The 144179-nt window shown below is 44.3% G+C and overlaps 1 protein-coding gene across 2 annotated transcripts; it reads right to left on the reverse strand.

Moving 5' to 3' along the window:
• Nucleotides 1–1888: 1888 nt before the first annotated feature.
• On the reverse strand, nucleotides 1889–110314 carry LOC132404239 (calcium-binding protein 1-like). Of its 2 annotated transcripts, XM_059988353.1 has the most exons (7): nucleotides 109696–110314; nucleotides 19484–19514; nucleotides 17122–17223; nucleotides 12136–12279; nucleotides 9568–9677; nucleotides 7310–7457; nucleotides 1889–5846 (listed from the first exon to the last, which is right to left on the reverse strand). In XM_059988353.1, the coding sequence occupies exons 1-7, from the start codon at nucleotides 110164–110166 to the stop codon at nucleotides 5821–5823; spliced, it is 1032 nt and encodes a 343-aa protein (XP_059844336.1). In that variant the 5' UTR covers nucleotides 110167–110314; the 3' UTR covers nucleotides 1889–5820. The 2 variants fall into 2 exon arrangements, with proteins under 2 accessions (XP_059844336.1, XP_059844337.1); XM_059988354.1 differs by lacking the exon at nucleotides 17122–17223 and having other exon boundaries at nucleotides 1891–5846; nucleotides 109696–110310.
• Nucleotides 110315–144179: the final 33865 nt, after the last annotated feature.

Genomic DNA, 144179 nt, shown 5'->3' on the forward strand with positions numbered 1-144179 from the left:
GACACTGACCAGAGTAAAGCAATGGCAAAATGTTTCTGTAGATCAATTTGCCAAGACCAGTCATGGTCATGGGACTACGATGGCCTACGTCATACGAGACACCACATACCAGGGACAGGCGGTAATCTTTGAGAAATAGTTATCCCGCAGACTGGGTTCCTTCACTCACAGCAGCAGTGACCAGGGTGAAAGAGCTTCTGTTGTAGAAGGCTCCATTCAGGCTCGTTAGTTCATCAACTTGCTCTCCTAATCTAACATGACCATCTCCAAGCTGCTATCTGGTCACTTTGAAATCCCACAATTTTCCACAAAGGAATTTTAACATCCAATTCTTTTTTTTCTTAACTTAATATGGTTTGTTATCACCCCAATCAAGTGGTGGTGGCAACCCTTCAATTATTTAATTTAAGCTTTTATCAGCATGACAGTCTGTTCAAGTTGCCTCATGAACTTGCCCAGTGCCATTTAAATAGTCCCGAACCCTCAGGGCCAGCCGGCGTATCTCTGCTAACATCCTAATGAAGTCACCTTGCATCCTTACTTTAGCTTGTTGTCATTCTTAAAATAATACCACCCAGTTCTCTGATTAACACCGAACTAAACCTTCCTTTAAGTTCTGCACTCGCTGTGTATTTTAGCAATCTAAAGAGAACTATATGATACTTGCCATGGTCTGAAGATGCCTCAAAGGGGTTATTGATTGGATTACACTAAATGCAGTCAACCCTGTGACCAGTTGTTTCAATGAATACACCAGGATTTAACCAATAACACAATTCTAATGTGGGCCACATGTTCTTAAAGTGAACTAAAGGAACCCATTCTAACTGAGTCAAGCAGGATTGAAAAAACGCTTTGTCACTCCAATGACACAATGGGTAGAGTAGATGGGGAGAATTGTTCCTCTTGACTCCATGAGGGCAGGAGACTGAAGGTGTTTAAGTAACCACCCCCCCCACTGGGATCAATTTCTTTCCTGAGAAGAACATTTGCTCCTAACATTGACAGGTACATGTTCATTTCAGTAATTTACAGGACCAGGAACATTCTCATAATGTTTCTCTAGACGCTGGAAGGGAGAGCAAAATCTAATCTCGCTTTGTGACCATTTCAGAACTGGGTAATAAGACTATACAATACAGGAGCTATATTAGACCATTTGACCACCTGCCAATCAATCACAGCTGATTTATTACCCTCTCAACCCCATTCTTCTGCCTTCTCCCCATAGCCTGTGACACCCTTACTAATCAAGAACCTATCAACCTCCACTTTAAATATACCCAATGACTGTGTCTCCATAGCCCTCTGTGGCAATGAATTCCACAGATGCACCATCCTCTGGTTAACGAAATTCTGCCTCATCGCTGTTCTAAAGGGGTCTTCTATTCTGAGGCTGTGTTACCTGGTCCTAGACTCCCCCGATATTGGAAACATCCTCTCAACATCCACTCTCTCTAGGCTTTTCAATATTCCTACCAGCAAAGGGCCCAGACTCAGGGTAAAATGCCTGGTCTAGCACCCTCACCAACAACTACACATCATAATTTCCTGACAGGCCTGGTTGGTTTGAGCCTTTGACTGATGTAACTACAATATTAATTCTAGTTACGCATACAACAGAAAAAAAAAACATGTTTGCAAACAAGAACGGAGCTGCATTATTCACTACTACAGCAATACCTCAACTCTGGAAAACAAGAATTATCTCGAACCACAACAGAGGGAAATCTAGTGAAACACACAGATACAACTTCAGGCAGATATTTATAAATAACCATTTTAAATCTCAATTTAATTATCCTGCAAACTGATCCCAACAGAGTATAATTACACTGAGTGAATACTTGCTAGTCTTTAGAAATAGGTCAAACTATATGATTTCCACAGACAGAGAGACCTGTAGGATGAAACTGAGTACTACAATTAAAGGGTGAGTCCTGCCACACCATCACAACAGCTGCTTACTAACTAAAACCCATGGAAGTTGCCTATTTAAAGCTTTTCCTTCAACTATTGGCTCTATTATCTTTGGAATTATAGAATCCTACAGCTTGGAAACAGGCCATCGACCCGACTCATCCATACTAACTAGTGGACACCCTTCCAAACAAACCCCATTACCCAGCACTTGTCTAAGTGAGTCAAGTGCTCATCTAGGTGCTTCTTCAATGCTATTAGCCTCCCAGATTTAACCACTTGGAGGAAGACGTGGAGTATTGGGTAACCGCAGACAAAATGCTGGAGGAACTCAGCAGGTCAGGCAGCATCTATGGAGAGGAATAAACAGTCGATGTCTCAGGCTGAGACCCTTTGTCAGGACTGGAAAGGAGGAGGGGAAGGAGAAAGGGGTACACTCTGGCCGGTGTTAGGTGAAGTCAGATGAGGAGAAAGGCAGGTGAGTGGGTGAAGGGGATGAAGTGGGAGGTTGTGGGTAGAAGAGGTAAATGGCTGAAGAAGGAGGAACCTGATAGTAGAGTGGACCATGGGAGAGAGGGAAGGAAGAGAGGCATCAGAGGGAGGTTATAGGCAGGTGAGAAAAGTGGGGAGTCAGAATGGAGAACGAAACAAGAGAGAGGCCAAATGGGGAGAATTTGAAGGAAGTTGATGCTCATGCTGTCAGGTTGGAGGCTAAACAGACAGCATTTGAGGTGTTGCTCCCCAACCTGAGAATGTCGTCATCGTAACAGTAGAATGCACAGTAGAGTATGTGTGCAGTTTAAGTCATCGTGTTATAGGAAAGATGTTATTAAACTAAAAAGAGTGCAGGAAAGACTCACCTGGACTTGGGGGCCTGAGTTACACGAGGAGGATGCATGAACTAGGACTTTATCCCCTGGAACATAGGAGATTGAGTGATCACCTGAAAGGGGTATCTAAGATCATGAGGGGCACAGGGTGAAACCATGTAGTCTTTTACCTGGGGAGGGAATGCTATAAGCATGAGGACATAGGTTTAAAATCAGGGGCAAAAGGGACATCAGGGGCAGCAAAGGATGGGGTGTCCTTGGAATGAGCTGCCAGAAGTAGTGGTTGAGGTGAGCACATCAGCAACACTTAAAAGCCAGCTACTTGGATATGAGAGGTTTACAGGGTCTAGGACAAACACAGGAAGATGAGACTACCTTGCTGGGCAACGCAATGAGGGTAGACCTGTTGGTTGAAGACCCTGTGGTGCGACTCTATGACTTTATCTCAGGCAAGAGATTGCAGGTACTTTACACTCTCTGGGCGAAGGAGTTTCAGTTAAGTGGGAAAAGATTCAGATATTATATAAGGGGATCTATTTACCTCTGATATGGAGATAGTTCTTCTGCAGTCTGCCTTCTTGAGAGCTCACATAATTTTATAAACCTCGATCATGTGACTCTTAACTTCCTCTGCTCTGGTGTGAAAAGGCTAGGCTTCCTCTGACTCTCCCTTCACTACATCCCGGTGAAGCTCCTCCGCAGTGCCAACACATCGTCCCTATGCCTCAGCGACCAGAACTGCACACAGTACTTCAGCTGAGATCCGACCAAGGTGTTGGAGTATTTATGTTCCTCCTTCTGCAGTCAGTGCCCTGCTAATGAAAGCCAGCATTCCATATGCCCTCCTAACCATACTGCCTTACCTGTGTTGCCACGTTCAAGGATCTATGAACTTCTAGTCCTATGTTCCACTGTTCCTCAAAGTCCCTTAAGACCTGACCATTCATGGCCTCAATAGTGCTCCTAGAATTTGAACTTAACTCGTTGTGCAGGGAACAGCTGGAATCATACCAACCTGACGAAGGGTCTCGGCCCAAAACGACGACAGCGCTTCTCCCTATAGATGCTGCCAGGCCTGCTGTGTTCCACCAGCATTTTGTGTGTGTTGCTCCCAAATTTGTTCTCTGTTTACTCATCTCTCTCCCTCCTCCAGAGCTTAGGGTAAAGGTAACAATCTTGTTTCTGGGAACTGCTTATTTTGAAAGAGGTTCTGATGTTTCTACCTCCCAGCAATATGGTGACTGACCTGTGCCAGGGTAAACCAGACAGACTGTGGAGAACATTGAACGTGGTTAGTGTTACTTCAGCTCATCTCAAACGGGGCTGCAATGGAGCTGTTACTGTTCCCTTCAGACACTCATGGTATTCCTGACCTGCTCTGCTCTAGTCAAAGTAGAGATTTTGTGTGGGTGTGGTACTTTTAAAAAAATGCTCTACTGCATCTCCTTTGAAACATCTTCACATTACACTGCCAACTGCAGAGGAACGAGAGGCAACCCACGGGCCAGCTTCTGGAGTTAAAGTTGGCTTCCTATATTGAGAACTCCTTAAAGCCACAGAAGTCTTGGTTACGTGTGCTTCATGTGCGTTATGGTGTTGTCAATGCAATGTACTCATAAAATTCAATGGAGCCACACTTCAGAAACGAGAACCACACAGTAAGAATGAACTCCCATCTCCCACTGTCATTGCAACAGTGACGCTGAGGCTGTGATTACAAGCATAAAGTAAATGCAGAAAGAGAAAGGCTCATCACCCACCATGCTTTCAAACACCACTTAAACGTTTCATCATTGCAGACAATTCCTTAACTCCCTGAATGCCAGTCATTCATTGTCCCTTTCTGAGGGAGAGGCCCGAAGTCAGTGAAAAGAAAGTTCTCCCTCGACGTTAGGGCAACACGGGATGCATGCAATCTGGCGGGATTGTTGTTTATACAGCAGCTTCACTCTGACCCTCGTTAACATGTTCATCCCACAGCAGGAGAGAGATTGAGAATATCCAGATTGGGAAAGGCTGAAAGGACCTTCTTGAGCATTTCAGTCCAGATTCACCACAGCTGTCTAGGCAGAAACCTGAGGCAATTTGATACATGATGAAGGGGAAGATTTCTGATGTTAACATCCCTCATCGCGATCAGGATGAAACAGAAAAAGAATCACAGAGCACAGGAGGTCATCAAGTTGTGTTGGCTCTAAGCTGTCTCAGAACTGAACTGTTCCTCTACACCCTTGCAGAGTTTACCCCTTTAATTCCCTGCGGAAACTTATGACCCAATCTGTTTCTGATGCCTTTTCAGGCTGTGTACCCCAGCACGTCACTGAAAATGGATGCGGGAGTTAGATCCAATTCAAACCTTGAAGGAAGGGTGAGCTGGTGCGTTGCCATGGGGAGAGTTGTGGAGCATCCCCATTGCATTGTTAAGTACAATATCACCACAAAACCTACCAGCAACTGGAGATCTCATTTCCTCTGTGAAACTATTTAGAACTTTGAGAGCATGAATTAATTTCCTATCTGGCATTTCACTGCAACTATCAATTCATTTGTTTCAATGTTGCATTAACCTCGCAGAGACAAATCAAACAAAAGTGCGTCAGTATGATTAATACAGACACAAAACAAATCTTATCCCTGATATTCTGTTTCACAGAAGGCTAAATCCTGTAAAGCCTCATAAAAGACTGTCAAATTATAAATAGCTTGTTACAACTTTACATTTCACCTGTCAATGATGTGTGCGATTTTATTTTGAGCACTGCATACTTATAGATTAATCTCACCACCGTGTTTATATGTACAATCCTTGGTGGGGATCACCTGTATATGATTCTGGGATGATGTTTAATGTGAAATCCAGGTAGCATGACAGTAGAAAGAGTTGCAGTTTGTTACACAGTGCCCCAGCATGGCGGGCACTTGGCATTTCTTCAGTAGCTCGGAACAGAAAAGTTTTGCTCCCTAGCCAGCAAGGCTGTTTAATAGTCTCAAGTAGAGTATGAAGACACTGCATCAGTTTGTGTTATTTGGTGGCTATTTGCCAACTTGGTCCAGAGGTCGTTTCCCTTGGTCAGCGAGACATCATCCGGACAAACTCTGCCGAGGTAAAAGTTTGGAGAAGAATAACATTAACTGATGAACACAACTTGAGATACACAGCCTAAGCTTCAGTTCAGAGCTCTGTGAAACATGATTAACAGGCTGTAGAGACAGAAACTGGCCAACGATCCCTAACCCCACTTCCCGTCTGTATAAATGTGGTACAGGAGAGTGGATTGTATGGGGACGGTAAGGATCATATGCAGTGTATCATTACATGGATTGTGTGCGAGTGTGGCGAGTATGTGTAGAGCATGGTCGTGAGAGTTTACAGTGCTGTGTGAGACGTGTGTAAAAGTGTGGCGAGTGAGGGCAGTGTACAATTGTGTGTGTGCAGAAGTGTGGGAATAGTGCATAAACATGATGTCTAACATGTGTATGATGAGCACTGAATAAGATTGTGGCATGTTTGAGTTGGTGCTCTGTGTGTGAGAGTAGTGTATGAATATGTCAGGATTTGTGCGACTATGCATAATTGGCAGGAATTTCTGAAAACACTGGAGAAAGCCTCACTCTCTCTCTCAAGTAACATTGTCAGCTTTTTCACATCCTCGGTCAAGGTTATTCCCAAATTACTGAAAGATAGCCCCTCCAAGAATGCAACTTGACATCTTAGAAACTTAGAATCTTAGAAAACCTACAACACAGTACAGGCCCTTCAGCCCACAAATTCTTGCATCTCCCTGCGTGAGTTTTTCAGCAGAAGCATCAGAAATGGCTACATACACTTGAACTCCCGGTGGTTTAGTACACTTCCCAACTTTGGCAGTGATGAGATTCAAGGTTGTTTAATGTCATTTCCGGTACACAAGTGTAAAGGGAAACAAAGGAATTATTATCCCAGATCCAAAAAAAAAAGTCAGAAAATGAAAAGACAGTCGGAATGACCAGCCACTCGGTTTCACAGCTCAGGGATGGAGAGTCACGGGGACTCTTGTGTCATCTTTCACTCACTTTCATTCCACAAATATTCAGATGCTCAAATGCACTTGTGTTCCCAACTTAATCGTTGATCTAAGAGCCAGTGTGGAAGCTTGGTAAAAGTAAAATTCATCAATCAGTGCAATTTTTAAAGCTCAATATTACCAAACTTTGAACTGCAATCTCTTCTGCGAAGAGTTAAGCTGAACATCTGTACACACGCTAAGTCAGTCCAAACATATTCAAACTAAGAAATACAATTGAGGAGGCAAAGACATTTGTTAATAAACTTTGTCACAGTGAGTGAAAACCAGATAGATTAAACATCATCTTTGTCCCCAGGGTTTGGTAGGTGAAGTAGTGGGGAGGGGACAGGTGAGAGTGGATCAGCCATTACCCATATGGGATGACCTAGGAGGTGCTGGGGGGGGGAGACAAGAATGGGATGAGTCTCAGGCTGGTGATGTGGGGGTCGGCTTTGTCCCAGTACACACAGTGAGTTTTGGACGTGATGCACAGCCCCACTATCTGCTTCTCACCTTCAAAGTCAACACGCCCATCACCGTTCAAGTCCACATCTTTCAGTATTTCTTCAATGTCCCGGTGTCCGATCTGTTGGCCGAGTAACTTCTTCATGGCTTCACGGAGCTCTGTCGTGCTGATCTCCCCGTCTCCATTTGTGTCGAACTGTACTTAAGGAATCGGACGCAGTCTCAATGGACAGCACTGTGAAACACCACATGAAACACACAATACGCCATTCCTCCCATCCATTTCCTGCTGGCTGTATGTATCATGCAAGCCTCCAATCCATTCTTCCCTGATTATCCACATCTAATTGCTTTTCATCCATTTATTCATCTATCCCTTTAACACCTTTGTACTATTTGCCCCAACACTTCCCAGCATAGCGGATCTCACCCGCAAGTACCAGGCTCTACTTTAGCAGGCCGAAGGAGATGGCCTGCCTTGTGATTAGAGAACCGTGTCTGTGCATGGGTGAATGGGTGGGAGGGAGGAAAGGGACTTATTTCACTGTTTTTCTTTTGTTGCTTGCTCTGTCCTGCTTCGTTGTGGTCTGCGTAGTTCTGCCAAGCACTGAGGGCATGCTTTGTTGGTGCCGGAATGTGTGGTGACACTCGCGGGCTGCCCCCAACACATCCTCGGGACTGTTGTTTGTTAATGCAAGTGATGCATTTCACTGTATGTTCCGATGTACTGTATGTGTAATATATAAACTTGAATCTTGGATCTACTTCAATGAATCACACCGGGGATGAACTTTCTTGCTTATTTGCTCTCTGCTGGCTCATACACGGCAGTCACAATATCCTGAGGTTGGAGTCTATAAAATGGCTGGTCCTCCCAAACCAAGGAAGTGCTGCATTCTGGGGGCTCCAAATGCCTGTCAGAAATCAATATTATTGACTTATCAATTTACAACAGATGATCTGGTCATCAGCACATTACTAAACACAGGGGCGTGCCGTGGGAAAACTTGCTGCCATCATTCCTAAATCACTGCAATGCCCTGTACATAAATGCCCTCTGCTGCCAGTTGCCACTTTGGGATGTGCGGAGACCTTGAGACTTCCTCAACAATATCAGCTATTTCCCAGAACGTTTGGCACCCTCGGTTTTCAACCTTCCATGGCGTCACTCTTCTTACCTCCGTGACCTTCCCCAGCCCCACAACTACAGGAGTTATCTGTGCTAGCCCGAGCCAGAGCTCTGGTCTCTCGAGCATTAGTCTCACAGTAACCCAGGCTCAGTCCTGACCTCCAGCGCTGTCTATGCGTGGAGTTCGCAGGTTCTCCCAGGAGCTGAATGGGTCGCCTGTGGGTGAGGTGGCTTTAACCTACATCCCAAAGAGTGTGGGAGAGCGGGAGAATCTAGGGAGATGATGGCAATTAACTGGGATTAGTTTAGGACCAGTGTGAGCAAATGTCTGATGTTCCATGTATGGTGAGCTGTATCCATGCTCTGTGAGTAAAATACATGAGTAAAATGGAGCGGGTTCTACTCTTAGCTGTCCAGACCTTAAGCTCTGGAATTTCCCCTTTAGGCAGTTTTTCCTTCTCCCTCCATCCCTCTTCTCCTTTAAGATGCTCCTAAAATCCTGCCTCATCCATTCCAGAATGTGGACTGGGCATCAGGTTTTGTCTGCAGGTATGAGGTACGGAAAAAGCGAGATGGCAAACATTTTGTATATGAAGGGCAATCCTGTATTTACCCTCATACATATTTACTCCATATTATCGGCACTAAGAATTGTGGCCCTCACTGTCTGCCCTAATAGCTCAACGTGCCTTATGCCGAACAGCGCCTACACCCTCTCGATCACTCAGGGACGGCAGGTGAGCTGTTCAATCTGTACAGTTCCTGTCCTTTGAAACGTGCCCACAGCTTCCCTTTTCGGAAGAGGAGAAAAGGCCATTCAGCCCAATCTGGCACCTCACCCCTGCCATCCCAGAATGTCTGAACTGCTCAGTTTGGCAGAATATTCAGGGATAAGCTTCCATTATATAGAACAGTTAGAATTGTCCAAAAGAATAGCACATCAGTCTTTGTCATTTTTATGATCTTCCTAACCCTATTTGTTAACCCATTCTATTTCCGGTGAGAGAGGATGTGACACCAAACCAGGTCTTGAAATTTACATGGGGGTTCACCTGCTTTCCCAGCAGAACTTTGCCGGGATCCCCATGGAAACGTGAAGGACCTTGACTCAGAGGTTTCCTCAGGAGATTGGGGGAAAAGGGAGCCGCGCTTATTTAAGAGTTGTGGAAATGGTCACCTCCTTGAAAGCATCCCGGAGCTCTTTCACCCCAATCATGTCAGCCGTTTCCGCCAAAAGCTTGGGTCCCATCAATTCCAAAAAGTCATCAAAATCAACATGGCCGCCCACTAAAAGTAAAACATACAAAAACAAGAGGCCTGGTGACAAACTTACTTCAAATGTATTCATTCTGAGAATGCTCAAGCAATCATACTGGGTCGCTAAAATTATTTTTCAGAATTTAGTGATTAAATATTCAGTGCCTTTGTAGGTCAGTCCATGAACTGCTATTTTAATGAAGCTAGCAATATGTTAAACAGGAGAAATTAATGTATTGAGATACTCGTCAAAGGATTATCACACTGACCCCTTGATCCATGATCAACCAACATCCAATATGAATTCTAGGGGTGACATCCACCCTCTTCATCGGGTCCTTGTTTAGGCTGGTCCAAAATACAACAGATAATAAGAATTTCTAATAATATTTTAAATTGAAAATAGTTAACAAAATGAATGTTGGACCAATAGAAAGTGAGTTTAGCAATTAATAATAGAAAACGAGGAGATGGGAAATGAGTGTTTTACGTCAGTCTTCACCACAGACAATGTGCACAACTTGTGAAACAGCTACAAATTGGGAATCGGAAGGCATGGAGGAACTTGGAAAAATTACAGTGTCTGGAGACTGGAGACCAGAGGCCTATCCTGGAGTTGGAGGCTGTCCATTTGTGTGGTGGGCGGGAGGGGTAAAGGGGCCTGTTTTGCTGCTTATTGTGTTCTCTGTTTCTTGCTGAACATAAGGACACGGTGCTGGAGTGTGTGGTGACACCTGAGGTCTCTCCCCAGCACATCCCTAGGTGTGTCGGTTGTTAACGCAAATGATGCATTCACTCTATCTTTCGATGTACTTGTGATAAATAAATTAAACCTAAGCCTAAGATTAAGGAAATAGTACTAGGTGAAAAATGGAGCTGTGGACTGCCAAGTCTCTGGGTCTTGATGGATTTCATCCCAGAATCTTAAAGTTGGCCAGTGAGACTGCTGACATGCTGATTTTAGTTTTTCAAAATTTCCTAGCTTTGGGGCAGGAAAACAGCAAACGTAACTCTGTTATCCAGAAAGGGAAGGAGACAGAAAGCAGGAAACCACAGGCGGAATAACTCAGCAGTGTGGAAATAATAGAAGCTACACAGACTGGACATGGAGAGGGTGTTTCCTATAGTGCAGGGTCTAAGACCACAGACCTCAGAATACAGGGAGGTCCCTTTAGAACGGAGAAGAGGAGGAATTTCTTTTGCCAGAGGGTGGTGAATGTGTGGACAGATGGCTGTGAAGGCCAAGTCTTTGGGTGCATTTGGTGAAGGTTGATAGGTTCTTGATTAGTAAGGGTGTCGACGGTTACTTGGGTTGAGGGGTAAGTCATGATAGAATGGTGGAGCAGACTTGATGGGCTGAATGGGCTAATTCTGCTCCTATGTCTCATGATCCAATATTTAAAAGATGTTACGGAAATAGCAAGGTGATCAGAGAAAGTTAATGTGGTTTTGAGAATTGGGAATCATGTTTGACCAATTTATTAGAGGTTGTCTTTTTCAAAGAAATGCGAATGAAAGGGTATTGGTGAATGCATGATCCTTAGACTTCCAGAAGATTGAAGTAGAAAAGTCTGAGAGGTAACTGGCTGTTGTCGACAGATAATTGGCTGGCTAACAGAAAACAAAGAGTAGGCATGAATGGGAAGTTCATGCGTGGTGTACCATTGGGATTGGTGCAGGAGCTTCAACACTATCACTTATAGTACATCAATTATTTGGAAGAAGGAATCAGGTTTGATTACTACAATCCCTGACAAGAAGCTAGGAAAATAAATTCTGAGGAGGAGAGAACAGATAGACAAGGTAAGAGAACAGAGATTGCCAAAAGTATAATGAGAGGAAAATTGAAAGAGCCAACCTTGCGGAAAAGCAGGTTATCTAGGTGCTGAAAGATTGTACAGCTGTTGTTTAGAACAGTAAAGGGGAGAGGCAATGGAAACAAGGAGGATCCGGCTTGTTTTCAGTGTTCCCAGAAACAAGAAGCAGGCGCCCAGGAGTCCTGGCCTCAGCATCCAGGAGATGTTGGTACCTGCGTTCCTGCTTCATAGGGAAGTGATGTTATTGTTGCAGGCAAGAGGGCAGATTATGACCTTGCCCAGTGAGACCCTTAGCTTTACAGCCAGGAGAGACTAACCAAGTAACAGGCTGACTGAAACCCCTCCAGCATCGAGGGAATTCCTTCTACCATCAGCATCAGCCCTCGTCAGTACCTCTCCTTCACTTAGGGAGCAACTCCTAAGGCACTGCTGTGATCATGCACACATCCTTGGAGCCTATATCCCGGTGGCTGGTCCAGTGTTGAAGCACTGTGCTGCTCCATCAGCCTCGTGCCACACATGAAATGCCGTGAGCATTCCGTTTGACTCAGTGAGTGGTCCAAGTAGACCCAGCATACAGATCTGAGGCAGCCCCTCCAATTGGTGTCATCCACTGAGTTCAACATTCAATGGAACATGTCTGATGAAGTCAACATTGTGTGTGAACTCACAGTTCATGTTAATTTGCTGGGAGAGTTCAATCAGCTCCATCTCGGTTGGCATGTAGCCCATTGTTCGCATGCAGTTGCCCAGATCTTTACAGCCAATGAAACCATCCTTGTCCTTATCAAATTCTCTGAATGCGTCTCTTAGCTCTGTCAACAAAGAACCACAAAATCAAAAATAATACTTCATTTACAAGTCAAATCAAAATACCATGAAACCAACATTACATAGAAGACTACAGAACAGTACACATCTTTTGGATCTTGATTTGTGCAATCAAAGATCAATCTAATCTTTCCCTCCAACACAGGGCTCCATTTTTATCAGCATTCGCTTTGTAACTTCAGTGTAGAACACTGCCTACAGAGATGTTTCGCAAAGTGTTTATCTGTGTAAGTGGAGCTATTAGGACGAAAGTCAGGAAGAGAGAGTGATAGAGATGTTTGGGGAAGAAATTCAGAGCTTAAGGCCAAAGCTGGTCCTTCCAAGGTGTGGGGTTCCATGCTGAGAGATGCACAGAAGCTTAGTGCAGCCTCCACAAAGGCTCTGTGGGGAAGGACCACAGTCTAGGGTCCTGCCACCACTGGACACTGAGGGGTTGGGTCCTGTGTAACAGACTCTCAAATGCTTTTGCATTGTTTAAGGAGGAAACACGAGTGGTTTTGACACATTGAAACATATTTTATTGACTTGATGGTACGATTAATGTAGAGAAAGTCCAGTTATGATTGTATTTCTTGCTTATATTATGATTAAAGTATATGTTTGAAGTTACATACTTTGAAGCCTGCCTGAAACTCACTAGTGTTCCACAGCAAAATATTATCCATAACCAAGTGTTGCAAACTGGCATTTTCAAAGACCATACGCACAGAATGCTGGAGGAACTCAGCAAGCCAGGCAGTATCAATGGAAAAGATTAAGCAGTTGGTGTTTCGGGCCGAGACCCTTCATCAGGATTTGATTTCTGGTTTCTGTTGCTTGACATTCAATGGCCAGGAGTTTGTGCTGAGATACTTGCAGAAGCTGCGAGAAGACCATACAAGGGTTCTCAGGGGTGAGGTCTCAGTTTAGGTTCCTCCCACTATAGATTAGTTGAGTTGAGTTTATTATTGTGATAAGTACTGAGACACAGTGAAAAGTTCTTGCTTGGGTGCCGTCCAAGCAGATCACTCTGTACCTAATTACATCACGGCAGCAGGAAACAGAATGCAGAACATAGTGTTACACTGACTGAGACTGTGCAGTGCAAGGGTCATGATGAGGTAGATTGTCAGACCAAGAGATCATCGATTAGCTGAGGTCTGTCTTAAAACCCCATGAACTCTGCTCAAGAACTATATATCACAACTAACAAGTCGTAAGACCATATGATATAGGAGCAGAATTAGACCATTTGGCCAATGTGTCTGCTCTGCCATTTCATCATGGCTGATCCAATCTTCCTCTCAGCCCCAATCTCCTGCCTTCCCCCTGTATCCCTTCATGCCCTGACCAATCAAGAATCTATCAACCTCTGCCTTAAATATACCCCATGACTTGACCTCCACAGCCTGTAGCAACGATTTCCACAGATTCACCTCTCCCTGGCTAAAGAAATTCCTCATCTCCATTCTAAAAGGACAGCCCTCAATTCCGAGGCTGTATCCTCTGGTCTTAGATTCTCCCACCAGAGGAAACATCATCTCAACATCCACTCTATCAAGGCCTTTCACCATTCGATAAGTTTCAATGCAGTCACCCTCATTCTTCTGAATTTGTGTGAATACAGGCCCAGAGCCATCAACCGCACTTCATACGACAAGCCATTCAATCCTGGGTCATTTTCATGAACCTCCTTTGAACCCTCTCCAGTTTCAGCACATCCTTTCTAAGGTAAGGGGCCCAAACCTGCTCACAATACTCCGTGAGGCCTCACCACTGCCTTATAAAATGTCATCTTTACATCCTTGCTTTGATATCCTAGTCCTCTTGAAATGAACGCTAACATTGCATTTGTCATTGGCTAAGAAATGAGGAAACCAATAATTTCTGATGAAAGTGCTAACTTGATGGTTTTGCATTCGAGTTATCATACACATGACTTTTCCAAGATTATTTTGTTATGTAAAGGGCAGAAGATTTGCCTCTAACAATGCCCCAAAGGGCTAGGTAAGAACCACCCAGTGTCCTGACCATGGCTCCCAAACTGACTTGACTCAATAAAGTTTCATGAAGGCTTTCTGTATTCCAATGAAAACATCCGTTCTAAGTTACATAACCCACTAAGGTTTATACCAGAGCTCACTGTGTGTGCTAGTTTAGCTTTGCTATCGGTTAGTGCTGTCTTTTGCAATCTCAAAGCTTAAAGTCATGGAAATACTGAGCAAACCATTGCAGCAAGACAGTCGGTGGAGTAAAGCCTCTGAAATGCTGGCTTGTAGTGCATTTCAAAGTCAAAGTGAATTTATTATCAAAGTACATATGAACAGTATCTGTCACCATACACTACCTTGAGATTCATTTTCTTGCAGGTATTTACAGGAAAATAAGAAATACAATATAATTTACAAAAAACTATACATAAATAAAGATTAAAGAACAACCAACTTGAAAAATTGTGCAAGTAACAAAAAGTAAGTAATACGGAGAACACAAGTTGAAAGTGAATCTATAGGTTGTGGAATCAGTTCAGAGAAGGGGTGGGTGAAGTTATACACACCGGTTCAGGAGCCCGATGGCTGTAAAGTAATAATTGTTACTGACCCTGGTAGTGTGAGGCTTAAGGCTCTTGTACCTCCTGCCCAGTGGTAGTATTGAGAAGAGAGCGTGGGCTTGATGATGGATGTTGCTGTCTTGTTGCAGTGCTCCTTGTAGGTGTGTTCTTGGTGGAGAGGGCTTTGTCTGTGACGGTCTGGGCTGCATCCACCACTCTCTGTAGATGTTTCCACACCAGGCTGTGGCACAACCAGCTAGGATACTCTCCATTGTGCATATACATTTAATCTACTCCAGCATTTGCTGATCATGGGATATATTCCAATTGTTGTAGTGGAACCTTTAGTGGACCACAGCTTGCTGTGGGCAGTCTCATGCAGGCATTATTTTAACTTTGAAAAGAATATTTATTCTTAATATATGCAATACATACAAATGGAAATTGATTTTCTCTGCATTTAAATCGATACATTCCTTTGAAATGCACCAACGGCACTTCTCATGTTTTGTAACAGATGCACTTAGTCAGGTGACAGAGATGGGAAGGGGTCCAGAAAAGGAGTGTGAACATAGAGCATGTAACAGAGAAGGAAAGTTTACCTTTTTGTTTCAATTACATGGCATTCTGTCCTGTTTATTCATTGCTTTATTATGGACTCTAGGTAGTACCTCTCATGAAGGACATGCCACGTCATTTTACAGGAAGATTGAAGTTCCTTCCTTCCATTTTGGAATGAGGTTAAAGGATCTCGAAAGCAAAAGGTGAATGCTCTGGGATTAAAACTGGACCAAGTTAATTTTTGCAGCACCAGGATACCCCTGTGCTATCTGACTGCCATGTAATTGGTTAGAAACCCACTCCAACCCCAGTTCAATTATTGATTCCTTGCCCATTATCACCTCCAGATCGGTTTTGGCATAGAGCAGAGTGGAGTACAATCCCTAGCTTCTGGCAAACGGCCTGAATCGACGCAAGTGTGACTCTGCCACTGAAATCACTTTATCAGCTACAGCTCTACACCTGCTCGTTAACACAAATACCTGCTCAGCCAATCATGTGGCAACAACTCAATGCATAAAAGCATGCCGACATGGTCAAGAGGTTCGGTTGTTCCAACATCAGGATGGGGAAGACATGTGATCTAAGTGACTTTGATGTGGAATGATTGTTGGTCCCAGAAAGGGTGGTTTGAGTATCGCAGAGTCTGCTGATCTCCTGGGACTTTCACACACAGCAGTCTCTAGAGTTTACAGAGAATGGTGTGAGAAACAAAAAGGAAAATCCAGCGAATGCCAGTTCTGTGGGTGAAAATGCCTCGTTAATGAGAGAGGTCAGAGGCGAATGGCCAGACTGGTTCAAGCTGACAGGAAGGCGACAGTAACTCAAATAACAACATGTTACAACAGTAGTGTGCAAAAGAGCATTTCATAACACACAACACATTGAACTTTGAAGTGGATGGGCTACAGCAGCAGAAGACAACACCAAGTTCCATTCCCATACCTAATAAAGTGGCCACTGGTTGTACATAATAATATTAAGTGTTTAGTATAAAATCAGAGAACAAGTCTCTTCCCCAACAATTACAAGCTCAAAGGGAACTCCTAAATGCTACATCTGCTATTTTCCACCTTTTTTCCTTCTGGTTTAAGATGGTGCTGGTGTATCTTGTTGATGGCAGACAAAGCACAGAAAGCAACTAAGTACTTCATTAATAACACTTTTTTGCTAAACGATCACTGCAAACAATAGACTGTAGCTTCCCTGTCAGAGTTGAGCTTCCGAGCCGCCTGCAGAAGGTGGCATTTTTACAGTGGGAACTGAAGGTGCAGGACTGCTGTGGCATGGTGTGTATGGGCTGAATCAAGGTGGAGGGGTCTAGGCCGAAGAGTGGGGAATGAGCCAATGTTTGGCTATTCCTGGAATGAACTTGAAGGCAATTTGTTTTGGCAGAACCGAGGCGAGGCGAGCAGAATCGAAGTGGCGGGGCCCGGACCTGGGCCCAAGAGTGAGGCGAGACCCGAGGTTTGATCGATTTAAGCGCTGTGCTGAAGTGAGGTGGCAGGGCACCAGCGAGAGCTTATCGAAATGGCAGGGTCTGGGTCCGACAGTAAAGTCTGCATGATTTAAACGCCGGGCCAGGGTGTCGGGGCTGGAGACGAGGCACAGGCTGGTTCAAAACGCTGCTCCACGAGGTTTACTCGTCCCTGCGCTGAACTTCAACTCATTACTCTGCTAGGTTTACTCATCTCTGCTCCGAACTGCAGCTGCAACTATCACAGTGTCAACTCACCGTAGTGAACTTCAATTCTGAATGCTGTTTGCTTATTTGTATTGTTAGCATGGTTTTCCTTTTTTCTCTTTGCATGTTGGGTTTCTTTGCTTTGTGGCTTGCCTGTAAGGAGACGAATCTCAAGGTTGCATAAAGTTTACATACTTTGATAATAAGTGTACTTTGACTTGACTTTTTTGCAGAACCTGTTTAATCTGGGACTAAATGTTAAGGGGGGTTTCTGTACGTAGATCTCTGTGCATTGATGCTGTGCCTTGGACTAATTCCCCAGAGGTGACTTAGGCTTTATAATGCAATGTAAGGCTCTCTGTAAAGAATATTCACATTTTGTACTGCAAAGCAACAAGTGAAGATACAAGAACCACAGTCATTCCACAGGAAAAGTAGCCAAAATCACCATCAGTGATTAAAGGTGTGAAAAAATGCTTCAGGGGAAATTAACTCTCTATAAAGGACAATAAACTCTTGATGGAAGTCACTATCATTAATTACAATTTGGATCTCTGAATGAACACCCCAGTAATCATCAGTAAGAGTTGGGGGACTCAGCTAGCATTGATATTCGAACAGATGAATGCAATTCAGGAGAGTGTTCACAGATTCCCTCCCTCACCAAAATCCGGAATCAAACATTTCAAAGTAAGGGAGGGAATAAACAAATAAATGAAAAACAATCTCCAGCAGCTAAGGGCTGTATGAAACAATGATCTCAAATGAAATTAAATAGTGAAGATGAAAGGTGTGCAGAAGTGAGATGTAGGTGATGGCTCTGTGGTTGCAGTACAGCCCATTTATATTTCAAGCTTCCTTCTGCGTTACTTGCTCACTGGCACCATCAGTCACTCCTTGTCCCTGAGTAATGCATTTCAGCCATAATTCCAATTTCTTGCATCGGTGCTGTCTACTTCCTCAATTTCCCACAGCTGCAGTATCCATATTATGTTCACCAATTTCACAGTAATTATTGGCAAACTACGGCCAGTGAGCTCATTGTGATTCCCCAAACCAACTTCATGGACGGCAGCAGAATGGAAGGATTTTCTTACCTGATTTACAGCCTGGATACTGAACTGTTATTACAGAGATTAAGAGCCACTGCATCGCTAGAGTCCCTAGTATTAAAAGCATAATTTCGCTATACAATTATCATACTTTAGTTCCACTTGTGAAGGCTTCATGGATACAGTCCTCTGTAACTCTTAGAAAATAGGGGAAGCAATATTATTCTATTCATAATTATCCTTGAACAACATGATGATTAAACACACACACACATGCACGCGTACGAACACGGGCGCACACACCAGTATAACGTAATAAAACTTCCAGAGTTCACTTCATAAACAGCTCCATAAAAAGAACAAATTATTCTTCACACTTTAGCTATTTCTCATAATTCTGTACATAAGAGTTACTTGTTTTGTCACTCTTGGTATTCATTTAGTAATTTGCAATGGTTGGGAATGCACTGTTCAAGTAGATAGAGGAACAGATTCAATCATAACTTTGAAAGATAATTGAATAAAAAAAATGAAAAAGGAGGAATGCAAGACCAGGCTAGAGAAGATAGAGACCCTTGGCAGAAAGTGCTAATGAAGGGTCTCAGCCTGAAACATCGACTGTTTATTCCTTTCAATAGATGCTGCCTGACCTGCTGAGTTTCTCCAGCATTTTGTGTATGTTACTCCGCATTTCCAGCATCTGAAGAATCCCTTGTGTTAGGGAAGCAGTGGGGTGGGACTCACTGAAGAGCTCTTTCAAAGTTCTGGTACAGGGGTTCAATAACCTGTCCGTGCTGTATGATTCAATCGTATTGATCAGAGTATGACCATGCTATCTCTTAAAACAATATTCATCTACTGAGACATCTGATCATGTACTCTGGAGTGGCTAAAATGAATTCAGCCATTTTGGAAACAAGTTCCTAGTTCACCCTTTTGCCATAAGTTCATCAGACAAAGGAGCAAAATTAGGCCATTCAGCTCATTGAGTCTGCTCTCCCATTCCATCATGGGTAATTTATTATCCTCCTCAATCCCATTTATCTGCTTTCTCCCCATAACCTTTAGTGTACAGACTAATCAATAACTTATCAGCCTTGCTTTAAACATACCTAATGACTTGGCCTCCACTTTGGCAATGATTCCCAGAACCTAGTTATTCTGTGTTCAAATAGGTTGCATGAGGGAAGGAGGGAAAATGTAAATGCAGCATCTGTGCAAAACAGTCTGAAGGATTTGTTATGTGGTACTTAAAATGTGTAAAAAAGAGAAGGCTGCTTGTTTTTAACTATGTATTTCATACCAACATGTAAAAGGTTTCAATGTATCTCAAAATTCTGAAAATTAAAAGAATTGCTTACCTTCAATTTCTTCTGCTCCCAGTTCTCTGTCCTAGTGGCAAAAGAGTTTGCATTAGAATGGTTTAAGGATTGCGATGCAAAAACAATTAAGTCAAAAAGGATATTTTCCACTTCACGTTCCTTTCAACAAGGAGAGGCTCTTGATATGGATTCATTCCCAGAGGTACCAGTGCCTGTGTTGTTTGATTCTTTTAATTATTGTAGGTAGATGTTGAACAGTTCAACTGTCATGCTCGAGACGGGTGCACCAATTGAATCCAAAAGTTGAAAGCAAATGGAGCATTTCAAATAAAGTATTATTTCAAATGCACATTATTGATGTCATGCACTATGCACCTCAGTGTTAATGGCCACTGAAAATCAAGGTACAATCTCCCTTGCTGAATTAGATCATATTAAAAATTTTGCCTCTGGACAGCATGCAGAGAAATAATTGGAGATGAAGCACAATACAGTGGATTCAGTGAAGAGCAGCACTCAAGAGTGTACAGCTGGGAAAACAAATTGTGCACCTGGTGGTTTCCTGGGATGTTTCCTACAAGAGGTGCTCTCTTCCCACGGATGCTGGACATCGGGATTTTCAATAAATAAAGAGCAGCAGAGCATGATAATTCACAAAAATGAGCGGGAATGAAATGTGGAGACTGTGAAGATTTATATTAGCAGATGCTAAGTGAGGCACAAGCCCAGAGTCCAATCAGCAGAATATACATGGATCCATTTATATTCTTCCTACCCTAACCAATTTTATTCTTCTTATATTCCCATCAACTGCCCCAAGGGTCATTCAACAACTAGCAGTTTACAGAGGTCAATTAACAGCAGCACACACATTTCTGAAATGTGAGTGGAAACCGGAGGGCCCAGAAGAGATGACAATTAATCATTAGTTTAATTTGTCACACGTACATCAAAATATACAGTAAAATGAGTTGCTTGTGATAAATGAAGTCAGTGAGGATTGCGCTGGGCAGCCTGCAAGTCTTGCCATGCTTCCGGTGTCAACATGATACGCTCACAACTCCCTAACCTTTTGGAATGTGGGAGGAAATTGGAGCACCCAGTGGAAATCCACGCAGTCACGGGGGAAATGTACAAACTCCTTACAGGCAGCAGTGGGAATCAAACTCCAATCTTACCACTGGCGCCGTAAAGTCAGGCGGTAACCGCTACGCCACCGTGCTGTCTCTGCAGCCAATGCAGCGGCAGGAAGAACTTGCAGACTCTGCAGTCTTCGTACGGCTGGCAGGATTGAACTTGTGCCACTGGAGTCCTGAGGCAGCAGCTCCACTGACTGCAGTATTGTCTCAGTAACAGGCAAATGCCAGGAACACTCAGTGGGTCTGGAAGAATCTGTGGAGCTAGAACCAGAAGTAACGAGCCCCAAGTATAAAACCAGCCTCTTTCTCAAAAGACGCCATCCAACCTTTTTTGTTGAACTTGGACATTCTGCTGTATCTTACAAGATTTATTTTACTTGTATAGGAGAAGCATTTGCAATTTTGCTGCTGGTTTAAGGGTACAGGAGCTGAGCTATGTTTAAGTACGTTGATATTTATGTGTTTAGGCATTTTTTATTCCATATCTGTACTTTAACCTTTAACTTCATTTTCTATACAATTCTTTGTTCTTTATAATTGTAGAACATTGTTTTTTGTTGCATGTTGCAGTAACACACCACAGCAAATTCCTAATACAGTGGATTGTGGTTAATTGGGACACATCAGGACCAGTACATTTTGGCCCAATTAAACAGCTGCCCAAGTAGCTGAAATTTCATGGAAATAGTTAAAAAGGTATAAAAAAAATCAAACTAGCATTTAAATGAGTAACAAATTATGTATTTAAATGAAAACAGAATAAATTATAACATTACCAATACTACCACAGTACTACAAAACTGTTTCTAATAGTTAACAATGGAGGTATCCATCCAGTGTATGTCACCATGTTCTTTTGACTATAAATGAGCAAAAACAGTGCAGATAATGGACTGCCTTCACACAATTCTCAATGGTTCCATCCTTCAAATCTTCATTTTCATTGTAATATTCAAGATGATTGTCGATACCTTCAAATTATTTGTAGTTTCTAACTTGTCAAAGTAGTTTCATTTCCACTCCCAGACTCTTCTGGTGTCTCCAAACCTGAATGCTTGAAACTGCAGTGTGCAAAACAATGCTGAAATGCCTTACTGCTTATTTTTTGCCAACGATCAGTGACAAAAATCATTGCTTTTTAAACAAAAGCAGATGCAGCTGATGCTACTTAAAAGCTGTTTGCTCTAAGCACGATGTAGTGTCTAACAGCCACAGCAAGTGCATGCAACTGATGTTAGTTAGAAACTGTTTGGCAACAATCTTGTGTCTTAATTAAGCTGCGCAGTGTCCCAAATAAATGATGGGAAGCCCAGCTGTTTTCTCATTTAGTTTTTGTTAAGCGTTGTCCCAAATAAATGGCTGCCCTGATATTTACTGGAATCCACTGCACATGTGAGCGTACGTGGTGAATAAAGTTGACCCTTGGTCCTCGATCCTTAAGCTTTATTTCTTTATAGTGGTCAAGCCATGCAGCAATTTAAAACAAAGACTTGTACATCAGAGAACATGAGGAGAAATGTAGTTCAGCTACACAAAGTTCACAGAGACAAGTAGCTTAACAGACCAGATCTCATACTTCATCTCTGCTCACACACACAAAATGCTGGAGGAACTGAGCAGGTCAGGCAGCATCTATGGAAAGGAATAAACAGACAACAATGAAGGGTCTTGGCCCGAAATGTCAACTCTTTACTTCTCTCTATGAATGCTGCCTGACCTGCTGAGATCTTCTGACATCTTGTGTGTTACCCTGGATTTCCAGCATCAGCAAAATCGCTTGTGTTTATCTCTATTTCTGCTGTGGTGCATTTCTTGTGTGCCTTGACAGCCATTGCTCATACAGAAGTGGCGTGTAGGCCAGCCACAGCAGAATGGGGGCATTTACACTTATACAGTACCCTTCCAGCTCAGGTGGTCACCTCACGTAAACACTGCTGGGCATTGCCACAGTGCAGTCAATATTGCAGCCCATTTGTTAAAGGCGGATCAGCCGTGATGAAATGATGGAGCAGACTCAATGGGCCAAATGGCCTAATGCTGCTCCTATATTTTCTGGTCTAAAAGTAAGTTCATACAAAAAGCATAAGGAAGTGACTAAACCATCAACATTGGTTAAGCACGCAGGACTGGTCAGGGCACGAAGATTGTCAGTACTCTTTTTAAAGAGATTTAGCGCGGAATAGGGCCTTCCAGATATTCAGGCTGCGCCAGCCGCCAGCCCCCGATTTAATCCTAATCTAATCATGGGACAATTTACAATCAACCCACCAAACAATACGTCTTCGGACTGTGAGAGGAAACTAGTGCACCCCGTAGGAAAGAAGCAGTCACGGAGAGAACGTACAAACTCCTTACAGGCAGAGGTGGGAATTGAACCTGGGTCGCCTGTTCTGTAAAGTGTCGCGCTAACCACTACGATACCATGCCGCCTCTTCTTTGCAAATTTATCAGGAAATTTTTCTGCATGATCTCACTTTAATATCTCATCTGAAAAACTCTATTGAAAAACTCTATCTCCAACAGTGCAGCACTCTCTCAGTCCAAACTGGACCTTGTGCTACACCTGCCCTTACACTTCCTCCCTCACCACCATTCAGGGCCCCAGACAGTCCTTCCAGGTGAGGCGACACTTCACCTGTGAGTCGGCTGGTTTGGTATACTGCGTCCGGTGCTCCTGGTGTGGCCTTTTATATATTGGTGAGACCCGACGCAGACTGGGAGACTGTTTCGCTGAACACCTACGCTCGGTCTGCCAGAGAAAGCAGGATCTCCCAGTGGCCACACATTTTAATTCCACGTCCCATTCCCATTCTGATATGTCTATCCATGGCCTCCTCTACTGTCAAGATGAAGCCACACTCAGGTTGGGGGAACAACACCTCATATACCGGCTGGGTAGCCTCCAACCTGATGGCATGAACATTGACTTCTCTAACTTCCGTTAATGCCCTGCTCCCCTTCTTACCCCATCCCTGACATATTCAGTTGTTTGTTTTTTTCTCTCTCTCTGCCCATCACTGCCTGTTCTCCATCTCCTTCCAGTGCTCCCCGCACACTTTCTTTCTCCCTAGGCCTCCCATCCCATGATCCTTTCCCTTCTCCAGCTCTGTATCACTTTCGCCAATCACCTTTCCAGCTCTTAGCTTCATCCCACCCTCTCCGGTTTTCTCCTATCATTTTGCATTTCCCCCTCCCTCTCCTACCTTCAAATGTCTTAGTATCTTTCCTTTCAGTTAGTCCTGACGAAGGGTCTCGGCCCGAAACATCGACAGCGCTTCTCCCTATAGATGCTGCCTGGGCCTGCTGTGTTCCACCAGCATTTTGTGTGTGTGTTGTTAGAATATGTGCTCGCCAGGCTACAGAAAGCTATTGTGAGCAATTGGGTCCCAAGAATCTGAGGAAAGTTTATTTTGCTGTGTTTCTTGGCCAGGTTTTTTGCGGAAGTTTGAAAGTTAAATTCAAACTTCCTGTGCTCGTTATATGATGGAGCCTAAACACAGCTGGAGAGTGATAAAACAGCTTCTAGAGGCAACCTCCTGCCAATAATGTGTTTAAGAGTCATAATGCCTCCCGAGTTATAATGTTACTATAACAATGCTGGTGATGTAATCACATTATAATTGATATCTGTGGGTAGCTTGTTACGTCTGTACGGTGTCAAAATGTGCCTGGACAACAAAGCAATTTACACTCTTGAAATGGCAAATTTTTCAATATCCACAGGTTGAATTGTTATTTTGTTTAAACTGAGCAACAATACCACACTAAATAACAATACAAGGATGATCAATAAAAGATATAGTTGGTTATATGAATCTCAGGGAAGCCTGTGCTCTCCATAAACACTCTTAAGCTGATGACGATGGCTGAGTGCAGCATTTAAACACACACCCAATTAATAAGATCAAATGACCAACTCCTTGAACTACACTCTGAGGGTCAGAAAGACCCAATAATAATCACCAAATGATGTACCTTATAACTCACATTTTAATCACATCTAACGAAGCCTAGCAAGTAACCAATTTTGAAGAGCAAATCTTTACACTCAGCTCAATCATCAGTTGTAGCAATCGCTCTGAGCCCAGGTTAGTTGCAGAGACTAGATATCACCTCTTGCGTTATGTGCTCACATTCAGCATATTTATGAAGTTTGAACACTGTGCAATCTGAAGCAAACATCTCCACTTCTGGCCTTATGTTGGAAGTAAGGTTATTAATCAAGCAGCCAATGGTTGGGCCTTGGACAATGGCCTGAGCAACTCCTGCAGTGATGACCTGAGCTACAATTAATGGCCTCCATCAACCATTGTGTGAGCATTAACTCCAACCATTGGTGTGTTTTACCCTGATTTTCAATGATTTTGGTTTTACCTGGTGCCACACCCCTCCAGATGATCCCTTGATGTCAAGGGCATTCAGTCTCACCTCACAGCTACTAACAGAGCAAGGCTATGGTGAGATCTGGAGTGTTCCTGGTGAAACCCAAATTGGGTGTCAGAAAGCACGTGTTTAAATGCTGCCCGATAGCACTGTCAATAGCAACATTAGGGCATTATCAATGGCAACGTCCATCACTCTCCTGATTGTGAGTAGTCTAATTGGGAAATAATTAAACTGGATTGGATTTTTATGCTTTTTTGTGAACCAGACATACTTGGGCAATTTTCCACATTGATAGGTAGATACAGAGTTAGACATAGTACTGAAATAGCTTGGCCAGAAGCACAGCTTGTTGAAGGAATGCAGAATCTTCAGTACTATAACTGGGGTGTTGCTTTGTCCAAAGTGGTAGTTAACAGCCAAACATACTGATGGTTCTGCAGGCATATATAAGCAAGACCGGATAAGGACACTCACATGGCAATCTGGCAGTTTCATGGTTAATGTTACCATGCCTGCTTCTTTTTAAACCCAGATTTGCCCCGTTACTTGAATGTAAGTTCTCCAGTTGCCAAGAAGGAGCTCACGTCTCTGTATCAATGGTCATCCCACAACCCATCAGCCTTTTCTTCAGAACATTGGAAGAAGGAGTGGCCATCAGGCCCCATCAAGCCCTTCCCCCCATTCAGTATGTTCATGGCAGACAGAATGGAGATGTAGATTGTTTTCACCAGAGGGAGTGTCGTGAACAAGGGGATATACCTGGAAAATAAGTGGTTGGTTATTTAAAACTGAGGTGCCTTGACATTTATTCTATCAGAGGCCACTGAATCTCTGGAGTTCTTTGCCCCAGAGGTGGTGGAAGTCACATCATTAAAGGTATTTAAGATGGACCCCAACTTAATAATTGGTCCATAACACCATAAAAGATAGGAGAAAACCAGGCCATTTGGCCCATAGAGTATGCTCCACCATTTCATCAAGGCTGACACATTTTTCTCTCAGCCCCATTCTCCTGCCTTCTCTCCATAACATTTCACACCCTGACAAATCAAGAACCTATCAACCTAAAATACACCCAAAGACCTGGCCTCCACAGCTGTCTGTGACAATGAATTCCATAAATTCACCACCCTCTGGCTAAACAAATTCCTCATCTTCATTCTAAATGGACATCCATCTATTTTAGGAAACATCCTCTCCACATCCACTCTATCTAGGCCTTGCAATATCTGATTGGCTTCAGTGAGATCCCTGTCATTCTTTTAAATGCCAATGAGTACAGGCCAAGAGCCATCAAATGCTCTTCATATGATAATCCTTTCATTTCCAGAATCATATTCGTGAACCTCATCTGAATCCTCACCAATGCCTACAAATCCTTTCTTAGATAAGAAGCTCAAAACTCACAAAACTCTAAGCAAAGCCTCGCAACTGCCTTATAAAGTCTCAGCATTACATCCTTGCTTTTATATTCTAGTCCTCTGAAAATGAACACTAACATTGCATTTGCCTTCCTTACCACTGACTTAACTTGCAAGTTAAACTTTAGTGAATCCTACATGAGTGCTCCCATGCACCGTGGATTTTTGAATTTTTTTGCCCATTTAGAAAATAGTTGATGCTTTTATCAAAGTGCATGACCATACAATTCCGAACACCGTATTCCATTTTGTGACTTCTTTGCCAATTCTCCTAATCTGTCTAAGTCCTTCTGCAACCTCCCTGCTTCCTCAAAACTACCTGCCCCTCCACTTATCTTTGTATCATTTGCAAACTTGCCAACAAAGCCATCAAATCCATCGACAATATCATTGACATATAACATAAAAAGAAGTGGTCCCAACATTGAACCCTGCAGAACACAGATTCTCCTTCATCAATCTTGCTTGTTAATTCCTCAAAGAATTCCAACAGGCAAGATTTTCCCTTAAGAAAACCATGCTAACTCTGACCTGTTTTATCATGTGCCTACAAGTACCCTGAAACCACACCCTTAACTCTAAAATCTTCACAACCACTGAGGTTAGACTAACTGGTCTATAATTTCCTTTTTTCTGCCTCCTTCCCTTCTTAAACAGTGGAGTGACATTTGCAATTTTCCAGTCCTCCTGATCTATGCCAGAATCTAGTGATTCTAAAAAGATCATCACTAATGCCTCCACAGTCCAGCTTTTTCAGAACCCTAGGGTGTAGTCCATCTGGTCCAGGTGACTTATCTACCTTCGGATCTTTCACCTTCTCCCTAGTAAGAGCAATTGCACTCACTTCTTTCCCCCGACACTCTCGGCATATTGTTAATGTTTCAATTATTGGGTCATCTCGCAGATCTCAGATATTATCTGTTTCTCTGGTCACTGACATTGTCTGACTTGCTGAATATTCCCAGTATTTCTTGTTTTTATTTCACATTTCCAACATCTGCAGTGCTTTTTTAGATTTTCAGGAACCTACATCGTTCTGGCAGTGATCACTGCTGTAACGTAGGACAAGGAGCAACTGAGTAATGGCTTTCAAATTTATGAGCGGGATGCAAAGGGGCTCCAGTGTAACTTGGGCAAGTGGGCATCTGCATGGCAGTTGCAGCCTAAGTGAGGTTGCTTCCAAAAGCAGATGACAGATTATTTTTTATTCATGATAATGATCCCAAGGAATGGAAGGGTCAATATATGAGGGACGTTCGATAGCTCTGGGCCTGCACTGGCTAGAGTTTAGAAGAATGAAGAGTGGATCTAAATGAAACCTATGAAGCATTGAAAGCCCTAGATAGAGTGGATATGGTGGGGATGTTTCCTTGAGTGGAGGAGTCTGGGACAGCCTTACAATACAAGAATGTCCCTTTAGAACAGACATGAGGAGAAATTTCTTTAGCCAGCGGAAAGTGAACCTGTGAAATTCATTGCCACAGATGGCTGTAGAGGCCAAGTAATTGAGTATATTTAAAGCAGAGGCCGATAGGTTATCAGTAAAAACATCAAAGGCTATAGGGGGAAGGTAGGAGAATGGGTTGAGAGGGATAATAAATCAGCCACGATAGAATGGAGCAGACTCCATGGGTTGAATAGCCTAATCCTGTTCCTGTGTCTTATGGTTTTATGGAAAGGAGATGAACAAACAGACCTGGTGTCCTTGTATACTAATCACTGAAGGTAAGTATTCAAATGTGGGGAACCACTGTACATTTTAAGTATGGGTTCCCTGTGGCCAAAACTCTATAGAACACAAATCCTAAATGTGGAGTGGACTCTAGGTTGAGGGTGGGGGGGGGGAACAGGTAGTGGTGAGAAGAGAAAAAACAGCAAAGAATTATGCACCAAATCTCATAACAGAGCAGCAGAGGCAATATTTAGATTTCCAGGCCATTGTGTGAGGACGGACTGAAGAAATATTGGAGAAGGTAAAAGATCAATAAAATTCTACAACCCCAACATGGCAGAGGTAAGTGTGAGCGTACTGCACAGGTCTCACCTTGACAGGGCTTGGGGTTCCAGCTGGGTTTGTTTCTGACAGAATGATTCCCTTGTATGATGAGACAGAATTATAAAATTATTGGCAAAGTTTTTCACTGTAGCATGGTATATGTGACAATAAAACAATTTGCCAATGTTTTTTTTCTCAGTAAAAGAGCTTTTATTATGATGATAATAAAAGGAGAAAGTACTAGAAACTGCCAGCAGGTCAGGCAGCATCTGTAGAAATATAAATTGTTTTATTAGATCAGGTCTAATACAGAGCAATGCTGCATTTTCTGTTTTTAGTTTAGATTTCCAAAATCTACAGCTTTTACCTGAAATTTTATTTACTGGCATGTTACAGTAGTTTTCACAGTGCTAGAATGTGTCAAAATTCATAGATATTAAAATGGAAATGCATTTACTCAAGTACATACAACATTACAGCACAATAGAGGCCTTTCAGGCCATAATATGCCAACCTTTTAACCTACTCTAAGATCAATATAACCCTTTCCTCCTACTTAGTCCTACACTTTTCTATCATCCATGTGCCTACTTAAGAGTTTCCTAAATGCCCCCAGTCTATCTGTCTCTACCACCAACCCTGACAGGGCAGTTCATGCATCCACACTCTGTGTGGAAAAAATGTTACCTCTGACGTCATTCCTCCAATCACCCTAAAATATAGGGAATTAAGCTAACCAATCAGCCCATAGCATGGCCTAGCAACGGCTGAGTGGGACAAAGGACGAACCCCCCGTTCCCCTCATGAGAGCTCAGGCAGAGAGCGTCAGTTCAAACCGCATCTACAAGTCAGCACCTTGGACAGCGCAGTTGCCCCTCGGCGCTCCTCCGCAAGCTTGGCCGGGTGCTCGAGCTGAATTCTCGGGGTGCAGACAGAGCCCGGCGCCTGCTGATTCAAAAGCGCGCACTGACTGACACTCAGCACACGCTGACAGCTCCAGTGACATTTTTTTGTTCAGTCCCAGCACAGCTTAGCTAAGAAAAAAAAACAGCACACAGCATGCTTAATGCCGAGTGCGCTGGTGACAGGCAAATCAATAAAGGAGGACTACCAAGCATTCAGTTGTGGATTCCATCACCCTGCGTTTATATCCCCCACAGATCACAGAGTTAATGTTAGTGCTGGACTGTAATTTCAAGCTGCATTCCCCCCACCTACGCATTTGTTCTGGCCAGAAACTGACAACGATGGTATGTTTACTCAAAGTGGCTGACAATAATAAACAGAGAACACCATCACTGATACCCAGGAGATATTAGAAGGGAATGAATCACATACAAAGGTTAGATGAATTCATAAACATGGAGCAGAAAGTCAGCGCAGTTACGTGATTCATAGGACAACATAACAGCTTCAAAATTACCACATCTTCATATTTAATATGGACTTTACATTACGTTTTCATCAACTCCCCCTACCCCCACCCGGTTTCCATTCCCTTTCTCCTTAAAGTGGTGAGTCATGCAGAAGGATAATTACTTGAGTACTGGGATCCCTCACACACCTCAGCTCAACAAACTGCAGCCTGCTGTACCCCCTGATTCCTAACATAAAGACAAGGGATTCTGCAGATGCTGGAGGAACCCAGCAGGTCAGACCGTAACTATGGAGGGGAAAAACCAGTCAATGCTTCCGGCTGTGACCCTTCATCACTGAGAAAAAACTCTCAATATACTACAAATCCTCAACACGGCCCCTACAATGTCTTGACATTCTCCCTGCAGCATGTGGCTGCATTTGAACACACCCGTAGTGATTAGTGTAACACTAATACAGCACCAGTGTCCTGGGTTCAATTCCTGCTGCTGTCTGTGAGGTGTTTGTCCGTTCTCCCCGTGATCGCATGGGTTTCGTCTGGGTGCTCTGGTTTGCTCCCATGTTCCAAAGTTTAATTGGTCACATGGGTGTACTTGGGCAGCATGGGCTCGTTGGGTTGGAAGAGCCTGATATATGCTGTATCAGCCAAGGGTTGGCTAATGTTTCACAAAGGGTTTAAATTAACCCTGTTGCTTTATCCCCCTGTTAATAAAGCCAAGCAAATCACATCTTGCTTTAAACTGCCTTATCATTGTGATTTGAATCCTTCACCTCTGCACATTAACTTTAAAATTCTACATCATTCATTTATATTATTCTTCTTCATTCTTCTGAACAAAGTGCATCACCTTACAGTACAGTTAAATTTTTCTAATCATCCATCTGTTCATTTCACTGACTTGAAGTCTGCTACTAACCCACTTCAGTGCTTATAGTATTTTTCAAAATTGTCATCAAGCTTAGAAATTATCACCAAGTCCAGATCATCTATCAACATAATCAACAAGAATTCTATTCTCTTTAGTCGCCATAGTATATCTCTTCCTAATCTGTAACATAATACCAGCATCACTCACTGTCTTCTGTACCTTCACTAATAGCAGTACCATGCTGACACTATCCAAAAGCTTTAATTTGCTGATGTATATGATAATCTCATTAATGACTTTTTGAAGTTTAAATATGCAAATCAATCACAGCTTATACTATTGTACGAGTACACAGTGAGGACAGTTTAACATGACTTGCCTGTAATAAATTTGAGCAGTATTTCACCACTTTATCTGCTTGCTTAAATGTCAATTCAATTAAATCAGAAACATACTGGAAAAAGCAGCAAACGAACAAATCTCTTTCCATGAATGCTACCTGACTTGCCAAGTGTTCCCTGCATTTCCTGCTTTTATTTCAAATTTCCAGAATATGTTGTTTTGGTGTTCATTTTCACATTCTGCTTATTAATTTAACCTTGTATTCTCTCTCTAAGCTTCCCCGCTAGTCATGACTGGCCTAAAGTTAATCAACCTCCACTTCCAAACAAATGCATAACATTTGCAATCATCCAGTACTACAGCACCACCTCCTTATCTGAAGATTGCCAATCCCTCCAATTTCCACCACACTTTCCTCTCGGAAGCAATCCATTCAGACTGAATCACTGTCGATCTTAAACACTGTTATTAGCCAGATTTTGGTCAGTGTAGTTTGTTACTGTAATCAGGCAAACTGTGCACTTCTCATCACAAAGGGAAGAGAGGCAGAAAATATAAAAGCAACCATTACAGGCTGGCGTCTGAGTTCCAAGCTCTGGTGAGCAGGAGCACGGAGCTCCACAGGGCTCAGACTTCCTGCAAGCAAACTGAATAAATGAGGTGACAAGACTAATCATCTTTACTTCTGTGCCGCACAGCACTGTGCAAAGGCCAGCCCCTTCAGCACAGCAACAACGACCTGCACTTACACAGCGGATGTCCCGCGGTACTGTAGCAAATTCAGCTTGACAATTAGCTACCTGACGTATGAGAACTGGTGAGGTAGGCTTTAAAAAGCATCCGTCAGGAGGGGAGAAAGAAGTCTGGACAGAAAGATTCGGAGAAGAATTTAAGGACATACGCTCAATAGCTGATTTACTAGGTACAGGAGATACTTGATAAAGAGGCCGCTACGTATACAGTGTAAGCTCGTGGTCTGTTGCTGCTGTAGCCTGCTCACTTCAATGCTCGACATGTTGAGCAATTAGAGATGCTCTCCTGCACACCACTGTTGACGATTTCAGTTACTGTCCTCTTCTTGTCAGCTGGGCAATTTCCTCTGTCCTCTCTGATTAACAAGATGTTTACAACCACAGAACTGGTGCTCACTGGATTTTTGTTTTTTTGGTTTTTTGCACCTTTCTCTGTAAACTCCAGAGACTGTTGTGTGTGAAAATCCTTGGAGATCACCAATTTCTGAGATATCCTGAACCAGCCTGACTGGCACCAACGATCATTCCACAGGCAAAGTCACTTAGATCACATTTCTTCCCCATTCTGATGTTTGTCCTGAACCTCTTGACCATGCCTACATGCTTTTATGCACTGATTTGCTGATTAGATATTTACATTAACAAGCAGGTGCAGGGGTGTACCTAATAAGGTGGTTGGTGGGTATAAGAACACAAGAAATAGAAGCAAGAACAGGCCATTTGCTCCCCCCACCCCAGTGTGTGCATCACACTTCAATAATATTTTATCTGCATTCTAAATCTATTATCACCACAGTCCAGTATAGAGTCTGAGAGCAATATAGCAGGGATACAGGCCATTTGGCTAAACAGATCCATGTTGACAAAACTGCCCACCCAGCTAGTGTTTGGTACATTTCCCTCTAAGCCTCTCCACTCTGTGTAACTTTCTAATGCTTCTTAAATGATGTTTTTGTATCTTCCTCAACCACTACCTCTAGCAGCTCCTTCCATATTCTCACCACCGTTGGGTGAAAAAAGTCCCCCCCCCCCCCCAGTTCCCTCTTGCTCTAGATCTATGCCCCTTAGTTTTGGTCTCCCCTTCTCTGGGGAAAGAACTGTTACCTTTCAACTTTTCTATAGTTCTCAGTATTTTAACTATTTCAATAGGGTGTCATTCATTCTCCTAGATCCAAGGAATAAAGACCCAGCCTGGCCAACCTCTCCCTGTAACTCAGGCCCTCCACATCCTTGTAAATGTGTTCTGTACTCTTTCCAATTTAATTACTTCTTTCATTTACTTTCCAATTTAATCACATTATTCATTTAATAAGATACCAAAACTGTACACAGTATGGTCTCCCCAAAGACTTATACAACTGCTAAATAATGCCCCAGCTCCTGCACTCGGTGCCCTAGCTGATGAAGCCCAGCATGCTAAACACCTTTCTGCCCACCCTATCTACCAGTGATGCTGTTTGCAATGAACTACGCACTTATACCCCTAGGTCCCTGTGTTCCTTTACACTTCCTAATGCCCTTCCTTTCACAGTCTAAGTGAATGATGGGACACTTCAGTGTGAGTGATACCTTGTGGAAAGTTAAACCAACTTAGTGTAAGTCCTAAGTTGGTTTAACTTTCCAAAATGCATCACTTGACAATGAAATTAGTTTGCTGCTCCTTAACCCTCTTCCCTAACTGATCAAGGACTCTCTGTAATCTATGATAATCTTCATTATCAACATTTCCTAATTTCATGTCATCAATATTTCACCCTCGAGTACTGTTAATGTTTTTATAGTCATCAAGGGATTCACTTGTTCCCAACCTCCTAAACCCAATGTATGCTTCTTTCTGTTTCTTGACCAGAACCTCACTATCTCTTGTCAGCCAAGGTTTCTTAAACTTGCCAAGTTTATCCTCCAACTGGATACTTACTATCACACTTTTAAAAGCTTTCCGCTTGGCGTAAGAGGAGGAAGATGTCATTTCCTGCTGTTGCACTTACTGCAGTAATCTAATATTCCTTGTTTTTTCAATATCTAACAATCATTGATCACTGGCTTGGATATACACAATGACTGACTCACCAAGCCTTCTTGGGCAGAGAATTCCAAAGATTCAATATGCTTGGGTAAATAAAATAAATTTCCTTCTCATCTTAGATCTAAATAGCTGAACGATTAATGTGACCTTCAATTCTGGACATCACAACAAGAGCAATCATCAACCCCACATTTATCCTGTCCAACAGCTGAGGTAAAGAGGCTTCATGCGAGGAAATTAACTGTCAATATTCACTTCTGGTGTCTCCAACTTAGAATTTTTGTTTATTCCAATGAGATAACCTCTCGTTCTTCTAAATTCAAGACATTCTAAGGTGAGCCTACTTAACCTCTCCTCGTTCAGAATAACTTGTCATGCCAGGAATTAATCTGGGAAACTGTCCCTGACGCTCCCTCTGTCAGAGATACATGTTAGGAGACCAGGCTAATACACAGTGTTTTACATATCGTCTCACCGTAACCTATAGATGTCTTACCTTTTCTTACAATAAAGAAAGCCAACATACCAGTTAGTTGCCTTCCTAATTGTTTGTATGCACGTCAACGCCTTACCATGTCTCACCATTTAAAATACACTCTTTCTACTTTTTTCTAGCAAGGTGCGCAGCTAACAATTTTCCACATTATATTCCATATGCCATCTCTTTATCATTCATTTAACGTCTCTATATTCCCTGAGGTTTCTGCATATCTTCCAGCACCTTTAAATCCACTTAGCTTTGAACCATCATCTAGTCTGGGTCTACATTATGATTGATCTCCTCATCCAAACAGTTGACATAACTGCCGGGGCCCCAACATTAGTCCTACAGCACCTACCTAGTCATAACTTCCAAATCCGATTAAATCAAAATTGAAAGTACAAAGTAAATTTATTATCAAAGTACATGAGATTCATCTTCTTGTGGGCATTCCCAGGAGATACAAGGAAATACAATGGAATCAATGGAAAAATGCACAAGTAAAGACTGCCAAACAACCAATGTTCAAAAGAAGACAATCTGTGCAAATACAAAAAAATAGTAATAACTAAATAAATAATACTGAGACCAATTTGTAGTTTCCTTGAAAGTGAGTCCAAAGGTTGAGGAGTCAGTTCAGGGTTGAGGTGAGTAAAGTGACCCACTTGTTCTTTCCCGATGAAGGGTCTTGGCCTGAAATGTCAACTGTTTATTTCCCTTCATAGATGCTGCTTGACCTGCTGAGATCCTCCAGCATTTTACATGTGTTGCTCAAGATCTCCAGCATCTGCAATATCTCTTTTCCATTTGTTCTTTGCTTTCTGTCCACTAATCAAGCTTCAACTTAGCCAATATTTTATCTTCAATATTATGAGCCCCAAATTAATCTTTTCCATAAAAGTCCAAATACACACATTAACAAATTCACACTTATCCATTCTGCTGGTTATAACCTTAAGAAATTCCAACAAATTTATCAAAAATAAATTTCACAGATCCATCCTGACCCTGCCTAGTACTATCATTACTTTTCTAACTGTCCTATTATCACTTAATAGTTCCCAGCATTTTCTCTACTATCATGCACAACTGATCCACAGACCATGCTTTCTTTTTCCCTTCTTTCTTAAACAGTAGGGTTACATTTGCTACCTTCCAGTCTGTGGGAGACAATCTCACACCTGTGGAACTTTGGAAGATGACAATCAAAACTGAGCGAGGACCTTCAAAGTTGTTAGATGCAGGTCAGCAGGTAATTGGGATTTACTGCCTTTCCATTCCACCAAAGTCTCCAGTAACAATTATCCATTGATTTCTTTGAGGTTGATCTTCACTTGACCTACTGTTCTTCACTGTTTCTGGGAGATTTTATGCATCTATTTCCATGAGGGCAGACTGGAAATTCTGAAGCTCTCTATCTATTTGCAGTGGACATCTCAAAGCAGAAGAGAGATACCACCAACATCTGCAAAATCCTCATAATCCATCGGTCTCTGGTGCGGGACCTGGGCACCCTCGTAGATGGTTTGTTGAACGGGGTCAGCAATCATGCTTGTGAGAATGCATGTTCCAATCAATTAGTGTTTCATTGTGATTGTATTTAATTCCTTTCCTCCCATTTCAGTCTTGCCGATTCTTGGCCAAAGTCAATACACTCTGCTTACCTTTGGCCTTGCTCCGGGAAAGAAGACTATTGTTTAGATTGACGCTGTTTGAGGAGCAGTATTTTTTTTAGAATTAAGTTATTGCTTCTGAGCCACAGTGCGGCACTAACTTTCTGTTTGAGAGTTTTAGTTAATGGCCCCATTTGCATAGCGTTTATTGTTTTTGCCTTTGATTCTGCACAGTTCTTATTAAAAGTCAGTGATCTGTTCATCTGCTTCAGTGTCTCTCCCTCTGCACTTGGGCTGTAACTGCACAGCCAGGCAGACTGCCTCGTCTGCTCTCACAGCCACAGATTCTCTTTGCCAAACTCTGTCAAGGATGTTCTCAAAGTCTCCTTGAAAAAAATGCAACATCTCACTGCATCCGGGGAATCTTGCTGCACAATCATTGGGAGGTCATGTCAATCCAACACAAGTGATGGAAGGAGTTCACCGCCTCCCAAGCCATCCACACACACCAACCTGACAGCCACCTGCTGCCTCACCAAATCTGAGGGTCACACAGTGGCTTCACATTCCACTGAATTGGGGTGGAAGTAAGCCAATCTCGATCCTGAGGCACCAGCAAGAACATCTTTGAGGGTCCTTCTTTGAGGAAGGTCTCATCATCCATGGTTCCTCAGCAAATTTGGGCTTCCAGTGGGACAAGATTAAAGAGCAGCCTCATTGAACCAGGATTACAATAGTGCACAATAACACATGGGCAAGGATTTCAAAGATGGGCTGGTGTCAGCATGCTCTTCAGATGCCACATGCAAGTCGGATTTTTTTCATCTTAGTCCATCCTATTGAATAATATAAGGAATGTCTGCCATTGGAAGCAGATTATTCAATGTTCTGCTCATAACTTGACCCTACAATTTTAGTCACACTCAACACTTTGATAAATTCCTTGTTTCATGGAAAGTCTCACTCATCCCCTGCCTTCAGCCACACAATCTCCTGGAAACTTCACCCACTATATCCAATTCTAAACCACTGTGGGAACCACATTAATAAAAGTCATTTGAACTCCACCCCCATCATTCGCAAACACCGTAAGCAGCCGTGTGCTACGAAAGTCATTTGTGTCACTTTAGACGAATGCCCCAATAAAAGCACAGACTTTTCATCAAATAGTACAGCAGAGACAAGACCTTCCACCCTCCAAGTCCCTGCCTGACATGAAGCTGCCTTTTACACTAGTCCTAGGCTATTCCCAATCTTACTCTTCCCATCATCCCCATCCATTCACCTGCACATTTAGGGGCCATTTACATTGAACCAAATTGACCTACCAACAGCATGTCCTTAGAATGTGGGAGGAAACTGGAGGACCAAGATCACTGAGAGAACCTGCGAACACCACATAGATAGCACCAGAGGACAGGATGGAACTTGGGTCACTGGAGCTGTAGACGGCAGGTTAACCAGCTGTGCCACTGTCCCTCAGCTGGCTCATCCCCCACTGCAATACAAGTTGATAAAAGTGCCTGCTGGACCAGGTTCTCAGTCCCCGCAGTGACCAGAGATAAACAATGTTTTTTAATATGAAGTCTGATTAATTTCCACCTGGAACCTGACTGGGGTATATTAATTGATGGGAGTAGGAGAATTTAGGGTGGGAGATTTATCTTTTTCACCCTGTGTGTGGATGGTTGGAATCTGGAATACTCTGCCTGACGGGATGGTGAAGAGAGATGTTGACGTATTTCAAGGAGCACTCGAAAGGCCGTGGTACACCAGGAGACGAACCGGGAGGTGGAAACGATATTAGGCTAGTATTTGGCAACGGGGACGGACACGATGGACATGGTTCCGTGCTCTGTGCGTCTGTGGGGTATTTTTTTAACTACATCTTGCCATCAGAGAAAACATGGGTCTCCCAAAATCATCTTGAAAGCTGCACAGGAAGATTGAGTAGGGGATTAAATCTGTGAAGGATCAATAAAGATTAAGCGTGTTCCAGAGAAAGTTGGACGCTGCCTCCTTGATCCAGCTTCTTGGAGCTGCGCCTGGAGACAGACCTGCGACCCAGTGACGGGGACAGACTGCGGTCAGCGCTCCGATAGGCGAACTGGGATCTTCGCTGGGGACCAGAGTTGAGCGGAGGCAAGGAGTGGCGGAGTTACGGCACCATACCGTTTACTGCTGTGTCGAGTCGAGGCGCCAAACGCCAAGAATATGCTTTCCTTTTTCACTAAACGAAGCCTGTCGAGTAATTTTGTGCTTGGCTCTCTTTGGGTTACCACTGGTACGGGGATATGTATTAATTTAAAAAGGAGAGCTCTCTTGATTCCGAGCGCGAATAAAAGCGGGGCTGTTGGACACACTAACGTAATGGGTGCAACATTTAATCTCTCCTATATTAGAGGAATTAAGAAGTGTTGAAATTGTAATAAATTTAAAGAAACAAAATGTTTTACCTACAAAAATAAGAGTGTTCAATCTACCCGCTGAAAATGAGTTTAGATTTAATGAAACAGCCCAGCTACGAGGAAGGGGTGGGGGGAAGAGTGAAAGGGAAGGGAGGTGCGACAGGGTCTGAATGCAATGAAGCGAGACCTTCTGATGGATGTGTATATTCCAATTAAGACTTACGTACAGCCTGCCTCTCTGCGAATCCCTTCCTGAGGAAGATACAGGCTGGCCCCAGGAGATTGTGCATGAGCACGCAGTTGTGTGCCAGGGCGAACAATGGCTCCTGGAAATCGTCGGCTGCAGGGGGCGCCGCCGCTCCATCGGCCACCATCTCGCTGGTCCTCACTACCTTGTAGCTGCTTCTGTCCTCTTGCCGAATCTTTCGCACCCGAGCACCAGCCAGCGCACACACACACATATGAAACAGATTAGAACCCAGCGGCCTGGCCATTCATCTCGCTTCAAGACAATAAACTGATCACTTCGCTTTTTGGAAAGATCCATGCATTTCACACCTCCGCTCTTCAGTCTGGTTAAATTAGGGCGAGAAAAGTTCTTGCATGCGAATAAACATTACACTGATTAGGATTTCTTTTTTAAAAACCTCCCTCTTTACTGTTCTATTTCAATATTCGATACACATGCGACGCAACTCCCTGGCGAGGGAGATGCTGTTCAGTGAAGAGAACACGGTGCTGGATATACCTGCCCGGTTTTAATCGCAAGCGAAACAAGGGGGAGACACGACACGTGCACAACACAGGGACAGACTGGTTCAAGACGAGTACAATCACACCACGAAACTAAACAGTACTTGGTCATATGCTATCCTGAATTATTATAAATTTTGTCAGACTCCAATGGAGCTCAGAGCTGTTTCCTTGCTCTCGAGCTAGGAGGGGTGGTCTCTGTCGGATATATTGATCCTCACCCCGCGGCCCCATCGACCCCTCGGCCACCCGAGCGTTCGGTTGCACACGCTAATACACCGCATTTACACGCTACAGAAGCAGCCCCTTGTAAACTGTGACACATACCTTCTGAGACAGATTTCTGAGCGGCGATTTGACACAGTTCCCCATATTTCCTCACATGGGGTAACACCGGCTCTGTTAGTCAGTCCCATCAAACGTAATGTTTATAAAGAAACCAAGCCTTTCTCGAAGTCATATCCATGGGCTGAGGTTCTCCGGGGCTGCATGTGGGTTGGAGGCAGGAGATGAAACGTGTAATCCATTGAGGATTAATGCCCCACCAGGCAAACTAATGAATGACTGTGGTGACGGAGAATGGATTTTGAGCGGGATTTAGTGGCTGGGATGAATGACTTGACCTACCAGGCGCGGAATCGAACTCTCGTCCGAGCCTGCTCACACTGGTCGGCAATGCGCTCCTATCCGTGCACAGTGCAAACTGCAACACTTCAAGGCCGGGCTGACTGGCCGCCTGTGACGAGGCAGGCAATCGACGCAGCATCGATCAAAGGCAGGACTTGTTTACGACTGGAAACGCAAACTTTGTGGAAGTTGAGCCGCGCCGCGGTGCCTGGACGTCAAACACTCAGCCCAGATGAGCCGAGGCAGGGAGCGAACACAGGTCACGGCGAGAGTTACTTCCCAGTCAGGCGAGAAAATGAGAAAGGAAATCTTCAGCGCATTAACGACGCGGCACATAGTGATCCACACAACTCCCGGACATTGCGGTTGTAGGGCTGCCACATCACAGGTCGGTCACAACGAACGGCATCGGTCCTCTCCACTGTCACCTAACTCATTTTTGCCGCGTAATAATGTACCATTCAGCAGGTAGGATACATAGCACAACAACAGAGACACGGAGCTAAAACTGTACAATTTAAAGTGATCTTGAAATAAAATGCACAAATACACCACACAGTGGGAAGGAGGTCCGGGAGCTTTTGGTCCCGCACTACCAGGTTCAGCGACGGTTCCTGCCCCACAACCATCAGGCTCCTCATCCTGGATAGCTTCACTCCGCTCACTCGCTGTCAAGGGCTGTACAACTCATGTTCCAGTAGCATTTGTTTACGCGTTTCTTTTTTATTTGCACAGTTTGTCATTGACTCTATTGCATTTCTTTGTTCTGCTGTGAATACCCGTAAGAAAACGAATCTCAGGGACGACACACACGTACTTTGATATTAAATTTACTTTCAACTTTGAAACCCAAACGTTTTGTGAGCCATTTTTCCACATTAGTTGCCACCAAATCATAAGAACTTCCTACATGGGCACAATCGAGAGCACCCTGACTGGCTGCATCACTGCCTGGTGTGGGAACTGTACCTCCCTCAGTCACAGGTCTCCGCAGAGAGTGGTGCGGACAGCCCAGTGTACTGTAGATGTGAACTTCCCACTATTCAGGTGTGGAAAAAGGGCCCGAAGGATCACTGGGGACCCGAGTCACCCCAACCACAAACTGTTCCAACTGCTACCATCTGGGAAACAGTGCCTCAGCATAAAAACCAGGACCAGCAGACTTCTTCCACCAGGCAATCAGACTGCTGACACAACTGTACCTCCATGTTATATTGACTACCCTGTCGTACGTACTATTTATTATAAATTACTATAAATTGCACATTGCACATTTAGTCAGAGATATAAAGATTTTTACTCCTCATGTATATGAAGGATGTAAGTAATAATGTTAATTCAATTCAAACAAAAAACTCTCAGAGCAAACAAACATCAAATTGCAAAAATGGACATCCAAAATAAAAAAGAAAAATTGCGAGAAATACTGGAAAAACACCAGGTTAGACTGTATCTGTGGAGAAGTAACAGCTGAAGTTTCAGATGGAAGATTCTTCAACAATTCTGATGAAGTGTCTTCAGCTCTCTCCATAGATGCTGCCTGACCTGCAGAGTCTTTCCACCATTTATATTTCCAGTCTCTTAGAAATTCAGTAATGAGAATGAAAATTGAGAATAACTCATGTTCTCAGTTTCTTTCATTTACTTTTTAAAAACTATTTGCATGTTTTGTCTTTTTTTGCACATTGCCAGCCCTTGCTTTTTGTCAGTATGGTTTTTCATCAATTCTACTGCATTTCTTTATTTTCCTGTAAACGCCTGCAAGAAAATGAATCTCAGGGTAGAATATAGTGCTATATTTGTATTTTGATAATCAATTTACTCTGAACTTTGAAGTTGAAAATCATGCTCCCCCAACATAGGTTGAAAGAGTACAGAGGAAATTTACAAGGATGCTGCTGGGTCTGGAGGACCTGAGTTATAAGGAAAGATTGAATAGGTTGGGACTTTGCTTCTTAGAATATAGAAGACTGAAGGGAGATTTGATAGAGGCATACAAAATTATGTGGGGTGTAGTTAGGGTAAGTGGAAGTTGAGATCGGGTGGGACTATCACCAGGCGTCATGGTTTAAGGGTGAAAAGTGACAAGTTTAAGGAGAAAATAAGGGAAAACTTCTTCACTCAGAGGGTCCTGAGAGTGGGGAATGAGCTGCCAGAACAAGTGGTGCTTATGAGCTCGATTTCAACATTTAAACAAAGTCTGGATTGGTACACAGATAGTAGGGCCGTGGAAAGCTATGGTCCCGGTGCAGGTCAATGGGAATAGGCAGTTTAAATGTTTTCAGCTTCAACTAGATGGGCTAAAGGGCCTGTTTCTGTGCTGTACTTCTCCGTGACTCTTTAACATGTACTTGGATTAATTCACAATCTCACAGTTTACCTTGTGAGTTTGCCTTAATTTGGATACCTGTTTTGCCTTAAAGAATACCCGGGAGGTCACGGGGTAGACTATAAAAACAGTGTTGTCAATGGAGAATCATAGAAAATCTTAAATGCTGGTGGTCCTTCAGCCCCTTATATAGCAGATTGTAAAAATGCTGCTTAGCCTCATTCCAACAGCCAGTTCCGAAACTTGGTTCTTCAGCTCATGATACATATCCTAGTACTTTTTAAAAGGCGTAACTTCTACCAAGGATTCAACTATTGAGTTCTTGACCACTTGATCTCCCTCCCCCACAGTAATATCTCCACCACTGAACTGAAGTAATTGGTAGGAAGATTATATGATTTCCCCCCCTGAAATGGTGGCAGAGGTAGAAATTCCATGTGCCTGCAGAATTGTGCTGTGCAGGGGAATGGACCTGATGCTGGAAGGTGGGATTGGCCTGGCTAATCTGCAGCAATCCAAATCAGATAGTTCATCACTGACCTACGATGTGGAATTTGTTGCTTTGCAGCAGTAGTTCAGTACCAATAAAGATTCATAAATTGCACAAATCAACAAATTGTGGAAAACAGAAAGGAATAATGATGAAGTGTTGATGGACCATACAGAACTCCGATGGTGGAACAGAAGAAGCTGTTTCCTGATTATTGGCTGTGGATCTTCCCTGATGATCCACAAGAAGAGGGCACGCCCCACATGGTGAAGGCCCCGATGGCTGATCAGATTCGACAGGCCGAATTTCCTAAGTCTGCTCCTATGTCTTGTGGTCTTAATGGTGGACACTGCCTTCCTAAGGCACTGCCTCTTGAAAATGTCCTCAATGGTAGGGAGGGCTGTGACCGTGATGGAACTGGCTGAGTTTATAACCCTCATACTATCCTGTGCTTTAGAGCCTTCATGCCAGGCTGTGCAACAAGCAGTCAGAAATGTTCTCCAATGTACTGTACATCTAGAGAAATTTGTAAGTCTTTGGTGACATACCAAACCACTTGCTAACTACGAATAAAGTTCAATTTCATTAATGTATTGGTAAATGGTTTATTATTGTCACATATACTGAGATACAGTGCAAAGCTTTCTTGTGCTCCATCCATATATATTTTGCCATACATAGTTCCAATGAGGTAGTAGAAAGAGAACAAAATTCAGAATGCAATGTTGCAGTTACAGAGGGAGGTGCTGTGCAGACAGGGAGAGAGGCTGCAAGGCCACAGCGAGGTATATGGACAGATTAAGAGTTCATTAGAGCAGGAGAGGTTTGCTCATGTGACTGCTAACAGTGCGATAGAAACTGAGTGGTGCGTTCTCACTGGCTTTTGCATCTTGATGACGGGAGAGGGAAGAAGAGCGAATGATCAGATTGGAAGGTGTCCAGGATTATGTTAGCTGCTTTCCCCAGGCAGCGGAAAATGTCACTGGAGTGAATAGAGAGGAGGCTGGTTTCTGTGATAGGCTGTGTTTAATGTCTTCTGGATTAATTCACAAACAGTATGAATTGGAAAGAGAGAGCAAATTAATTCTTCTTGTGGGTCAACTATATTACAGTCAGAGAAATATCTCAATTAATTCAGCAGCCAAACGGAATATTACTGAAAGTGTCTCACACAAAATGCTGGATGAACTCAGCAGGGCAGGCAGCGTACTGTATATGGGAAAGCGTAAACAGTTGATGTTTTGGGCTGAGACTCTTCATCAGGACTGGAAAATAAGATGAGGAGTCGCAGCAAGAAGCGGAGGCAGGGGAGGATGAAGCACAAGGTGCTAGGTGATAGGTGAAACTGGGAGAGGGGAAGGGGCGAAGTAGAGAACTGGGAAGTTGATTAGAGAAGAGGAAATCTGTTAGGAGAGGGTAGAAGACCCTGGAAGAAAGGGAAAAGGAAGGAACACCAGAGGGAAATGATGGGCAGTTAAGGAGATAGGGTGGGAGAAAGAAATGGAAATAGGGGAATGGTGAAGGGAGGGGGGCAATTACCAAAAGTCCAAGAAATCAATGTCATGCCATCAGGTTGGAGACCACTTTTTTAACTTTTTTAAAATTCTTCTAACTCCTCTTTTAATATTCGTATATCTGTGCACTTGGACTGCAACTGTCACACTGTGATTTCCTTTGGGATCAGTAAAGTATCCATCTATCTATCTAACCAATACGTCAGTCCATGGTCACCCCTACTGCCACGAGGAGGCCACACTCAGGTTGGGGGAGCAACACCTTACTTTGCTGAGTTCCCCCAGAATTTTCCGTGTGTTGCTTTGATTTTCAACATCTCGGCTTTGTGATTACTGAAAGTGTAATTGATTGTGAGAGAAGAGAAGCGAATGGTCCAGACTTTCACTAATGTTAAAATGACTACTTCTTCAATTTGGCCCACTGGAGAGGTAATTAAATTTTAAATATCCAGATTAAGTAAGCAGGAGACATTCAAACTTTCCATCATCACCGACAAAATGTGTTCTGAAGAGTAAGAAGAAGGATGGAAGGGAAATTGCATTAGAGTATGTAGCATGTTTCATGACCTTGAGACATCCCAAAGCACTTTACACCCAATAAGGTAGCTTTGAAATGTAGCAAATCCAGCATCTGATTAAAGCCCAATAAGCTTTTACAAAGTGCTCTGAGATAAATGATCAGAGTACCCCCTTGTGGCGTTGCCAGGGGTTTAATGGTCACGATGCCTGGGAGAACAATCTCACTCTAAAGTGTTACAAGGCCCTTTATTTCCACCTGACAGCATAGCATTTGATCTAAAAGACGGCATCAGCAACAGCAATCCCCCGGCTGAATTTTTTAAGTGTGTCTCTCAATGCCCCGGGACACATTCATATCTAAAGTAAGGAATGTGAAAATTAATTCATGCAGGTCCAAAGTAAAAGGGGTATGTAGAATATTCTGAAGCTCAGTTTAATGTAACCAACAATACATGACAAATGTATATCAGAGTTATTGTATTGTGTTGAAATATGAAATACAAAATGTCAATTTGTTTGATCAAAAATGTATTTGATTTTTATGTCTAGAGATACAGTACAGTAACAGATATTGTCCAATGAGCCTGTGCCATCCATGTCACCAATTAACCTAATAAACAGTGCATCTTTGGAATGTGGGAGGAAACCAGAGCATCCGGAGAAAACCCGTACATTCACGAGGAAAATGTACCGATTCCTTACAGTCCGCAGTGGAACTGAACGCTGGCTGCTGGCATTGTAAGTGTTGCACTAACCACTATGCTTCCACGCTGCCCCTGGTAACTTGTTTATTATTTGAAAGTATTATTCTGCATTCCTCCATTATTCTGCAGGAATCATGTGTTACGAACCCCGTAACTGGGTCACTTACCAGCAAAGATAGAGAGGTCCGTTGAAGTCTGATGGTACTATTTTAACAGTATTTATTGATAAAAATAATATCAATGCAAACATACAGATAATATACGTTGTCAATACTAAATCTAAAAGCGCGGGTAAAATAATAATCAATAAGAAATAGCTCTATCGTTGTCTAGGGGATAATGTATTGTCCAATGGAAATATAAAAGTCACTGTTAGTTCGTTCAAGCTGCAGCATTTTGGTTTGTGAGAAAGACGGGTTAAAAATTGCCCAGTCCTTTTATGATGTCAATCCTTCGAGAGTCGTTGGGAGTTGGTTTCCCCGTTGTTAGCTAAAAGCCATTCTTCCGTGGTAAAAGCCACCGGTTCCGGGGCAAATGGAACCGGACGCACGTGGCCTCCTCCCACCGGCTTCCGCTATTACGGGATCGCTAGCATTTCTTCTGGTGTGTCTGTGGCTGTTCCCACGGACCCTCTTTTATCCTGACTCACAGGGTCTCAGATGTCAATCAGGTTGGGGTGATGCAATCCCTCCCTCAACCAGCCCACTTTGCCCGAGGGCTTCCACGTAGCACAGTATTGCAATACACAATTCCGTCTCCAAGAGACAATGGCCATTTCCCGTAGCTTTATATCGCCGGGGGGGGGGGGGGGGTCAAGATATTCCGAACGTCTCTCCCTCATTTGCTGGGTCTCCTGACCCAAATCAATAGCGATCCTGCGATTCTTGAAAAGGAGGGGGCTGCAGGTGTAACACATGGAACACTAAGAGTTCAAGAGGGGACCATTCAGCCCCCTGATTCAACTACTGACCAAGATGGAACTCCCAGCCTTACTTGTAAGGTTCACCTTTTTTAGCCGGGCCATTATTACGTCTCTGCTTGTGGGAGCTTGCTGTGTGAAAATTGGTTGCTGCATTTCCTACATTGCAACAGTGACAACATCTCAAAAGTACATCAATGGGTAAGAAACACTTTGACATATTGTGAAAAGTGGTAGGAGAGGCTCCTGAGAGCATTTTGGCAATTAAAGGAAGTCACAAAGAATTATTATGGGACATCCTTACTGGTTTTATTGGAGATAACCAGGAACATGTCAGCATTAGAAGCCCTTAAGTCAATGTGTGGAGGAGGTCTCTGGGAATGTGTCACCAAAAATCATTGCAGGATGTTGCCAGGAAAAGGAAGGCAAGGGTAAATGGTAAACTAACATCAGTGGTAAGGAAGGTGCTCGAGGCATCATTATAAAGACTGAGATAACAGGGCACTTAGTAAATGGGATTAGCCAGAATCAGCATGACTTTATGACAGAGAAATCACTCTTGACAAACAGGAATTGCTTAGATGGTATCCTTGGTAGCACAGATAAAAGAGAAAAATTCTACATACTGTAAACACAAGAGATTCTGTAGATGCTGGAAACCCAGAGCATCACACAGAAACTCAGCAACTCAAACTGGAGAAACTCAGCAGGTCAGGCAGCATCTATGGAGGGGAATAAACAGTTGATGTTTCCGGCCAAGACCCTTCATTAGGACTGCAGAGGAAGGGGGAGACTCCAGATTAAGGAGGTGGGGGGGGGGGAAAGGAGTACAAGATGGCACTTCTCACATAGATACGAGGGGTGCAGCCTTTGAAAATGTTTCACATAAAAATTGCAAAAATAAAAGCAAATGGCATCGAGCGAGAGTTACTGGCATGGTTTCAAATTTAGTTAACAGACAAGAAACAGAGTTGGGATTAATGCATCCCTTTTGGGATGGTAGACAGTAGTAAGTGGGGTGCTTTTCACTAGATATATCAAATCACTCGGATGAAAGAAACAAATGTAATATTTCAGAGAGTGCTGAAACACAAGGATGCAGAGTGGCTTCAAGGTGACAAATTGTGAGCAAAAGCTTGGCCACTAAAGAATAATGTGGATGAATGCAGAATTATCCACTTCAGTAAGAAAACCGGAGAGGCAGTGTATTATTAAAATAACGCTGGTTTGGAAAACCTCAATGCGCAAGAGACTTACATCTCCTTGTACAAAAGCACAGATAGCATACAGGCAGCAGCAGTAGGTGGTGAAAGACAAGATGGGATATTGATCTGTGTTGAGTACAGGAGCAGGAATGTTTTGGTATAATTATACAAGCACTGGTGAGAACTGGCTTGAGTATTATATATGATTTGATCTTCTTGGCCGAAGATAAACCTGCCATAGAGGGACTGCAAGAAAATTAACCAGACTGATTCCTGGAACAGCAGGACTGCTAAAGAAAGAAAGATTAAATTCACCAGGCTTATTTTCACTAGAATTTAGAAGGATGAGAGGGAACCTAATTGAGAATTTTAAAATGATGACAGGGCTCAGTGGACTGGGTTTCGGGAGGATGCTTCCACTGGTTGAGGAGGTCACAGTCTGAAGTTACAGGGCAAGAGACTTGGGACTGAGGTGAGGATAAATTCCTCCTCTCTGAGGGTGACAAACCAGTGGAGTTCATTATTGTGTGTGGGGGGGGGGGGGGTTGGCTGTAGAAGATTTATTGCTGAATACATTGAAAGAGGCAGACAAATTACTAGAGGCTAAAGGCGTCAAGTGCAGCATCAGAACCAGGTTTAATATCACTGGCACATGTCATGAAATTTGTTGTCCTTGCAGCGTCAGAACAATATATTACATAATGATAAAAAAACACATGAACTACAGTAAGTATTTTAATATATTAAATAGTTAAATAAGTTGAGAAATATAGAAATAAAAGTAGTGGGGTAGTGTTTGTTGTATTGAGGTATAATCACTCATGATCATACTGTACAGGAAAGCAGGGTTAAGGGACAGAAAGGTCATTCCTTTTTAATTTTTCTATGAATTTATCAGACAGTATTTACAGGGGAAATTCTGTCTAGTTTCTGAATTTCACAGGTATCTACCCTGGTATGGAGACCAATGTACAGGATCAAAAATGCTGCCGGGCTCTGTAGATTTAGCCGGCTCCATCACGGACACTAGCCACACCAGCACCGAGGGCATCTTCAAATGGAGATGCCTCAAGAAGGCGGCCTCCATCATTAAGGGCCCTCCCCATCCAGGGCGTGCCCTCTTCCCATTACAACATTGCGGGGTTGGCACGGGAGACTGAGGACACAGACACTCAACATTTCAGGAACAGGTTCTTCCCCTCCACCAGCAGATTTCTGAATGGATGCTGAACCCATGAACTCACGAACACTACCTCACTATTTTGCCCTCTACATGCACTATTGTTTATTTTAAAAATATATTTCTTATCGTGACCCATAGAGATTTTTATATGTATTGCACTGGACTGCTGCCGCAAAGCAGCAAATTCAACGCCACATGCTAGTGATTTTGATAGGCTTCTGATTCTGATAGGATTCAAATTCTGATATGTCGTCGAGTTTCCTTTTTGCAACATGCAATTAGTCTGCCTTTGTTTTAGGTGACTAGTGAATCAAAACATTCAGATGATAGGATGTAACTAAATGACACCACAAAGGCACAGGCAAACCAGAAGCTACACAGCTGCAAACACAAAATACAATTGTCAATAAGTATTTATCAACACCGAAGAGATCTGTGACAAAGGGCGACGTAATGTAAACATAGTTTTGAACAGCTAGACGAAGAGGCAGGAAATTGAATCTGATGGCGTGAAATGAACAGGATGTCTGTTTATCCAGCATTTTAACCCATCCCATTCAACTCCATCACTAATCTTAATGGGAAGTGGCACAGCGAGGATACCCACTGTAAGCACAACGGACATTCATGAAAAGGTCACCTACTGAAGCATCAAAAGTACTGAGACATAAACTTCATGAAAATAGTAAATGGACATTAGCAGGATAAAGAGATTAGTTTTATTTGTCACCCATATTGCCGCGGGAATCGAACCCCGATCTTACAGCCCGTGTTGTAAAGAAGCACTGTGTGAACTGCAGTGCTATTGTGCCATAAGGGCATTCGGTCACTTCATTCACAGGCCAGGTACAGCTTACCCAAAACTGTTCTCGTCCCTTTCTAAGGCTCTCCCATCCTCCTGGGAAAGGGAACTAACCTGCAGAATATCTGCTTTCAGATTGTCCATCCCCAGCAGGCACCAAAGCTACATTGGTTTCTGAGTCTGAGTCACAGCTCGCCCAGTCCCACTCACCATTTATTTATCTCTTGTTGAATTCTTTACTCGATCTCTTAGCCTCAAGAAACAACATGTATTCATCCAACTATTTATTTATTACTCAGTCCAAATAATTATTTCTGATGTATTTAAAGCTCTTAGCTACTTCTGTTGTCAGACCTTGGTTTAGCTAAGTTTACTCTTGCGTGTTACGGTTTTGTGTCTGTAATCAACATTAAATAGTCAATTCCTCTCAACTAAAATAGAACATGGATTAAGCATTCTTTCAGGATTATTTCTAGTCTTTAGTTACACCCATAAATCTCAGACTGAACCGTTCTTTTCTGTTGTATCAGGTAGTTTTTCTCATATTCCCAAGCACCATGCAACGAAAGCCTCACTAGAGCTTTTTTAAAATTTTTAATTCAGTTTTGGGATGTGGGTGATGCCAGCAAGACCCACATTTATTGCCTGTCTGTAATTGCTCTGCAGACCCGCCTTCTTGAACCATTGAAGTTCTTCTGGTGAAGGTTCTTTCACAGTGACTTCTGGGAGGTAGTTCCAGGTTTTGGACAGCCACAATAAAGGACCAGCGATATACTTCCAAGTCAGGATGAAGTCCTTCTTGGTGATAACAGTCATGGTTTTGGAGAGGCTGTAGGATAGCCAAGGAGTGCAGCTGAAGGACATCTTGTAGATGGTACCAGTAGTGAAAGGAATGAACAATGTGTGTGGTTGACGAGGTGTAGGTGTATCATGGGGCATTGTGGGGGGGGGGGTCATTGGAAGTATCTGAGGAAGTGGTAAATGCATTTTTGATAGAACGAGGTAACGATGGCCTTGAGGAACTGGGAGACTTCAGGGCTGGGGCAGATTGGTCATGATTATTATAGTTCTGCTCCTACTTTCTTGTATTTTCATGCTCTATGACTGCCTTGTATCGAATTCCTTGGGAGCCATTGGCAGTGTATTCAACCAGGCACATGGATGAAACTCCTGATGCCTGCCTTGAAAATTTTGGGAACACCTCTGGATGTCAGAATATTACACACCAAAGGATACCCAGCCTCCTAGTTGCTCTTGAAGCCACAGTATTTATCTTAGAGTTTAGAGTTTGTGTTGACTAGCTTCCTCTCACATATTAGAGTAGAGATGAGGAGGAATTTCTTTATCTTGGGGGGGGGGGGGTGAGTGATTCTGTGGATTTCATTGCCACAGATGCCAGTGGAGGCCAAGTCATTGGGTAGATTTAAAGCAGAGGTTGATAGGTTCTTGATTAGTGAAGGTGTCCAAAATTATGGAGAGAAGGCAGGAGAATGGGGGTGAGTGGGATGATATATCAGCCATGATGGAATGCGGAGCAGACACAATGGGCTGAATGGTGCAAAATCTACTCCATGTGCCATTTTATGGTCTCACCGTCTTACTTTGATGGCAGTAAACTGGACACCGCTAACACCATTGAATGTCCAGGATGGGTAGTTAGACCCCCTCTTGTTGGTCATAGCCATTGCCAGGCACTTTGTGGCACAAAGTTACTTATTACCTAAATGTTGTCCAGGTCTAACACATCTAAGCATGTGCTGCTTTATTTGCAGATGAGTTCTGAATGGAAACGTTCTGCAAAGACTAGTGAACATCCCCACTTTTGACCTTGAGATGTAAGGATACTGTCGAGGGAAATGCTTATTGTGATGTCCTTTAATAACCACAACCATCTCCCTTTGAGCGAAATAGAACTCCAATCAGTAGAGGGTTTTCCCTCGACACCACTTAACCTATGGCTCCTGATGTCACACCTGTGCTTCCATCACTGGCATTCAATTCTTTGGTGCATGTTTGACCTCTGGTGTGCAATAATTCCTAAAGATCCTCAACAAGGTGTCACAGTTTCAAGTTACTGGGCATCAACATCTCAGAGCATCTATCCTGGGCCCAACTTTTTGATGCAATAACAATGGAGTCACTCCAATAGTGATACTTCATTAGGAGGTTGAGATTTGGTAAACAAATTTACCACGGAGGGCATTCTAACTGGTTGCATCACCACCTGGTGAGCTGGTGGGGGGGGGGGGGCACTGCACAGGATGAGAAAAAGCTGCAGAAGACTGTTGACTCAGTCAGCTCCACCATGAGCACTAGCCTCTCCACCATTGAGGACATCTTCATAAAGCGATGCCCCGAGAAGACAGCATCCATCATGAAGGACCTTCACCATTCAGGACATGCCTTCTTCTCATTACTACCATCAGGGAGGGAGTACAGGAGCCTGAAGATGCACACTCAACATTTTAAAAACAACTTCTTCCCCTCAGCCATCAGCTTTCTGAATGGTCCAAGAATCCATGAACACTACCTCACTACTTTGCTCACTCTTTGCACTATTTAGTTATTTTTTTTACATATTCTCATTGTAACTCATGGTAACTTTTATGCATTATACTGTGGCTGCAAAACACCAAATTTCACGACATATGTCAGTGTTAATAAATCGGATTCTGAAAACACAAACTGGAAACTGGAAATCGGTTCATACTAAGTGGCGGGCGCAGTGTGATCAGGTAAACTGGGGCTTAAGGAGCTGGAATTCAAAAAGCCAATGTGCTGGGAAGTGGGGAAGGGGAGAAGGCAGTGGGTGAAGTTAGTGAGCACACAGAAAACCAGGCAGTAAATGGAGTGCCTCAGGCGATAGCTTTTAAACAGCCAATAATTTCCACATTTCATTGTCCCATTGCCCTGCAACTGACACCTATAAAGCAAAAGGATCAAAAGGTTAATTTTATTATCAAAGTATATATACCGACTACAACTCTGAGATTGGTCTTCTCCAGATAGCCAAAAAAATTCAGAAAATCATAAGCTGCTGAAAGAAAGCCATCAATTCCCTCGCACGAAAAGAAAACGAAACAAAAACTCACAAGCCCCAAACCCCCTAGCCCCTCCCAAACAGATCACCCAAACCTCCAGCCGCCCATCGGCACCAAGAAAGGATAGGTGAACACAGGAAAAGAAGCAGAGAACTGAAAGAGGCCAATATGAACTAAAGTTAGTCTGAACGACAGTCCAATCCATACAGCCATTTTTTCTTCAGTGGTTTGATCAAGTGCGTGGACGTCTGCAAGTGAGACTGGGGGGAGGAATTTAAAAGGAAGTCAGCTTTATAGAGCGAGTGTCAGAGGAGCAGGCAATGGAGTAGAGGGAGTCAGAGTAGGAGGACTTTGGCTCAATGGGGCTTAGGCGATAATATGTCGAGGTAAGTTACTTGTGAAGGATAGGAACAGGAAGTATGTCTGTGAGGCCAGTGTTCAGGACTGGGTATCAGATGTGGGAGGCTCCCAGCCTCCCGGAAGGCCACATCTGCACCTGCTGTGTTGAACTGCAGCTCTTTAGGAACCGTGTTCGGGAACTGGAGATGCAGCTCAATGACTTTCGTCTGGTCAGGGAAAGTGAGGTGGAGATAGAGAGAAGCTGTAGGCAAGTAGTCACAGAGGGGCCTCGGAAAACAGTTAAGTGGGTAACAGTCAGGAGAGGGAAAGGCAAGAGTCAGATTCTAGAGAGTACCCCAGTGACTATCACCCTTAACAATGTATTCCTGCTTGAGTACTGTTGGGGGAGACCTGGGGGAATCAACAGTGGTCGCGCCTCTGGCACAGAGACTGGTCCTGTGGCTCAGAAGGGTAGGGAAAGGAAGAGGATGGCAGTAGTGATAGGGGACTCGATAGTCAGGGGGTCAGACAGGTGATTCTGTGAATGCAGGAAAGAAACTCGGATGATAGTTTGCCTCCCAGGTTCCAGGGTCTGGGATCTTTCTCACTGCGTCCACGATATCCTGAAGTGGGAAGGTGAACAGCCAGAAGTTGTGGTACGTATTGGTACCAATGGCACAGGTAGAAAAAGAGAGGAGGTCCTGAAAACAGACTACATGGAGTTAGGAAGATAGTTGAGGAGCAGGACCTCAAACGTAGTAATCTCAGGATGACTGCCTTTGCCACACAACAGTGAGTATAGGAATAGAATGAGGTGGAGAAAAAATGTGTGGATGAGGGATTGGAGCAGGGGCCAGGGATTCAGATTTCTGGATCATTGGGACCTCTTTTGGGGCAGGTGTGACCTGTACAAAAAGGACAGGTTGCGCTTGAAACCAAGGGGGACCAATATCCTGGTGGGGATATATGCTGAGGCTACTGGGGAGAGTTTAATCTAGAATTGCTGGGGAGTGGGAACCAAACTGCAGAGATGGTGGAAGAAGCCATTGGCTCACAAATTGAGAAAGTTTGTAGACAGTGCGAGAGGGAGGATAGGCAGGTAATAGAGAAGGGACACGCTCAGACTGATGGTTTGAGATGCGAATATTTTAATGCAAGGAGTATTATGAACAAAGCGGGTGAGCTTAGAGTGTGCATCAGTACTTGGAGCTATGGTGTGGTGAACATTACAGAGACTTGGATGGCTCAGGGGCAGGAATGGTTACTTCAAGTGCCAGGCTTTAGATGATTCAGAAAGGACAGGGGACAGGGAGGGAGGCATAAGAGTGGCATTTTTGATCAGAGATAGTGTTCTGGCTGCAGAAAAGGAGGAAGGCATGGAGTTATTGTTTATGGGTCTCTGTGGGTGGAAGTTAGAAACAGGGTCAGTAACTCTACTAGGTGTTTTTATAGACCACCCGATACTAACAGGGACATCAAGAAGAAGATAGGGAGACAGATTCTGGAAAGGTGTAATAATAACAGGGTTGTCATGGTGGGAGAATTTAATTTCCCCATTATTGATTGGCATCTCCCTAGAGCAGGGGGTTTAGATGGGGTGGAGTTTGTTAGGTGTGTTCAGGAAGGTTTCCTGACACAATATGTAGATAAGCCTACAAGAGGAGAGGCTGTACTTGATCTTGTATTGGGAAATAAACCTGGTCAGGTGTCAGGTCTCCCAGTGGGAGAGCATTTTGGAGGGGGCTAGGAACAGACAAGTTAGGAAAGCATTTTATTGGAATAAGGGGAAATATGAAGCTATCAGGCAGGAACTTGGAAGCATAAATTGGGAACAGATGTTCTCAGGGAAATATACGGCAGAAATGTGGCAAATGTTCAGGAGCTATTTGTGCGGTGTTCTGCATAGGTATGTTCCAATGAGACAGGGAAGTACAGGAACCGTGGTGTACAAAGGCTGTTTAAAATCTAGTCAAGAAGAAAAGAAAAGCTTATGAAAGGTTCAAAAAACTAGGTAATGTTAGAGATCTAGAAAATTGTAAGGCTAGCAGGAAGGACCTTAAGGATGAAATTTGGAGAGCCAAAAGGGGCCATGAGAAGGCCTTGGCGGACAGGATTAAGGAAAACCCCAAGGCATTCTACAAGTATGTGAAGAGCAAGACATGAGAGAATAGGATCAATCAAGTGTGACAGTGGAAAAGTGTGTATGGAACTGGAGGAGATAGCAGAGATACTTAATGAATACGTTACTTCAGTATTCACTACAGAAAAGGATCTTGGTGATTGTAGTGATGACTTGCAGCAGACTGAAAAGCTTGAGCATGTAGATATTAAGAAAGAGGATGTGCAGGAGCTTTTGGAAAGCATCAAGTTGGGTAAGTCACTGGGACTGAATGAGATATATCCCAGGCTATTGTGGAAAGTGAGAGAGGAGATTATTGAGCCTCTGGCAATGATCTCTGCATCATCAGTGGGGTTGGGAGAGGTTCCAGAGGATTGGAGGATTGGAGAGTTGCAGATGTTGTTCCCATATTCAAGAAAGGGAGTAGAGATAGTCCAGGAAATTATAGACCAGGAGTCTTACTTCAGTGATTGGTAAGTGATACACCATCAATAACTCTTGGAGATGGGAGGCAAACGATAGGCTTTTATTAGCAGCAGAAGTGACCACAACAGCTCGGAGACTAAGGGAGGAGCAGTGCCTCCAATCGCCTTTATACAGGGGTCTGTGGGAGGAGCCACAGGAGCAGTCAGCAGAGGGGCATGTCCAGACAGGTATACACATAGTTTACCATAGGAAGATGATGGAGAGGGGTGGAGTTTCAAGATGGCGACGTAAGCATCTGCCTTTTAGGCGCTCTTTATTTTTTCAACTATAATCACCCTTTAATTAGATCTTTTCGAACTTAATCATATGAGTTGCTACTTCTGATTGACCCTTTTTTCCTAAAATAATATTTGATCTAATTTTGTCAAACTTAAAATGGCTACAAGTAAGAAATCGGCTAAGGATCCTTTATCCATCGAGGAAGATGATGGAGAAGATCCTAAGAGGCAGGATTTATGAACATTTGGAGAGGCATAACATGATTAGGAATAGTCGGCATGGCTTTGTCAAAGGCAGGTCATGCCTTACGAGCCTGATTGAATTTTTTGAGGATGTGACTAAACACATTGATGAAGGTAGAATAGTAAATGCAGTGTATATGGATTTCAGCAAGGTACTTGATAAGGTACCCCATGCAAGGCTTATTGAGAAAGTAAGGAGGCATGGGATCCAAGGGGACATTGCTTTGTGGATCCAGAACTGGCTTGCCCACAGAAGGCAAAGAGTGGTTACAGACAGGTCATATTCTGCATGGAGGTTGGTGATCAGTGGTGTGCCTCAGGGATCTGTTCTGGGACCCCTACTCTTTGTGATTTTTATAAATGACCTAGATGAGGAAGTGGAGGGATTGGTTAGTAAATTTGCCCCTAACACACATAGGTTAGGGGTGTTGTGGATATGTGGAGGGTTGTCAGAAGTTACAATGGGACATCGATATATGCAAAACTGGGCTGAGAAGTGGCAGATGGAGTTCAACCCAGATAAGTGTGAAGTAATGGCAGAATATAATATTAATAGTAAGTCTCTTGGCAGTGTGTAGGATCAGAGGGATCTTGGGGTCCAAGACCATAGGACACTCAAAGCTGCTGCACAGGTTGACTGTGGGGTTAAGAAGGCATACAGTGCATTGACCTTCATCAACTGTGAGATTCAGTTTAAGAGCCCAGAGGTAATGTTGCAGCTATATAGGACCCTGGTCAGACCAGACTTGGAGTACTGTGCTCAGTTCTGGTCGTCTCTCTACAGGAAGGATATGGAAACCATAGAAAGGGTGCAGAGGAGATTTACAAGGATATTGCCTGGATTGGGGAGCATGCCTTATGAGAACAGGTTGAGTGAACTTGGCCTTTTCTCCTTGGAGCGTTGGAGGATGAGGCGTGACCTGATAGAGGTGTATAAGTTGATGAGGGGCATTGATGGTGTGGAAAGTCAAAAGTGTTTACCCACCAATGCCAACCTAAAGGGAGGAACGAGTGAACAGCCACTGTAGTGTAGAGGTTAGCATGGCACTGTTACAGCTCAGGGTGTTCCAGAGTTCAGAGTTCAATGCTGGCACCCTCTGTCAGGAGTTTGTACATTCTCCCCACAAATTACATGGTATCTTCCAGGTGCTCTGGTTTCCTCCCACAGTCCAAGGGTGTACCCATTAGCAGGCCATTGTAAGTTGTCCTGTGTTATACAGGTGGGTTGCTGGGCCACGGGGCTCGTTGGACTAAGAGGGTCTATTTCACACTGTATCTCTAAATAAATAAATAATCCCAAGCACAACGAATTAAAGTGCCCAGGTGGATTGAACTGTCATCGCCACGAAATGTCCACTCTGCTCTTCTTTCCCCAGATGCTGCCTGGCCTGCTAAGCAATTCCACCTTTTTCTGATTTAATTTCTAAATACCAGTATCTGCAGGAATCTTTTTTAATTTCAACCTTAGGTGATGGTCCTCAGCAACAGCAGCTCCCCCGTCAGACAAATAGTCACACCAGTCACCAGCCTACAGGCTCTGATGTTTGGGATAAGAACATAAGAAATGGGAGCAGGAGTAGATCATCTGACCCATCGAGCCTGCTGCGCCAGTCAATGAGATGGTGGCTGATCTGGCCACGGGCTCATCGTGATCTGGCCATGAACTCATCGTGATCTGGCCACTGGCTCATCGTGATCTGGCCACGGACTCATCATGATCTGGCTTCTGGCTCATCGTGATCTGGCCACGGACTCATCGTGATCTTGCCACTGGCTCATCATGATCTGGCCAGGAACTCATCGTGATCTGGCCACTGGCTCATCGTGATCTGGCCACGGGCTCATCGTGATCTGGCCATGTACTCATCGTAATCTGGTCACGGGCTCATCGTGATCTGGCCAGGAACTCATCGTGATCTGGCCACGGACTCATCGTGATCTGGCCACGGACTCATCATGATCTGGCCACGGGCTCATCATGATCTGGCCACTGGCTCATCGTGATCTGGCCACGGGCTCATCGTGATCTGGCCACGGACTCATCGTGATCTGGCCACTGGCTCATCGTGATCTGGCCAGGAACTCATCGTGATCTGGCCACGGACTCATCGTGATCTGGCCACGGACTCATCATGATCTGGCCACGGGCTCATCATGATCTGGCCACTGGCTCATCGTGATCTGGCCACGGGCTCATCGTGATCTGGCCACGGACTCATCGTGATCTGGCCACTGGCTCATCGTGATCTGGCCACGGGCTTATTGTGATCTGGCCATGAACTCATCATGATCTGGCCACTGGCTCATCGTGATCTGGCCATGAACTCATCATGATCTGGCCACTGGCTCATCGTGATCTGGCCACGGGCTCATCGTGATCTGGCCACGGACTCATCGTGATCGGGCCACGGGCTCATCGTGATCTGGCCACGGGCTCATCGTGATCTGGCCACGGGCTCATCGTGATCTGGCCACGGGCTCATCGTGATCTGGCCACGGACTCATTGTGATCTGGCCACGGACTCATCCTGATCTAGCCATGGGCTCATTGTGAGCTGACCACGAACTCATCATGATCTGGCTACTGGCTCATCGTGATCTGGCCACGGACTCATCGTGACCGGGCCACTGGCTCATCGTGATCTGGCCACTGGCTCATCGTGATCTGGCCACGGGCTCATCGTGATCGGGCCACGGGCTTATCGTGATCTGGCCACGGGCTCATTGTGATCTGGCCAGGAACTCATCGTGATCTGGCCACTGGCTCATCGTGATCGGACAACGGACTCATCGTGATCTGGCCAGGAACTCATCGTGATCTGGCCACGGACTCATCGTGACTGGGCCACTGGCTCATCGTGATCTGGCCACGGGCTCATCGTGATCGGGCCACGGGCTTATCATGATCTGGCCATGAACTCATCATGATCTGGCCAAGAACTCATCGTGATCTGGCCACTGGCTCATCGTAATCTGGTCACGGGCTCATCCTGATCTGGCCACTGGCTCATCATGATCTGGTCACGGGCTCATCGTGATCTGGCCATGGACTCATCGTGATCTGGTCATGGACTCATCGTGATCGGGCCATGAACTCATCGTGATCTGGCCACTAGCTCATTTTAATCTGGTCACGGGCTCATCGTGCTCTGGCCACTGGCTCATCGTGATCTGGCCACGGACTCATCGTGATCTGGCCACTGGCTCATCGTGATCTGGCCACGGACTCATCGTGATCGGGCCACGGGCTCATCGTGATCTGGCCACTGGCTCATCGTGATCGGGCCACGGGCTCATCGTGATCTGGCCACTGGCTCATCGTGATCTGGCCACGGGCTCATCGTGATCTGGCCACTGGCTCATCGTGATCTGGCCAGGAACTCATCGTGATCTGGCCACGGACTCATCGTGATCTGGCCAGGAACTCATCGTGATCTGGCCACGGACTCATCGTGATCTGGCCAGGAACTCATCGTCAGCTGGCCACGGGCTCATCATGATCTGGCCACTGGCTCATCGTGATCTGGCCACGGGCTTATCGTGATCTGGCCACGGGCTCATCGTGATCCGGCCACTGGCTCATCGTGATCCGGCCACGGGCTCATCGTGATCTGGCCACGGACTCATCATGATCTAGTCATGGGCTCATTGTGAGCTGACCACGGGATCATCATGATCTGGCCACTGGCTCATCGTGAGCTGGCCACTGGCTTATCGTGATCCGGCCACTGGCTCATCGTGATCCGGCCACGGGCTTATCGTGATCTGGCCACGGGCTCATCATGATCTGGCCACTGGCTCATCGTGATCTGGCCATGGGCTCATTGTGAGCTGACCACGAACTCATCATGATCTGGCTACTGGCTCATCGTGATCTGGTCACGGACTCATCGTGATCCGGCTACGGACTCATCATGATCTTGCCACGGGCTCATTGTGAGCTGGCCACGAACTCATCGTGATCTGGCTTCTGGCTCATCATGATCTGGCCACGGGCTCATCGTGATCTGGCCACTGGCTCATCGTGATCTTGCCACGGGCTCATCGTGATCTGGCCATGGGCTCATCGTGATCCGGCCACTGGCTCATCGTGATCTTGCCACGGGCTCATCGTGATCTGGCCATGGGCTCATCGTGATCTGGCCATGAACTCATCGTGATCTGGCCACGGGCTTATCGTGATCTGGCCAGGAACTCATCGTGATCGGGCCACGGGCTCATCGTGATCTGGCCACTGGCTCATCGTGATCCGGCCACGGGCTCATCGTGATCTGGCCACTGGCTCATCGTGATCCGGCCACGGGCTCATCGTGATCTGGCCACTGGCTCATCGTGAGCTGGCCACGGGCTCATCGTGATCTGGCCACTGGCTCATCGTGATCTGGCTACTGGCTCATCGTAATCTGGTCACGGGCTCATCGTGATCTGGCCACGGACTCATCGTGATCTAGCCATGGGCTCATTGTGAGCTGACCACAAACTCATCATGATCTGGCTACTGGCTCATCGTGATCTGGTCACGGACTCATCATGATCCGGCTACGGACTCATCATGATCTTGCCATGGGCTCATTGTGAGCTGGCCACGAACTCATCGTGATCGGGCCACGGGCTCATCGTGATCTGGCCACTGGCTCATCGTGATCTTGCCACTGGCTCATCGTGATCTTGCCACGGGCTCATCGTGATCTGGCCATGGGCTCATCGTGATCTGGCCATGAACTCATCGTGATCTGGCCACGGGCTTATCGTGATCTGGCCAGGAACTCATCATGATCGGGCCACGGGCTCATCGTGATCTGGCCACTGGCTCATCGTGATCCGGCCACGGGCTCATCGTGATCTGGCCACTGGCTCATCGTGATCCGGCCACGGGCTCATCGTGATCTGGCCACTGGCTCATCGTGATCTGGCCACTGGCTCATCGTGAGCTGGCCACGGGCTCATCGTGATCTGGCCACTGGCTCATCGTGATCTGGCTACTGGCTCATCGTAATCTGGTCACGGGCTCATCGTGATCTGGCCACGGACTCACGAAGTGGCAGGAAGAATAAGAGTTTTGCTTCACACATCACAGGTGAGTAAGGACAGATGGTGAGGGAGGGTCAGCAGTGGAGGGCATAGAGATGTTTCTGCTCTTCCTGGCCAGATACTGATGCTATAACTCAGTGGCTGGCCAGCAGATTACTTCCATAACAGCAGCAAATGGGTGCTTTGTCAGTCTATTCTCACACGCAGACTGGACTGGAATTATCACAGAGCCTTGCCCATGGTGACAGTCACCTGCAGGAAGCACTGCACGAGTCCAGGCAGGGCTTCATCGACACTTTTCAAACCACGAGCACTTCCTTTAACGGGACATCCGATAGCCTAGGCTTGTCTGATCGGCAGACCCCTGACCTGCTCCCCAGGAGTTCACGGCTAGCAGAGGATTGCAGAAGAATGCGGGGGGGGGCGGTTTGGTGGCAAGGGGGAACAAAGAACTGCAGCTCTAGCTCACATGCCCTCCCCTAATCCACTGCCCCCACCCAGCTGAAGCTGCCACACGCTGCCTCTTTGGCTGAGTGCCCCCACAGAGCATGGATACAAGTACCTAAGACAGGGTCCACATTGGCTACGACGAGATCCAGAGGTTGTCTGAAATTACCTCAGCGAGTGAACCGTCTGCTTCTTCCTGAAGACACATAAATACCACCACGTAAGAGTGTAAAGAAAAAGAAAAGCTTTTTCATTACCAAGGGTTTGTGCATAGATACATTACACACTGACAGCGTTCAATTTCCTTTCGAAATCTGACCCATGTTCTCACCTTGCCCATTTTTACAGTGGTCTTTTCCTTACTGATAAGCTCCAATCAACCGGGCCGGTGAAAGGGATGATAGGAGGAACAGTTTGTGAACCTTACTGATATTCAGACAAATAATATGTGCCATCACTCTTAGCATCAGTTAAGAATACACACAGTGGCCACTTTATTACATACAGACGTACCTAACAAAGTGGGCACTGAGTGTGTGTTTGTGCTCTTCTGCTGCCGTAGCCCATCCACTTCAAGGTGCTGTGCATTCAGAGATGTTGTTCTGCACTCCACTGTTGTAACGCACGGTTATTTGTGTAACTGCGGCCTTCCTGCCAGCTTAAACCAGTCTGGCCAGTCGCTCATTCACAAGCCTGAAGAACGGCTGCTCACTGCATGGTTCTGTTGCTTTTGCACCGCTCCTCTAATGTGTGTGAACATCCCCGGAGTTTCTGAGATAACTCAAAACTACCCCGCCTGGCACCAAATTATCATCCTACGGTTAAAGTCATTTAGATCACATTCCTTCCCCATTCTGATGTTTGATCTGAACAACAACTAAACCTCTCCACCACATCTGTATGCTTTTTATGAGTTGCTGCCACGTGATTGGCCAATGAGATATTTGCATTAATGAGCAGGTGTAGAGGTGTAGCTAGTAAAGTGTATACCAGAGCAGAAGCCACTCTTCATCGATCCTGAGCAATGGCTGAGTATCATCTCCTTCTTGGAATCATCTGAAGTGTGCTCTGGGCTCGGACCCCAGTGCCACCTCCTGTAATCCAGAACTGAGAGCCCAGTCAGCACAAGTGTTCTAGATTATAATCAGGGGAACGTCTAGGCGAATGGGGTTGAGAGGGATAATAAATCAGCCATGATGGAGTGGCCATGCACACACAATGAGCCAGGTGGCCTAATTCTACCCCTATGTCTCATGGTCTTATCCAGAGTCGGCTAGGCCCCTGAACCTCACCCTCCGCATGTTCAGTAGCACATCTAGTTTTCACCTCATCATTCCAGTCCGTCATTGGCCATGATTTGAGTGCCTATCCCTTGGTGATAGGTTGCTGTGTTTTCAGAAGTGAAGAAATCAGGCAGAGCAAATGAAATCTTCGGGGCAGTGAAGTGAGGATCCTGTGAATTGATTCGTGCCTTAACGACCGTCTGTGATTGACACATCTAGTGGCGGCAGAGTGTTCCTGGGTAAAACAGTTGCAAGTTTCACTCTCCGTCATCTCATTTCTGTGGGCTCAATTCTTCAGACTCCTCAATGCCACCAGATTTTTACTGATTCCATTGGTGAGTTTCAGGAAAGTTCCATGCATCTGAATGAGCCCCTAAAGTGTTGGAATTCATCACTATCATAGAGGACTGCAAGAACTGTGTCTGAGTGCAACGTGAAGCAGCTTTCTAATTTCCCTCATTTTGTATTTACACATCTCATCTCTCCCTCAACGTATTCCCAAACTCACAGCCAGAGACTTTAAATCTATCTCCATGATCTAATGGGCTCCTTGAGTTCATCTCCTGTTCTAAGTAGGGCCCAGCTATGTTGCTTAAGATTAAATCTATTAACTGAACACAAAATAATTCATGAGTCTAGTTTAATATCTTTTAATATGATCTGTTTTTTTAAATAAGTAGCTACTGATCTCAGCAGAGTAGCAAATTAACCTTAGTAAGAGTATGTATGCTCTCTCCCTTTTTCTGGCAGCCAGTGCACAGAACCAACGGCAAACAGAAAGTCTCATAGCCACACACCTGGACGGTTAATGATCCAGCGGTTCAGCCAATGAGTGGGGGCAGTATGGGATGTAAACAGGGCTCGTAACAAACAGTATACAGTGGAGCAAACAAGCAAAAAGCAAGCATTTAATATTCAGTGCATCATGTCAGAGAGTTCCAGACCTGTCAATGCCAGTCTATTGACCATCCACACCAATTCCATTTGCCCATTAGGTCCAAATTCTTCTTAAGTGCCTATTAAATTATCTCTTAAACATACTGGTTGTGTCTGACTCTACTAACTCCTCTTGAAGTGAATTCTAGATATCAACTACTGTCTGTGTAATAACAACTTTCCCCACACATCCCCTTTAAACCTATAGCCTCCTACTTTTGATATCCCAACAATGGGAAAATATTCTATCTATCTAATCTATACCTCTAATAATGTTATAAATGTCTATCAGGTCATTCTTCAGGGAAAAACAAGCCCGGCCTGTCAAATGTTTCACTGTAACTGAAGTCCTTCAATCTAGGCACCATCCAGAGGAATCTCCTCTGCATTCTCTCCGGTGGAACGACGTCATTAATAGAGTGCGGTGGCCAGAACTTCATGCAATTCTCACTGTATGCAATCTAACCAGTGCTTTGTAAAGTTGCAACATAATGTGACGTTTACATTCTCTGCCTCAGTCTCGGAACACAGGCATGCCATGTGCCTTCTTCACCACCTTATAAACTTGCTGACACTTCAGCAAAACGTGGACCTGAACCTCAAGGTCCCTCCATTCTTCAGCCCCCCCACCATTTCGTGTATACATGTCTGCCGCAGCTTACAAACATTTGACTTGTGTAGAGTTCGTAGATACGAGGGAGTATTTGAAAGGCTGCCAGGGTGATTTGTTGACTGCTGGGTGGCTGTAGGCATTTTCTGCTGCATGGAAAACGATTTGTGGCTGTGTTTCAGACTTGAAAATAGTTCAAGTTACAAGCAGTTCACACAAATGGAACACTGGCATTACCTGAGGAGGATATGTACTGTATTGTATAGAACTGAGACTGTACTGTATGCACTTCCTAATCTACATTACACCACACCAATCAAAATGAAATTCCATTAGCCAGCACTCCTAGCGTCCTACCCAATGCTACAGCTGATATATGTCCTACTGCATCCTTGAACACCCTCAGGATGTTCCCTCCTTGCAATCTAAAACCACCAATTTTCACGTTGTAAGCAAACTTATAATCATATCGCCAAGTCAGTTACATCAATTACAAGCACAAAGGTACCAGCACTCCCTGTGTAACACCGCCTATTACAGAATTCCAGTCAGAAAAACACAACCAACCAATCACCCTCTGTCTCTCATCACTAAGCCCATGGTGGGTGCAATTTGCCAACACATTTGCATTCCTTGCTCCCTGGCCCCTGCCAACCAACCGGGACTTTGTCAAAAGGCCTTGCTAAAGTTCAAGTAAACCACATCCACTGCTCTTCCTTCAATTTTCATTGTTACATCCCCAAAAACATCTAACACGTTTGTGAGACATGATCTCCTCTGCACAAAGCATACTGACTCTTCCAGAGGAGTGACTTTCCAAGCCCCATTATTCAGGACACTTACAAAGACAGGTGTGTAAAAAGGGCCCGAAGGCTCACTGGGGGTCCTGAGTCCCCCAAACCTCAAATTGTTCCAGCTGCTACCATCTGGGAAGTGATACCGCAGCATAAAAGACAGGGCCAACAGCCTCTGAGACATCTTCTTTCACCAGGCCAGCAGACTGATTAATTTAATGCTGATACAAATATATTTCTATGCTATACTGACTGTCCTGTTGTACATACTATTTATTACAAAGTACTATGAATTGCACATTGCACATTTAGATGGAGATGTAACATAAAGATTTTTACTCCTCATGTATATGAAGGATGTAAGAAATAAAGTCAATTCAATTCAATTCCTGTCCCTCGGAGCCTTCTCCAACAACCTCCCCTCCTTTGATGTGAGGCTCCTGGTTATCATATCCTTTTTGAACTAGGAAACGCTAATTCTCCTCCACTCGTTTGCTACCTCACCTGTGACTAACAAACATTATTTATTTAGAAAGTTCAGGATCTCATGTTTTAGAAAACTTCCTCAGTCTACCATTCAACAGATTATGCAGGCACATGCCACATCTCTGTTCTTGTACAAGAGGCAAAGTGTACTAGAGCAAGTCATTATGAACCTTATGACTCATTGGTCTGGTAATGACTGAAGTTCTCTGTCTTTCTGGGTACCACACTTCAGAGACAATGTTAATGGGCTATGGAGAGAGTGTAGAAGAGTTTACCAGAATAATTCCAGGGATGAGGAAGTGTGATATACTGGAGAAGCTAGAGTTGTTTTGCTTCAAACAAAGGAGTTTGTTATGGGATCTAATAGGGATATCTAAAATAGGGATCTGATTGGGGCAGCATGGCAGTTAGTGCAAATACTCTACAGTGGCAGTGATCACGGATTGGGTTTCAACTCCTGACTCTGGCCGCAAGGCACCTGTGCGTACTCTCTGGGACCATGTGGGTTTCCTCCAGCTGTTCCGGCTTCCTCCCACATTACAGTTAGGGTTAGGAAGCAGTGGGCTGTTACGTTGGCACTGGAAGCGTGGCAAGATTTGTGGGCTGCCCCAGCACAATCCTCGACAATTAGATCTGATGCAACTGATGTCTGTTTCGATGTACATGAGCCAAATAAAACTAATCTTTAAAATAGAAGGACATGGAGCGAATGGGGAAGCTGTTACCTTTAGCAAAGGGATCAAGAATTAAGAGATGTACACAGAACAAAGGCAGAAGAACCAAAAATTAAATAAGGAAGTGTTTTTTTTTCAGGGAATGGTTACTGTTTGGAATGCACAGCCAGTGAAAATGGTGGAGAGGGCCTCAGATGGAGCATAGAGAAAGGAATAATAATTTGGAAGGAACTATTCTGCAGGGCTCTGGGGAGAGGAACTGAAGAGGTTCAAGTGGGATTGTCCTCACGTACTGTTAGTTTGGAGATGATGGACCAAAAGGCCGTCTTCCGTCCTGTCACCAGTCAATCCTTCTAAATGTGAAAAAGTAACGCAGTACTGTATTTCACTTAACCAGGAATAGTCAAAAGTAAAGAATATTGTTCTTTTGTCTTCAAGCATTATGATCCCGGTCTCATGAGATATAACCTGCATCTTCTAGTTTTATGATAAACTGTTTAGACTTTCAGTCAATGCCCTTGAGTTATATTCCAATTTAATTATTCTTGTTCATAGCACATCTCCATTAATGAATATTTTCATGAAGATTAAGAAAGCTGAACACTATGTACTCTTCACTTTACCAGCACTATTCAATGCTTATTTGTCTGTACTGTAAAATCTCTCTTATCAAAACTTTGGAAAAATGCAATGAGTTTATCCCCAAATTCCATTTCTTCATTTACAATGGGCTTTCCTTCGTTATGTGCACGATTTGCATTTTTTTTTGTTTTATTAGATATTGGAATGCACAGGCTCATAATATCAATGCCCGTGAATGCTGTTCTTACCCAATTGTTACTATTACAATAGGGGAATTTTGGATCACTTGTGTTAAAGTGTGCAGCATTACTGGGATGAGAATTGAGTAACTATTTTTTAATGCTACAAGCTATTCCCAGCCTCTCTCTCACTCTATCAGGAATGAATAAATAGAAGGGATGCTGGACAAGCCTTTGCCAAATATTCTTACAATCATTTTTCCACTCATCATGATCTTTTCAGAGATAATCCTTTCAGTTGCTATAATGAACATTGTGAGAGCTGGATAATGCAGAACATGAAAAATGTTAACCTTCAAAAACATCTATTAGCCAGTGCTTAACAACCGTGAGATTCCCAGCACGACAGCTTACTGATGATCTCTTTCCCCTGCTAAATATTTCCAGAAGCCTGCTCTGAACACTTTGGCAAATCACCTCTAATTGCCTTCGACATCTTCATTCCTTGACCAGAGTAGGCTGTGGGCACTTCTAAACAAATAACCATCATAAAGCTGGGAAGGTTATGCACTTGCCTTCAAATTATTCAATCTGCAGGGCCGTTGATGTCTCATTCTCTCTCCTTTATTACTTCAGGAGCACTGGAACAGGGGGACACCATTCTGCTGCTCAATCATTCAGCGGACCTTGGGGAAATCCGCACTTGATTCCATTTCCCAGGCCTTGCACCATTTCTTTTCAAACCTCACTTTCTCTCCTACTTTTTAACCCAGATTTGGAATTATTAAGTGATCAGAATCAGGTTTATTATCACAGACACACAGCATGTCATGAAATTTGTTGTTTCACAACAGCAGTACGGTTTAATATATATGCTATAACTTACAATAGGTAAATTGAATTTAAAATATAAATAAGCAGTGCAAAAAGAGAGCAAAAATTAGTGAGCTAGTGTTCATCATCCATTCAGAAATCTGATGGCGGAGGGGAAGAAGCTGTTTCTGAAATGTTGAGTGTGCACCTTCAGGCTCCTGTACTGCGTCTTGTACGGTAGTAATGAGAAGAGGGCACGTCTGGTTTGACGGAGATTTTATTGAAGGATGTCTCCTTTTTTAAGGCACTGCCTATTGAAGATGTTCTCGATGCTGGGGAAGCCCATGATGGAAGTAGCTGAGTTCACAACCCTCTGCAGCGTTTCCCACGATCCTGTGCAGTGGATCCAGTTAGACTGCTCTCTACAGTACATCTGTAAAAATTTGCTCCTGTCTTTGCTAATTGTTACAAAAGAACCTCAATCTGAAAAAAAAAACTCCATGTTAATAGGAGGCCTCCATATCTTTGCATCTGAGCTCTGTAAAAGTCAATCAAAATCTGTTCCTTTCAGTTCTTCAAACAGCAATAGCTTAAAAAATCTGCCGCATACATTACTGCAAAACTGAATTGCACTGGCAATGGACATCGTGTATTTCACTTGAAAAGAATCCAGATTTCCAATGCAAAAGACATTGGGGAAGTAAGTGTTATATGTTGATGTTCCAGACAATTGTTTCTTCTTTTTTATCCAAGTCCAATGAAAAGGTATCACTTCCTACCCATGACGTTATTTTTCCCTTTGATTTCAAGTAGGACCACTTTCTCACCCTCTTACTAAAGTTGCCTTCAGAGAACATGCTTTCTCCTTTGATGTCAAACCCTTTATTCACTCAAAAATACTCAAAAATTCTGGAGATTACCCAAGACTTAAGTGCAGCTCTGATGTATGGAGTTTCTTCAGTTGCCAATTTTGGGCAGTTGCTAGCCCCTGCACTATCCTGGATGAACATGTATCGAGAGCTGGTGAAAGCAGGAAGAACAGCTTGCAAGCAAGCCAGGTCTCACACCCTTGCAGTCTCAAAATCACGGACTCTTACCCATTGGGTGTTCTGCTCTTGTGGGGTATCTGTGTCTGCCTTCTCGGGGTTTGGAATAGTAAGATTTAAAGGAAGACTTGGATTTTGATCCACCATTTCATAATGCTATTGTATCTCTCCCATCAAACAAAAGATACAAAAGCCTGAAAGCACGTACCACCAGTTTCTATCTCACTCTTATCGGACTCTTGAAAGGACCTCTTGTATGAAAAGATGGACTCTGAGCCTCACAGTCTGCCTAGTTGCAATCTTTTACCTACACTGTACTTTCATGGCAGCTCTTACACTTTATTCTGCATTGTTATTGTTTCACCTTATTCCAGCTCAGTGCTCTGTGCACTGGTGCGATCAGGATAAATAATATGCAGGACAAGATTTTTCCACTGTATCTTGGTACATGTGACAATAATAAACCAACACCAAAATCAGGACCACTACTCTCCATAGAAATTAGATTTGGGAGCTCGTTAATCAGCCATGCAGACTTGGACCTCTCCAATGATAGTCTCAAATCTAGTATCTTGCAGCATTTCAAAACAGCCCTGCCCTGTGACTTGTCACCAGTGATCCCACTGTAGACACTGCATGTGAAACTGTTCAAAACACTTCATCTGACTGCAGGGAGCATTCTGTCAACTCTTGAGTGAAATAATGGGGCCGTGAGGATGACAGCTTTTGACATACACAGGAATTAAATGCTTAGCAAGTCAGGTTGCATCTGTGAAGAGAGAAACAGAACATTTCAGGCCAATGAAATTTTATCTGCTGGAAGATTATTAATCCTAAACATTATCTCTGTTTCCCTCTTCACAGATGCTGCCTGAACACCTTCAGCATTTCCTACTTCTTTTTCAGATTTCCAGCATCTGCAGTTTTATGCTTTTTCCATGGCATACAATTGACTATTGCTTGTGGGCTACCCTCATCCTGACGGAGTTTCCCTTAGTTCCAACTTCTCAGTGCACTGAGGTGTCGCCTGGGTGGAATTCTGCCAGCAGCAGGCACTGTCCACTCAGGCGCCAGTGAGACACAGGCTCAACAAAACTGAACAGTCGAAGCTCGCCTGGTCTGACGAATCTCGGTTTCTGCTGTGACATGCAGATGATAGGGTCAGAATCTGGCATGCAAGCAACATGAATCAATCCATGGACCTATCCTGCTTTGTGTTAACAGTTCAGGCTGGTGGAGGTGTAAAATGGTGCAGTGAATGTCGTTTATCAGTTGGTCCTTTAATAAAACAATTGAGCCTCTTTTAAAAGTCATAGCCTACTTCAGTATTTTTGCTGACCACGGCCACAGTCTACTCTTCTTCTAATGGCGTCTTCGAGCAGGATAACACACGTCATCTCGAGCTGGCCCCACAATCACTGGCAATGAGTTCAGTGTACCCCAATGGCTTCCACAGTCATCGGATCTCAATGCAATGGGGCACCTTTTGGATGTGGTGGAACAGGGGAATTGCAGCGGGACTGTGCAGCCAGCAGCTCTGCAGCAACTGTGTGATGCTACCATGTCACCATGGACCAGACCCTCCAGGGAATGTTTACAGCACCTTGTTGGATCCATGCCACAAAGAACTCAGGCTCCCCTGGAGGCAAAGCGGGCCCTAACAGGAACTGGAATGATGTCCTTAATAAAGCGGCCACAGTTGATAATAAATTTGGTATACTGTGATTACTGTCAAATCATTACACAGAGCATTGAACTAGAAAAAAGTAAACTTTAACAACGTAGAATTAAGCTTAAATCTACCGAAAAGGTAGTGTTAACTGATCCACCACTCTCTGGGCATAGAGAGCTCAGGATCAGAGCAGTGCATATAAGCACTGTAGATCATATTACACAGAGCATTCTGAAGATCAAGAATATATTAATTATTTTCATATACCTGCACTGTGCATGATTCAAATATATGATTTTAATGTTTATTTTTTTGGAGTTAACAACCACATCATTAGATATATGGATCTTCACAATAGGTAAAATAGTTAATAATTGACCTCCCTCACGTTGCAGCAGATGATCCTGGGTGAGTGAATGCAGGCCACCTCTACTCCTTCTCCCTCACCACTGCCCCTCCAACCTCATTCAACTCCTTTTCCCTCACCACTGCCCCCTCCAACATCACTCCACTCCTTTTCCCTCACCACTGCCCCCTCCAACCTCACTGCACTCCTTTTTCCTCACCACTGCCCCTCCAACCTCTCTCCACTCCTTTTCCCTCATCACTGCCCCCTCCAACCTCACTCCACTCCTCTTCCCTCACCACTGCCCCCTCCAACCTCACTCCACTCCTCTTCCCTCACCACTGCCCCCTCCAACCTCACTCCACTCCTCTTCCCTCACCACTGCCCCCTCCAACCTCACTCCACTCCTCTTCCCTCACCACTGCCCCTCCAACCTCACTCCACTCCTTTTCCCTCACCACTGCCCCCTCCAACCTCACTCCACTCCTCTTCTCTCACCACTGCCCCTCCAACCTCACTCCTTTTCCCTCACCACTGCCCCCTCCAACCTCACTCCACTCCTTTTCCCTCACCACTGCCCCCTCCAACCTCACTAATACTTCCTGCAATATCATAAACAGAGAATGCAGAAACTGCCCCCCCACCCCACCCCTGCAGGCCAAGCAATACTTATGAAAAGAGAAACAGGGGTAATATTTCAAACCCTTCATCAGAAGTATGTTTTGCTTTCAGATCTCAGCAATCAGCAGCTGCTTGATTTTCATATTTCCTTTGAGTTTATCTGTTCATGAAATCCTAAAGCAATGGAATTGTACAGCCCATCCAACAGCCGAACAATCCTGCTTTTATTCGTCCCTCATATGGTGTTCACAGGACAACATGCGACCCCGTTGTTTAGTGAAAGTGGGAATTTGTACAGGAAAGTGCAGCCAGTCTGGACGGTGTCTGCTGGGGTTGTTCTCTATCACAGCCCACAGAGGGAGCTCCTGCAGCTAACAAGCATCTCTGCGCTGCTCCCATCCTCCTTTCCTTGCTAAACTTTTCCCGTTGACATCTCTCCAGTGTCTCCAGCATGGTCTGAAGATGGTCTTCATATAGACAGGCAGTCAGTCGGGGCAGAGTGCTATGGCCGAGTGGAGGGTCCCTCTCTCTCTGAGAAACAAGTGCAAGGGAGAGAGTCACCTCCCGAAACTGATGCTAACCTCAGACCACAGGGAAGTGAGATGACTCAGTCTGTTGTCCCCCTGCTTGCCCTGCAGTCTGTTGTCCGATCAATGCTTCTCCCACCTCCTTCCCTATCCTGGGAATTTCAATTAATAAAAACTATATCAAATTGCCAGTTGTATTTTACTATTTAAATCTCCTTCCATAACCTCTTTGAGGAATTAGTTCCAGACTAGGCCACAGCAAACTGCTGCACACAGTGGTTTTGAAATAGTAACAAGAAAGGGGAGGGAGGAGGGAGGAGAAGGGTGAGGGGGCAAGAGAGAAGAAAAGGGTGGGTGAGGAGTTGGGGAGGGGAGAGAGAGGGAGAGAGGGAGAAATAGGGAGGAGAGGGAGAGGGAGGAGAAGGGGAGAGACAGGCAGAGAGAGGGAGTGTTAGTGAGAAAGGAAACAGGAAAGAAGAAAAGTGGGGCAATCGAGGAGGGAAAAGAGATGAAGTGGGGAGGGGAAGAGGAGTGAGGAGGATAAGGCCAGATTGGTAGAGTAAAGGAAATGGAGAAGTGGAACCAGAGAACAGCATTAGGCAACAAAATTCAAATCTTACAAGGTCTTTCACTTTTTCCCTGTTGAAGGGAAATTACATTTTTGGCACAATGTAGAGAACTGGTTTTCTTGAGGGGCTGCCTCAGACAGCTCTCCTCTTTGGGCAGGTGGGTTGTGGTAGTGTCCCGACAAGCTAACAGTGAGCCTGGGGCTGAGGAGACAGGACCAGCACGATCTCCGGTGCACATGGTGACAGTGGTCAGAGATTCTGTGTGCTGAATCGCTGGCACGCTTTGTGAAAAAGGCCCCTGCTTTCAACCTTCGTCTGGACACCTGTAGGCCTTTGCTGTCACACTTCTTATAATAATGCAGGAGGCCATTCATCCATCAGTTCCATACTGTCTCCTAGGGAAATGACCCATTATTCCCATTCCCTCTCTCCTGTTTCCTCACCGACTTTCCTTTAATTCATACTGTTATTTATCTACACCAGGGGTAAGTTACAGTAGACAAATCATTGACTGTATCACCATGTCTTTGGAATGTGGGAGGGAACTGCAGCACCCAGGAGAACGTGCAAACACCACTTGTTTCACCAAGTGAAACCCAAGTTTCGGGAGCTCTGAGACAGAAGGCACTTCTTGTGCATTAAAGAACGGCCGTCATGCAATTCTTTACTTCAAGTTCATTCTACAAATATTCTTCATTATGAATGTCTTACATTATGCAATAATCACCCTGTGATCCAAATGCAGCAAGCACTTCTCTGAGTAGGTTGACACAGCAGAGTTGCCCCCTCAAGGAGCTGGTGAGTAGGTTCAATCCTGACCTCAGATTGTGTGGGCATTCTCCCAATGACGATGTGGATTTCAACGGAGTGCTCCAGTTTCTTTCTACTTCCCAAAGGCACGGGGGCTGACAGGATAACTGGCCACTGTAAATGGTTCATTAGTGTGTAGGACAGGAATAAAATCTGGCATAATTAATGTGGAAAGAATACAAAAGTGGGATTAGTATAATTGGATGGTCGGCAGTTTGTATGGACACAGTGGGAAGAAGGCCCTGTTTCCACGTGGTACCTCACCTTGACTCTCTACCACCAGTTAAAAATAAACACAGAAATAAGATTATCTTTATTTGTCACATGTACATCAAAACGTACAGTGAAATGAATGGTGGCACAGTAACGTAGTGGTTAGCACAACGCTTCACAGTACAGGCGACCCAGGTTCAATTCCTGCCACTGCCTGTGAGGAGTTTGTACCTTCGCCCTGTGACCACGTGGGTTTCCTCCGGGTGCTCTGGTTTCCTCCCACAGTCCAAAGACGTACCGGTTGGTCGGTTAGTTGGTCATTGTAAAATGCCCCATGATTAGGCTGGGGTTAAATTGGGGGATTGCTGGGTGGCGTGGCTCGAAGGGCCGAAAGAGCCTATTGTGTAATAGATAATCAAAACTCAATAGATAAATAAAATGCGTCGTTTCCACCACATCAAGTCAGTGAGGGTTGTGCTGGGCAGCCTACAAATGTCACTACACTTCTGGCAGGCAGCAACATAGTACGCCCACAATTCACTAACCCTAACCGTACGTCTTTGGACTGTGGGAGGAAAATGGAGACCTGAAGGAAACCCACACAGTCACGGGAAGAACATAGGAATTCCTTACAGGCAGCAGCGGGAATTGAACCCCAAACCCTGAACCCTGATCTTACTGCTGGCAGTCTAACCACCAGGCCACTGTGCCCCTCTCCTCTGTCACGTGTGGCAGAATTGTGGTGAAAAGTGAGATCAGGCGAGGTTTCTTTTTTTCCATTGGTACTGACGTGATCGGCTAAATAGTTTCCTTCTACACTGTAAATTTTTAATGTATCATAAACTTTAAATGGAATACTAATCACTGATGAATTATCCATCCATGCCCTTAACTTTGTACACTGATGAAATTTTAATTTCAATAAAGACCAAAACAAATACCTAAAAATAAATACTGATTTTATCTGCCAGAATTATTTATAACAAGAATTTTGATAATGCCTAAAACAATTCCTCTAATGTTGATCAGCGAATTCCCAGAGTAGCACATGGCAAGTTTGCTGGCAAAATGTCCATGGATTACTCTCCATTTCAGAAATTCTACTTTTCTTGGAGATTTCCGTCGCTTGGGGCACATTCCCCCTCTCTACTGTTCATTCACTTCTTTTTCATTCAAGTTCTCCGTGGGCAGATCTCTGATGTCCATCCGTTCTGATGAAGGATCCACGATACCCAGACTCTTCTTCCACAGAGGCTGTCCCATCTGCCGAGCTGAGGTTTTCCAGCATTTTCGATATTTATTCCAGATTTCCGGCATCAGCAGTATTTTTTTTTTGATTTTCATTTACTTACCCCTTTCCGTATTTCCCTTGTGTTTGGACCATACATAAGACAAAGGAGCAAAATTAGGCTACTCGGCTTGTCAAGCCTGCTCCGCCATTCAACCATGAGCTAGAGCTCAAAAGTTCAAAGTGAATTTATTATCAAAATACATACACTTCACCATATACAACCCTGAGATTCATTTTCTTGTGGGCATCTGTTGTAATAGAATCAATGAAAGACCAACCAGCAACAGGACTGATAACAACCAGCGTGCAAAAAAACCCAAATTGTACAAATACAAAACCAAAACAAAAATTTCTGTGGTGCACCTGGCTGACGAAAATTGTGGAGGAGATATTGTTGGCAATCTGAACTGACTGGGGTCTGCAGGTGAGGAAATCGAGGATCCGATCGCACAGGGGGTACTGAGACGTCGGCCTTGAAGCTTACCGATTAATTTTGATAGTACTGAATGCCAAACTATTGTCAATGAAGAGCATCCTGATGTACATACCTTCACTTTCCAGAGTTCCAAGGTTGAGTGAAGAACCAAAGAAACGTCATCTGCTGTTAACCTGCCGCGTCTTTCTCAACCCCATTCTCCAGCTTTCTCCCCGTAGCCATTGATACGTTTACTGATCAAGAGCATATCAACCTTCGATTTAAATATATCCAATAACTTGGGACCCACATGAATTCCATGGATTCATGACCCTCTGTCTAAAGAAATTCCTCCTCATCTCTATCCCAAGGGGCTACTCTGAGGCTATGCCCTCTGATCCAAGACTCTTCCACTATTAGAAACATCCACTCCATGTCCACTTGATCTAGACCTTTCAGTATTTGATAGGTTTCAATGATATCTCCCCTCATTCTCTAAACTCCAGCAAGTACAGGCCCAGAGCTATCTAATGTTGCATCAGCTCTTTCATTCCCAGGATAACTCTTGTAAACCTTCTCTGGACTCTCTCCAATGTTGGCACATCCTTTCTTAGACATGGCGCCCAAAACTGTTCCCAATACTCCGAATGACCAACGTCTCTAAAGTCCCAGTTGCCACTAGAGGGCTTTACATCACCGAGAGCTCACATCATTGTGTTGTATCAGGAAAGTTAATTGGAGAAGACGATAACATTCACAAACTTCGGCTCTCAAAGCACATCATGATCGATGACCCACTTCTAATGTGTGGTTGTTGCTGTATCAAATGCAGCCAGTTTTCTCACAGCGTCGTCCCACAAATAATACTGACTACATAAGTTTCAGTGATAACTCTCCAAAGTTCAAAGTCCAATTTATTATCAGTGCTTACATGTCACCACATACAATCCTGAGATTCTTTTTCTGTGTGCATACTCTGCAAATCTATAGAACAGTAACTGTAAACATCAGGAACTGTTAACTGTAAACAGACTGTGCAAATGCAGATATAAATAATGAGCTTGAAATAAGAAGATAGAAGAGTCCTTAAATGAGCGTTCCTATCCCCTTTTGATCAAGAGCCTGGTGGTTGAGAGGTAGTAACTGTTCTTGAACTTGGTGGTGTGAGTCATGAGACACTTGTATCCTCTACCTGATGGCAGCAGTGAGAAAAGAGCATGGCCTGGGTGTTGAGGATCTCTGATGATGGATGCTGCTTTTCTATGGTGATGTTTCATGTAGATGTGCTCAATGGTTTTACCCGTGATGTACTGGGCCGAATCCACTACCTTTGGTAGGATTTTCTGCTGAAAGGCATTGGTGTTCCGGTACCAGGCCGTAATGCAGCCAGTCAGCACACTTTGCACCACACATCTACGGGAATGTTCCAAGGTTTTCGATGACATGCCGACTCCTGGGCAAGTTCCTCCAGCAACTTGTTTGTTGCTCCAGATTCCAACATCTGCAGCGTCTCGTGTCACTTCTGTGTATCCATCTACACCATGGGTTCCAATAATTTTTCGCAATAATATTTATATGATGGGTTCAGGGCAGTTGCTCTGAAATAGTGACACCCAGGAATTTAAAGTTACTGACCTTCTCCACCTCCAATCCTCCGATGACTACAGGCTCTTGGACTTCTGGTTTCCCTCTCCTGAAATCTACAATCACTTCCTTGGTCTTATCAACGTTGGGTGAGAGGTTGTTGTTATCACACCACTCAGTCAAGTTTTCAGTCTGCCTCCTGTATGCTGATTCATCACCCCCTTTGATACAGCCCACAACAGTGGTGTCATCAGCAAACTTGTATATGGTGTTGGAGCTGTACCTAGCCACACAGTCATAGGTGTAAAGCAAGTAGAGCAGGGAGCTAAGCACACAGCCCTGTGGTGCTCCCGTGATGATGGAGATTGTGGAGGAGATGTTTTTGCCAATCTGAACTGACTGGGGTTGACAATTGAGAAAATCCGGAATCCAATTGCACAAGTGGATACTGAGGCCCAGGTCTTGGAGTTTACTGAATACCTCTCACAAGTGAGCAGAACTGAGAGTTAAACATCGAGTAGGGCAGGAGACAGTAGTTGGGGGCTCCAATTTAATCTAAAAATACCTCTTCTTCCTAAGCGGTCCATCAGGATCGAGGATAACTTGTTTCCACTCCAGCTAATGAGGCCAATGTGGAAAACAGACTTTCCCCCAAGTGGAGCAGAAGGTGTCTGAGAGGACAGGCAGGTGGGTGCTTTGTGATGTGCTCCTTTTGTCACTTCCAGACCAGATGATGGGTCTTGTCCCGTAACATTAGCTGTCTGTTTCTCTCCACCGGTGATGAGTTCCTCCAGCAACTTGTTTGTTGCTCCAGATTCCAGCATCTGCAGCGTCTTGTGTCACCTCAGTGTATCCATTTACACCAGGGGTTCCAAACCTTTTTTATGCCATGGACCAATCCCGTTAAGCAAGTGTTGGGAATCCCTGATCCACACTACTCCCATTTTATTCTCCCCACATCCTCGTCACTTCCCCCCACCCCACGTGCTTTCATTCACAGGGACAATTAACCCGCACAACCTGCTTGTCTGGAGGAAACTGGAGGACCTGAGGAAGCCCCCACAGTCAAAGGGAGAACATTCGAACTCCTCACTGATGGTGCCCTATGTTGGGATTGAAACTGGGTCGCTGGAACAGTGAGGCAGCAGTTTTAATTGGCCCTGTACTGCCCTGCACAGTTTTGATACTTTCTATAACATAAGACCTTAAAACATAGCAGCCGAATTAGGCCATTTATTCCATCGAGTCTACTCCATTATTCCATCATGGCTAATTTATTATCCCTCCCAAACTCATTCTCCTGTCTTCCCCATAACCTTTCTTGTTCCTACTAATCAAGAACCTATCAACCTCTGCTTTAAATATACCCAACAGCTTGGCCTCCACTGCCGTCTGTGGCAACGAAATCCACAGATTCACCACCCTCTGGCTAAAGAAACTCCTCTTCATCACTGTTCTAAAGGGATAATCTTCTATTCTGAGACTGTGCCCTCTGGTCCTAGACTCCTCCACTACAGACAGACAGATGTACTTTATTTTCTTAAGCATCCCCCCTCCATCCATTCCATCTAGGCCTTTCATCCCTGTGCTTTTTCTCCACTTAAGACAAGGAAAAGGAGACAGATTCCCAGTAGTCAGTAAGGATGCTGCATCTCTTCAGGATGAGTTTAAGTACATCCTTACATCTTCCCACCTGGGGTAGAAGTGACTAGCTCGCTCCTAGCCGCGGCCCACAATGTAAAGTTTATCGGGTTAAACTGGAGACAATGAAGAGTCACCGGTAGCAAAAGGAAAACAACAAACTTGATAACTCTACCTGCACAGAGGTGACTGATCCAAATCGACACACCTGATTATAGTTAACGGGCAGTGAATTTATACTGATTCAGAATGAAGATGATATGAACGAAGCAAAACTGCACCTTTATTGCAAAGTACTCTGAGTGGTTAGAATAGCTACATCTCTTTAATCACAGAGGGACAGGCACTTCATCAGTGACGCCCACTATAACTCTGCCTTAGCCCAGACTTCATCAACAGGGACTGCACCCTATGATTCAGGCAAAGAAGTTCCTGCGGAATGACACCAGACTGGAAGACCTTCCTACAGAAATCCCACGAACAGTGGGAACACTTAACCTTAATGACAGGCTCCCTGGAAGAAGTGATCCCTTACATGAAGTTTGGCAAGGGTGATGCTGAATCAAATTGCAAACATTAATTCAGTTCGACTTAAATGTTCTTGCTTTTTCTTACAAAGGTTTGGTAAAGATGCAAAGTAATCTAACTATTTAAAAGAAGAACGACTTACACTAACGTTGGAAAACATCTCAGAGGAACACTGACGAAGCAAAATTTAACAATGGGCCATGAGAAGCTTTATCAGAGTTATGTTTTATGGAGTCTTAAAAAAGGAAACCTAAGGCAGGTAGTCTGGACTACATTGCAAGACTGTGGACCATCCTGATTAATCGGAGTAGCCATATGGAAAAACACCTCTGATCACAAGCCTATCCTGCAGTAACAACATCAAATGTTTCTGGAAGGTCATCAGTCTGGTGAGAGACATACTGTAGTTTGCCCAAAACTTACTGGCTTTCCAATACAAGAAGAAATCCATAAGGGAATGCTGCCAGTTGGCACATTCCAGGCTGCAGGAGTACGTGCTGAGACACACTCTCAGCCGAGAGCAGACAATGCAAATGCTTTGGGGGGGGGAAGGTCCGACTGACGCAAGTGGGTGGGTGATGACAGATGCTAGAATCCGGAGCAAAGTTTGTGTCCAGATGAAAGTCCAAAGTAAATTTCATATCAAAGTCACCATACACAACCCTGAGATTTATTTTCTTGTGGGCATTCACAGTAGAACAAAGAGATACAACGGGACTGATGAAAAACTGCACACAAAGACTGACAGGTAACTAATGTGCAAAAGAAGACAATCTGGGCAAATATAAAAAAAACACAAATAAGAAATAAATAACCAACCAAGCAAATAAATAAAATAAATACCACTGACAGTCCTTGAATATGAGAGCAACGGTGGTGCAGAGTGATCAGCTGTCCATTTCCCTCCACTGATGAAGCCTGATCCACTGCCCACCCTGGGTTTCCCACTGAAGGCTAGGCCTAGCAAACACATGAAGGACGTTGGTGCTTTGTATATCAAATATAGTAATTGATGGCACTATGAATGTATTTACTTGACAACTCAATGAAGATAAAGGAGGTTGCGCACTGTTTTTGTGGGTTTTTTTGCATACTTATTCAGGAATAAAGGCTATTTCTGAAACATAACAATACATACACTCTGACAGAAACATGTTGGTCTTTCAGTGTGAGGTTTCATTGAAGCAATGCTACGGACTGCAGCAGTCCGTCCCGAGGGATACACTGAGGTTCTGTGGGGTAGGGCCGCATTCTAGGCTCCTGCTGCCACGGGATGCTGAAGGGCTAAGTCTTGTGTAACAGACCCTCAAACAATTCATGGGCCCATTGTTCAAGAAGGAAACATGAATGGCATTAAAATGTTATAATCAAATATATTGAACTGATAGCACAATAAATATGGAGAGAGACGAACTCATGTAGTTACTGCAGGTATTTTGAATAAGGCATATCTTTTAAATAAACAGGCATACATAAACCCACTGGAACTTATTCGCCTACAGATTCCACATTTCCGTTTCACTAAAAATGTGTGCTAGGTACATGTGTGGGATCATGTCCCCTTCAGAAAAAAAAGAACAAAGTTGTTAAATAGCAAGCGTTTCTATCCAAAATGTGCTAAGATAGCGGTTGAGCTGATCCCGACTGAAACAACCTAAACTTAACTATTGCCCGGCATTGAGAGACAACATCAGCCTTATGCAAGGCAGGTAGACCGACGCAACTGACCCTGCATCACCCTGTCATGGAGGAAAGGGATGGGTCATTAGTGGGACATCTGCCCTTAGGAATGGGGGGAAGGGTTGCTCACGTAGGGGTGATTGAGACCACATGCACTGTGAGGGGTGGAGGGTGATTTGAGACCCTGTGCACAAACAACATACAGGGGAGGTTAGTAGGGTTGGGTGAGGGAGGAGTTAGCCAAAAGGACACAGAGGCCATTCTAAAAGCCCCTGCAGGAGGGGTCTTCTGTTGCCTCCCCTACGGGCATGAGACGCACACGGGTGCCCACACACATACGCACTACTCAATCCACAACCTCCATCCACCACTGGCCCCACACAGCAGCCCACTCCAAACGTTAAAGGTTGCTGCAAGTTCTTCATCACCTCTATTTAGGCTAAAACAGTCAGGAGTGGCAGAGAGGTCACCTGGAGAAGACGGAGCCCCACAGGTACAAACCATCTCTCTACACAGAGGCTACACAAAGTCTGGCAGGTACTGGCCTTAATGTGCTACGTTCAGCCCCTTTCTACAGATCAACAGCTGATATTTTCACTATAACCTGTGCTGCTGCAGCACCGTAAACCTGCCTCATACACAACTTACATGCACGTGTTCTGAACTACTGGGCATGATTTTCTGCACTTTAAGCTGCAGTTTGCATTGGAAGGGATGGAAATGAGCATCGTATAAATACATCCGAGTCCAGGGGTGTCTTTGACACTGGCAATTTTCAGAAGCAATAACGTGGATCGGCGCCAGAAGGATCAGTCTAATTTCCTCAATGAGGCCATTTCCATGGCTTCCAGCACAATTACGCAGAAACCCATTGTTGTGCAAAGTCAGAGAAACACAATGTTCTACGTTTTTCATTTGCTTCCAAGTTAAAGGGCCTTCTGCTCCAGAACTGACTGCAGAACCCCACCCTGTCAGAACCATCATATTACCTGTGGGAGTATTGAATTGCTGAACAGCTTACTGAGTGACTGCCATTCCAAAATGAGTCCTGGGCCGCTAGGTTATGGACCAGCAGGCCAGAGGCACTTGTGTCCCAATGTATTAGGGTGTCAACCAGAGAGAATATGGAGGGGGACGAGATGGTAGTTTGCCCAATGTCTCCAAAGGCTTAGGTTATGAAAGGTTTCAGTGACAGAAGTCTGTAACGTGACCTTCGCTGCAGTCAGTACCTGGACTGCTCCCGTGTGTCACTTTGGTCATTGTCCTCCAGGATGTCCTCTCTACTTTTCCTCCTGTCTTGTGTGTCCTCGACACAGGACCTCTCCTCATACCCAGTGATTGCTCACACCACTTACCTTAGGTCAATTAACTCTGAATTGCAGAGCACCTGAAATGAAGGGCTGCACAATTAATTTCTGGCAGGACTTACCTGACATAAACTGTAAAACAAAATCTTGTGTGCAGAGGAGGGCTACCAAACCTATCCTTTCCCAATCTCGTTGAATGCTTGCTGCCCTGCTATCTAACACAGCGTGGCATGGTACGGCAACTGCTCTGCACGTGACTGCAAGAAGCTGCAGAGTTGTGGACACAGTGCAGCACAGCGCTTGAACCAGCCTCTGTGGATTCTGTCTACACTTCTCACTGCCTTAGTAAAGTGGACAGCATCATCAAAGACCCCATGCACACTGGACTTACTCACTTTCCCCCTCATCCCATCCAACAGAAGATACAAGTGCCTGAAAGCTTCTACCCCACTGTCATCAGATTCTAGAATGGACCTCTTGGACGATAAGATGGACTCTTGACCTCACAATCTATCTCGTTATAATCTTGCGCTTTATATTGCCAACCTGCACTGCAATTCTGCAGCAGCTTTTACACTTTATTCTGCATTTTTACCTTATTCTCCCACAATGCTCTGTGTAATGATTTGATCCAAACGAACAGCATTCAGGAAAAGCTTTTCACTGTACCGTGGCACATGTGACAATAATAAACCAATTCCAATGCTAGTGCTGGGTAAACTAACAGTCAACTTGGTTAACTAACTAAACTAATATCCCAAGGCCATTGATTAGATGCAAGTTTGAATCAGATTTCAGGACACGGGAATTCAAATTCAACTAATGATATAATCCAGAAGAAAAAGCTAGAATCACTAATGATGACCATAAAACTGAAAAAAAAAATTGGAGAACGACTTCTTCACAAATGCTCTTCACATAAGTGACATGTCTTCCTCCCAAGTCTGCCCTACACGCAACTCCTCGGGCCCACTTTTGCCACTTTCGTGGTTCAGGAGCAACAAAGGATGGATGATAAATGTTAGTTACACTCACATCCCATGAACAGATACATATATCTGAATAAGAGTTTCAAATCCAGGCCTAGTTTCCTGCAACTTCATGCACTAATCCTTCCAATCAGATTACTGCAATGCCACACCGTCCTGAAACAGTTCTTAGCAAAATCACAGATCACATTCTATATGATACTAAGCCACTCATCCTTCTGGACCCCTCCCATCTACCATGCTCCTTCACAGCTTCTCCAGCTCAGTAAAACCACAATCACTTTCTAGAAAGATTGGGCATGTTATCTAAAACTTGGCCAAACTTCTATAGATGCACAGTGGAGAGGGCATTGATTGACATCACAGCTTGGTATGGAACTACTAATGCCCATATATGTGAACCAAGAAGCCACAAGCTGATAGAATTAAATATGCTTGTCAGTCCTGCCCTGAAACCAGGGGCTAGAGACAAGCTGTGCAAACACCACGGGCACCCCAATACAAGCATCATCATTGCTTTCTAACTGGCATCAAGTAGGGAATAACAGGATGATGGGCCAATATAGACAGCCACATATCTCCAGGGTGACCTTATCCTGATTGGGACAAGGTAAACACAGGAGAGAGGAACGGAACTTCATCAAGATTGACATTCCTGGAGGGAAAACCAGTATGAATACATCAGTGAAAGAAAATCAACAAAACTGCAAATGTTGGAAATCTGAAATAAAAATAGAAAATGCAGGTCAGGAATGACGTGCAGAAGGTATCTTTCTGAAACGCTAATTCTTCCTCGCTGCCCAATTGTGAACATTTGAAATTTCTACTTAGACTAAAATTTTAACATGTGCGTATTTAAAATGGAAAGGTGGATGTAAAAAGGAGAACAAAAGGAGAAGAAACAGACAATGAAATCAATCCCTGATCTCTTCACTGTAATGGTTCATTTTCAGATGCTACAGGCTTCCCCCTTCTTTTCCAGTCCTGAAGAAATGTTGACATGTTTATTCATTTCCATTGATACTGCCTGACCTGCTGAGTCCCTCGAGCATTTTGTGTGTGTTGCTCTGGATTTCCAGCACCTGCAGCGTCTCTTGTGTTTATTAAAGGACAATGATTGGTTAGAATCATGGGAAGTTTATCAACAGTTAAACACAAGTTAACTCTACCATATCTGTACTCAGACCAAGAGAAATCATATTCTACAATAATAATCAAATTATACAATAATTGTATTTCACAATAAGTTATAAACCTACTCCAGAATAATTGATAATCATATTCCAAAGAAACTATAATAATCACCCTTCGTAACTGAAATAATAATATTCCATGATAAATGAAACACAACCTTTGATTACAGAGATCATATCCTGGTATTTGCAATAATAACATTGCGGTAAAGACACTTCATGATAAATCTAATAATGACACACAATAATCATAAGCACCCTTCATGAATTATATCCCATAATAAATGCAAATGTTATCACAGTAACTGTAATAATCCATCAAAGCTGAGGCATTTATATTCCAACATAAATATGATAATCTTGTAGAAATGTAATAATCATATCCTATGATAACTGTGATAATCCCACTCCACAGCAGATGTTATAAATTATAACCACCACAATTGATAAACAGACTCCAAAGTAAATGTTGCAATCACAAGTCAAGATAAGTGTGGAAGCAGGCATACCCTTCCAGAGTCAAATTAACAACATGAAAGTTAAACTTTTCAGAAATCAGCCTGCTAGTTTTTCTTACTCTGATTGCTGAAATGTCAAAGAAAGAATATTGCAGTGATAGTATGGCCAGCCTCCACAGCGATATTCCAATCAGTCTTACAGCACAAATCAACTGATAATATTGAAAACAACTTACGGCGTTTCAGCTTGAAATCGAGGACAGTTTCAATTCCTTATTGAAACTGGCAGATGGATGCTGGAAATAATTATGGCGTTTCACCAGTTTTAATTGTCTAATTTGTACTTCCACTCTGATGAACGCTGTCCCCATATATCCAATGAACCAGTCTACTGGGATATTAATTATAATTTTTTGAGAGCTTCAACCTGACTTATTGGAGTTAATCGTGCATTGAGGGAATGGTGTAAAATGGGACATTTTGGCCACATATCACCAAGCTCCAGATCTTCGCTTTCAATGACAGATCCTACATTGCTCGACTTACTAATGTGCTTTCACTCAAAATAAATTCACCCCAAATGCATTTTCATAATGATTTCTCCCTAATATTGGCAGTGCAGTCAATGAATTGCCAGGTTAAGGTTTCATCGTGAAGCCTATAGGGTTGAGTTTGAAATCACAGCATCCTGGTTCAGACACACAAGTGCAACCACTGACATTAAGACAGAAACACTTACAATGAATGACTCAATAGAAATTAAAACTGGGAGATGTATAATGGGTAACTGGCTTACTGTAATACTGGAGTCACAATAAACTCCCGTATTAAGCCCTGATGAAGGGTGTCAGACCAAAATATTGACTGTTTATTCCCCTTCGTGGATGCTGCCTGATCTGTTGAGTTCCTCCAGCATTGTGTGTGTGAAACTGAAACTCCATTATCTGAGGTTGTGCAATATAGATCTCTAAAAACAGACATTTCCTACCATAAAGGCTGTAAGATGTTTCAGCCTTTCTGAAATTGTAAACGTTTATTCCTCCCCTTTTGTGCTTCAGATTTCCCTTGGCATGCTGATTCTGTAAAAATCGTCTCCCTGCTGGATATTCCCCAGAATTTCTCACTGTTTTCATACCAAACATGCACACATCCATATCAAAGGTGCCTGTGGAGAGTCCGTGATAATGACCACACCAAAATTAAAATAGACTCGTACTCTGCAATGCTGGTGCCACCCCGCATATATCACACATTCCATAATCAAGCATGAGTGTCAACTTTTTCGGATTTCAGTGAGATACCATAAAAATATTTGTGCTCTATCACGACAATGCTGATGTGCTAACTCAAAGCATTAATTTTAGCAATTAACAATTTCCAACACTGCTCAGAGACTGTGCAGCCAAAATAACTTCACAAGTTATTTGTGCTCATGGACACACATCTTACAAACCTGCTTCTGGAAGGACTACCTGGTCTCACAAAGACACATGCACATACTTTGTTTTTGAAGTACCGCCCATCATCAAGTGGCCAAGATATGACAAATGCAAGTCATCAGTACCCTGGCCTGATATAGAAACAGCTTCCTCCCCTCTGCCATCGGATTTTTGAACTTACTCATTATTCTTTTTGTTTTTGCACTATTCATTTTGTAATTCATAGTAATTCTATATTTTTGCACTGTACGGATGCCATAAAATATCAAATTTTAAATCATGCAAGGCAGTAATAATAAACTTTATTCTGATTCTACCTGTACATATGAAGGAGGGAAGTTGGATGGAATGGAATGCCAGTGCATGGTTTGGATTCACCGAACAGTGCAAGACCCCACTTCACCCCTTAGCTGAATTAGGATGATGCAGCCCCACCTTAGTCTAATTCCAAATGCTCTCTTTTTAACATTATTTTTGTGATCTGGGCATTGCTAGAAAGTCCAGCATTTATTGCTATCCCTCACCATCACAGAACACTGGAGTCACAGAACATGGAAACAAGGCTTTCTGCTCAAGTTGTCCATAGCAAACAAGATGCCAAACTCAGCTAGTTCCATTTGCCTCTGAGCTTCCTAAGCCTTTATTTATGAGCCATGTACTTATCCAAACATCTTTTAATTTGATTACTGTACTTGCCTCAGCTACTTTTTCTAGCTGCACCATCCAGAAATTGCCCCTCAAGTCCCTTTCAAATCTTTGCCCTCTCACCTTTCACCTATGACCTCTAATTGGCCGTAAGACAGAGTTTTTTTTCTATATTATTATGCTTTACTGCTGCTGCAAAGTCAACACAGGCTGGTGATATTAAACCCGATTCTGATTCTGAATTTGGATTTTTTTTTTGACGGGCATCATAGCTCAGCTGTTTCTTTTCTCCAAGTTTTAGATTGTTACCTGAATTTAAACTCTACTGCTGCCAAATTTTTGCTCCAGGCTTCTGAACTATCAGTCCAGTAATTTAACCACTGCCTCCCCACGCATGGTACAAAAAGGGGAGCTGATTCAGAGCTACTTTGGAATGATGTTACTCCGTTGAGGCACCGGCCTACCATCTTGACTGAATACAGTGTTTCTATAAACGGATCATGCAAATTTTTCACTGCATAGATCAGGGTAACTGAAAAACAATTAACAAAGATAACCCCAAAATTACGAGCTCCTGAAATGCACACGAACCTGCAATGATTGTCACCACATTTGCTCGTCCCACTTTAGGAAGCAGGTCAGCATAGCAGTAGGGTAAAGCAAGAACAAAACAGCTCTTTATAAGATCAATTAGAGAAAGCTTAGAAAAGAACAGAAGCAGGTCATTATGTAAACGTCACTTAATAAATTTGGAGTGTTTAATTTCTCCTTAGTGTGGGATGATGTAATTTGATGTTGAGTGCCAGCCAAGTGAAATGCTATTCCTAGGATTTTTGAGATTTCCCTAATCACTGCCAAGACTTCCTTTTTCTTTACTGGTTCAGAGCATTGAAATAAACTAAGGCAGCGAGTCAGCTATGAGTAGTGGTCCTCTTGCCTTGTAGCTGGTTCTCCCATGTTCTCGTCAAACTACTTTCTCAACTGTGACTGGATCATTGGCCCCTCATTCTGCACAATGAGGATTTTACAGGCAGTGCCTTCTGGAATTGGAGAACAACCCTTCCTGAACCATGCAATGCCGAACTATTAATTCTGAATGCATCTGACTCTGTTATTTGGGCTTTCATATCAGTCATCCTGCCCAATTGCAGGAAACTGCTCCGGTCTCCAAGCAGTCAACTGTCAAAATGACTGGTCCCTTCCACGGATGTGTTGATAATTAATAATTTCACATTGGTGACGATATCTTGACTGAATTAGGTAAATGAGTATTAACTCCCAATATGATGTTTCTTATGGTCATATATTGCTAACATATAAATCAAATGAACTTTACAAAATAAATTTCTATTAATGGCAAAACAGCACATGATCTTGTAAAATTATTTTGTTTTCTTCAAAACAGCCTTGCTTTACATGGGGTGTCCGTGGAAGTACAGTAATATTAATAAGATCCTTATAACTCTTTATCTCTTACCAGATGCTGCTTGACTTGCAGAGTGAATCCAGCACTTTTTTGGTTTTATTGTAGATTCTTTGCATCTGCAGCATCATATATTTGAATAATCCATAATTATATCATTCAGCATTTGAGAATGGTTCCAAGAGGTTTTAATAAGCATTACTGACAAATGTAATCTTTTGATTTTACAAAAAGAACTGCATTCTAACTTCCCATTAGCAGATAGGTTTATCTTTAATTTTCCTCATGCTCTTGTGACCAAAATAAACCAAGCAGATCCAACCTTTGGCCATCTTCACTATTGTTATGTCCGCAGCCCCCTCCTTTGTGAGAATCGCAAGAGCACTAGTTGAGGGGGGGTCAGTAGACCCAGGAAATGGGAGAGAGACGTGCCGGATGCCTCGTTCCACTGGTGATGCAAATTAACGCGACATTGACCGTTGTCTCCTGGAGACCACGTTTGTGGATTGGACACTATGCTACGTGCAAGCCCTCGGGCAAAGTGGGCTGGTTGAGAGAGAGATTGCATCATCCCAACCTGATTGACATCTGAGACCCCGTGAGGAAGTATAAAAGAGGGTCTGGGGGAACAACCCCTTTAGACGCACCAGAAGAAACGCTAACGATCCCGTAATAGCGGGAAGCCATTTGAAGGAAGTCACGTGCGTTGGATTCCGTGGCTGGAATCGGTGGCTGGAACCACGGAAAACCGCTTTTAGCTAACAACGGGGAAGCCCGCTCCCCTGATTCAACGGATTTGCTTCATAAAAGACCCGGGCAAGTTTCTTTTCTCACCAATCTCTCTCTCTCTGCAACAAGTGAAAACCCAGCAGTCCCCCAAAAGGCTGAAGCCTGCAGGATTTGAGTGACTTTTATATTTCCATCGGACAATATATTATCCCCTAGACAAACGATCGAGCTGTTTCTTATTAATGGTTATTATTAGACCCGCGCTTTTAGATTGAGTAGTGACGACGTATATTAGCTGAATGTTTGTATTAATCTTATTTTTGTGCCCCTTCATAAATAAAGACTTTTAAAAATAGTACCATCAGACTTCAACGGACCTCTCTATCTTTGCTGGTAAGTGATCCAGTTACGGGATTTCGTAACAGTTGGGGTTCTCATCTCGGGATTTGACACCAAATTGGAGGGCCAGTGAATCGGGCTTGTAAGTCCAAAACTTGGATCTGGTTACATGGGTAGCCAGACGGGAAACCAGCAAAGATGGACGTGGGTGAATTTATAGAAAACCCGACTCTGGAGGCGCTGGAGGTGGCCTCCAAATCGGACTTGATAAAATTGGCGGAGTTAAACCTCGCAGGGGTGAGGTTGTCAATGAAAAAGCGGGAGGTGCGAAGGGCAATAACTCAGTATTATATTGGGAAGAAGGTATTTACAGATGAGGTATTGGAAAATATCCCTGAAGAGGTACAAGTTAGTGAGGCAGCTCAGTTAGAGTTGGAGAAATTAAGGTGGGAACATGAAATTAAGTCAAAACAGCTGGAAATAGAGAAGGAAAGGGCCAAGAGAGAGTGGGCCGAGAAAGAAAGAGAGCATGAACTTCAGCTAAAAGAGCTGGAAGCAGTTGAGAAGGAGAAGGAAAGAGCTGAGAAGGAGAAGGAGAGGGCCGAGAAGGAGAAGGAGGCAGAGAGACAGAGGAAACATGACTTGGAGATGGAGAAGTTAAGGCAAGAGCAACGAAGTCAGGGGTCGGACCGAGAGGAGCGGTTTGATGTCAGTCGGGCGTTGAGGTTAGTACCCCGTTCGAGGAGACGGATGTTGATAGTTATTTCTTGCTTTTTGAAAAGGTGGCAGTGAATCAGAAGTGGCCTAAAGAGCAGTGGGTGGTGCTGTTACAAAGTGTGTTAAGAGGGAAGGCCCAGCGGGCATATGTGGCGTTGTCCACTGAGGGGGAAGGGGAAGAGAAATATGACCAAGTAAAGGCGGCCATTCTCCGGGGTTACGAGCTAGTAGCTGAAGCATATAGACAAAAGTTCAGAAATTTACGAAAAGGGTGGAATCAGACGTATACCGAGTTTGCCTATGAGAAGGGTGTGCTCTTGGACCGGTGGTGCACCGCGGAAAAAGTGGACGAGGATTATGGGCGTCTTAGGGAGTTACTTTTGATTGAGGAATTTAAAGGTTGTGTTTCGGAGGACATCCGGATGTATTTGAATGAGAAGCCGAATAAGTCCATTTCAGAATTTGCTAGGTTCGCGGATGAATATGCCCTAACCCACAAGACAAAGTTTTCCTCGAATAAAAGTTCCCAGAGAAAGTCCGACGAGTGAGGCAGAGGTCCCACCGGGAGCTAGCGGTAAGGTTGAGGGGGAAAGGCAAGACGGCCAGAGGTTTCCGGGCTTGACCTGTTTTAATTGTGGAAAGGAGGGGCATATTGCATCTCGATGCTTTGCTCCGAGGAAAGAGATAGGAAAAGGGAAAGCCGCAGTCCCTATCGGGTGTGCTGTGGTAATCAGTAAATTGACCAGAGAGCCCCGGGTAGACAGAGTACGAGAAGGGTCTGAGGCTTGTCTGACACACGGAACCGTGTCTTTGAGGAAGGGGGAACCACCAATTCCCGTACGAATCTGGAGAGACACGGGGGCTGAGCTGTCGTTGATCAGCAGTAAGGTGCTAGAGTTTGGTCAAAAAACGGGCATGGTAGCGGTAGAGGGGATCAGCAAAAGAATAGAAATGGTGCCTTTACATGAGGTCATTTTGGATTGTGAGCTGGTGTCTGGACCCGTTGAAAAAGGGGTGCCATCAGAGTTCCCGAGAACTGACGCGGACGTCCTTCTGGGTAACAATTTAGCAGGTGGTAAGGTTTGGGCAGCCATGATGCCGACCCGCCGACCGGCGAGTGCGGTGGCCCCGCCCCTAGAGTCCCAGATCTATCCCGCATGCGCGGTCACTCGCAGCCTGTTGAGAAAGGCAGCTGAGAACGAGAGCAGTTTAAATCTGGCCAGTTTTGATTTGGCCGAGACGTTCCTACCGACCCTGTACCATGAGGGTTTAGAGGGTGGTAAAACGAAGAGTAGTAAAGTGAAAGAGGGTAACGGAGCGGAGGTAGATCTGCCTTTAGTGAGGAGAAAGGTCCTAGAGGCAGAAAATAAAGATGAGGAACCGAAAGAGCAGTTAAGAGGTCCAGAGTTGGACATGGATGATCTGTCTGGTTTGGCAGAACTGTTTGAGGAAGTTGAAACTTCTAAAGGTGTTCCCGATAATGAAATGAGGGCAGTCCTAGATGAAAAGGGTGCCCTTACCTTGAGGAAGTCTGCTGGGCTGGCAGATGAGGTTGTTTCAGCACGCGGGATTGAGTTTACTCCGGAAGTGAGTTGCCCAGAGAGTACCTGGGAGAAACGGGGGAACTTAGAATTTAAAAAGGGTACGGGTATTGAAAGCCTGGAAGAGGCCAATGTCCCGTTTGTGTGTGTCCAAGATGGGGATGCACGTGGTACTGAACCTAGTAACTGAGCTCAGAAGAAGTCTGAGGTATCTGATTCAGTGGAACGGGGCGGCCGTCCTTGTGGGTCAGATAGACTTGGTTCAGTGGAAAAAGCGTTAACCTTGGTAACCGTGGGAAGTGTGAGTTCCCAGGTGTTTGTACTCGAAGGTGTGTTCAAAGTTAATGCAGAATTTAAGAATGGGGAGACGAGGATTATTATTGAAGGAAACGGAAAGTCTGTAGTTCCCAAGTCGAATGAAGAAATTTTAAACCCGGCAGATCGCTTACAGAGTGAGCCGGGAGAAAGCAGGGCCCCCCACTCTATTGTTATGCTAGGATGGGATGTGAAGAGGCCGAATTCGAAATGCTACTTGAACGAAGAGTTCGAATTAAAAACCAATAGCCTGAAGGGTCCTGACGAGAGGGCTAGCCACCTGGGTAAAATTAAAGAATTGGGTGGAAATGGTCTAAGTTTAGGACACGGTGTTGATAAAATAACCCCTATGAAAGAGGCGGGCGGGAGTTTACCATGCCAAATTACTCAAGTTCCCCACGGGGGGGGACTCACCGGAAAAGAGGCGATGGTTAATGGGGATGCCATTTTAAACAGCAAAGCAGGTTGTACGGGATTGCGCCAAAGCCAGTGAATAATAAAGACAGCCCCTTGGAAACCTGCCAGCTAAGTAAAATGACCGAAACAATTAGTATCCGCATGAACTTTTGTAGATGCACATAAGCGAAGATCACAACTCCTTAGTTTTGTTGCTGAAAAAAAATAGGTGGTTATTAAGTTGAAGTCTGATGCTACGAGACTTTAGTAAGGTACAAGATGTTACAATATTAAAGGAAATGCCACTGTAATCGTTAACCGTTTGGATGTCGAATTAAATGTATACCTGTATTGCTCTGTAGTGAAAAGAGAAGTTTGTGTATTGTGTTAGATACAAAAATCCTGTAAGACTCTGTACGAATCCGTTTTTAACCGCTGGTAAAAAATGCCTTTAAGAGGGGAGGTGTTATGTCTGCAGCCCCCTCCTTTGTGAGAATTGCAAGAGCGCTAGTTGAGGGGGGGTCAGTAGACCCAGGAAATGGGAGAGAGACGTGCCGGATGCCTCGTTCCACTGGTGATGCAAATTAACGCGACATTGACCGTTGTCCCCTGGAGACCACGTTTGTGGATTGGGGACTATGCTACGTGCAAGCCCTCGGGCAAAGTGGGCTGGTTGAGAGAGAGATTGCATCATCCCAACCTGATTGACATCTGAGACCCCGTGAGGAAGTATAAAAGAGGGTCTGGGGGAACAACCCCTTTAGTCGCACCAGAAGAAACGCTAACGATCCCGTAGTAGCGGGAAGCCATTTGAAGGAAGCCACGTGCGTTGGATTCCTTGGCTGGAATCCGTGGCTGGAATCGGTGGCTGGAATCACGGAAAACCGCTTTTAGTTAACAACGGGGAAGCCCGCTCCCCTGATTCAACGGATTTGCTTCATAAAAGACCCGGGCAAGTTTCTTTTCTCACCAATCTCTCTCTCTCTGCAACAAGTGAAAACCCAGCAGTCCCCCAAAAGGCTGAAGCCTGCAGGAACTGAGTGACTTTTATATTTCCATCGGACAATATATTATCCCCTAGACAAACGATCGAGCTGTTTCTTATTGATGGTTATTATTAGACCCGCGCTTTTTGATTGAGTAGTGACGACGTATATTAGCTGAATGTTTGTATTAATCTTATTTTTGTGCCCCTTCATAAATAAAGACTTTTAAAAATAGTACCATCAGACTTCAACGGACCTCTCTATCTTTGCTGGTAAGTGATCCAGTTACGGGATTTCGTAACACCATCAACCAACAATCTCCACTCTCTTCCCAAAGGAAGAGGTGTCACTCCTTGTTTGGCAAATCTCCCTGCTGACCTGATGAAGAAGACCATTTTGTGTGGACCTTCACTGGCCAACCAGTATTCAGATTCACAAAATCGTACAGCACAAAAACTGTTCCTTCACAAAATCATGCCAGCATTAATCACCTATTTATCCTTACATTTCAATCAAAATCTCCTCAGATTCTACCATTTACCCACACACTAGGGGAGGGACTGTATCATGAATTAGGGCTCACAATAACCTAGTTGGTTCTCATCCGTCTCTCTCGATCATCACCACAAGCCAGGGCGGAAGGTATGGGGACCCTGAGATGCCTCACCAGTGTCGTCCAAAGGGACAGGTTACCGTTGCTAACTAACTTACTAACCTTTGAAATGTTGGAGAAAACCAGAGCCACTAGAGAAGCCCATGAGGCTACAGGGAGATTGTGCCAACTCCTTGCACACAACACAAATATCTACATTGAATCCAGGTCTCTGAAGGCACCAGGTAGGAGGTCTACCTACTGTGCTGCCTCACCATTACCACAAGTTTGCACTGTACCAGGGGGAAAAAACCCTTATTTTCCAACCTTTGACTGTCTGGGTAGAAGGGAAGGAGTCTAATTTTTCTGTACTGACAAGTGTGTGACAGACAGGGATATGGAAATAAGGCAGTGCAAGCTGTTAGGGCTGTTTCCTAGATGTAGCAACAAAAATAGCCCACAAACAGCAGACAGAAAACAAGTCAGTGAATTAAAATTTTGATCAGATATTTATTTTGATGTGAATATAGACTATTCGGCCCATCAAGTCCAATCCCTCCTCACTTTATCCCCCCGTCGCAATGCAGCTCTTTCTCTCACCTGCACACCATCATTTTGCTGCCCACCTATATTAACAAACCCACCAGGACATTTTGGAGATGTGACAGGAAACAGAAACCCAATCACAGAGAAATCTAAAAAAACTCAGCAGACAGTACCAGAGGTCAGAAAACAATGGTGTCACTGGAAGTTAGAGACAACAGGATTAAATGCTGCACTACACTGCCACTCTAATCTTTCTCTAACATCAGAAATCGAAGCTTTAGCCATACCAACAGGACTTGTGCTTTAATGTCTAGTCATCCTTTAGCACTGTGGGGTTCAAACATGCAACCACCAGATTTGAAAGGAAGAATGGTCCCAGATCAAGTAAAAGTAGTCCAATAATTGCAAACCAGAATGAGGCAAATAAACAACATTTATATACGGTTGTCTTGGAAGACAAGAATCAGTCAGGGTCTCAGTCATTCTTTGAATGAAAGGTTATTGTGAGCCCTGATTCATGATACAGTCCCTCTCCAGGTGAGAGTGTTCTTGTGAACTATTTGCAACCCAGACAGTTCCCCAGTCATAAATGCTGCCAGAACCCTTGTTCCTACATGGGCCTGCAGCAGCCGGCAAATCTATCACACTGGTCTTCCAAATAACTGTTTGTATGGATGGATAGTGTGTCCTCAGGCGCTCATAGGCTGGGGGTTGATTGCACGACGAGAAACTCGAAGCACAGGCATACAACTAGTGAAGGTGTCTGCAACTTGACAGCAAGCACCGTATTATTTATTGTTTTTATTTGCCCCATTTGCCTTTTGCACATTGGTTACTTGCCAATGACTTACATAAATTCTATTGCATTTCTTTATTTTCCCGTAAATGCCTGAAAGACAATGAATCCTGATGGTGACACTTGCACACTTTGATAATAAATTTACTTTGACTTTGAGACAGGCAGTGACTACAAACAGCCCTCGTCCCACTATGGTAGGCAATTCTTCACACTCAAGCACAGAAAACGTGAGATCTTTTCCTTCTTTGGAACCGGCTGCTCTCCTTCAGTGATCCTGATGTAAACAACACAACGTCCAATTATCTTTACTTACCCTTTCCACACAAGTCTAAATCACACTCCAACCCACTTCTTTTCAGAGGTCTTGATCAAAATAATTTTGTCACCTTCAGCAGGAGATTCCTTCATTTCACAGGTCCCCTGTGCTGTGAGAGAAACAGCCACTTCACTGCTGAAGGTTGCTCATTTTAATTCTCACATTCTCCTTAACATTCACAAGTGAAGTTAGATAACTGATTACATTCCTTCCCCCTCAAAATCTATTTTATTCATAAAATATACAGGAAATCCAGTGAGGATGTGTCGTCGTCTGCTTTCATTGACCTATCAATTCAATGCATTCTCTTACAATGTGTCCTCCTGAAACAATCTATTGGTGAAGTGCTTGTGACATAGGGCCCAGCACCTTCCCCACGGAGCCTCCACAGTGGCTGCACCGAGGTTAACCGAGTTCCTCGGTAGGAGCACCTCGCAACGTGGCAGTAGGCAGCATTCACTTTCACACAACTCCTCACACTGGAAGACCAACAGGTTCTTGCTGTTATTGCAAGATCTGATCGAGCGGGTCCACAACTACCTCTCACTCACCAAAGAGCTCATTTTTGACTACAGGAGGTCCATGAGCCTTTCCTCTTTAGAGGACCAGAGGTGGATAGGGCCAGTAATTTTAAATTCCTTAGCGTTATCACATCCGAAGATCTGTCCTGTGACCAACACACAAAGAAGGCACAGCAGCTCCTCTACTTTCTTAGAATTTTTCCCAGATTTGGCATGTCATCTAAAACTTTGACAGAATTCTGCAGGTGTACATTGGAGAGTATCCTGAATGGTCACATGGAGTCTGGTACTGAAACTAATGCCCTAGAACAGAAAACCCTACAAACAGTGGTGGATCCAGCCCAGTCCATCACAGGCAAAACCCTTCCTACCACTGAGCACATCTACAATGAGTGCTGAACAAGAAGGCAGTGCCAACCATCAAAGACCCCCACCATCCAGGCCATGCTCTTGAGCTGCTGGAGCCTTAGGTCCCACAGCACCAGGTTATTACCCCTCAACCATCACCTTGAATCTCAACTGATTCCACAACCTGTGGTCTTGCTTTCAAGGTCTCCACAACTCATTTTCTCATTATTATTTATTTACTTATTTATTTTGTGTCTGCACAGTTTGTCTTCTTTTGCACGCTGGTTGCTTCTAAGTCCTGGCTCCTGTGCAGTTTTTCATTGACTCTATTGTATTTCTTTGCTCTACTGTGAATGCTTGCAAGAAAATGAATCATGGTGACATATGCAAAGTCTGATAATAAATGTACATTAACTTTGAAGTTCTGGGCAGACCAATGCTCGTCTTTCACAGAGTTGATGACTTTTGAGCAGTAGTTAACATTTGTCTCAGTAAACGACCCGGGGAGTAGCCGACAATGCACAAGCAGTCCCCACTTCAACAAGGGCTGCTGGCCTGTGGCAATGTCAGCTTCACTGCAGCAATTAAGGGATGTGTGGTGCTTGGAACGAAACTCCGACAGTGTGGGAAGGATCGGTCAGAGACAGCCCCTCTCTCTACCAGTCAAGCGAAGTCCAGGTGTTGGCATTCTACCAGATGACTTTGACATTCTGCTCGAGAAACCAGTTCACAGGACGCATCGTGTCCTTCTCCTACAGGGTCTTTGGGACATTTGTGATTGAAGGTATCTCCCTGCCTGAACTTTCCTATGAAGTCAGATGGTGCAGTAGAAGCGACATCAACACAGAATAAATAGTTCGTAGAGTTGTAGCAAGAACTGTCCAGATCAATGGAAAATAATGAACACTATGCCAACAGAGCCACTAACTAAGAGCTAACGGCATCATTGCGACTAGAAAGCAGTAATTTAGAACTAAGTTAATAACTGCTCCTTTACAGCGTCTCTCTAAATCACTAATCTTCCTTCTCGGAAGGCAGACTATGGCAAGCAGGTAGCGTTGCTATCGCTAGGCTTCAATCAAGGTGTGACAAGGCTTTTGACAAAAGTAAGAGAGTTAAATACAATTGCAAAGAAGCCCTAATCGGCAGGAGTGTGCGTGACTGCAGGCTTCTTCCAGCTGCCCTCCTGCGAGGGCATCCAGACTCCATGGCAGAGAAGATGGTGCACTTAAGACAATGGCTGGAACGTTATCAGTGGCAATGCTGAGACAGCCAGCCATTTGTTCTGTAGGGGAGAGCTGCACACGTCGATTCGCAAGAGTGGATATTTCTATGTTTTACAACTTCCATGAGAAGTTGCCTGTCCACAGAAGAAGACTAAGGCCTGAGCTCTGATGATCACCGTCCCACCTCCAACCATACTCGTGCGTGACACCGCCATGGGGACTACACGTCCCACCTCCAACCATACTCATGTGTGACACCGCCATTGGGTCTACACGTCCCACCTCCAACCATACTCGTGCGTGACACCGCCATGGGGACTACACGTCCCACCTCCAACCATACTCATGTGTGACACCGCCATTGGGTCTACACGTCCCACCTCCAACCATACTCATGTGTGACACCGCCATTGGGCCTACACGTCCCACCTCCAACCATACTCATGTGTGACACCGCCATTGGGTCAACACGTCCCACCTCCAACCATACTCATGCATGACACCGCCATTGGGTCTACACGTCCCACCTCCAACCATACTCATGTGTGACACCGCCATTGGGTCAACACGTCCCACCTCCAACCATACTCATGCATGACACCGCCATTGGGCCTACACGTCCCACCTCCAACCATACTCGTGTGTGACACCGCCATTGGGTCTACACGTCCCACCTCCAACCATACTCGTGTGTGACACCGCCATTGGGTCTACACGTCCCACCTCCAACCATACTCATGTGTGACACCGCCATTGGGCCTACACGTCCCACCTCCAACCATACTCATGTGTGACACCGCCATTGGGCCTACACGTCCCACCTCCAACCATACTCGTGTGTGACACCGCCATTGGGTCTACACGTCCCACCTCCAACCATACTCGTGCGTGACACCGCCATTGGGTCTACACGTCCCACCTCCAACCATACTCGTGCGTGACACCGCCATTGGGCCTACACGTCCCACCTCCAACCATACTCGTGCGTGACACCGCCATTGGGTCTACACGTCCCACCTCCAACCATACTCGTGCGTGACACCGCCATTGGGCCTACACGTCCCACCTCCAACCATACTCATGTGTGACACCGCCATTGGGCCTACACGTCCCACCTCCAACCATACTCGTGCGTGACACCGCCATGGGGACTACAGTCCAAGGACGATGAGCCGCATTCCTGCTAAAACAACACACTGGCCTTGACTTTAGTGAGGTTGCCAACGTTGGAAATACATCACACAGTGTTTCTCACACCTTGAATACTGATTGATGCAATTCTACACATTTAAGGTAAAAAGTTTAAGGTAAAAAGTCACTTTACTGCCGTCAGTTTCTCTGTGCCACTATGCCCAAAGCTTGAGTGAACTGTGTACCTGCCAGCTCAGGAAAGGATTGATCACCACTCGGGAGGATGGAGGCGGGGTGTTGGGGATTGCGGGTGTGGGTTGTCCTCTTGCGGTGAAGCGGGCAGAATTGCTAAGGAGAGAGCAGCCCCATTCTTCAGTAGCACTGCCTTCTGGTGGCGGACAGGATTGTGGAGTGGTGCGGGTGGAATCGCCTGAATGTGGCTAAGACTCAGGAGGTGGTGATTGATTTCAGGAGGAATAGAACTGTGTACATTCTGCGGAAGAAGTTGAGTGCTGAGATGAGTCGATACTCATGGATTAGTGAGCTACACACCGGTTCGTTCTTCACCCTCAGTTCTGATGCCTTAATCTGTTTAATTTGGCTTGGCACTGAAATCGACCAAACACCTGTTCATTATCCGCTCTCGGGCCTGGACCACGACGTTAAAACCAGCCCCAGGCCCGCTCCAGCAATGGCCACCAATGATGTAGCTGCAGTCCTGTTGGCCGAGGCCTGCAGGATACCACGGCAGGCCGTGCAAACGATTCAAAAGCGCATCTCCGGACAGAAACTTACAGGCAGTGATTGTAGTTGTGGAAAAAGTATATTAAGTGGAATTGTTAGTGGTTTTGTAAGCTGTCTGCAAAACTTTGTCATTTCTTGCTAGTGCCACCTTCACCCTCACATTCCCTCAGGTTTAGTAAACTCCTGGGAGATCTAACTTTTTTGGATTGTAGTCTCTCCCCCGCCAGGTAACCCGATTACATTTTGGAACACAGAGCTGCAGTACAGGGCATCTCATTTATCATGGCAGTCTTATCCTACTTTACCTCAGGACTGACTTCAACAGCTCTGTCTGTCTCCTTCCTGGGCTGGCAGCTCATCAGGTTTTTTAGCCTCGCTGTGAAGAATTTGCACCTTAATCCTCACAAAATGCTGGTGTTACGCAGCAGGCCAGGCAGCATCTACAGGGAGAAGCGCTGTTGACATTTTGGGCCGAGACCCTTCGTCAGGACTTCTCCCTATAGATGCTGCCTGGCCTGCTGTGTTCCACCAGCATTTTGTGTGTGTTGCTTGAATTTCCAGCATCTGCAGATTTCCTCATGTTTGCACCTTAATCCTGTCTGTTCTCACATCATTGGCTAATCTATGCATGTGCAATTTCTCAGTGTGACTGGGAGCCTGATCACCCGAGCCAACCCCGAGAGGTCCTGGTTATATGTGTATGGAGTGGAAAAAAATTATGCCCGGCAGCTCATATCAGAATGGCCCTTTGTAAATAAACACACTATCTGCCGTTACTGCAGGATATGAATGTGCAGACTCCTTGCAAACATCTAAGAGAGTGCAGATAACACACGAAGCTGAGAATCTGGTTTAACAGCAGGTACCTTGCTCCCCAACCCAAGACCAATATGTTCTAGCTACACATGTTGAGTAAGTTCTTGGACTCATATTGACTTTGCTTGGGTCCAATTTTTTTTCTCTCTCTGAGCTGAGTCCTGTTAACTCCAATCTGCTGTACCTCCTCATGACCGATAGGGCTTGGTATGACCTAGATAGGACCCTGAGTACAATTTGTAGGAGCATGGGGGCGGTGGGGTAGCCTACTAGAGAAGAATTCCCACATTTTGGGGTGGTATTATAGCAGTTAGTTTAACGCTATGACAACGCCAGCAAACCGGGCTCAATTCCTGCCACTGTCTGTACAGGGTCTGTAACTTTGCCCTGCAACCAGCTGGGTTTCCTCCGTGTCTCCTATTCCTCCTGTAGTCCAAGGACGTACTGATTAGTAGGTTAATTGGTCATATGGGTGTAATTGGGCAGCGTGGGCTCATATGGCCGAAAGGGCCTGATACTGTGCTGTATCCCTGACTAAGTAATAAATAACGAATGTTTTCTGATTAGAATGTCAGTATGCAACAGACATAGCCTCAAGCTCAGTAACTTGTAGAGCCAGATGGTGAGCTCTTTTTGCTTCATGGGAGATATCCAGACATTGTCGAGGCGGGCCTAGATAAAAAGACAATGTATCCCCTCCCTCACACCCATCTCCCCTCAAAGCACCTCTTTGGGGGCTGTGGGTCATCTCCTTGGCTCCCAGGAGCAGAGGTGCAGCTGCAAAAGTTGTTGTCTTGCAGTTCCAGTGGTCCCAGATCCACCTGACCTCCACAGCTGCCTGCAGGGAGTTTGCACCTTCGACCTGCGACCATATGGATTTACCTGATGGAGGGTCTCAGCCTGAAACGTCAGCTGTTCATTCCCCTCCATAGATGCTGCCTGATCTGTGGAGTTCCTCTGGTAGTTTATGTGAGTGGTTCTGGGTTTGCCCCAGGAGCTCCAGTTTCCTCCCACTTTATAACTTTTTGAGGTAAGTGAGAGAATCTGGAAAGGGGATGTTGGGAGAAAGAGGAGGGAATAAAACTGAAGAGTGTAAATGGATGCCTGATGGGTGGTGGGGTGGACATTCATCTCCACTGAAGGAGGCGTAAGGCGCTCTTCCCTCCGCTAGCCTGCAAGTCACCCGTGGGCAAGATGTAGCACCTGCTTAGCCAACCCCCCTCTCCCCCCACCGGTCAGGGTCACATGAAGCCATGGGAGCAGGTGGTGGGTGGTCATATGAGCAGCTGGTGCCTATCACAAGTCCTGGTTATGCGACCACTGACGCCGGGCAGACAACCTCTGAAGGGTATCGATAATGGATGGGGCCACCCACCTTGTAAAGACACTGCCGAGAAGGAGGCAATGGCAAATCACTTCTGTCGAAAAATTTGCCAAGAACAATCGTGGTCATGGAAAGACCTGGATCACCCACGTCATACGACACGGCACAAGATGACAATGACAACTACTGGGACCCGACTGACTTTAAAGCTTGCTTCATGGTGTACAACTCCATAGGTATAACAACCCAGCATCACATTTACTGACAATGCTGAAGTCTGAGAGTGTTCAGCTGTGTAAACACACATGAATTAAGCAAATCTCAGAATCATAGTGACCTCTCAGCTAGAAGAACCAGTTTGGAATGCAATGCTGATTGAATGCCACGTTTTCCACTTTCCTCATCCAGCCAATCAAATAACCCCAGAATTCCCATCCAAAATAAAGTGTCATTCCCAATTCAGAAATTTGTAGTTTCAAGTCACACTCCAGAGATCTGAGCACAATATTTATGCATAATGCTAGTGACTGCTGGGATACCATCTCTTGATTGAAATGTTAAGAACATAAGAAATAGAAGATGGCCACTATCCATAAGATCATAACTAATCTTTTCTATTCCCTATTCTGGGTACCCTCTTACTCTTTCCCTTCTGCTCTCCACCTCCCTCTGGTGCCCCACCTCCTTCCCTTTCTCCCACAGTCCACTCTCCTCTCCAATCAGAAGCCTTTTTCTTCAGCCCTTTCCCTCTTGCACCAATCACCTCCTAGCTTCTCACTTAATTCCCCGCACCCCCCCCCCCAACTCACTCACCTGAATTCACCTATCACCTTCCAGCTTCTATTCCTTCATCTCTACTTTCTTATTCTGGCTGCTTCCGCCTTCCTTTTGAGTCCTCACGAAGGGTCTCAGCCCGAAACATTGACTGTGTATTCCTCTCGATAGATGCTGCCTGGCCTGTTGAGTTCCTCCAGCATTTTGTGTGTTGCTTTGGATTTCCAGCACCTGCAGAAACTCTTGTGGTGTTTTCACTCAATGCCACTTCCTGAGATAACCCCATATCCCCTGATTACCTCAATATTCAAAAATCAGTGTCTTGAATAATCCCACGGCCTTCTTAGCTAGTGAATCCCAAAGACCTTTATGTGAAAGAGTTTCTACATATATTTGCCCTGATTAGTTAACCCTTTACTTTCTGACCACCTTCCGTGGTTCCAGAGACCTAGCTGGGTGAAGCATCACCCCAATATCTACTCAGTCACACTCTGGAGAAGGAAAACTCTGATTTTAAACCTCTGTTGCCTTGCGACCATACCCACCCATGGGAAAGGCTTCGGGAGTAAACCCCGAGGAAGAAATCCGGAGCTGGGGTCCCTAAGGCAGTTTGATGTTGTTTACAACTTCACTCTGGCAACCTCTGCGATGACACTGGTGCCAAGCTGTATCGGCGCTTGCCCTTCCCTTGGACTCCATCAGTGACGTGGAGAGGGGGATCCCACTGTATGGGCAACAGCTGGTTCTTCAAATCTTCCCACCAGTGCTGGATTAATCTAGTAGCAAAAGTAGCATATGCTACGGGCCCTGCATTTTCGAGGGCCCTGCACTAAATGCTTGCAAGCTGCATTCTGGAGAAATTGACATCTCACCATATTCTCACGACGATCTGGCAGGGCTGTTGTTTTCATGTTGGGGGAGCTGCATGCTGCATGGTGTGTGTGTGCAGGCCTGTGTTGGCTCCTTGCTGTGTCGTGGTGACCTTTGTGCTATCTCCCACGCTCCCAAGCCGCTGTAGCGTGCGCTGTTATACCGCTGGAGGATGCGCCACCACGGTGAGCCTGCAACACACATTTTTTGTGTGACCCAGTTCATGATTCCTCATTTTTTTCCTTGATTTTAGGTAGTCTGAACCAGCTCAGGAACTTACAAGATCGGATTAGACTGTAAGTTTCAACCTGTATTTCCCAATTGAAATGAGTTTCAATAAACAACTAAACAGATCATTTTCAGAACACTATTCCTAGTTGGTTGTTGAGTGCATGTGATCCACACATGCTCATAGCCACAACAGTCACATAACTTTGTTATTGTTCACTAGTCTTTGTTGATACCGCTAATTAGCTTTTGTAACATAAACAATTTGTTTTTAAATGCATATTTCATTATTTTTTCCATTGCAGATGGCAATGAGCGACAGAGCCAGAGATATTGGACGTCATTATGCTTCTGGAAGTGCAAAACTTAAAGTGAAGGAAGAAAAAGAAAGAAGCGACCAACTTGTGATATCAAAAACACGTAAGTTGACAGAATATTTTAAAAATGAACTGTGGAGCACCATGGGTCAGAACAGATTGAACAATCTCACTCTAATGAGCATTGAACATGAAGTTCTGCGTGAAATAGACATCTCCAGTATCATCAACAAATTTGCTCATGCTAAGTCTAGAAAGTCTAACTTTTAAATTGTAGCTTTGTTACTTTTGACATTTGAAATTGATACCTACATGTAAGTTATACTACTACTGAAGTGTCAGACATTTGTCATATTATCTGGCTGTACAGCAAATGAAAAAATTGAATTACTTAACTATGCAAGTAAATGATTTATGTTTTAATACTTATGTGCATTTTTTAAATTTAGGGCCCCTTTATAATATATGCTACAGGCCCCGCACTAGCTTAATCCAGCTCTGCTTTCTACCCACAATCCACCAGAGGTGCAAACTCGTGATCCGCTGGGATCGACAGCTGCCTACGACTACCACCTATAATAACTTTATAGGCCTCAATAAGATCAAGAAAGTTCACCATCCCAGGAATCAATCTGGTGAACTTCTCTCACATTCCCACCATGGTAAACCAATCTTTCTTCAATCACTCATTGCTTTAAATGTGTTCTCATAAGTGCCCTATAAAATGGGAGCATTATTTCTCTACTCTTGTACACAAGGCATCACGGTTCCATAGCGGTTAGCTGTGTAACTTAGGGCGTCAGAGGTCAGAGTTCAATCCTGACGTCCTCTGTAAGGACTCTCTGTACCCCTGTGGGTTTTCTTCCCTTAGTCCAAATTCATTATACATGATTAAATTAGGGTTAAATCGGGATTGTCTGAGGTTGCTGGAAGGTGCAGATTGAAGCACTAGAAGTGCCTATTCTGTACTGTATTTCTAAATAAGTGAAATAGATCCTCTTTAGATAAAGGACATTATTTACCTTCCCAAGGGTTTGCTGCACTTGCACATTAACTTAGAGTTTTATTTACAAAGACACCCAGTTTCTTTTCATCAACACCACTTTTCATACCTTTCACCATTTAGTAAGTACCACACTTATCTATTTTCCACATTACATTCTAACTTCTCATTAACATAAACTGCTTGCATCTCAAAATCCTTAATGCATTCTGCACACAAGCCAATCTACTACCCAGCACTGCATCACCAGCAAACTTGGATATACTATACTTGATCCTCTCCTACAAATCAAAATGATAGGTAATACCCTACCAGCCTACAGATCCAACGTATAATCCTCCATAACTTCAGCCACTTCCTACGTGATCCCACCACCAGACACATCTTCCCCTCCCCCCCACTCTCGGCTTTCCGCAGGGATCGCTCCCAACATGATTCCCTTGTCCATTCATCCCCCCCCCCCCCATCCCTCCCCACCGACCTCCCTCCGGGCACTCATCCCTGCAAATGGAAGAAGTGCTACACCTGCCCCCACATTTCTTCCCTCACCACCATCCCAGGCCCTAGACAGTCCTTTCAGGTGAGGCACCACTTCACCTGCGAGTCAACTGGGGTGATATACTGTATCCAGTGCTCCCGATGTGGCCAGTTATACACTGGGGAGACCCGCCGCACACGGGGAGACCGTTTCACCGAACACCAGTGCTCAGTCCTCCAGTAGTGGCAGAATCTCCCTGTGGCCACACACTTCAGTTCCACAGACCACTCCCACTCCGACATGTCTGTCCATGACCTCCTCTACCGTCAAGATGAGGCCGCACGCAGGTCAATGGAACAATACCTTATCTCCCGCCTAGGTAGCCTTCTACCTGCTGGCATGAACATCCAACTCACAGACCTCCGTTGATACCCCTGCCCCCCCTTACCCCCATCCCTATCTATTATTTTAGCCTGGTTCTCTTTCTCTCTCTTTTCTCCCCCCTCACTATCATCTCCCCCAGCCCTACCTTTCTTTCTCTTTTATTTCCCATAATCCTCCACCTTCCCCCAGCCCATTTCCCTCCAGCCTATCACTTCCTAGCTCTCTACTTTATCCCTCCCCCCACTTCTTAGCCCCCCTCGACCATCCCACTCCTGATGAAGGGTTTTGGCCCGAAACGTCATCACTACCTCCTCCCATAGATGCTGACTGGTCTGCTGAGTTCTGCCAGCATTTTGTGTTTTTATTTATTTCCAGCATCTGCAGATTCACTCACGTTGCCTAATATCACCAGCATATGTTGTGAAATTTGTTGTTTGTAGCAGCAGTACATTGCAATACATAATAGTCATAACTGCAAATTACAGTAAGTATAAATATATTTAGAAAGTTAAATAAGTATCAAAGACCTTCTAAAAAGACAAATATACCACATTCACTGGTTCCTTTACTGTGGTTCTGCATTTGCAACATTACAATGGTGATTGTACTTTCAAGTTACTTTGTCACTTGTAAAACATCCAAGGATATCCCGAAGTTGAGAAAGGTACTTTTGAAAATGCCAGTTTCTTTATTAAGTTTCATTTCATGCCCTATCACAAGCCACATTTGAGCGATCTTTAATTTCTATAGCCATCCTCCAACCCCGTTGATAACTGAAGTGGGTCTTTAGTATGGTGGGAAGGGCCCTGGTCTGACAGCTGGGATTCAGGTCTGGTTGAGATTACCTGGCCTTATGCAGTATGTGCCGTGCAACCAAAATACTTGCTTGTTCAGGTAAAGAGACCTGTCAGACTGTAATCAACCCAGAAGTAAATTCTTCAATAGTGTGCGATCGCACCCTTATGTTTTATCATGTTATCATTGTCCATTCATTTACAAGCTTGAATTATGCTTTCCATAACAAAAGATCTTTGGGGAAAATAAGACAGAAAACATTGGCAACAACTGGAGCAGTGGATAGCTTCTGAAAAGAGAACGGAGTGACATCTCTGAACTCTCCGCAGATACGGACCATGTCCATCTGATTCTTTGTTAATTCCAGTTCCTTGGATCTCCAGGTTCTGAGATCTGAGTAAAGAGCCACCATCCCTCAAACATTCTCTGGCCCTCTGTCCACCCACCCGCTGCCAAATCATGAAGACTGCATTTTTAAATTGAGTAATGGAATTACTCATGAGAGTGGGACATTTAAAAAAAACTTATAAAAATGGACAAACCTGCACTACACATTGGGAGTGGGTGTTGATAGGATTTTGATTTTAACAGGTATAAAATGGGAATGTTTGTTCAATTAATTCTGAAACAATTCTCACCACTTTTGCTTCCCCTTAAGTAGAGCTGCACTATCTAGAATCAGAGAGAAAGAACTAAATGAGCCAAGAAAAGAGATGAACCAAACTGAAATTACTGTAAGACCAGCTGCAGTGCTAGAAAAGGAGTTCCTTTTGCAAAAAAGCAAGGATTTTTTCAAACTGTTTGGACATCAAAGAGCTGCTTTCAAAGTGTGGTCTCTGCTGCAAATCTTAGCAAACCTTTGTGCAGGAAGCACGATCTCACCGAGAGCAGCAAGGTAAATCAGTAATACTAAATCCATGGGTAATTATGGCACCTTGTTTAAATTGTCAAGATGCCTCTAACTACATGTAGAATTGTACCATATTAATCTTATCTTTAATTATAGTGAATAATTGTGACAACCCCATCCCACTTTCCTTTCCTGACGCTCCCGACCCTCTCCACCGACAGGAAGCCACACACGGAAGGAACACGGCCGGTTTTATCTCTGGTCGGCACCACCTAACATGTCACATTTCGATGAGGTTTTTGCAACATGCAATTGACATTTGGCATTGTGTGCACACCTGTGACTGAACTGGTGCCAGAAGGATGGGGCTCATCATGGTGGTACATTTTGCCAGACCTCACTGTCTAAATGGAGAATGTCTGGTTGGACAAGGTACCCAAGCATTATTCACAATTCAAAACAGCAATGGAGGAAAAGGGATGTGTTATTGTTAAATGGAACTTGGCACCTGTTCTATAAGATTACAGGTGTTAAGAACATTTAGAATAGGGAAAATGTGTCTTAAAGAGGTATTTATGAAAAATCTAGGATTTAGGAGAAAGCAGAAGAGGGGTTCAAAATCATAAGAGGTGTTGGTGACGAAGATACGGAGAAGAGAGCACTGAATTAAAAACCAAACATAAGAATTTTCCATAAACATTTGCGGTGATCTTGAATGTGCTGCATAAATTCATATCAGAAGCCTCTACAGATAGAAACTGGCATTAGCACAACAACTTCTTTTTAGGCAGGAACATTCCAGAATGCTATTAACGAGATGGTTTAACATTAATATAATCTCTAGAGCAAGTAGAGATTCTGAAGAATCTAAATAACCTTGGGCTCAAACTGAGAAGTTGAATAAGACTATAGAACCAAAAGACTTGGGAGCAGAATCAAGTGATTTGACCCACTGAGTCTGCTCCAAATGGTGTATTAGGGCCAAGTGTAAGCTTTTCCCATATGGCTGTGGAAAACTTGGTTCCATCACTACTTTACTGTGTGCTATGCATCTCATTTAAACAAATATTATCCCCACGTTAGGAATCTGGGAGATTCTTACTTAACGGGTCCCTGCAAAGTGGAACTGTAAATCCTACTCCAAAGCAGAAAGAAAGAATTTCATTTGCAGTTTACAAGTGGAACCTTTGTATTAGGATTAAGGAGCACAGACATAAGAATTTCGCTTTCTGAGGTCTGAAGGGTGTCTGGTGCTACCCGCTGCCCTGGGCTTTCTGCAAGCCTGGCTGCTATAGGTGGTGCACGAAGGGTTTATTGCCAAAAGGCAACCCAGAGACAACTGCTTGCCAGGCTGAGGAGATCCTGGGTTCTACTAATTATCTACTAATTAATTGATTTAGCCACGACTATATTACCTAGATAACAGATACAGGGTTAACGAAAACTCGCCAAACTGAATTAGCTATATATCCTCCTTCTACGATGCGACTCCATGCAGTGGTCTAACAATTAAAACTGCATCTCCGTTTTACGCTTAGGACACTATCGCAACCTTAAGTGTAGAGAAAAGGCGCCCATACGTCTTTGGAGTTAGACGGGAGCATTGAAGCCACTTGTCTCCTGATTAGTTATGTGATGGGAAGTTCCGTGTGGTCTGGTGTGATGCTGTATGCAGCGGAACAGCCCTGGACCCCCTGAGTCAGCGAGCTCCGCGAATGGTGATTGCTGGATTCCTTGCCCCATACCCGATCACTGTCAGAGCAAGTGGCCACGTCCCGGCTCTCCATGCCCGAAGCCAGAGCGTCTTTAACTGATTCGTTGCAACAAGTACAATACGACAGATAATGTGGTCAAAAGCAGCCCGGCCATGCCGCCAACAATGTGTTTAAACGGCGGATCCTAAAATTACGACGCGGAATGTAAGGACAGAGCCCCGAGAACCAGAAGACTGGAACGCGGAGAAAATCTTCTGACCAAGGTTCCCAGGCCTTAAAATGTTAACTGATTCCTTTAGACAGATGCTATGTAAGGTCAGGTTTGTAGCCAACAACAGCGCTGGTGGATAACTTCAGCGGAAGTTACTTTAAAAGTTTGAATTGGCCCAGCCAACATTTCACGCAGCCACTTCTAACCTCGCCTGGTGCCAAATAGGCTCCGAGGCATCGCCAAGAGCTCGACATTACTCTGATAACTCATCTACAGGCAGTTTCCGCTCCAGGAAACAATGCAGTGAAACGGCTGGCACAGGTGCACACTTGGGCAAACGGGACAGCGAGTTAAACTGACCCAATAAACACGCTTCTTGGCAAGCTGGTACTCTGCAGAGCGCGGCGCGGCGAACAGAGTGGTTTCGAGTGAACTTCTCAGCGCACCTGTTTAAGAGTAGTTTGCATCGGAGAACCATTCCCCGCCCTCTGTGAAGGGTGAAAGTCAACAGAAAAATCTGTCATTTGTCGAATCAATGTTTGTAACCCGTCCCATAACCCTCTGACAAATGATACATCTCTCTGCAAAATGCGTGACGACAAACAGATCCCCTGGGTAAATGTATACCATCCTGCATTTTAAAATCAGATTATTTGCCAAACTGTTTAAATCTGCAGCAAAAGCTGGAGGGACAATGATTCATTTACCTGACCAAACACCGAGTCCAACATGGGGCTCAGACCGGGGTCGACGTCCACCGACTGGAAGCTGGCCTTGCTGGATTTGGACGAGGAGGGCGACGCCGAGCCGCTGAGGAGCGAGCACTCGCTGCCGCTTCTCTCCAACGCGCCTTTCCTGCACCGAGCCACCTTGCTGCCCGGTGCCCGCTTCCTGCGCTCGCTGGTTTGCCCCTGCCCTTCCCCCCGCTCTCCTCTGCCGCCGGCTGCCTGCGGCTTGCCGCCCGTGCCTCGCTTCCTGGACGCTTTGGCGTCCGCCGCCGCCGCCGCCGCGGTGCCGACCCCCCTGGCCGAACCTCCCGCCGGCGGCTGCTCCTCGACCGCGTCGCTCCACTGACTGCCTCGCCTGCGGGGCGCGTTTCCCACGTGAAAGTCTCCTCTCGCCGCTCCGCATTTCAGCAGGGAAGTCTTGGAGTCGCTTTTTGTTATAGAAGAACTCATTTCCTATGTTATCTCTTAATATTATTGTTGTTGTTGTTATTCTACATCACCGAGCTTTCTGGGGCATGCCAGTTCTCTATACACATTGTACAGTATAGGAGAAGGCAGCGGTAGGTCTGTCCTTTAAAAAAATCTGCTTGCATCCTGAACACCCATGTGACACGAACACAATCCCTCAGAGGGGGGATTGTGAACCGAGTTAATCAGTACTCTCCATGGCCCAGTTACATTACGTTTGACTGACAACGCGAATTTGAAGCAAATCAGACTCAGGCACTTATGTAAAGGTTGGATTTTTTGGCTTCAGGTACAAAAGCAGATTAAAGTCGCAGTGGAAATATAAATAGATTAGAGTCTGGATGAAACATTCAACACTCCAAGTCTGATGGAAGACAACTGACTTCTCTTCGACTTTCTACCTTAAAAGATTTGAACTGCTGGTTTAATCTGAATTTTGCGACATAAATGACATTTTAAATTGCCCTTAACATTTTTTTTTTGTCAAATCGTTTAAATTACGCGACTGGGAATTAAGAATAAACCCTAGCAAAAGCAATCACCTTACTTGATCTTAATCTTCTCCCTTAGATAGACAGCACCCAAACTCGATCTATTGACAGGGTAAATCGCTTAGCTGAGAATCTCCTCCAATTTTAATCCTGTTTCATCCAGAATAAAATTCGTTGAAGACCAAACAACAATAGTTTTTAATTTGCTTCGGAGTTCTGAGACCTGAAACCGGGTTGAGTCTTGTGTTGTAAACGGATTCGTTTCCCTCTGTTCCTGCGAACCCGCAAGGCGGAACATCGTGTTTTGGGTAACGAATGAATTCAGAGTGAAGATTACTTCTCACAATGGAATCAAATTAAAATTGCTTAACACATTTTGAAAAGGAAATAATTATTAAAATATAACTTCCAAAAATGGTTATTGAAGTGCCAAAGCAATTCTCTTGTGAAAGTAGCAATCAGCGCCGCGAGAGCCACGAATTCCACGTTGAACAGCTCAGGCGTCAAAAACACACATTTGATCTCTTCTCCGCTCTGACCAGGTCGCTAAAACCCGATTCTGCAGGTCACTTTGCAGAGAGGCAAATCATTCAGAGTTTTCCCCAAACAGAATACCTGGATGGTGAGGGCGGGTTCGATTTCAACCTTGAGGATAAATTTGGATAGGTACGTGGACGAGGGGGGTATGGATGGCTATATTCCTGCTCCAGGACGATGGGACTAGGCAGAATAAATAGCTCGGCAAGGACTAATTGGACAGAAGAACCTGCTTCTATGAAGGAGTGGAGGGTTAGATGAGCGTTGATTAAAAGATCAGCACAACATAGTGGGCTGAAAGGCCTGTAATGTTCTATATTCTATTTCCACAAAGCCTTGCTAAATTTATCTGTTCAAGTAACTTAAAGCTCCCCTTTGAAGTTCACTATTGAATCTGCTTCCACACCATTTCAGCCAGTGCATATCATTTCCCCCTTCATCTCTCCCAGGTTTCTTTTGCCATTGCCTAAGCTTGACTCAAAAGTAAAACTGTTGTAGGTGTTATAATTCTTAAATCAAACATCTCCAGCAGTTCAAGAAATTGTTCAGGAAGGTCAGGTGGCAGCTATGGAGAGAGTAAATGAGTTATGTTTCAGATTGATCACTAACATCAATTGTCATCTCTATTCCTGTCTCTGGGAGCTTTGTTAAACAATAAACAGCACACCACATTCATCCACAAAGAGAAAAGTAATGAAAAACAAAGACAACAAAACTTCCATCTCCTGAAGTATCGGCACACAATTAAGAGCAGAATTTGTCCCAAAGGTGAAATCAGAAAGTGCTGGGAATACTCAGCAGGTTAGTCAGCATATGTGCTGAAAAAAAAATACAGTTAATCAAACTTCAACTTTTATTTTCTCTCTCAACCTACCCTGAGTATTACTAGTGTTCTACATTTATATTTCACCTTTCCACCATCTGTGGTATTTTACTTTGACATCTTAAAAAACATTTCTTTTTGTGGGTAGGGACAAATGGTCTGATTTTAAAAATGAACGGCTTGTAAGAGCGAGGAAAGAGCAAGGATTGTACTCTTGAACAAATTGTATGGTTAAATGAGCACATCATTTTCCATTTATTTACCAGATGCTACTTTAATTTTCTTGTCATCTTTGATTTTCTTGTCACATTACTGTCATGTTAAAGAGTATATTCTATCTTTTAGTACTTCACTCTGTTTCATTAGATTCTGCCCTACCCTCCAAATATCAGGCCCACACAATGCAAGCTATTAAAGATATTATTCACATAAGAACTGACCGACCTTTTTATTCTGCTATAGGCCATAAACAATTATTTGAAGCAGGATTTAGAATCAACAAATTCAGTGTGCCGTCTAACAACTTGGTGCCATACTTTAATGTAATAAGGTCATAATGGTGGCTTAGCACATTGCTGGGAGATGGAATATAGGAACTTCAATCTTTAACGGATATATACCAGCTGGATTTTCCCTATTATTAGAGTCTCTGTAGTGTTTGAGAATGAGAAACTTCCTTGAACCAGTTAACAAAGGAACGTCAAGCCACATTTCTTCTCTGGAGGTACTTTTTGATCTTTCACATTCATGGTGGATGTCATGAACTTTGAGCTTTGACCTTTTTCTTGCATGTTTTAATTAAGAACAATCAGCTTCAGGACTTTGGAGATTGGTGTTCAAGCTGTGGAACAGTTTGTCCCTCGACACATAATGTACTCCAGCTTCCAGCAACCATTGCTAAGAGTAATTTAATCTTAATCTTAAAGTTAAGGCATAAAAATAAAGAAATCCAAAGTTTTAGATCACTAGAGCTCAATACATAACAACAAGTCAAATTGTGTTAGTGGTGGCTAACAATTCACACATTCATTACATTTATGTAGTTGTTTCCTTTAAATAATGGTACATATTTATTAAAATACAAATATATTATATGTTTATTCTCTGGTGCTGGCAATATTCATATTTGTGTTAGAATAATTGAAGCCTAAGTAGAAGGCACTAAAAGAAAAATAAAGAATTGAAATATAAAGTTGATTTATTTGAGTGGATAAAGTTCAAAATTAACAAGGTCTCAACAGCAATTGTTGATTACCGAGGGCAAAGGAGACAGGGGAGGATTGTTCTGAAAGGCAAAGAAATTATAGACCAGTGAGATTCATGACTTGTATGAAAGTTGCCAAAGATAATTGGGACCACTTACTTTATAAGAGGAAAATAGAAAAATTGATTTCGGGCTGATTTTAGAGGGACCGAGAGAACATTTTAAAACAAAGGACACTACATGAAGTGATAATGGTTAAAACTTTGTTTGTATTCACAGGTAAGCAATCTACAGGATGGTCCATAAACCAGACTAAGCAATAGTAGTACTAAACCTTATTTGGGCTTATATTTAATTATGAAAAAAATGAAACTTCTTGGGATGTGTTGGTGAAATTCTCACTAATATTACTTTTGCTTGAGGTGTGGCTGTGGACCTGAGCTTCACGGAATAAATAAAATTAACACGGTCAACAATTCCTGGTCTTCACTCCACCGATAGTTGGGAGGGTCACCCCATAGCAATCCTTGCTAACCATTACTCCCACCTAACAATCACATGCCTTACCATCTTCTTGTACTCTCAAGGTCAAAGTCAATTTACCATCGAAGTATCTTGAGATTTATTAACACATAAACAGAGACTTGCAAATACCCAATATGCAAAAGACAAATTGCGCAAATACTAAATAAATAGATATACTGTAGATCAATAAATCAATTGATCGATCAATCAATCAGAGAACAGTCCTTGAAAGTGAGCCTACAGGTTATAGAATCAGATCAGAGTTGAGGTGAGTGAAGTTATTCACGCTGGTTCAGAAGCTGAACCTGGTGGTGTGCGACCTGAGGCTCCTCTTGTACTTCCTATCCAATGAAAGAAGCCAGAAGCAAGCATGGCCTGTATGTTGGGAGTCTTCGATGGTGAACAATGCTTTCTTCTGGCAGTGCTCCTTGTAAATGTGCCCAAAGGTGGGGAAGGCTTTTTAGATGACATGCCAAATCTGCTCAGACCTCTAAGCTATTAGAGGCACTATCATGTCTTCTTAGTGATAGCACTCATCAGCTGGCCCAAGGCTAGATCCTCTGATGTGATAGCACCAATGAATTTAATGTTACTAACCTCTTGACCTCTGAACCTGCCTATGGACCTCCAGTTTGCTCCTCCTCCCTGTTTCTCAGCTATTTCTCACACATTACACACTCCATGTACTTCGAGCTGGGCTCCTACATCACTTCAGATATGTTGCAACATCCACTAAGATACATTTTTCTCTGCTGCAGTACAGGATGCCACTCAGTTGCTGACAACAGCTGGTTGCAGCCTGTCAAACTGTGTTCACCAGCCTGGAGGCATGGCGGGTAGCGTGTTCGTGAATGGGGACCACAGGTGAAAGTTAGTCGGTGTGTACCAGGTGTTGAAGTGGAACTGGCCACTTCTTCCATGCTTCACAGCTATGGGTTTGGATTCTACATTTCATCCACACTTCCTTGCTGAAACCACTGACAATGACAGAGTGCTCATTGCAATAACAGTTCACTTTCCTCTCAACCCTCACATCATCTTCCGACTCACTGAAAGCAAATGGCATGCAGATGCACCTCCTAGGAATTCTCCTCCAGCCTTTCTGCTTTGAGATAACAGATGACTTCCTACCTCCACCAGCTCACAGCCCAGGACTCCAGCCACTGCAGAAGGAGTGCTGGAGGCTGCTGAGTTCCCAGCCATAGCTGGCCCTCAACCAAGGCCAGGAGAGGGTAGTCAAGATAGCGGTTCTCCAGAGGGGGAGGTTGCACGCAAGTTCTGCCTCTGAGGACTACAGTGAAGGTTTCACTGCAAGATGCCTGAGGCGTTGGTAGGTCTGCAAGGAAGTGTGGATGAATTGTGAAGGAGTCCAAACCCATGGAAGAAGTGGCCAGTTCCATTTCAACAGCTGGCACCCTGACTAAGTCTGAGCTTCTTTGCAGCAAGAGCTGATGGCATAAATTATCTGGGTAGCCTCTAACCTGATGGTATGAACATCGATTTCTCTAACTTCTGGTAAATTTTCACCCCTCCCCTTCTCCCTTTTTCCATTTCCTATTCAGGCTCCACTCCCACCTTTTCTCTTCTCCTTACCTGCCTATCACCTCCCTCTGGTGCCCCTCCTCCTTCCCTCTCTCCATTTCTCTGTCCTATCAAATTCTTCTGGCGGTTCCCACAAATAGCCGGGCCACCTACTCAGAACTTTTTGAAAAACTGCAGCTAGGTGAATCAGAATCAGGTCAGGTTTAGTATCGCTGACCTATGCCATGAAATTTGTGGTAATCGCAGGTTTGAGGTTCTCCCTGTTGGAGCAATGTCACACCTAGTTGAGCTGCTGATTCAGAGCTCCTGCAACCTGAGCTGATTCTAACAATTTGTGCTGAATGTGTGAAGTTTCCCCATTCTCTCTGTAACCATGTAGATTTCCCATGACTGTTCCAATTGCCACCCACATTGCAAATCTGTATTTATTGGTAGGTTAATTGGTTAAAGTATCTGGGTGGCAGGGGAGAGAATGAAGGTAAAAGGCCTTGATAGAGTGGATGTGGAGAGGATGTTTCCTATTATGGAAGAGTTTAAGACCAGAGGACACAGCCTCAGAATAGAGGGGCGTCTTTTTAGAACGGAGATGAGTAGGAATTTGTTTAGTCAGTGTGTGGTGAACCTGTGGATTTCTTTGCTGGAGACCAGCTCTTTGTGTATATTTAAAGCAGAAGTTGATAGATTCTTGATTGGCCAGGGCATGAAGCGATATGGGGAGAAGACAGGAGACTGGGGCAGAGAGGAAAATTGGATCAACCATGATGAAATGGCGGAGCAGATTCGATGGGCCGAAAGGCCCAATTCTGCTCCTGTATCCTTTGGACTTATAGTCTTCTGGGAGAGAACTAAGTGTTGTAGGGGAATAAGTGAGCTTATAGGATTGATTGCATTGTTTTGAAAGCCAATGCAGGCTAGATGACCTAAACAGCCTTCTTCTTTGTTGTAAGAAATATGAATTAATCCCGGATATTATGCGCGTGCGGTTCTATAAACCACCAACAGCTTGAGTGGAACCGAAGTAGTCAATTTGCCTTCTCCGAGGATCCTCATCTTGTCTTGGTGGGGAGGCTGTTGAGTTCCTGAGATCCCGAGAGAGCCGCTGTCTGGCGTTTAACCCACTGGTGCTCGGCTCCTATGGCAGTAAGATCAAGCGGGAGGTTCCATAAGGTAGAGGAACAGAATTAGGCCTTTTGGCCCATTGAGTCTGCTCTGCCATTTCATCATGGCTGGTCCATGTCTACACCACTTCAAAAACAAAGGGTAACCCAGTACATCAATGCTGGAGCTGGTGGAAGATGGTGACACGTCATAACAGCAGGGAATCTTGCATTCCACGTCCCTGGGCTTGGATCCGGATCTGTCAAGGGCCATGCATCTGCCTCCCCGCGTCGAACAAAGTCATCCCCAGGGGATCTCCATTAAACGAATCCACCTTAACATCCCCTTGGTGATCAGTGAGTGGTGAAGGGGGTAGGTTTGTGAGATCTGGAATACGAGAATCTAGGATTCTAGGTTCTAGGAACAGCATCTGTAGCTACCTGAATACCCACAAATAGGCAACCCCGGAGGCGAGTATCATACTCGAGCACTGCAATTTGATTTGACAAGTAGCATGTCGTACCCTGCAACTGTGCAGTTGCAATTTCTGACTGGAGCAAACTGGCACACACTGTGCTGTGCCAGTAGAAATAGCACCCTGTGATCCAGTTTCTAGGCTGCAGGGTGCCAACCAGGAAGTGTGGGTGGAATGTTTAATTTCATGTGAAATCATTCTAGAAATATAGAGAGCAAAGGAAAATCAAATTAAGCGAGAAAGTTAAAGACAGAATTAAAAGGGAAAAATATTTTAGCTTTCACTTTTAAACTCCTCGGGAATAATTATAATCTACAGGAGAGAGGTTTTATGCTTGTAAAGATAAAAATTCAGAGCCAGAGGGGATATTTGATAGCAACTGAGCATGTTTACAATGATCGCTGCCACAACAAAGCAGGATCCATCATCAAGAATCCCCACCAACTAGGCCATGCTCTCTTCTCACTACCGCCTTTGGGTCAGAGGTACGGCAGCCTCAGATCCCATAGCATTAGGTTTACAAACAGCTATTACCCTACGACCATAAGACTCCTGAACCGATACGAATACCTTCACTCACCTCAGCTCTGAATTGGTTCCACAGCCTACATAGTCACTTTCAAGAACTTTACAACTCATGTTCTCAGTATTACTTATTTATATAGGTGCAATATTTTTGCACAAGTTGTCTTTTGCACATTGGTTGTTTGTCAATCTTTATTTATATATAGTTTTTCATACATTGTATTTCTTTATTTTCCTGCAAATGCCTGCAAGACAGTGAATCTCAAGGTGGTACTGTGTATGTTAATTTACAAATACTTTGTTAATTTGACCTTGACTTTGAACTGTAATCTAACATTGCATTTGAATTACTCCCGAATGGCAATTCTTAGCATGTTTCTGATGTGATCTGTGAGTAAACACTGCAACATCGTATATTTGAGTGCTTAATTGCTTGGCCAAAAACCGTCACAACTTGGCTAATGGTGGAGTAGGAGATTGCGGAGGAAAACTTTCCAACTTTTCACTGCACGTGCGGACACTGGAAGCCACCATTTGATGTATATTTTTCATACAGAGTGCCAGTTGCCTGTTCTTCCCATATCAAAATCCAAGCCAGCAGATGCTTGTATCTTGTCTTCTTAACTGTACAGTGAAAATGGCAACTCCTATCTCAGCAAGATCGCGGGCCTCAAAAGCCAGCGAGCAGTAGAAGATTCCCAATTTGACGAAGGTTTCGAATGCCCCAGCATTGGCTTTGATGATACTTTGATAATCTACCGTCATACATAACTGAAACTTAGTAGATCCTGGTAGGAGAGCAGAGTGGAGACACAGTTGATTTCTGATTCATGTCTCGAAGACCCTCTGAACCTTACCTTGCTAGTAGGAAAGTGAGTGTATTAACCGACAGTATCTGTAGACATCTGTGAAAGAGTTGTGTGGGGTTGGCATTCAAGGCAATGGTCCTGAGACTGATGAAGACTCTGCTTCAAACATAGGATGTAAAAGGTGGGTTGTAGACCAAAAGCCAGTGTCAAGAAGTGAAAACGTGAGCAAGGAACTGGTGAGATAGGATGGACAAAGCGACGTGATGAAGCGAGGACAAGATTGAATGGACTGGTGGTTAAGGATACCGTAGACCATCAGGGAGATCAGCTGATATGTGCATGCAACTTGACACAAAGCACCATTATGCAGATAATGGGAATTTAATAAAATGTTTCCAGAAATTGGGAGAGAGCTAGACATTAAGATTTGAAGTGAGAAGTGAATGATTCTCATCAATGTAGGGAGAGATGATGAGTGAAAAATCAATAACATGAAGATAGAAGTAAATGGTGATGGATGGGATGAACTGGGCATAAGAACTTCGCTGAGGACACCAATCAATCAGGACTTTTTAGATAATTACTTGGTCACTTTACATTACTCTTGGAAACCAGCAGATTCCTTTCAGAGTATTCAAGGATTAAGGTCTGTATCATAGCTTTCCATTTAAATCTCTTTAATGCTCTTAAGATCATTTTATTGTCCCTCTTGTATTCCCCAATCATCATACCTTCTCACTTGGAGGCCAAAGTCTGCGAGTCCGAATCTGAGTCCACTGGAGGCTGGAGGCTGAAGAAGACAGCCTGTCCTGGGGCTAGAGGAGCTTGGGTGTGAGGGAGGGACAGGGCTTGTCTTGCTGTTGTTGTTCTGTTGCTTGTTGTGTTCCCTGCTGTTCTGTGAGGGCACGCTATATTGGCACTGTAATGCTTGTGGCACTTGTGAGTTGCCCCCAACGCACACTCTGGTGCATTGGTTATTAATGATGCATTTCGCTGTATGTTTCAAAGTACTTGTGATGAATAAACTTGAAGCAATGTCCTGCCATTTCCCTCACTTCTTGCCACTAGCACACCACTAGTGGTCAGCACAAGCCATTTTTCTCAAGCTGAATCTGTTGTTTCTTGTATTGCGTTCCCGAGTTAGGACACATGCAGGGCATCAGTAATTCTTTGACAAAGCAGCACCCTTAATGGCTTATTGCTGGACTTAACTATTCTCTTGTAGCTCTCGTCAAGAATCGCCGAAACACTCTGCTAGGTTTAAATGTTAGAGCGAAGCGTGTGTCATGATTGGAAGTGGTCAGGTGGATGTGACTGCAGTGCTATGTAGCTAAACTAACCTGGTTATTGATAAAGGCACACTCAAATAGATTAATGCAGTTTCACTTTCCACCCACACTATTTGACGCAACATTGCTGTGCAATTTAATTTCTTAGCTTTCATTATTATGTGTAACAGCTGTCAAGATAAAAGCTTGCAGCATGACAGCTCAGAATACTAAGTGGTCTGTCACTGCAAGGAAGTTCTGAAAGAAAAGGAAATGAACAGCCCGTACAGAGTTCCAGTGACAGTGAGAGCAGAGTTTAAGATAAAAACAGGAATGCAGGAAATACTCATCGGCATCAGAGGGAAGAGAAACAGGCCGAGCAGTCTTCGTCAGAACTGGGAAGGAGAGAACAGGCAGAGGCTGGGATCTAGGACAAAAAATCCAATTGCCAGAGGAACTCAGCAGACCAGGCAGCATCTGTGGAGGCAACAGGATGGTCACGTTCCAGGTCGAGACCATTCACTTGGATTGGAAGAGTAGGGGAAATCTAGTGGTGAGGAGAAGGGGTGGGCAAGAGCTGGATCAGAGTGAGGAGGGGTGGAAATATCCATACATCCTGGGAGGTGATAGGTGGAAGCAACTAAAGGCTGTAAATGATGGAATCTGATAGGAAAAGGAGGTGGAACGTGGGAGATGGTGGGGGAGGGGCTGAGGGGATGCGATGGGAGGATGTGTGGGTGATGGGTGGATGGAGTAAGTGGAGGAGCATCAGTAAATTGGATGAGGGTGGTGGGGGTGTATGAGGGACTGGATAGATCAGGAGGAAAGGGAAAAGGTTCAAAGAGGGAGCAGATTACATGAAATTATAGAATGTAATGTTTATGCCATTGGGTGGTCGACTACTCATGCAGAATGGGAGGTGCTGTGTGATCGTTTACATTTGGCATCACCCTGGCAGTGGAGGATAGGTTAGAGAGGGAATGGGGAGAGGAATTAAAATGGCCGGTAAGCGGGAGGTCACATGACCATGGCGGATGGTGCATAGGGACTCCTCAAAATGGTCGCCAAGTCTGCACTTGGCCTCACTGAAATAGAGGAAGCCACATGAGTAGACTGTGTAGGAGGGGCTGCTAATGAACATTTGCCTCACATGCAAGGGTTGTTTATGGCCCTGGATGGTAGTGAGGGAAGAGGTGTAGAGACATACGTCAAACCCTTTTTGGTTGCGGGGAAAGTGCTTAGGGGTGGTAAAGAGCAGCAGAGTAGTGAGTCACAGATTGAGTTGCTCCACATAAAGATGATGAAAGGGCTCCCAGTTTGAGGTGAAAGCTCCTGGCTATAGAAGTGGGCGAATGGGTGAGGAGGTGACAGGAGAATAGTTCAACATTACATGAAGCTTTGAATTCATTGAGATGGGGTCATGGGAGGGGCAACAAAGCTGAGGACTGATAATTCAGGATCACACTGGGGGAGTGATGGTGGAAATACCGTAGACGGATGGAGTGCAGGAACGAGAAGGCGTCTGAGTAAAGTGAAGGGTGAGAAAGATCTTGAGGGATATTAGAGTACAAGAGATGTTGGAGCTTATGATTTATGAGTCAAAAATCACAAACGACAATATCTCCTGTAAATGATTGTAGCGCTCAATGTGCCAAAGAATAAAGTGGTACAGCAAAGCATGGCAGCTTGAAGATTGAGTAAGTTTGTGTTGTTTCAGAGACTTTGGTCTTTTGCAGCCTGTAATTGCAGCCCTGAGGGTTCTGCCATCCTAAAATAGGTATATATTTATTTTGTTTCATTGGTTAATATACTCAGTAAACTTGTAGTAACTATGACAGAATTATTTATCCTCTGCAGTGGAATATATCACATGTCAACCAAGATTCACCTTTATTTATCACATGTACATCGAAACATACGGTGAAATGTGTTGCTCACGTTAACAACCAACACACCCTAAGAATGTGCTGGGGGGCCGCCTGCAACCTGTCACCCCCATATTCTGCCACCAACTCAGCATGCCCACAATGCCCTGCAGAATGTCACAGAATGCACCACGCAACAAAACCACAACAGCAAAACAAGCCCAGTTCTTCCGTCCCACCCACCCATCCACATGTACAATCCTCTAACCCACGGAGGGCACTCATTGTTACCTACAGACCCTTCCATAAAACCTCCCTCTTCCATCCTTGCCAATACCTCACTCCTAGCTTCTGTTCTCTGCCCTGTCATTGTACATAAAAGTGTGATTAATGTCTGCATATACAAGTTCTGATATGTAGCTATGCAAGTAGTATCTATCTACTCATGTACATCCTAACATGCTGAATGTGCTGCGTTCTGGCACACATGCAGACCAGTTTCTGTCCAAGTAAGTGGAGCAGGTACCTGGGGCCAGCAGCATAGTTGCCCGCAAGTACAAGTGAAGCAGATCTTTGGTCGCCCACTTCATTAAGAAGAGGTGTTACAATGCAAAGAACCAGTATCCAAATAATGGTAAGTATTACACAGTGAGAAGAGGGCCTGCATCCAATGATGGGAAGAATCACGCAGGGGGTGGGAGGAGAGACATTGGCTTGACTGGCATCACACCTGTGATCATTGGTAACAAGCTCACTTGAGACAAATAGAGAGACTGTCCCTGCAATTAAACTATGAAGAAAGTTGGAATTTCTTAGTGATTTCATAGTTGATGAAACACATTTGTAATAGTAGCCATTGCAATGCACCAAATTTGAAAGAAAATCTGCCCACAGCAAACTCTACTGAAATAACAAATGACCAGGAATGTCGCTCTACCTGTTGTTAGTTAAGAGATAAATATTAAGTTCAGTCCAACTTTTTATTGGTTTCCTTCAGTTTTTCGGTGTTTTATTTTTTGTGGCTGATTGGTGGGTGGGATATCTGTTAATGGATTGTGTTTAAGAGGGGGTTGGGGGTTTGGTGCTACTGTCACAGTTCTTTTCTGCGAGTGGGGAGGGGTTAAGGACTGTTATTGTTGATTTTTTTGCTGTGAGCGGGGGGGGGGGGTTTGGAATCTACGAGTTTTGTTTCTTTTCTTTTTAATGCTGTTGGGGGGTGGTGAGGATGTCTTTTCTTTCATTAGCTCCCGTGGTCTCTCTGTATTTCATGGCTGTCTGGCGAAGACCAATATCAGAGTTGTTTTGTACATGCACACTTTGGCAATAAAATGAACCAGTCAACCTTTTTAAATCATGATCACCCAAACTATACCATTCTTCTTCAGATGGGTCCTTTTATACCTGCTTTTTAAAAGCCTCATCCCAGAAGATAGCACATAGCAGTGAATAATTCTCAGTACGGCACTCAGTCAAATGTCTAGATGGTGTACCTGGATAAACACTAAAGACTCTGCAGTTGGTGGAAATCCTGATGAAGGGACTTGGCCTGAAGTGCTGACTGTTTATTTCCCTCCATAGATGCTGCCTGACCTGTTGAGTTCCTCTGGCATTTTGTGTGTGATGTGTCCCTGAATGTTAAGTGAAATGTTGAACAGTGATCTCTGACTCTGAAATAGGTCTTACTACACATATGTATTTATTATTTACATGTATACATGCATTGTTCTACATGCCTGGCTTTACCACTCAGCAGAACAACTTAGAGTGCAACTGATTTGCTTCAAGTTAGCCCGTGCCCCTGAATGGGATGGTGTTGCTTGTCGTCAGGAGAAGTGGATATCACTCTGGATTGTCTCCTGTAACAGTGAATGATGGGTGACCATGACGGAATGGGGCCCACAGCTCCATGATGCTGTGCTGGAGGTTGTAATGGAGGATTTGGACAGGAGAGGGGAAATGGTGTCACCTGGTAACAGCTGTTTCAGAGCTGCAGATGTTACGGGCCCTCCCTGCATTACAAACATGCAGTTCATGGACACCTGTACATATGAACAAGTGTCCATAAATCAGGCCATAAAGATTAAACCCCTTAAAATATTATTACATTCAAATGAGAACTAGTCTTGAAATAAACTCTGTTTTCATGTAACCTCTCCACAGTAATCAGACACCATTGTCTCTTAAGAACACAGACTGACTGTTTCACTGTTGGGGGCCACTTAAGAGAGTTGTTTTGGAAATTGACCTTTGTAACCAGGCACAGGAAGTCAATAAACAATTGTTTGAGTTAATTTACCTCACCAATACCATTCATTACAACACTGTGGGAGGTAAGGTTACCATGTCGTGTGATTTTGTGTACTTCTTGTCAGCTGTAAAAAAAACAGACTTATTTATAACCCAGTGATGGCCTGTAATCTTGCACATGACGCGGCGTGCACAGTTTTACGGGATTCTTGCTTCCTGACATGTTGGGTGTTGTGGCAGTAGCAATGTAGAACAGACAACAAAGTAGCACAGGAAAAGGCACTTCAGTGTCCCAATGTCTGTGCCAAGCACACAGCTAAATTAAACTAATCCCTTCTGTCCGCACGTGATCCATACCCACTCATTCTCTGCTTATTCGTGTGCCTACCTAAAAGCTTCTTTCTGCTTCCACTACCACCCCGGAGAGTGCGTTCCAGGCACCTGTCACTCTGAGTAAAATGAACTTGCCCAGCACATCCCTTTTTAACTCTCTCCCTCTCCCCTTAGTGCCATGCCTCTGACTAGTTTACCCTGGGGGAAAATACTTTGGCTGTTTCTCCTGTCTGTGCATGTTATAAACTACTGTCAGATATCTCCTTAGCCTCCACTGCCCGAGCAGAAACAATCAAAGTTTGTCCAACCTCTCCTTACTGTTCATTAAACTAGGCAGCTTCCTGGTGAACTTCCCCTAAACCCTCTCCAAAGCTTCCATATCCTCCCTGCAATGGGTTACCAGAAATGCATGAGATGCTCCAAGTGTGACTGAACCAAAGCTTCATACAACTGCATATAACTTCCCAACTTTTGTACACTGTGTCCTTGGCAATGAAAGCATGCTGTCATACGCCTTCTTCCACAGTTTATATATATAAAGTTCAATGAACATTTATTATCAAAGTATCAATGTAACCTGCTGTAAGGTTTCACTACTACTAATGTAACGGTTTCTCTGTAGCAGCAATGTTTGGGTTATGACTAGAATTACAGGGCATGCTAGCCACTGAGCGGGATATTGTTCTTTCTGGGAGCTGGGAATTCGCGGTCTTTTGCTGGGGAGAGATGAGGAGAGAAGGCGCAAATGGAGAGAGTTGGCAGATCGCCAGACGGAGTGGACTTGGAGCGAGGGTCCGAAGGTTGGCGACGATCGGAGGAGGAGGAACGGCCTTATCAGTGAGCTCCAACATTGCGCATTAGACTGTTTCATGAGAATTTTTTGTTTCTTTATTAACCATATGGTCAAATTAAGAATTATAAAGCTCAATCGTTTAATTGCATATTGTGTACTGTTTGTTATTTCGTGGTACTGATTTGTAACAAGGGGAGACATCGCGCGACATCCACCCAAACAAGATTTCTTAAGTTTGGCCAGGCTGGAGGTATCATCCCCTAGATTAAGCCGCTAGCCGAATCGACAGTATATGTACTATATACAACTTTGGGATTGATTTTCTTACAGGCAGCCACAAAGCATAAAATCCCTACAGAACCTATTTAAAAAAAGAAAACTGACCAACACCCAATGTGCAGAAAGAAAAAGCAAATCGTGCAAAAAATAAAAGTCAGCAAAGTAACATTCAGAACTAACTTCACGAAAGTGAGTTCACAGTCATCACTGCAGCCAATTCAGGAGCCCATTAGTTGCCTCAGTTAAGCACAGACACGAGTAACCTCACAGAGCAGAGATCTGAACATTGGGCGGTCCCCTCGCCTCCGCCCCCAACACACTGACCTTTACAATCGACCCAGTGCTTAAACTGGCCAAACCTCAGGACATTTCTGTGTTTGATCTTAAAATACACAATGACCATTGAAGCAAGTCGGAAATTTATTTCTCCCAGTTTTCAGTCACTATCCGACTATGGGAGTGATCCCTGAAATCTGTACCCCAATCAGAGACAAACCTCCCTGTAAAAGCAAGTGACCCACAACTGGAGTCTGCAACTAATCAGAAAAGGCGAGGGGGTGGGGGATAGACCAGTAGATTCTAAAACCCAGCAAGGAAGCAGTGTTGGCCAATGAATCAAGAAGTAATGTAATCAACTTAGCCTTCTTTGATTATAAATTAACCACACCCACCTCTACACAACAGGGAGATACAACCATCCAATGTTGCTAAACCTGTCAGAATTACGAGAAAGGAGTCATCTATAAAAATATTCTTTGCTACAATTAGCTGCAGAGCTGCTAACTACTTCAGTAATAATCTCAATTTCAGACCTGCACTGGGGGTTAAATCATTACTGCGATATTTAAGCGAACTTTAGAGACCACATCCTCAGTAAAGAATAGTTTTCTCTGGTATCTGTAGGTGAAGCACTGCTCCCTGAACCATTGGGATAGATTTTGTCACCAGCTAGACCAACAAGGCCTGCTCTCAGTCCTTACAATCCCTTCTCCAAAAGCTTGTTCTCTTTTTTTTGTGACCTCTATTCATTCTGACAACCCTAGTAGATTCCACAAGGAAGGTATTTGGTAAACTTACGGCTACCAATTAATTTTTTGCAGGCAACTTTAAGGTAGGATTGAGCCCTGTTATAGCATTTCCTATAGATTATGAAACCTCAGAAAGCAATAGAGCCATGTATTGTAGCAGGAACAAGAGAAAAATAATCAGCACCTTACAAGTTCCACTAATGTTCATTCATCCCACCCTAGTTATCTAACTTGAGTGGGAAGAGTGAACGTCAGTGGAATCTGTTATCCTTAATGCTGCCTTTTTCATGTCAGTGTGAAGTAAAAGTTTCCACTTGAATGTTTAGTTCTACGTTGGCAGCTTGTCTTCTTGATCTACCTTCTCCACATACATCTAACAGATGTTAACACTGTGCACACTAATGCCTGTAACGGGATAGCTTCTGCCAGTTTTCACTTCAGGAAAGTGCACGTGACTGAAGATGTCATTTTGATTCAGGCATGTTATTAGAAAAAGCGGGATCTCTCTTCAGCCACCCATTTCAACTCCACTTCCCATTCCCATTCCGACATGTCAGTCCATGGCCTCCTCTACCATCGTGATGAGGTCACATTCACAGTCAGGTTGGAGGAACAACACCTTATATTCCGCCTGGGCAGCCTCCAACCTGACGGCATGAACGTTGATTTCCAATGATCAATGGCCAATCCCTTCATCATTCGACATTCCTTCTCTCTCCTTATCTCCTTACATGCCCATCACCTCCCTCTTACTTTTCTTCCACGGTCTTCTCAAGTCAAGATAAGTCACTTTTATTGTCATTTCGACCATAACTGCTGGTACAGTACACAGTAAAAATGAGACAACGTTTTTCAGGACCACGGAGTTACATGACACAGTACAAAAACTAGACTGAACTACGTAAAAAACAACACCGAGAAAACTATACTAGACTACAGACCTACCCAGGACTGTGTAAAGTGCACAAAACAGTGCAGGTATTACAATAAATAATAAAAAAGACAACAGGGCAGTAAAGTGTCAGTCCAGGCTCTGGGTATTGAGGAGGCTGATAGCTTGGGGGAAGAAACTGTTACATAGTCTGGTTGTGAGAGCCCGAATGCTTTGGAGCCATTTCCCAGATGGCAGGAGGGAGAAGAGATTGTATGAGGGGTGCATGGGGTCCTTCATAATGCTGTTTGCTTTGCAGATGCAACGTGTAGTGTAAATGGCGGGAAGAGAGACCCCGATGATCTTCTCAGCTGACCTCACTACGTGCTGCAGGGTCTTGCAATCCGAGATGGTGCAATTTCCCAACCAGGCAGTGATGCAGCTGCTCAGGATGCTCTCAATACAACCCCTGTAGAATGTGATGAGGATGTGGGGTGGGAGATGGACTTTCCTCAGCCTTCACAGAAAGTAGAGACGCTGCTGGGCTTTCTTTGCTATGGAGCTGGTGTTAAGGGACCAGGTGAGATTCTCCACCCTGTGAACACCAAGAAATTTGGTGCTCTTAACGATTTCTGCCGAGGAGCAGTCGATGTTCAGTGGGGAGTGGTCGCTCCGTGCCCTCCTGAAGTCAACAACCATCTCTTTTGTTTTGTTCACATTCAGAGACAAGTTGTTGGCTCTGCACCAGTCCATTAGCTGCTGCACCTCCTCTCTGTAAGCTGTCTCGTCGTTCTTGCTGATGAGACCCACCACGGTCGTGTCATTGGTGAACTTGATGATGTGGTTCGAGCTGTGTGTGGCAGCACAGTCGTGGTTCTACCCTCTCCTACCAGATTCCCCCTTCTCCAGCCCTTTATCTTCTCCTCCAGTTAACTTCTCAGCTCCTGACACCTCCACCCCTCTCCCGGTTTCACCTATCAGCCATCTCTTGGTACTTCCTCCTCTCCTCCTTCTACCTTCTTACTCTGACTTCCCTCCACGACCTGGATCAACATGTTGACGTCATGTGGAGGCTTGTGTGCTTCAAGGACACCATCAGGCGATGCCATCTCAGGGCCACCCACGTTGGAATGGCTGTGGATGAGATGCCAGATGAAGTTTAGTCTAACCTGGCACCAGAACAGACAGACTCACATCTGCCCCTCCCAGGGCACACTTCAATTAGATGCATGAATGCCATATGGAACAACAGCAATAACTCTGACTCCTCCCCTTCCTTTCAGTCCTGGCGAAGGGTCTCGGTCTGAAATGTCGACTGTACTCTTTTCCATAGATGCTGCCTGGCCCGCTGAGTAGCTCCAGCATTTTGTGTGTGTTATTAGAAAACCAGGGAATCACAAGCACCATTTGTTGCCCAAAAACTCCTTATTTTTCTCGAGCACAATCTCCATTGCACAAACTTGTCAGATAACAACTTTAAAGTGAAGGAACTGATTGCTAAATACCAGCAGAATGTATGCTAGAGGTAATGATTCGAGTATAATTTATGGAGAAACTCTTTATACTGTAATAGCATGGGACTGTCCAATGCTTTTTGCTTGCAGAGAAACAAGTACCACACTGGAGTTGGCATCAGATCAGTCTGATCCATAGAAAATCCTGTAACTTTAACACATTCAGCTAACCCATACCGTCCATTCATAACTGGCACCTTAGTAACTCTCCAATTCCCTGTTAAATTTTGTTTTTAATTTCTGGTAGGAAATGACAACATTTACGAGGGCAATTTCTTAAACTTGCTTTGTGCTTGTAATGTTATACTATTTACTTTTTAATTTGTGACATAATGTACCTTGTTAATTATTGATTTGTTTCTGGTAATATTACTTTATGAGTTGTCTATGTGAGTTATGCGTACGCTGTTGTGCACCTTGGTCCAGAGGAACATTGTTTTGTTTGGCGGTGTAAATATATAGAGTAGAACTGACAGTAAATTTGAACTTGAAGTTGAGGCAAGCACTAAGAACGCTTGTGGAGAGAAAATTGTCTAGTTTATTCATGGACTGTCCAAACTGAGCCACATTTCATGTGGTAATTCCCAGCAATAAACAAGTTTCTGGAAGAACCCAATGGGCCAAGATGCAGTTGTAGGGAAAGGGACGTTTTGGGTTGAAGCCATGCATTAGGATAGTGTAGGACAGGGTGTTTTCCATCCATGCTCCTAAATAAACATTCCAAGAACTGGATGATCATTCATAAAGTTAATGTCAATAAAAACAGCTGGAAGAAGTCTTGGTACTAATAGATAATTATGATAGAAAATTATACACCTCAACTTGTCCTTTCCTTTCAAGTCTCAGTCTCTTTTCTAAAGGTAAGTGTGATTGTCCCAAGGTCAGTCCTCCTCAGTGTCCCAGGCAATGACCCATTCTCCATGCTGGTACTTGAGAAAGGAGTGGGTCCTGCAAATGTGCTTAATCTTATACTCATCCCATACCTACACAGCTCCTGCTGACACCTCCCAGCCTCCTAATGGGATTCAGCAGCTGCTCGTTCCAGGCTTGTCACCTGCAGCCTACTTAACCCCAGCTCTTATCCACAGTCCTTGTTCACTCATCGAACCAGCCGGTCTCAAATGACTCCTCCGGCCTTCCTGCTCCTAGCTTTCACGCTTCCAGGCTAGTGTTTATCTTTTTGCCTGTTGTGTTCAGCTTTTTGTTCTCTCTTGTTTTGTGGCCCCTGGTGGCTTGTTACTTTGTGATCTGTTATTAAAGTTATCGCTCACCGCTGCATTGCTTCCATTGCTCAGCTTTTGGGTCAATCCACCTCTACAACTCCTGACAGCATCCTGCTAAAGTACCGCCATCTTCTCGTGCTGCCACAAGAAAGCAACATGCAACATCGAGGCTCTCTGTGATCCAGGCCAGGTTCTCTACTCGCTTCTGCCCATCAGGCAGGAGGTACAGAAGCCCTAAGTTCCCCCACCTCCAAGTTCAGCACCAGTTATTATGCTCTGACTCTCAGGCTCCTGAACCGGCTTCACTCACCTCACCTCTGAACTGCTTCCTCAACCGACTGACTCACTCTCAAGGACTCCACAGCTCATGTTCTCAGTATCATTTATTTATTAATTTGCTTGCACATTTTGTCCTCTTTTGCACATTGGTTACAATAGACAGTAGGTGCAGGAGTAGGCCATTCGGCCCTTCTAGCCAGCACCGCCATTCACTGTGATCATGGCTGATCATACACAATCAGTACCCCGTTCCTGCCTTCTCCCCATATCCCTTCACCCCGCTATCTATAAGAGCTCTATCTAACTCTCTCTTGAATGCATCCAGAGACTTGGCCTCCATTGCCTTCTGGGGCAGAGCATTCCACATATCCACCACTCTCTGGGTGAACAAGTTTTTCCGCATCTCTGTTCTAAATGGCCTACCCCTTATTCTTAAACTGTGGCCTCTAGTTCTGGACTCACCCATCAGCGGGAACATGCTTCCTGCCTCCAGCGTGTCCAATCCCTTAATAATCTATATGTTTCAATCAGATCCCCTCTCATCCTTCTAACTTCCAGTGTATACAAGCCCAGTTGCTCCAATCTTTCAACATATGACAGTCCCGCCATTCCGGGAATTAACCTTGTGAACCTACACTTCACTCCCTCAATAGCAAGAATGTTCTTCCTCGAATTTGGAGACCAAAACTGCACACAGTACTCCAGGTGGGGTCTCACCAGGGCCCTGGTTGTTTGTTGGTCATTGTTTATGCATAGTTTTTCATAAATTCTGTTGTATTTTTAATTTCCTGTAAATTTGTGCAAGGAAATTAATCTAAAGGTAGTTTATGGTGACATACACGTCCTTTGATAATACATTTTATCATAGCACCTCTGGTCTGTGTGATTCAAACGTCATTTTCACAAATTTAGTAAAGCAACTGAGCCTCAGATTTGTGCTCAAGACCCTGGGGCTCACAGCCTCCTGTGCCCAGGGTTGGCAGTGTTGCCAGCTGAGCCACAGCTGGCATCTTGTTGCAACATTACTGGATCGATAATGCAGTTGTTTTAGTGGGCAGCGAGCTTCTAACAGTACTAATAATAGCCAGCCCCAGGAAATAATTTAATTTTGTTCCTGTCCCTTGTCATTGACATCAGCTCTGCTTGTTCTGAGGATGATTAAACTTGCATATTTCATTCATTTTGATTTTTTAAAATAAGTGTAGCATTGAATGGAGGTCACAGACTGCAGATGTGTGTGTGTGTGTGTGTGTGTGTGTGTGTGTGTGTTGGCACGAGCAGTACAAAATACCGTACAAGGAGTTGCAGCACCACTACAGAGAAGAACATAAATTTAAACATGTTGTCTCTGTGGCAGATGCTTTAGTGAGTACATCAGTGGAACAAGCACTCGGAAGGTTGGGAGTGGAAAAGGGCACCTTTGTTTTAACAATGAGTTTCACTTGAGCATCTGTTCTATGAAAGTGCAAAAAAAAAGCAGCTCCAGGAGCTCAAGCAGTTGAAAGCCAACCGCTACTCCTTTGGAAAAACATTATTAAGCCTGTTTATGTGTTTTTATGTGCTGCACATGTACATGCGTGTGTGTGTGTGCGTGCATGCACATTTCATGTGTGTGATAAATTAAAAATATAGAAGCTATGGAGCATCAGCTAGTTTCTGCCATTTATTGAGATCTCACCTGAGCTGTAACTTACCTTTTCCTTCCACGTACCACCCTTGCTCAAAATTACAATCTCTAAATATGAATTAAAATTTATAATTGCCCAAGCATAAATTGTTGCTCTCAGAAGAGAATTTCAAACCCTTCTTCTTGCAGAAGTTTTTGCTAACTTCACTTTTGACAGGGCAGGCTTTAATTTTTTACAGCATATTCCCTAATCCTGGGCTCTAAAATGGTGGGAATGTGTCCCATTGAGCTAAAGGTTTTATGTCTATCTACCCTGGTAGAATAGATTGTGGGAACACACACAGAATGCTAGAGGAACTTAGAAGGCCAGGAAACATCTATGGAAATGAATAAATAGTTGATGTTTTGGGCTGAGACCCTTCAGCAGGACTTTTGTGTCTTGGCCTGAAACATCGACTGTTTACTCTTTTCCATAGGTGCTGTCTGGCCTGCTGAGTTCCTCCAGCATTTTGCCTGTGTTGCTTGGATTTCCAGCATCTGCTGATTTTCTCTTGTTTTTATATCATAAGAGGTTAAATTACCTGATATCCCGGTGCCAATCAATTTCATCTTGTCTTTAATTGCCCAACATGTCCAACCTTCCATGCCAATGGGTAAGCAAAAAGACTTTTATAACCCAGTCAGGTGATCCCTGACAGTCAGAAGGATGAAAGATTATCTTTATTTACATTTACATGTATTTGGGAACTGCTGTGGTGTGTTACCATGGCACGCAACTAAGAACAACACTCAACAATGATAAAAAGTAAAGAATTATATAATGAATAATCTTAGAGGGTGAAGTACGGAGATGGAATAACATTTGCATAAATACATAAATACCAGAATGTATTTATAATGTTAGCAGCATTATAAAACGTGGTGGTTTAAAGTGTTTTAAAGTGTTTACAGAGCAGTACAGTGACTAGGGTAATAATTGGGGGGGGCAATTAGAATGGTTGAATTGATTAACTGTCCAGGGGTAAAAACTTTTAAGATGGACTTTTAAGGGTTTTCTCTAATAACTGAACCAGCTCAAAGAAATTAGAATGAAACACATTTTAATTCCCAAATGATATTCCTCATTGTTCACGGTAGCTGAAAGGTCAATTTTCAGTCCAGGAGAAGCTAGGAAAGATGGCAGAATTGGCTGACTCATGAGAACCTGCAAGATGGGTAATGATATATCTCCCTGGAATTGGCCCACCCACGTTCCAGGATACAGAAGAATCAGTATGTTGTTGAAAGGTCTTAGACAATTTGTGGGAAAGACTATGCTGCTCTGTTGAACATCTGTTCAATGGAAAGGGTCTAACCACTCTCTACGGCAGGCGCACTTAACTCCTGCCAGTTCAGAGAAATTGGAAGTACATTGGCTTAAGGATTTACAAAGACGTGTACCGTATACTACAGGGGAGTAACCAGCTAATCATCAGATCACTGGACAACAAAGATTTTGCTTCCTGAATACCTTTGGGTGTAGCTTATGTATTTTGGGCTACTGATCATGAAAATCACCATGAAATTTCCCTATCCCGCACCAATTTTTGAAATCACTTACGTTTATTATTTCAATTCATAATTCAAGTCAATTAAAACATTGCCTACAATGTGAGCTAGAAAGTTTCCTATGTTGTCCAGGCATGCTTAGGCAGCACGGCTGCATGGCAGGACAGGTTTCAGTAATAATTATTGGGTTCAGGACTGTAAGGATGGAATTTGCTATCACCAGGCACAAAAATTTCTATGAAAGATTTTGATATTTGAGACAGATGCTTCCCAGAATAACTGATGCCAAGATTAAGGAAAGCATTTTTGTTGGTCCACAAGTCAAACAGCTCATCAACGACAGGCAATTTGAAGAATTTCTAGTGGGACCGGAGAAAATCACACGGAAGGCATTCGAGGAAGTCGTTGAAATTTTTCTTGGCATCCAGAGCATCAAACTACATGCAGCTGGTTGAAAGCATGCTTCAAGCATACAAAACCATGAAATGCAACATGTCACTAAAGATTCATTTTCTGCATCCCCATTTGGACTTCTTCCCTGCAAGTCTTGGTGCTGTTAGTGACGAGCATGGTGAAAGTTTTCACCAGAACATTGCGGTCATGGAGAAAAGATACCAGGGCAACCGGAATCCATCAATGCTGGTGAATTATTGTTGGACACTTAGGCGAGAAGCCTCAGACACTGAGTACAGATGAAAATCATTAAAAAAGTATTTTTAACTGAGTTGAACTATTGCAAAGCATCAGCACAATTATGCAATTTAAACACATTATATTCAATAAAAGTTAATTTGTTGTTTCTCCAAATACCTACGTGATACAAGTAGTCTGAAATTATATTTGTGTTCATCTTCAAGCAGTCTTATCATAAACAAAAAAAAATTCTGAGGAAGCAATACTTTTGAAAACATCTGTTGTCCAGCGTTATTGATCCTTACTCATTGTGGGAGGAAAACCATGGCTCTCAGTTACAGGTCTTCTTCCTCCAGCCTTCAGAATAAACTGTACAATGGTTTGACCTGTGTGCGATCAAAATCGTGACATGAGGTAAATGCCTTGATAATCTCCATTAACTTTGCCTGTGTCTGTAGTTATATTTCTGTCTGAACTTAATAGCTCAAACATACTGACTGGGGAAAAAAGGTAACCTTATGATTAAATATATAGTTTACATTGCTTTCCAATAAGGCTAAAACATCTACACTAGTAGAAATCACAAGTTAGGCCCATGTGTATAGGACCATGACAAAGATGGCTACCTGTCACAGCAGCTTTCAGGAGTTGCTCCCCCCCAGGGACCATGCTGACGTGAGGCACCAAACAACAGGTGAAGGACTTCCAGTGCCCCAGGATTGCTCTGGGATCTCCAAGGATCAAAGATTAATTTCCTGATTCTAGATACCCCTTCAAATGGCCACCTGAAGACCTCATGGCCACCATATCTGGTTACTGGGGAAGTGAAATGGTGAAGGCAATTACTAGGTTTGGGGATTTTCACTGGGCCTGCAACAAGATGACAAGATCCTTATTTGAACCTACTTGCAGGCTTCCTGCCTACTTCAGACAGGAGCTTTGGCTTCTGAGAACCAAAATCATGCCACTTGTTACCCTGGCAGTACAAGATGAAACGTGAAGTCCTGTACACGTTTTCAAATGCAAACAAAGGTAGGATATTGAAATTGCACAGAACACGAGAACAATTCCAAAACACTGAAATGAGAAATTGTTTCCCCTTCCTCTCACGGAAGACTCATTATCAACTCATGCCAAGCGACAGCATCTGGTGAGTAAAGGCATGAAGTGCTGGAAGCACTCAGCAGGTCAGGCGGCACCTGCGGAGAGAGAAACAGGTTTCACACTTCAGGTGTTAGAATTGGAAAATTGTGAAAATAAATTAGTTTTAAGTTGCAGAGAAGGCAGGGGATTGGCTGTAACAAAGGAAGTCTCCCGACTGTGTGAGGCCAGGGTTGCCATGGGTGATGAGCCATTAGTGGAGCCATCTGGTTGGCGGGCCAATTCCAGTTCTAACAGAACGGCTCTGAACTGAACTACCCACACATGCTGCCTGACCTGCTAAGCGTTTCCAGCAAAATGTGCTTTTACTTCGGATTCCTAACATTTGCAATTTGTTTTCATTTTCACATTTTGAGAAAGTCAGATGGTTGGTCTTGATTCAACATTAGGAAGAAATTAGCATTTATTTTATTGCTGTTGCGACATGGTATTCTGCTTTAAATTAAGCGAGCGTTTACAACACGGGGTTTACGGCGTGTCCAGGGAGGGGTAGCACCTCTGGTGAAGGGGCTTGTCATGTCCACTCTGGGGCAGCTCACTCACCTTTGGTCCCCACCAGACACTCAGCTCTCACCTGTGGCTCCAAGTAGGTGTTCACTTGTGCCAGTGGCCGCGCCCCGTTACACCGCTTCGACAGGCAGTCTAAACCAGGCGAGGGTAACCTGCAGCCTCATATCTGGTCCATGGAGAGCAAAGGGCATGACAAGACACAGAAGACGTCATGGTCATACACTGCAACCCAGGAGGACCGTGGTCTGTGACGCTTGTTCGTACCACTGGTCCTGGACTTTGAGTTTGAGAGAATGGAACCCCCCTGCACAGGTTTCCCATCATTAGCGGAGACATTTGACAACATTTGATATTCTACCTCACAAACATCAGATGGCAACAGAGGGTGGAAGCTTCATATTCTAGACAGAATAACATTTTTCCATAGATTAAAGCGGGCTGAATGGTCTGTTTCTGTGCAGTACTGCTCTGTGATAATCCCGTTGCGATCTGTTTAAACACACTTAAAACAATGTGTGTTCATATCTCTGGCATCACACAAAGGTATAGGGATGGGGAATGTTCCTTACAGAACAGGGAAGTTTAAGGGGGAGTTGATCAAAATGATGGTGTTTTTGACAGAGAACTACAAGAGGAACTGTTTCCCCTGGCAGGGCGATTAGCAGCATAGGGACGCAGATTAAGAGATTCAGCAAATAAGCCGGAGGGGGAATGAGTGTTATTTTACTGAGTGAATTGAAGCAGCTAAAACCTACGGCCAGATGTGGCAGGAACTTTCAGAAGGAGTGTGAATCTCTGTGGGAAAAGAGTGGGAAAAGGGAACCAGGTGGTAGAACTATATGGGACAACTTTCTGTGATCTTTCACTTCAGGAGCTCTCAATTTCCACGTCAACGAGGAGAGCCCCTCCTCCGATTCTGTGAATTGGTAAGGGTTTAATTTTTGATCCCTGGCTGGTGGGCTCATCATGGTAGTATGACTGGTCAGGTCTACAGAACCTGTACTACTGACATCCCATTGACCACTTCACTAGTATGAGTGGTCAGGTCTACAGAACCTGTACTACTGACATCCCATTGACCACTTCACTAGTATGAGTGGTCAGGTCTACAGAACCTGTACTACTGACATCCCATTGACCACTTCATGTCAGCATCCACAACTGCTCTCCCTTCTAGACAGGCCCCTGCGATCGAGGATGACTTTTTTCTATTCCACTTCAAGGGGTCCTGAAGTGGCTAATCAGGCTGATTTGGGAACTGCAGACACTCATACAGATTGGACAGGAGATGATGCTTTGGGTGGGGGGCAGGAGACAATGCAATGTTTCTGCCATTGACACAGGGCTTCGGTGCGCTCCTGACCACGAGACGCAAGGTTCCCAATGCCTTTCTGAATGGCCAGACAGGGCAAGGATTCCCAGAACTTTTCCCATGAGGCTTTGAGAGGTTATTTTGAATCATTTCTTGTGCTACATAGTTATTTCTTGCTGTGACAGAGGTGAGATTATTTTCATATAAACCAAGGTGTAATAAAATACTTTGCTGACATGAACCTGACAGATTAACCAACACATCGGAAAAGAGCCATAACTGAAGAGGGCTTTTATTCAGGAGTTGGATGTGTTTCATCTCTCACTTAGATTTGGCAAACTTCTTGAAATCTACTGCTTGTGCAATATTGTAAGATGCAGATTAGCAGCATTTCAGCTGCAATCCTTGGTCAATCGTCTGATTTAAGATGGATCTTTGCAGTTGGCAACTGTAGTCCTGATTTAGGGAATAATCCAGCCCTGAAGTTCTCTGTGATTTGGGTCGGCGAGGGATGAAACGCGGGAGAAGGGAAGTATCCCTGAGTTCATCCTTTTAGTGTCCGTAGTCTTTATTGCTTTTTACAAACCTGAGAAAATTTCAGATGGAGTACAGAATCAAGTTTATTATCAGGGACGTGTGTCATGAAATCTGTTTGCGACAGCAGTACAGTGCAATTTATAAAATATACTAGTTACAATAAGAGTACATAAGTAGCGCAAAAACAGAGCAAAAATATTGAGTAAGTTCATGGACTGTTTTGAAATCTGATGGCAGAGGGAAATAAGCCGTCCTAAAACATTCCAAGCCTACACTTCAGCCCTGTTAAAGACTCTCAGCCCTTGTTATCACATTTAAATTGAAGTTTGAATGTCCTGGAATGGTTTCAATTAAAGAGGGAATGAGCATACAAACCATTGTTTGTGAAGCCCGCACTGAGAGTGAATCATTTGGTATAATGTACCCGTCACTGTGGGTCATCTGCAAAACAAAAGCTGATTCATTTTAGGAACGACAAAAAAAAATAGAAGCTGGCAGTCTTGAGCTAGCAATTCAGAATTGATTTCCCAAGAGTAAGTCTTCTTCCAGGGCAGGCAATTAAATGGGCAACTGAGGCTCCAGAAGTCTCACCTGATTGCTGGTTTTCTGTTCAGTGCTTCCGGTCCTCATCGATGCCTGACTTCATTCTTCCAAGGTACGGGAGGTAGCTTGTCATGGGCTTTTATTGTACAGTAGAGACAAATTTGTAGAGGACCCTCCTCTTGCAGATGTTGAGCATAAGGCCCATTCTCTTGAGATGCCTCAGTGAATGCCTTTTTGATGACTTGGAGTTGGTCTTCAAAAATGCACAAGATGCACCTGAGTACTATGGCTTGCTGAGTGAGCTTGGTATGTGTTTGATTTTGGACTGGGGGGGGATGGCGATGTAAATTTAACAGTAGCCCATTTCTTCCTGTCAATCAGATCCACTCTGGTGGGAGGCTCGTCAGACCAGAGATGCTGCTTTCCGGCATGTTTGATTGAGAAAAGTGTTATGATCCTGTTCATTTTTAATGGCTTAAAATGAGACCACTTCATTCATTGAATCTATGTTTGCTTTTAAAGCAGTCCTACCAATCGCAATCCTCATTTCCCAGATGGACTTTGGGTCTCACAATCTACCTTGTTACGATCTTGCACTTTATCGATTACAGTACCTGTACTACACTCTTTTGGTATATTTTACACTCTATTTTGCATTCTTAATGTTTTACTTTTTTCTACCTGATTTGTTATAATTTGATCTGCATAAACCGTATTCAAGACAAACTTTCACTGTATCTTGGTGCTAGTGACAATAATAAACCAATACTGACTTATTCTTTCTCATATCCCCATTAAATGCCCTGATTGTTCTACATCCACTTTCACCAGGAATAATTTATAGTGGTCAGTTTGAGATGTAGAAGGAAACCACAGAACTTAAGGACCAAATCCAGGTGGCTAGAGATGTGAAGTAACAGTACTTCAACTGTACCATGATGTCTCCCACCTGTTGGTGAAGATTGTGACACAGATCTAGGATTAGAGGGACAGATTAATTACCATATTGTGCTGGTTCTGTGTTGAGGTGAATGACAGTATCATGAGGCATTCATTTATCCCATGGGTGATTAGCTCGCACTGCTCCAATTATTCCAAAAAACCTCAAAGCCACTTATGACTTCCATCGTCAAGGACCCCCACCACCCAGGCCATGTTCCCTTCACACTGCTGCTTTTGGGAAGAAGGTACAGGAGCCTTGGGTCCCATACCACCAGGACCAGGAATAGTTATTACCCTACAAGCATGACTTCAATCACCTCAATTCTCAACAGAGTCTACAACCTATGGACTTACTTTTAAGGACTCTACAACTCATCTTCTCACTATTATTTATTTGTTTGTTTGTATTTGCACAATTTGTCTTCTTTTGTACATTGGTTGTTTGCCAGTCTTTGTGCATAGGTTTTCATTGATTCTATTGTGTTTCTTTCTTCTACTGTGAATGCCTGCAGGAAAATGAATTTCAGGGTTGTATATGGTGACATTGGTGTACTTTGATAATAAACTTACCCTGAACTTTGAAGTTACTATTGTAGGTAATTAGCTGGATCACAGCAAAGTCGCAGAAATAGCAGAGAGACAGTGACCCAGATAATCCGTCTCTAATGGTGCTGTTTGAATGTTAAAGACTGGCATATTAGTGAGGAACATTGCCTTGCTCTTACCTCGAGAGTGCTGTGTCTTTAATACCTGTGCAAAAAGGCAGATAGGACCTCACTTTAATCTCTTCCTGAAAGGTGCACTCCTGCTCTTGTCTCATTCAAGGACTAGGACCTTTTGGCCAGGGATTTTGTATTTAGAAGCCAATGGGTTCCAGAACTGTTCAATAAATTGTAAGGCTGACAAATACAGAGGTAAATGGCTGAGAGGCTGCAGCTTCTCTGTCTGCCCCTGTGGTTCAGGTGTGTGTCAAGCCCCGTGGAACCAAGTGGGTGAAGAGAGAACCCTTTAGCCAATATTTCTGACTCAAAAAAATGAATAATGACTTATTTATCTCTGCAGGACTCAGAAAACAAAACAGCGATTGCTCTTACCCATGGACATAACACATTTTCCCACAGGTCACATGGCAAACGCAGAAGGGGGACCCAGACATAATCAGAGTTATGATGAGGCCAAGCGAGGAGCTTTGATCTGAAACATTAACTCTGCTGCTCTTTTTGCAGATGCTGTCTGGCCTGCCGAGTATTTGCAGCATTTTCTGTTTGTATGTTTATTTTACATTTCCAACATGTGCAGACTGGTTTTTTTTTGTATTCTCATTTCCTGAGGAAACCTTGCACTGTTTGACACCAACACACGCAAAATGCTGGAGGAACTCAGCAGGTCAAAAAATTATTAACAAGTGGCATTTCGGGCCAAGACCCTTCATCAGGACTGGAAAGGAATGGAGAAGAAGCCAGAACAAGAAGATGAGGGGAGGGGAAGGAGGTCAAGCTGGCAGGTGATGGGTGAAGTCAGGTGAGGGGGAAGATAGCTGGGTGGGGGAGGGAGATGAAGTGAGGAGCTGGGAGGTGATAGATGGGAAAGGTAAAAGGCTGAAGAAGAAGGAATCTCGTAGGGGAGGAGAGTGGTCCATGGAAAAATGGGAAGGATGTAGGCCACCAGTGTGAGATGAAAGGGAGGAGAGGAGAAGAGAAGGAACAAGAGGGGAGCCAGAATGAGGAGTGGAAAAAGATAGAAAAGGGAGGAGGGAAAAAAATATCCAACTTTGGAGAGATCAATGTTCATGCCATCAGGTTGGAAGCTACCTAGACAGAAGATGAGGTGTTGCTCCTCCACCCTGAGTTGTCTTGCCATGTTAGTAGAAGGGGCCATGGACCAGCATGTTGGCATTGGAATGGGGAGTGGAATTCAAATAGTTAGCCACCAGGAAATCCAGCTTGTTGCAGATTGAGCTAAGGTGCTTGACGAAGCAGTCCCCCAATCTACGTCAGGTTTCACCAGTGTGGAGAAGGCCCACCTGGAGCCCCCCCCCCACCCACGGACTGGATAACAAGCAAAGACCCTGCCCACCCTTCACCAAGCAACAGTGTAAAAGATAATTTTCCCATTAAAAAATCATGAGCTGCTCATTGGCCAATTTGGGCAAGAATGATCCCTCAAATCACATCAGCAGCATAGAGACGTGGGTTGCTGTTAATGATTGGGCCTTAAGGCGTAGAAACTAGTTGTCACCTTTTCACACATTATGGATTGGCTGCTCTTCAAGACAAACTAATTGGCAGAGAAGCACTGTGGGATGCCTTGAAGTTGTGAAAGGTGTTTTTAAAATTACGTTCTTTTTTAACTCAGGATGAGAAATTGTTGCTGTGCTGTTGCTTGACAAATGACTTGAGCGACATATCACACCAACTCATATTTGATATGAAGGCTTGCTTAAAGTTTGAAATATGGAATTTTCCAAACTGCCAATCAAGAATAAAATGTCTGGTCTTGAAATATACAACCATTTTCTCGGACATGTTGTGAACTTTTTATGATATTCAGCCTACAGAGGTACACTCTGAACAATTGGCATCTGGGTCTAGTCCAGCGGCAGAGGCATTTCCAGGTACTTGTATTCCATCTGAGGAACCTCCAACCTGATGGCATGAACATTGATTTCTCTAACTTCCAATAATGCCCCTCCTCCCCTTCTTACTCCATCCCTGATTTATTTATTTTCCCCCTCCTTTTTTTTCTCTCTCTGCCCATCACTCTTTGCCTGTTCTCCATCTTCCTCTGGTGTTCACTTTCCCCTTTCTTTCTCCCTAGTCCTCCCGTCCCACGATCCCTTCCCTTCTCCAGCTCTGTATCCCTTTTGCCAATCACCTTTCCAGCTCTTAGCTTCACCCCACCCCCCCCCATCTTCTATCATTTCGCATTTCCCCCTCTCCCTCCCACTTTCAAATTTCTTACTATCTTTTCCTTCAGTTAGTCCTGACGAGGGGGTCTCGGCCCAAAACGTCGACAGTGCTTCTTCCTATAGATGCTGCCTGACCTGTTGCGTTCCACCAGCATTTTGTCTGTGTTCCTTGAATTTCCAGCATCTGCAGATTTCCTCATCTTTACTTGTACCAGAGTTCCTTTTAACTGCAGTTTCTTTTTCCCCTTGGGAATGCTGGAGCCACGGAAACAGAGTTTTTGGCCTACAAAGTCCACACTAACAACTAAGCAACATGCAAGATGCTGGAGGAACTTAATGGGGCAAGTAACATTCTTGGAGGATACTCCCTCCCTGTACTTACCTCTGTAACTGTTGGAAGGGTGACATCTGTCCCAACAGCAAGGCGTGAATATTGAATTTACCAGCTTCTTGTAAACTCTCTCTCCTCCCTCCTTCATATTTACCCTCTTCTTCCTACGTTGCTGATGCACCATCAATAACTCTCTCTGAGACGTGAAGGCAAGATATCGGCTTTTATTGACTGGAAGAAAGAACAAGCAGTAGTTGACCACCATACTACATCCTGGAGAATGAGGCCGGGCTCAGGCCTCAATCGCCTTTATACCGGGGTCTGTGGGAGGGGCCACAGGAGCAGTCAGCAGGGGGCGTGTCCAGACAGGTATATGTAGTTCACCACATTCACCCCCCCACCTTTGTTTTAAAAGAGAATCCCCATGGGGCAAAGTTTCTGACAAGTATATTCACAGGTTAAGTCTATCAGGTGGTCGAATCTGTCGCTGTGATCTACGTAGCATCGGCTGTGATTGCACAGGTGCCGGTGGTGATTGCACCGGAGATGGTGGTTGCGCTGGTTCCGGCCTAACTGGAGGTGTCAGCCCACTAGGCGTCAGTGATCCCTCATGCGTGTGCGAGACGCCCAGTATGGGAGTGTCATGAGGAGTCTGTGTAGGGCTTGGTGTGCACGGTGTCAGGTGGGTATACACCTTAGTGGGTACAGGGTTCATAGTTACCGTGGAGTGTTCGGGGTAGTGGTCTGCTGCTCCTGCGGGCGCCAGGTCACGGACAGAGACCGTGTCCTCCCGCCCATCAGGTAAGACCACGTAAGCATACTGGGGGTTCGCATGTAGAAGGTGAACCCTCTTGACCAGCGGGGAGTATTTAGTACTCCTCACATGTCTCCGGAGTAGCACCGGCCCTGGGGACGTCAGCCAAGCTGGTAGGGTGGTCCCGGTGGCAGACTTCCTGGGAAAAGAGAATAGGTGCTCGTGAGGGGTGGCATTGGTGGACGTACATAACAGGGAGCGGATAGAGTGGAGTGCCTCAGGGAGGACCTCCTGCCATCGAGAGACCAGCAACCCTTTTGACTTAAGAGCTAAAAGTGTGGCCTTCCACACCGTGGCATTCTCCCTCTCCACCTGTCCATTTCCCCGGGGATTATAACTCGTGGTCCGACTAGTAGCAATGCCCCTAGCCAGCAGGTACTGGCGCAGCTCGTCACTCATAAAGGAGGACCCTCTATCACTGTGGATATAGCAGGGATATCCGAACAGAGTGAAGAGCTGGCGCAGGGCTTTTATGACGGACGTGGTAGTGGTGTCGGGGCAGGGGATGGCAAAGGGGAACCACGAGTACACATTGATAATATTGAGAAAGTAGACATTGCGGTCGGTGGAGGGAAGTGGCCCCTTAAAGTCAATACTCAGTCGCTCAAAGGGGCGGGTGGCCTTGATAAGTTGCGCCTTTTCAGGAATGTAGAAGTGCAGTTTGCACTCAGCGCAGACTTGGCAGTCCCTGGTCATCATCCTGATGTCCTCAAGGGAGTATGGCAGGTTCCGGGCTTTCACGAAATGGTAGAATCGGGTGACCCCCGGGTGGCAAAGATGTGCATGGAGGGCGTATAGCTGGTCGAGCTGCCCCCCGGGATAGGGCATCAGGGGGCTCATTGAGTCTGCCAGGCCGGTACAGGATATCATAGTTGTAGGTGGAGAGTTCTATTCTCCACCGCAAAATTTTATCATTTTTGATAACCCCGCTGTTGGTTGCTGAACATGAACGCAACTGAATGCTGGTCGGTCAGCAAGGTGAACCTTTTGCCGGCGAGATAGTGCCTCCAGTGACTAATAGCTTCCACTATGGCCTGGGCTTCTTTCTCCTCTGCGGAGTGCTGAATTTCGGAGCCTTGGAGGGTGCGAGAAAAGAATGCTACTGGCCTGCCTGCCTGATTGAGGGTAGCAGCAAGCGCGAAATCAGAGGCGTCACTCTCTACTTGGAAGGGAATGGTCTCATCCACCGCATGCATCGTTGCTTTGGCAATGTCCCCTTTAATGCGGCTGAAGGCGGCCGTGCAGACCTCAGCAGAGAGGGGAAAAGTGGTAGACTTGACCGGGGGGGGGGGGGGGGGCGGACCTTGTCTGCATAATGGGGGACCCATTGGGCGTAATAGGAAAAGAAGCCCAGGCACCGTCTGAGGGCTTTGAGGGTGGTGGGAAGAGGGAGTTCTAAC

This window comes from Hypanus sabinus, chromosome 13 (assembly GCF_030144855.1).
Source record: "Hypanus sabinus isolate sHypSab1 chromosome 13, sHypSab1.hap1, whole genome shotgun sequence".
NCBI classification, from domain to species: domain Eukaryota; kingdom Metazoa; phylum Chordata; class Chondrichthyes; order Myliobatiformes; family Dasyatidae; genus Hypanus; species Hypanus sabinus.

Bases quoted from the DNA above. Each gene is read 5' to 3' on its own strand.
- LOC132404239 (XM_059988353.1), bottom strand. From the start codon at position 110,166: ATGAGTTCTTCTATAACAAAAAGCGACTCCAAGACTTCCCTGCTGAAA. The intron at 17,224-19,483 runs GTAAGCAATTCT...GTCTCCTTACAG, and splicing joins GGGAGCAGAAGAAATTGAAG to GCAAGCCACAAAGCAAAGAA. The intron at 7,458-9,567 runs GTGACCATTTCC...CCTTAAGTACAG, and splicing joins TCCGGGATGCTTTCAAGGAG to TTCGACACAAATGGAGACGG.